At 37.8% G+C, this 144179-nt stretch overlaps 5 protein-coding genes across 5 annotated transcripts; 3 read left to right on the top strand and 2 right to left on the bottom strand.

The window, feature by feature from the left end:
* Positions 1-16701: 16701 nt before the first annotated feature.
* Positions 16702-20090, top strand: LOC140157772 (uncharacterized). The gene is made up of 2 exons (XM_072181020.1): positions 16702-17566; positions 20005-20090. The coding sequence occupies exons 1-2, from the start codon at positions 16702-16704 to the stop codon at positions 20088-20090; spliced, it is 951 nt and encodes a 316-aa protein (XP_072037121.1).
* A 134-nt stretch (positions 20091-20224) lies between these two features.
* On the bottom strand, positions 20225-30642 carry LOC140156981 (kelch-like protein 28). The gene is made up of 2 exons (XM_072180028.1): positions 30607-30642; positions 20225-23729 (listed from the first exon to the last, which is right to left on the bottom strand). The coding sequence occupies exon 2, from the start codon at positions 23687-23689 to the stop codon at positions 22331-22333; it is 1359 nt and encodes a 452-aa protein (XP_072036129.1). The 5' UTR covers positions 23690-23729; positions 30607-30642; the 3' UTR covers positions 20225-22330.
* A 12569-nt stretch (positions 30643-43211) lies between these two features.
* On the bottom strand, positions 43212-47210 carry LOC140157771 (uncharacterized). The gene is made up of 3 exons (XM_072181019.1): positions 45743-47210; positions 43673-45703; positions 43212-43366 (listed from the first exon to the last, which is right to left on the bottom strand). The coding sequence occupies exons 1-3, from the start codon at positions 47208-47210 to the stop codon at positions 43212-43214; spliced, it is 3654 nt and encodes a 1217-aa protein (XP_072037120.1).
* Positions 47211-51330: 4120 nt separating this feature from the next.
* On the top strand, positions 51331-52158 carry LOC140156332 (uncharacterized). The gene is made up of 2 exons (XM_072179305.1): positions 51331-51430; positions 51657-52158. Exons 1-2 carry the CDS (start codon positions 51369-51371, stop codon positions 52075-52077), a joined length of 483 nt encoding a protein of 160 aa, XP_072035406.1. The 5' UTR covers positions 51331-51368; the 3' UTR covers positions 52078-52158.
* An 11568-nt stretch (positions 52159-63726) lies between these two features.
* Positions 63727-132903, top strand: LOC140156980 (uncharacterized). Its single transcript, XM_072180027.1, has 8 exons — positions 63727-64091; positions 75110-75191; positions 76310-76362; positions 85133-85261; positions 96437-96630; positions 122075-122152; positions 122855-123065; positions 131822-132903. The coding sequence occupies exons 1-8, from the start codon at positions 63905-63907 to the stop codon at positions 131866-131868; spliced, it is 981 nt and encodes a 326-aa protein (XP_072036128.1). The 5' UTR covers positions 63727-63904; the 3' UTR covers positions 131869-132903.
* The last annotated feature ends 11276 nt before the right edge of the window (positions 132904-144179 follow it).

The raw sequence follows: 144179 nt of genomic DNA, 5'->3' as shown, positions 1-144179 counted from the left end.
AGTCGCTCCAAAGTTATAAAACAGCGCTTCAAACAAGTTCGCACTTAGTGAAAAATGTGCTACTTTTTGCCCTTTTGAGAATTCTAGGGCCAGAGCAACATAGTAGGCCATGTTAAACTGTATTTATATTCCCATTGATATCAGAAAAGTGATTGATTTCTTTCAAAAACATTCACAATCATAAATATGACAAGGTGGACAAACAGTATGTGAGCATTCCGCCCCCCCCCCCGCTCTTTATCATGCAGTATATACGGATATGCCAAAGGCCTATGTTCTAAAGTTTGGGGGTATGGGTAGATGGAACGTCATTTTGGCACTTTAAAATGTTCATTTTCCAAGTTGTGTGTATTATTGTGGCAAGATCTAAAATTAAGAAAACCCATCATTCAAATTGTTTGATATATTTCTCTCTTGGGAATTGAATATTTGATAATATCTTAAAAATACCGGCATTTTGGGCCGTGTATTACGAAAAAAAGCATGCATTGACTTTCAAAGTCTATTGCGACCCAATTAAATGGTCAGTGATTATTTTAAAAACGTTAATATACGAGTTTTGTTCTTATAATTACATTTTGCATCAAAATAATTTCAAAGATGTTTCACTTTTTCTGCGCCGGGATAATCAAAAGTGACCACTCCTATGATGTTAAGGCCAAAAAGCTCATTTCTATAGCACGGTCTTAAATTGTCAATTCGATGGGAACTTGTGTTTTGAAGACAATTTCGTGTGCGTTTAAGAATGAAATCGCGTATTTGTAGACGGTAACAGAAAACAGACATTTTTTCTTTGCAAATAGAAAAGTTTCAGGCAAAAATGTCAACTTTTGGCACTTAAAATCAGGTATCAATCATGCCCATAGCCTAAAAAATGAGTCTTCGAAGGGCGCACACCACTAAATAAACTCCCATTGAAATACGTGTAAATATACATGAAAGTAAGTTTGTTTTTCTACCCCATGTAAAACCATTTTTCATATTTTGGTAGCACCAATGTCTTAAATAAAGATTAAAATTTAATTTAAAATGGGTTTTTTGACACAAGTTGAGACTAACTTTTAAGCTACGGGGACCTGAACAGCGCCACCCTTATTTTCAGCTTGCACGAATGCCTCCTTACCATGTCCGTACGCGGATTAGTTTTGGGAGCCAAACTTTTTGACCAGATCAAGATGCACCATTTTGTGATATTCTGAGCATTTACCAATTGCATATCTTTTAATTTAATTATAATAAACAATCATGGCTACTCATCTTGCTCCCAAGGGACACCCACTTGTTTGCACTACCGACCTATGTTTACCGGGACTATCAAGGGTTACACCAAATGCGGAAGGATTTAGTGGTGTGCTGCCTTCTAAGAACAAAATATTTTTGTTTTTCTTTATTTTTGGAATCAGTGTTAAACATCTTAAAAAAGTGTCATTTCTTTTTATTGCTAGTCGCTCCAAAGTTATAAAACAGCGCTTCAAACAAGTTCGCACTTAGTGAAAAATGTGCTACTTTTTGCCCTTTTGAGAATTCTAGGGCCAGAGCAACATAGTAGGCCATGTTAAACTGTATTTATATTCCCATTGATATCAGAAAAGTGATTGATTTCTTTCAAAAACATTCACAATCATAAATATGACAAGGTGGACAAACAGTATGTGAGCATTCCGCCCCCCCCCCCGCTCTTTATCATGCAGTATATACGGATATGCCAAAGGCCTATGTTCTAAAGTTTGGGGGTATGGGTAGATGGAACGTCATTTTGGCACTTTAAAATGTTCATTTTCCAAGTTGTGTGTATTATTGTGGCAAGATCTAAAATTAAGAAAACCCATCATTCAAATTGTTTGATATATTTCTCTCTTGGGAATTGAATATTTGATAATATCTTAAAAATATCGGCATTTTGGGCCGTGTATTACGAAAAAAGCATGCATTGACTTTCAAAGTCTATTGCGACCCAAGTAAATGGTCAGTGATTATTTTAAAACGTTAATATACGAGTTTTGTTCTTATAATTACATTTTGCATCAAAATAATTTCAAAGATGTTTCACTTTTTCTGCGCCGGGATAATCAAAAGTGACCACTCCTATGATGTTAAGGCCAAAAAGCTCATTTCTATAGCACGGTCTTAAATTGTCAATTCGATGGGAACTTGTGTTTTGAAGACAATTTCGTGTGCGTTTAAGAATGAAATCGCGTATTTGTAGACGGTAACAGAAAACAGACATTTTTTTCTTTGCAAATAGAAAAGTTTCAGGCAAAAATGTCAACTTTTGGCACTTAAAATCAGGTATCAATCATGCCCATAGCCTAAAAAAATGAGTCTTCGAAGGGCGCACACCACTAAATAAACTCCCATTGAAATACGTGTAAATATACATGAAAGTAAGTTTGTTTTTCTACCCCATGTAAAACCATTTTTCATATTTTGGTAGCACCAATGTCTTAAATAAAGATTAAAATTTAATTTAAAATGGGTTTTTTTTTACAAGTTGAGACTAACTTTTAAGCTACGGGGACCTGAACAGCGCCACCCTTATTTTCAGCTTGCACGAATGCCTCCTTACCATGTCCGTACGCGGATTAGTTTTGGGAGCCAAACTTTTGACCAGATCAAGATGCACCATTTTGTGATATTCTGAGCATTTACCAATTGCATATCTTTTAATTTAATTATAATAAACAATCATGGCTACTCATCTTGCTCCCAAGGGACACCCACTTGTTTGCACTACCGACCTATGTTTACCGGGACTATCAAGGGTTACACCAAATGCGGAAGGATTTAGTGGTGTGCTGCCTTCTAAGAACAAAATATTTTTGTTTTTTTTTATTTTTGGAATCAGTGTTAAACATCTTAAAAAAGTGTCATTTCTTTTTATTGCTAGTCGCTCCAAAGTTATAAAACAGCGCTTCAAACAAGTTCGCACTTAGTGAAAAATGTGCTACTTTTTGCCCTTTTGAGAATTCTAGGGCCAGAGCAACATAGTAGGCCATGTTAAACTGTATTTATATTCCCATTGATATCAGAAAAGTGATTGATTTCTTTCAAAAACATTCACAATCATAAATATGACAAGGTGGACAAACAGTATGTGAGCATTCCGCCCCCCCGCTCTTTATCATGCAGTATATACGGATATGCCAAAGGCCTATGTTCTAAAGTTTGGGGGTATGGGTAGATGGAACGTCATTTTGGCACTTTAAAATGTTCATTTTCCAAGTTGTGTGTATTATTGTGGCAAGATCTAAAATTAAGAAAACCCATCATTCAAATTGTTTGATATATTTCTCTCTTGGGAATTGAATATTTGATAATATCTTAAAAATACCGGCATTTTGGGCCGTGTATTACGAAAAAAGCATGCATTGACTTTCAAAGTCTATTGCGACCCAATTAAATGGTCAGTGATTATTTTAAAAACGTTAATATACGAGTTTTGTTCTTATAATTACATTTTGCATCAAAATAATTTCAAAGATGTTTCACTTTTTCTGCGCCGGGATAATCAAAAGTGACCACTCCTATGATGTTAAGGCCAAAATATCTCATTTCTATAGCACGGTCTTAAATTGTCAATTCGATGGGAACTTGTGTTTTGAAGACAATTTCGTGTGCGTTTAAGAATGAAATCGCGTATTTGTAGACGGTAACAGAAAACAGACATTTTTTTCTTTGCAAATAGAAAAGTTTCAGGCAAAAATGTCAACTTTTTGGCACTTAAAATCAGGTATCAATCATGCCCATAGCCTAAAAAAATGAGTCTTCGAAGGGCGCACACCACTAAATAAACTCCCATTGAAATACGTGTAAATATACATGAAAGTAAGTTTGTTTTTCTACCCCATGTAAAACCATTTTTCATATTTTGGTAGCACCAATGTCTTAAATAAAGATTAAAATTTAATTTAAAATGGGTTTTTTGACACAAGTTGAGACTAACTTTTAAGCTACGGGGACCTGAACAGCGCCACCCTTATTTTCAGCTTGCACGAATGCCTCCTTACCATGTCCGTACGCGGATTAGTTTTGGGAGCCGAAAATTTGGATCAGATCAAGATGCACCATTTTGTGATATTCTGAGCATTTACCAATTGCATATCTTTTAATTTAATTATAATAAACAATCATGGCTACTCATCTTGCTCCCAAGGGACACCCACTTGTTTGCACTACCGACCTATGTTTACCGGGACTATCAAGGGTTACACCAAATGCGGAAGGATTTAGTGGTGTGCTGCCTTCTAAGAACAAAATATTTTTGTTTTTCTTTATTTTTGGAATCAGTGTTAAACATCTTAAAAAAGTGTCATTTCTTTTTATTGCTAGTCGCTCCAAAGTTATAAAACAGCGCTTCAAACAAGTTCGCACTTAGTGAAAAATGTGCTACTTTTTGCCCTTTTGAGAATTCTAGGGCCAGAGCAACATAGTAGGCCATGTTAAACTGTATTTATATTCCCATTGATATCAGAAAAGTGATTGATTTCTTTCAAAACATTCACAATCATAAATATGACAAGGTGGACAAACAGTATGTGAGCATTCCGCCCCCCCGCTCTTTATCATGCAGTATATACGGATATGCCAAAGGCCTATGTTCTAAAGTTTGGGGGTATGGGTAGATGGAACGTCATTTTGGCACTTTAAAATGTTCATTTTCCAAGTTGTGTGTATTATTGTGGCAAGATCTAAAATTAAGAAAACCCATCATTCAAATTGTTTGATATATTTCTCTCTTGGGAATTGAATATTTGATAATATCTTAAAAATACCGGCATTTTGGGCCGTGTATTACGAAAAAAGCATGCATTGACTTTCAAAGTCTATTGCGACCCAATTAAATGGTCAGTGATTATTTTAAAAACGTTAATATACGAGTTTTGTTCTTATAATTACATTTTGCATCAAAATAATTTCAAAGATGTTTCACTTTTTCTGCGCCGGGATAATCAAAAGTGACCACTCCTATGATGTTAAGGCCAAAAAGCTCATTTCTATAGCACGGTCTTAAATTGTCAATTCGATGGGAACTTGTGTTTTGAAGACAATTTCGTGTGCGTTTAAGAATGAAATCGCGTATTTGTAGACGGTAACAGAAAACAGACATTTTTTTCTTTGCAAATAGAAAAGTTTCAGGCAAAAATGTCAACTTTTTGGCACTTAAAATCAGGTATCAATCATGCCCATAGCCTAAAAAATGAGTCTTCGAAGGGCGCACACCACTAAATAAACTCCCATTGAAATACGTGTAAATATACATGAAAGTAAGTTTGTTTTTCTACCCCATGTAAAACCATTTTTCATATTTTGGTAGCACCAATGTCTTAAATAAAGATTAAAATTTAATTTAAAATGGGTTTTTGACACAAGTTGAGACTAACTTTTAAGCTACGGGGACCTGAACAGCGCCACCCTTATTTTCAGCTTGCACGAATGCCTCCTTACCATGTCCGTACGCGGATTAGTTTTGGGAGCCAAACTTTTGACCAGATCAAGATGCACCATTTTGTGATATTCTGAGCATTTACCAATTGCATATCTTTTAATTTAATTATAATAAACAATCATGGCTACTCATCTTGCTCCCAAGGGACACCCACTTGTTTGCACTACCGACCTATGTTTACCGGGACTATCAAGGGTTACACCAAATGCGGAAGGATTTAGTGGTGTGCTGCCTTACTTCACGTTGGTAAAAAATCGTCGTGCGAGATCGTGATGGCGCAATTTGCTGGTATGGAGAGACCGTCACCCAATGCTCACGGGCGCACACCACTATTAGATAGAGATAGATCGATTTTTATTTGGCAATTCAAAAAACATTATTACAATACACCAGAACAGAATAAAAAATTGCAATAAAATAAATCACACAACATATTTATAAAACAACATACAATGCCAAGGATAGTCCAAGAAAGCCCTAAAAAGGGCTTATTTCCATTGGAGTCCGATAGAATAAAACATGATTTACACAAATTAGGCCTATTACACTTTTGGTGAAACCACTGCATGCAAATGATAAAACTGCATTATGATAAAACAGATTCAAATCAAGATAAAAAGTGGATTTTAACTGCCTTTTAAAACTGCGAATGAGTTGTGGATTTTTTTTTACCTCAATTGGAAGCAAATTCCATTCCTGTACACCAGTAAAAAAGAAGGTTTTACACTTCTGGCCCTAATTAGCTGTTGGTACCAAAATAATTGTTGTACTGCCGGCCCCTGGTAATTTTGAGTCTGAGAAAATTTCACAAAATGAGAATTTAGGTACTCAGGTGCAATATCATCGTAGATTTTAAAAACACGATTGAGTTTAAGTTGTTAAACCCTGTCTTCAACATTTAACATAATTATCCAGCTTCTTAAATTGTTCAACACCGACAATGACCGATGCTCTAGCTACAATATGAATCGAATCAGTTTGTTTTGCATTACTTGCAGCTTTTTTTTTCAGCTTTACAGAGAGTGAAGAAAACATTGAAGAGCAACAATAATCAAAGTGACATTGTATAAAGGCAGTGCAAACTAGGGTCTTCCGGGTTCATTCATTTAAGAAATGACCTTGCCTATCATGCCTATATGGAGAGTGTTCTGAAAATACTTTGGTGGGGGGTGGAAAAGTTGGAATCTCGGACGTCAACATTTTTTTGATCCCCCTAAAAAAGGGTGGTTTGTTTTATCACCCTTTTTTATGGTCAAAATTTTTTTTGATCCCCCCTTCATGTCCTAAAAAAGAAACCAAAAATATACATCATAAACAGTGACATAGATTTCTTTTTAACACTGGGGTTGGAGACAATTTCTTGAAGTCCAGTACGTGAATCCAGCACCTTTTGGCGACAAAATAAGTTGATGGTAAAATGCGCGTGAAGCGCGTAAAAAAAATTGTCATATTGAAGCTTAACTGGTGAAATATAGTACAAAACTGGAATTAATTTGCGCGAAGCCCCAAAAAATTGGCACTTTTTATTTTAAAATGACCAAATATGGGGTTAATTTTGGTTAGAAACCCATTGGGGGATGATTGTATGGACCTAACTTCCCCCCTATCAAAATATTGGGAAGGGATTTATCCCCCATCCCCCGGGATCTACCCCTATATGGTCATTAACTCATTAGCTAAAAATTACCGTTTGGAGTTATTACTCATTGGAGTCATAGTGTTACACCCAGTTGTAAAGTGCGCATATTTTGTTGATTTGTAGCTTGAGATTACAAAAATGAATACTTAACGTCCGCGCGCAAAAATTTTGGAATGTACATGCCTTCTCGTACATTTTACCCTCAAATATTTTGATCCCCCTATTAAGGACTGAATTTTTTTGATCCCCCCTTTTAGGACCCAATTTTTTTTTATCCCCCCAATGTTTTCCAACCCCCACCAAAGTATTTATGAACACTCCCTAAGAAACCTAATCTACCATACTTTTTGATTGCTGACTTTGCTATAGATCTTCATCAAGAGTGTAGCGTCAATTGTTGTCAATCAGCCACTGTCTGCAAGACTCAAGTTTTCTACTTAAAGTATCGGAAATTACTTTAGGGTCTTTATGGGGTGTGTGAATAGCGTGCTGTAGACATCATCATCATCATCAGTCGGCTGCGGAGCAGGCGACTACAAGCTTTCTCCAACTATTGCGATCTTGGCCCGGGATCTTGGGCAAGCGAAACAATTTTGTTTGGCTGCAACATCCCTTCAGTATCTCCCAGGAGGTGCTGGACATACTGTAAGTACAGTGTGCGCGGCCGTCCCGGTTTCCTCTTCCCATGTGGTGGTATATAAAGGACATATTCTTTCACAGGCTCGTCGTCTTCAAGACGCAGTATATGGCCGAGAAATTTGAGTTGATGAATCTTGACTCTGGCAACCAGTGGAGTGGTGTTGGTCAGATTGTAGACAGCATACAACAACAGATTACAGTTAACGCTTGATGACATATCGTTAACATAACACAAGAAGAGCAGTGGGCCTAATATACTACCCTGTGGTACGCCACATGATATATTCATGGGTTTGGGTTCAACTTGATTTATACTCAATCTGTTGTCTATCAGATAAGTAACCATTTAACAGAGTCAAATGGTCAGCAAGGGTAGGGTACCAGGACATTCCAAATCATAGATTAGGGGGCTATCATTTTCTTCGGAAGCGGGGGTCCCAAATTGACAAAAGTCGGCCTCAATAAAATATTTTTCAAAGTAGTCATAGAGTCATTTGGATCACATGATGAGTACATTTAGTGAATTGCCCATTTTTTGTTGTGTGCATTATGTTAACCGATATATTTCTATAAGTTACTGGTAAAATGAAATTGTTCCATTATATTATTCTAAGATTGAACATGTATTTGAATGGAATTTTAGAATTTTGTCCACCATCTTGGATTTAAGGAAACAACTGAGGTGGCCCCAGCCCTGGGGTTATTTTACTTATTTCACGTATACATGCCGAGTATCTAAGTATGGTTTTGGTACTAGTAGGAAAAGTAGCAGTTTTTTCATGGGATGGAGCTGCTATTGCATAGTATTAATCTAAAAGCCCAAAGAAGAGACATGTTTTGGGAATTGTGTTGTAAATGACAGTCCAGAATCAGGGGCGTAGCCGGGGGGGGCAAACTCTCCCGACAGAGACTTTTCCGTGATAAAATGGGACGGCAAAGAGCATTAAGTGGCCTTAAAATGACTTAAAATGGGAAAAATTGACAAACGGGGACGTCGGAAGATTTGGCTTTGCCCCCTCACACTAAAATCTGATTGGTTTATCCCGGGGGTTTATCCCACAGAATTCTGTGGTTTATCCTCATCCTGACTCCACATCGCTGTGCGATGCGATGCTATAAAAACTGTAATCTGAGCCAGGTGTTTACGAGATCAGCGGTGAAAATTCGCATCGCGTGGTAGAAATTTCGTTCCGAGATGGAGTTGGAAAGTTTTCAGCTTTTTCGCATCGCGCTGCGATACGCAGCCATGTACGCTTGTGATTGGCTGCTGGAAAATCAAGGTTGATAGAATGACCTTAAAAGGAGATACAGACCCCACAAATCAGGCGATAGATACACGGCTGAGTCTAAAAACAATACTTGTATGCTTTAATTATAGGCCTACTATAAACTGATATTTTATTTTTTATTTTTGTAACTTTTATTAATTGAATGTAGGTGCACAATCAAGAACCGCAAGCAATGCAGCCATATCTCTCGGAATGTTGTTGTTCATCGTGCTGGCAATAGTAGTTGGAATAGCAATATTTATTTTCAAGTACCGGTAAGAATATTACAATTGCTTAGTACAACTTAAATTTTACTTTCAGTGTAAAGTAGGGATACACACGGGTTTGTAGTATTGCAAGGGTGTGTGTGGGTTACTAGTGGGTAGGTGGGTGGTTCTGCTCATGATCACAGAAAGCTGAAATCAACATTGCTTACGGCTTTAGGTAGGTAGGTAGGTTTAGGGTTACGATTAGGACTTGTCTCATTATGATATGACATCATGATCTTCATCTGGTGATTTAATTTATTAGTTATTATTGTTCTTTTTTCTGTAAATGCAGACGAAACAAGGATACACAACAACAGTCCAATAATTACGATGATAATACAATCAACTACTACACGAGCCCTGGGGCTGTCGGAGGCAGCAGCGTCAGTGTAAATGTACATAAGCCCAACGGCAATCTTCCCAAGACTGAAAATGAAGCTGCACGAGGTAAGGGGTTCGAGCCCCCGGATAGAAACTCCAATGGAGCCGCAAGAAATGTTCCAGACGAAGATGTGTATGAAGAGTTGAGGGACAGGCCACCACCAGGGCCATACACGAGACTTAATTTGAATGACCGTCAGCCACCACCACAATATACTGACCTCAATGTGAATGGACACTCAATAGCAGATCCGAATCAAGAAGATTTATATGAACTTCCCAAAGATGGTCAAGAAGCGTATATCAATTTTTCTGTGCAAGATGCTGAGTAGTATGGTGAAAAGACAAGCAAGTCAATGTGAACATTACATATAGGTTTGCCTTCAGTACTATAAAATTATAATTCCAAAGGTTGGGGGTATAAGTAGTATAATGTATTTCAAGCACTCATATTCTGAATCATCTAGGCTTATATAGGGCCTAATTATAGTCAAGAAAATATATTTTGTCCGAATCACTTCTAAAAGATCCTGGGCGCTCACATCCTGGGGAACTAACCCTCGTTTATAAGTGAGGCATTGTTTTCAACACGTGTTGTGTGCATGGGGTGGGGGTGCGTGGGTGCTCTTGCAATCCCATGTGGATTTTTGTAACGCGTCCAATATGATTTTGGTGGCAATGGATAGGTATGGAGTTTCTCGACCTCTTTCAAAGAGAATGGAGTCATAATAGACAAAAATCTGGAAATTCGCCAAATTCAGTCATGTCAGTCAAAAATTGCCAAACAATTTCAGTCAAAAATCCGAACTTTTGGGATTGCAGTGTTTATTTCTGGAAATGATAGAAAACCACTACGGTATTATAGCATGATTATATACTAGTAGAAGATTTCATTCCCGTAAGTTGAAAATACTTTACAATACCTTTTACTATAGAGCTGGTCTCAATACACCTATTATAGAGCTGGTCTCTCTTACGTGCATACAGCAAAGTTTGGTCTTTTTGAAACGTTTAGTTTTTATATAACTTTGTGTGTTTGTTTTTATCCCCATAGGATGCTGTGTCAAATTTTTGCTGTACCTTTTGTTACTGTGACACACTTGTATCTGTTTGGATCCATCATTTGGTCACCTGCTGGTCAGCGGGCTGGTCAGTTGGAAGAATAGAATTCGAGGGTTGAGAGCCAGAAAGCACATTATTTTGGCTAAATTTATCGCCATCTTGTGGAATTTAATCTTTATAAGATTTTTTGTTCGCGATGTTCGACGATTTTAGCCGATTGATCAAAATTTAGCCCAATTTAGCATCATTTTCAGCAATTTACGGTGATTTCCAGCAATTTTGCATTTTATGGTGATTTTTTGGCGATTTTAGCCCTTAACCGCGTTTTCCCATGTGACATAGGCCTACAGTTTACTTAGAAACAAAAATAGTGATCTTGTGGAGATAATAACTTAGTTTGGAAAATTAAATATCTTTGTGTGGCATGTTATACATTTCCGATGTATTTTTAAAAACGTTGAAATATAGACATCAGAAACACTGCCATTGATATCACATCCTGGAACTCATTTTTTATTATCACGTGATACCGTTATAATACGTAAACGTCGTACCACATCAACGACAGGAAATTGCCAATTATAGAAATGGTCTATTGAAGACTATATACTGACGGGTTGAAAAATTACAGCTGTTGAGACTTTCCCGAAATGCTGCATTGCTTTTGATTAAAGCCATATTATAACATTTGCTGAGGAGAATGCCCTCAAATTTTTTTTTAAATTCTGGTTTTTACACGATTGTAATGTACTTTAGTCAATAAGATAAATAAAGACTTTAGGTGCTGTAGTTTTGTCAAAATCCGAGATTTTGAATAAAACGATGGAACCGGCGTTTTATTATTACGATGGAAATATTAGTCGAACCCGGCGTGCGGGATACACATACACACCCCGAGGATCGCACCGTATTACAACCGCGGAGTAACATGCATGGGCGCTAGTAGTAAATTCCAATTTTCTATGCTTTACCTCACTTGTTCGGCTCAAAATTAAAAGGGGACATATCTGACAGTAAAGGGGGGTGAACGGGAGCGTTAACGCATAAAAGGATCTTTGTAACAGATTATACCACATCTATGCCATAGTCGATTTTTGATAAATAAAACATGTTATTAATCATGATGAAAGCATTCAGTTGAACTCGAAATTATACTGATATTTATTACAACAAAATACTAGTATAAAATTGTTATGAAAAAGTTTATATAATTATATTAGTGACAGTAAAAGTAATAAAAGTATACGTAGGCTTATATTATTGTCATAATTATATTGGCACTTCAATACTGAACAATTCTGATTTTAGAATCTACCAGTTTATTAATCGCGAAAGTCCGAGTTAAAAATCGACTATGGACATTGCATTTTAAACGGGACTTTGATCGAGCAAAGTCCCTAACACACACACTGTCAATCATACTTGATTATCAATACAATTTAACCGCACGCACGAAGCTTGGAAGTACAAGCATGGTACAAGACGCGCTCATGCCCCTACTGGGAGTTTAATGTTACCGCCAACACAAAGGCCGCATAGTTGTGTACCACGTAGTTATTAATGGTAATGGCAGGTGCCCGGAGGATTTAAACCATAACGAGATCTCGGCGAGCAATCACAAACCAGATCCATTTGAAGATGCATTACATCATGGCCAATTTTAGTAGGCCAGAAATCCGACAATCTCATCCATAGATAACCGTGTTAAGCATGCAAACCGCAATCCAAAGTCAGTAGTCCACTTGGGAAGCTAACAAACAGAGGGAGTACGGTGACTGAAAATATCAGTTGTGAAAATCTATCAATTGTGCACAAATTAATTAAATCAGAGTTTTAAGCTTAAATGCAATATCCAGAGTATGCACTACGTGCAAGTGGACTACAGAGTAGTCTAACCACATCTGGGTGATTTATCGATGTAGAATGTGTGCGTGTTGGACTTGAATGAGAGTGGAAGTTGTGAGGTGTGGGTGTGGAGTGCGGGCGTTTGTATTTACCGTATGTTCCTGACATTATTTTAAACAAGTGTACATCTCATTTTGTGTTTATCTATGCCCGTGTAAACGGGGCATAGATATTGTATTTGTTGTGTTTAGTCTTCGACTTCTCCTTCTCCTTCTTCTCACGCTTCCTTTGCACTCCTCTAGCTCAAGAACTAAAGTAGCCTCGGGGCCCATACTTGGTATAATGATGGCCCATGACCCTAGAAATTTCCTAGAGTAGCCCCGACCCCAGAGGTCAAAGGTCATGGGCTACAGGGGGCAATATGCCTAATTGGTCTCCCATCCACTCAGGAGGCCAGGACCGACGAAATGTTCAATGTGTATGAGGGCAGCAGTGGTCTCCCATCCACTCAGCAGGCCATGACCGACGAAATGTACAATGTGTATGAGGGCAGCAGCAGCAGTTGTCTCCCATCCACTCAGGAGGCCACGATCGACCAACGAAATGTTCAATGTTCATGCAATGCAAAATAGCGGCAAATGGTTGAATTCATACTGTTTTTAATAACGTTTCGGATATAAAGAAGCTGTTTTGAACGATGGCAGTGGATTGAAGTATGTTTTGTACTTGTTTATTTGTATACTTGATGCTTCACTGTTTGCCGGGCCGTTTTGCACCCGTTGGCCTATACTTTTTGAACTTCTGATATGGCATGCATGCATGTATTGATAAAAATATCGTCGAGAGAGTGTGGGCCAGTCTGGTGGTGTTTTAGAGAGAGTGCGTGTATAGTGGAGTATAAGAGAGAGTTAAGGCTTGGTGGGGTATTAGAGAGAGTATGGGTCAACCTGGTGGTGTTTTAGAGCGAGTGAGTGTCTGGTGGAGTATAAGAGAGAGTGAGGGTCTGGTGGGGTATTAGAGAGTGTGGTCCAGTCTGGTGGTGTTTTAGAGAGTGATGGTCTGGTGGAGTATAAGAGAGTGAGGGTCTGGTGGGGTATTAGAGTGAGTGTGGTCCAGTCTGGTGGTGTTTTAGAGAGTGATGGTCTGGTGGAGTATAAGAGACAGTGAGGGTCTGGTGGGGTAGTAGAGAGTGTGGTCCAGTCTGGTGGTGTTTTAGAGAGATTGATGGTCTGATGGGATATAAGAGAGAGTGAAGGCTTGGTAGGGTATAAGAGAGTATGGGCCAGTCTGGTGGTGTTTGAGAGAGAGAGAGAGAGAGAGTATAGTGGAGTATAAGAGAGAGTGAAGGCTTGGTGGGGTATTAGAGAGAGTATGGGTCAGCCTGGTGGTGTTTTAGAGCGAGTGAGTTTCTGGTGGAGTATAAGAGAGAGTGAGGGTCTGGTGGGGTATCAGAGAGAGTGTGGTCCAGTCTGGCGGTGTTTTAGAGAGAGTGAGGGTCTGGTGGGGTATAAATGAGAGTGAAGGCTTGGTAGGGTATTAGAGAGAGTGGGGCCAGTCTAGTGTTGAGCATTACATGTATATCAAATAAAAGTTTAAAACAAGGGGTTTCACATGGTGCTCACCAAGTTTTCGTTTGTAAATAGGGGAAGGGGGTTAGGTGTGGTCATCACGGGCATAGATATTCGTGTTTGGTCAAACACAACTGTGGTTTCTAGTTTAATATTATTTTAATTGCGATTTTTATATACATAAAGGTACTATGGGCAATAAAGCATTATTTTGGAAATAAATTCGATATAAGATCTTACTTTTTGCAACTTCGCGACGTTATCTCTGGATCAACAAACTGCATTAGGCAACTGAATCCTTGGATTGGTCTGTTATACCATGGACCTAGGCCATGGAACAAACTCTGAACGCGGCAATAAGGAATTAGCATGTGTCCAATTGTTATTAATAAATAGCGCATTGTTATTAAAATAATCGCGTGACAATGCTAAAGGGCGTCAATACGAGCAGACGAGGAAGAGATTGACTCCAAATTATGACATCTTCAAATACTATTCTATGTTAGCTTAAATGCGCAGCTAAATAGCTGCTGATGCACGGTTGTTTAATGTGATCATTTATCAGTAATAAATCTATAATTTAATTATATTAAACATGTACCATAAGTTTAATTCCAGACCATTATAATACCAACAGCTATCACACTAATATATACACATATATATTTAGCTGTTTTTAAATTAGATTTGCTTTTCTTTATCAATTCTTTCATCATTTTCTGCCTTTTATGGTAATTTTTATTCTATATAATATATATTTGTATGCAAATTGAGGGCACTATTTACATATATATTTTAAATTTAATTTAGCTCAATAATATGAATTTTTCCTTTTATTTTATGATAAAATAAGTAGTTTGAAAGTTTGAAAATATATGTCACTCATTTTTATGTTTTAATGCCATTATATAAGGCTAATGGAACTCGATTGTTAGTTTCCTATTGACCTCCCCCGCATCACCTTTTCAATTTGACCAAAACTTTCATTATTTTTATAAAAAAGTAAATTATTTGAAAATTGAGATGGAACTAATCAAAATTGAAACTCTCAAAATGTCTGACATACCCTGCTGATCATAATCAGCAGTTTTTCTTAGTTGTAGGGGTAGAGGATGTGGTAAATAATGGAAATTTACGGATTACCTCATCATGTTTCTAATTTAAAAAAATAAAATCTTTTCTCAATCTGTTGCAAAATGTCTGTAATGATGATCTAAGCATTAATACCTGTTTTGAAATGGTCTTTCATCAACAATATATACTTTGGTACTGGTGGGGTACCTAAATTTGGAGAAAGCTGTTCATAAAATCATTGATTTTATTGACATTGAAATTGAAAAGAGACCGAATAATGAATAATGAAATAGCAACCTCGTCCTTTTTTTCAAACATCCAATCGGAAACTAATAATCAAGTTCCATTGGCCTAAGTATCGATCCCTTTAAAATGAATACAGTTCTAAATGCCATCAAACTACTGAGGATGTTAGTCTTCCCATTATGGTATATAAATAAAATAAATCAGGCCTCAATGCGTTGAACAGAGATATTAAACCAACAAATACATTATGCAAAAACTACAAAAGTACATATTCAATAGGCAGATACAACCAATACAAATTACAAATTATAGTAAAGACATTTAAAAACAATATAAAGCAATTATACTTGATAAGAAAAACAGAATAGCAGAGTAAATATCTGCTAGTATGAACAAAGGCATGATATAAACAACACACTAAAATCCAAATCGGTACTCGAATCCCCAGGAAAAATGATGCCCGACTCGAAAAACAACCCGACAGATCAAGGTATACCGTCTAGTTACAAAAAAAATCTAGGCTGTAGTTTTAAATTAATCGGACTACGATCACTGACGATAAGAAATGCCAACTCCTTCTGAAAGACAAAAAGGCCTATAAGCCTAGCGGCTACAACCCTATTAGCGGTTACAGGAAACGGGTTACAGAATATATCAACAAAGTTCATTCACAGGGAGCTATTGACGTCAGCATAAATTACAGACTAACCCCTCCCACAGAACCTAGTGTCACAGCATTCTACGGTTTACCGGAAGTACATAAGCCGGAACCAATTCCTGTCAGACCGATCATTAGTAGCGTCGGATCAGTGACATATAATTTAGCCAAGCACGCTGCCAAGATCATTGGCCCCCTAGTTGGTCAGTACCCCACCACTTAAAGAACACTCAGGATTTTGTTCATAAAATCCAGGACATCAAGCTTACAGGGAATGAGATCATCACATCATACGACGTGACTGCTCTATTCACATACATTCCTCCCGACGATGCTATAAAAGTGGTGAAAGAATATCTCACCAAGGAAAAGACTCTAAGTGACCGAACGGATTTATCAGTGGACCAAATCATTGAACTCTTAATCATCTGCCTAAAGACCACACGTATTTTTCGTATAACAATAAATTCTTCATTCAACAATATGGCTGTGCCATGGGTTCAGCTGTCTCACCTATTGTTGGTAACATCTACATGGAGAATTTTGAGCAGATCGTGCTAGATAAATATCCTGGAAACCCTCCTAAATTGTGGCTGCGTTACGTTGATGATACGTTTGTTGCTATTGGACAGGAATGAGGCTGATTCATTTTACAAATTCATCAACGAGGTAGACCCAAACATCAAGTTTACCCAGGAGGAGTGTGTTGATAACAAGCTAGCTTTCTTGGACTGTCAAGTTCACATTCACGAGGACGGATCACTCAAGTCCACGGTTTACAGGAAACCAACTCATACGGACTTTTACTTACAATTTGACTCTCATCATCCCCGAATACATAAACTCGGGGTGATTAGATCCCTGCAACTTCGGGCTAGTACCATCATCAGCGACCAAGAGGACCTTCCTGGAGAGCAAAATCATATTCAGAAATCCTTGGGTTGCTGTGGCTACCCCAACTGGGCCTTCACCAAAGCAAAAAAGAAAAGAGCACACACAGAATCAAAACGCAGAAACGGGCAAAGGATCAAGAATACTCTGAAGTCCTTTGGGATCGCAACGTCTTATAAACCCACCAACATCATCAGGGGGAAATTAGTCCACGTTAAGGATAAACCCCCCAAAGACAAGCAGAGTAATTTGGTTTATGGCATAACCTGTGCGGCTACTGACTGTGGTGAGGCCTACGTAGGAGAGACTAAACAGTCCCTCAGGGCTAGGATAAACCAACATCGTAGACCCAGCTCCAGCGAAGCTCAGAAGTCTGCAGGTTTCAATCACTGCAAAACATCGGATCACTTCTTTAAGCCAGAGGAGGTTGTGATCCTCGACAAAGAAGATAAGTGGTTCGAGCGTGGTGTCAGGGAAGCCATTTGGGAGAGAGTGGAGCAGCCAGCCATCAACAAAAAAGGGGGACTCCGCTTTCAACTGCCGCACGCCTGGGACCAAGCTTTGCAAAATCTTCCCCGTCGTTTGTCACGTGACCATCAGATGCCTGATGAAGTTCGGAGTTACCGGAAGCAACTGTCGCATGTAAGTTGCAAATTTTATTTCCAGAATTCGATTTAACTTATATTTACCGTGCTTACGGTAATTAGTATGAGGTTATAATACTTACATAACGTGATATAAAAAAAATTCGCTCTGTGTTCAAAATAGAAAAAAATTACAAACGATTTTAGAATTTTTTTAAATCTTACTAATTTCCTTTCAATAATGAAAAATTAAAAAAGAAGTCAAGATCTGTAATTGAAAAGTTTGCACACTTCCTTACAAAAAATAAACAAAGCCAATTGTCACGCGCCTACACTCACAACAAACAAAATTGTATCAACACTTCTGGAACATCATCCTTGATTTGGTGGCAAATTTGGTGTATAATAGTAAAGTGAGGCGGATATGTGATATTGATGTTCAGTTTTGGCAAAAATCATTAGAATTTCTACATTAAGGTTTTTAACCTCATGACTCGATGAAATACATTGCTACAGTTTTAAAACAAACTGAGCACTTTTTTATTTTGAGCCAATCTAACCCCAGATAAGGGATGTAAACCCCAGATAAAGCTGAAATGACATACCCAGCAAACATAAAACGTTTTCGACATCATCCGCAAAAGGTTGTCAGAAAACGTTTAAATGTCGGGTTATATAAAGGGTATATTAAGAGTATCAAACGTTTTCATAACTTTAAAAAACATTTTTAATAATCTATTGCTCAGCAAACAAAAATGTTTTACAGAAAACGTTTAAATGTCGGGTTATATAAAGGGTATAAAAATGTTTTAATAACATTCCAAAAACATTCTTGAAAACTTGATACAAAACATTCTAAACAGAATGTTATTTTGGGTTTGAAAACATATTTTGTGAAAAATGTTTGCCAAAAATATTTTCAATAACGTTTTAAAAACGTTTTCATGACATTTATATAACCCGACATTTAAATGTTGTGAAAAAGTTTTGAACAAAACATTTTAAGAACATTTCTGTGTTTGATGGGTTCAAATATTTTAACATAATGTTATTTAAGTATTGACACAATATTTGGCAAAAATGTTTGCAACAATAGTTTACAATAACATTTTTTGAAAATATTTAAAAATATTGCTGTGTGTTTTCATACAAAACGTTTTAAAACGTTATCATGATTTTAATATATCCCGACATTTTAATGTTATTAAAACGTTTTTACCTAAACCAAAAGCTAAATTATAACTTATTTAAAACGTTTTTGTGTTTGCTGGGTACCTATGCCTCCATATCCATTACTATTTTATAATTAGCCAAAAAAGGAGTTAATTCATAATCCTAGGTGCTCCCATTCAAAAATTTACGCTCTACCAAATGGGGGCCATCTTGGATTTCTGGGCAAAAATTATGTTATAACGTCGAATTAATGTCAGATTGCTCTACGGTTTACGTCCCTAATCTATGAATAATGCACCGTATCTGGGGGTTCGATACCTTATCTGGGGTTTACGCTCCTTATCTGATGGAAGGCGCCTTATCTGTGGGTTAGACTGCCTTATCTGGGCTTACATCTCTTAGCTGGGCTTAAGGCGCCTTTGGGATTAAGATGCCTTATCTGGGGTTTAGACTGTGTTATCCTAAGTTTATGTCCCTTATCTGAAGCCTTATATGGGCTTACGTCTCTTAGCTGGGGTTAAGGCGCCTTATCTGGGGTTTAGATAGACTATGCCATAGTCGATTTTTGATAAATAAAAGCAAGTTATTAATCATGATGAAAGCATTCAGTTGAACTCGAAATTATACTGATATTTATTACATCAAAATACTAGTATAAATTGTTATGAAAAAGTTTATATAATTATATAAGTGACAGTAAAAGTAAAGTGTACGTAGGCTTTTATTATTGAATGCAACATATCATAATGTCATATATATAATGGCACTTCAATACTGAACAGTTCTGATTTTAGAATCTACCAGTATTAATCGCGAAAGTCCCGAGTTAAAAATCGACTATGGACTTTCACTTTGAAGCAGAACTTTACCCCGGGACTAAAACACACTGTCAATCATACTTGTTTATCATCAAATCTAACCACAGGACTAAGCATGGTGGTACAATACGCGCTAGATGCGTACGTTCATCCACCAACTTTCGCGCCAGCACAAAAGCGCCGCATTCCATAGATAATTGTGTACCATGTATAGTTAATGGTAATGGTACGTGTCGGGAGGATTTAAACAATAACGAGATCTGGGCGACCAATCACAAGCCAGATTCATTTAAAGATGCATTACATCATGACCAATTTTAGTTAGGCCAAAACTCTCCATAGAATCCCGTGTTAAAAATGCTAACCAACAAACAGAGGGAGTACGCTGACTGAAAAGATCAGTTGTGAAAATCTATCAATTGTGCACACATTAATTAATCCAGAGTATGCACAATGGGCAAGTGGTCTACAGAGTAGTCTAGGGTTTAGATGCCATATCTGGGGTTTACGTTCCTTATCTGGGCTTTAGACTGCCTTGTCTGGGGTTTAGACTGCCTTAAGGGGGTACTACACCCCTCGATAAATTTGTGTCCAATTTTTGCATTTTTCTCAAAAACTAATAACAGAGTGGTAACAAAAGTTATGTATATTATAGGGGCAAGGAATCCAAATACTACACTGGAATTTCAGTGACCCAAGACAAGTGGTTTGTTATTTATGATAAAAAATTAGGTACCGCTAGGATGTACCTCATTTCCGATCATATATACTGAACCGCTTGTCTTGAGTCACTGAAATTTCAGTGTAGTAATTGGGATCGTTGCCCCAATAATCTACATAACTTTTGTTACCAGTGTGTTATTATTTTTTGAGAAAAATGCAAAAATAGTCACAAATTTACCACAGGAGTGTAGTACCCCCTTAAGGCGCCTTATATAGGGTTAAGATGCCTTATCTGGGGTTTAGACTGTGTTATCCTAAGTTTATGTCCCTTATCTGGGCTTACGTCTCTTAGCTGGGGTTTAGATGCCATATCTGGGGTTTACTTCTCTTATCTTAGGTTTGTGTTCCTTATTTAGGGCTAAGGTGCCTTATTTGGGGTTGGGACTGCTTTATCTGAGGTCTATGTCCCTTATCTGGGGTAACGGCGCCTTATCTGTGTTTAGACTGCCATATCTGAGTTTACGTCTCTGGGGTTAAGGCTTATCTTGGGTTTAGATGCCTTATCTGAGGTTTACGACCGTTATTTGGGGTTTACGACCCTTATCTAGAGTTAAGGCACAATGTGGGGTTTAGATGCCTTATCGGGGGCTTATGTTCCTTATTTAGGTTTAAGGCGCCTTATTTGGGGTTTGGACTGCTTTATCTGGGGGGTCTACGTCCCTTATCTGGGGTTACGGCGCATTATCTGGGGTTTAGATGCCTTATCTAGGTTTAGACTGCGATATGCTAAGGTTAAGGTCATCTTGGATTTCTGGGCAAAAATATGTCATAACGTCAGACTCAGAATCCTTGGGGTGGACTTTTTTAAGATGGCGCCGGTGGCCGCCATCTTGGTTTCTGGTTAAAATTGGTGTGGTAATGTCAAAGCATTGTCAGATTTGAAATCCTTGTTGTTGACTTATCCAAAAATGTGTCTTTGTACACGATTTTAGGTGCTCTGGTTCAAAACTAAATTTTGCAAGATGTCGCTGGCGGCCATCTTAAATTTCTGGGTGAAAATGATGCCGTAATGTCAAACTAATTTCAAAATCGGAATCCTTGTGCTCGATATACTCGAAAAAGTGTCTTTGTACATGATTATAGGTGCTCTGATTCAAAACTTAACTTTTCAAACTGGCGGCGCAGTGGGCCAGAATCGCCTCAAAGTGTGCCAAAATTATAAACGAACATTCAAACGCATACGAACACGGTAAAATGACTTTATTAGGGTTTTTTTGAGGCAGCAGAATTCAATGGAGGCATTTAAAAAAATGTATGACGTCATCAAAATGCTGAACGGTGATTGGTCGATTATTTTTACAACATTATTTCAAATGAAATATATTAAAAGTGTAGTTGAAGAAGCAAAATAGGGGTTCCAAGGGGTGCGAAATTCAATGATGACATTTTGGAAAGCGTATGACGTCATTAATATGCTGATCTGTGATTGGTCAATTGTTCCTCCCATAGTTATTCAAATGCCTGTGTTTTTGCCCATTTCGGACTCCTTAAATCTCAAGTTGAAAGTGACCAAAGGGTCCGATAAAAACTGTATGGACTCCTTAATTTCACGATGCATGGAGGCATAAATCATCAATTAAAAATAAAAAAATAAAAAGATCAGTAAATCTTTGGAATCACCATAGGCCAACAACACTAATAATTTCACTGAAATTTAGAATTTCGGACAGATGGACACCTTAAATTCTCATCGGACCCCTTAAATGTTGGTTTTGCACATACCCTTGATTTTTTGTGCTCGTGCTACGTGCGACAAAGCCTTGTCGACAACAGCCCTAGTCCTGGGTGCTCAGGTTTTAAGTCATCTTAAAGGGGTACTTAAAATATGGAGATAAATTATAGTATAATGTTGCAGCCAATGAGGCTTGACACCCAGATTAATTTTGTGAATTTACCCAATTTCATGGCAAAATATAAAAGCAGTATATTCAAGTTAGAAAAGTTCTCATGGGTGTGCTAATTAGGTCGAAATTATATGTACCCTGTGAATTTCATGATGCAGTTCAATGGGGATCATGAGGTTGTTCTACTCTCATACCGGAACATTCACTTGTGCAGTAGAATTGTCATTCCGATGCCATGGTGTTGACTCATCTCCCAACTTCCTTTGAAACGAAGTGGTGAAGTGAGCGCAATTGTATTGGTCGCTCCACTTCTTGCTCTCATAGTCACTACTCCAGTATACTTAATGACATACTCACATCTCTCAACTGAGGTTGAATTATCTTCACACTTGAACCCAACAATAGCTAAAGTGAAGCGTTTCCCGACATGACTCTTGGCTGGTGTTACAGTGTATCGTTCACAGATGGGGTCCCATGAATAGTCTGTTTGTAAAGCACATTTCCATATTTTGTCAGGATTTATGTCTCCTGGTAAGTGTAGCCTTTGTGAGAAACCTACTAGGTCTGAAAGATCTATTGGCTCCACTGCAACATTTGCATTTACTACTCCCCTCTGAAGGATTGTGCATTTTCTAAGTGTTCCGAATGGTATATCAAGGTAAAGTCTAGGGTTGATGTGGGGGCATACCTCTGAGCTGCTTTTCCCACACGAGCATGTTACGTCAACCGAGCCTTGTGACAATCTTCGCCTCTTGTGCTCTTTAGTTGCAATATTACCCCTTTCAGCATGAACCTTGTAAGCTTCGTTATAATATTTCTCCAATTTATTTGAAGATTTAAAGTTTTGGAGTCTATCGATATCTATGTTATAAAATCTAACAAATGGTAGCAACCTCTTTGCCCACTTTCCTGGGTCAAGAGTATATAACAAGGTTGCTTCTCTGGTCAAAACCAACTCCTCTTGAACTTCAGAAACAGACAGAACATTACAGACTTGATCATAAGTAAACTTCCAGAAGAGGTCTAAGTACTTATCTGGGTCAAAGTTTATTGCTATAAAGTTGGTCCTAAGTGCACTGTAGCATAATGTAACCATATCAGAGAAAAACTCTTCAACATACTGCAGCCATATCAACCCAGCTCTCAAAGCATCGCCATGGATACCTGTGAGGACATCTTTCATAAAGCCCACACAATCATCCTTCAAAGCTGGTACATCATACTTGTCTGCCAATGTGTGAATACCACACACATTATCAATAGTCAGTGTTAGTGTTCCTGTGTACAAAAACTTCAAAAAATCGGAGAAAGCTGCCTCTCCTTCAGGTGATTCTTGAAGTGTGATCTTATTTTCTTCGTATTCTTTCCAGTTTTCACCCATCAGCATAGTCTTGAAAACTTTGCTCTGTGTTGCTAGGACAAACCTGTGTGCAGGAAATACCTGTTCTCCAACCCTCAAAGTCACATCACTGATATCTGCATTGTTGAACTGCTCACCAATGTTGGTGATGATGTTGGTCTTGTGCTCAATGAACTCCTGTCCTGATGCTTTATGTGCCATCTTGATACCAAGTTTCAATGGATGCTGTTTCGAAGTATACCTAAAAAAAAAGATCAAAGAAGATACATTGAAATTAATTGTTGCTTCAAGTTTCTTAGATCAAAACTCATTAATGGGTGAAGGGAGGAGACTGTGGGAATACAGTAACGCTATAATGCATAGGAAATACACATATCAGTATGCTCTCTTTCTGTACTTTTGCTTGTTTTACAATAATGTTTCCATGTATCCTGACAAAGGGAAAACAAGATTGTAACCATGTGTGTTGATTTCCAAGGGGGTCAGAATGGCCCATAGGAACATGGAATATCAAAATAAATAGAAGTTATTTTAACCCTCTTGAAAATTGATGATTCGAAATTAGTTTTTCTCATTAATTGAAATGTCAGTATAATTCAGACATTTTTTTTTGCAATAAAATTGTAAAACATTGAAAAAATGTGTATCTTTCGAACATTTGAGGACTTATTCTCAAGTTGTAGAACCTTCTGTACAAGTGACTCCGGGATTTATTATTGCATTTATAGTAGGGATGACCATGAAAATTTGAAGTTTCTCCTGTATTGTAGAATCATACCTTATATTAAAGAGCTCATTAAATGGAGCATTTCAGCCTTTAAATGACAGGGTCAGAAATCCGGCGAGAATCCAAGAATCCATTCTCGCAAAGATTCTCGCCAACAAAATGGCAAGAATCTAAATTTCAATTTATCATACAAAGTTATATGGCGAGAATCCATGGATTCTTGCAAAATTCCACTGGGAGAATCCAAAAGGATTCTCGCACTTGGTTGCGAATTTCTGACCCTGAATGACCTCAATAGGATAAATGGTTCTGAAGTTATGGCAAATTTTATATGCGTGTTTTGAATAGGCAGTTTGGACAGATTATGGACACCAAGTAAAAAGGGCACAAAATTTAATAATTTCCAGTTTCAAATTCATTATTTTCAAAAAACGCCTTTTAACTCTGGATTACATGATTTATACAAATACTTACAAGAAGAAATCATTTACAAATACGAGTTTTCATAAATGCATTCGGAGATTTGGTCTTGTGAAATTGCCTTTTTGTTCTTTCTTTGTACAAATCCAAGATGGCAGTCATGGAAGAAAAATTATGAACATATTTGACCAATAAAATGTATCACCAAATTTTGACAACTTGTTATTTAAGTCACAAAACATGTAATAAAGTTGATTTGTAGTGACAAATTTTTGTGCGAGGTTTCCGAATTTTGCATCCAAGTCCAAAAAAGTACAACATTCGCAAACCTTGCATAAAAATTCGTCACTACAGATCAACTTAATTACATGTTTTTTTACTTAAATAACAAGTTGTCAAAATTTGGTGATACATTTTTTACACATGAGGCTCATCTATGTGCTCAGTTTCCCATGGAGTGTTAGACATGAACTACGGTATGTGACTGTTAATGACCGCTAGCTGAAGTGAAAGCAGTATTTCTGCATCAAAATTTGATTTTACTGCAAATTTTCTCTAAATTCCAAGTTATATTGGATGAGTCAAGTTTTGTATATATTACTAGAGAACCTGCAGCTGCGAGGGCACTGTAGCTGTACGTGAGAGCACCACCAGCATGATAGCGATACAGTTTGACTCCCAATGACCCCATATAACATCTGACCCTAGATGTCCTTCGCTTGATGACCTTTGATGACCTCAGCCCGATTGAACAAAGTTTGAAATTTGACCCCCTCCGTAATGACCTTTGAACTCGGTTGACCTCAAATTTATTTTGTGCTTATATTGCCCTCGTATCAAGTATTCCACCACCAAGTTTGAGCCCGATCGGACAAAGTTTGAAATTTGACCCCTCCGTAATGACCTTTGACCTCCGTTGACCTTAATGATATTTCGTGCATATATTCCCCTTGTGGCAACGATTGCACCCACCAAGTTTGAGCCCGATCGGACAAAATTTGAAATTTGACCCCTCGGTAATGACCTTTGACCTCGGTTGACCTTAATTTTATTTTCAGACATATATTCCCTTTGTATCAAGGATTCCACCCACCAAATTTGAGCCTGATCGGACAAAGTTTGAAATTTGACCCCTCCGTAATGACCTTTGACCTCGGTTGACCTCGATTTTATTTTGGACATATATTCCCCTCGTATCAAGGATCCCACCCACCAAGTTTGGGCCCGATCGGACAAAGTTTAAAATCCATGACCTTTGACCTCTGATGACCTTTAAAACTACCCGATAAACAGCGCACGCCCGGTACCCATCTATGTCTGAAATAACGGAACGATGCGTCGAAGCGCGGCGAAACACATAGCCGGACAGACAGACAGACAGACACACAGAGCTCATTATTTTATTAGTACTATAGAGTACCTGCAGCTGTGAGGGCACTGTAGCTGTACATGAGAGCACCATCAGTATGATAGCGATGCTGTCTGATCCCCCAATGACCCCATATGACCTCTGACCCTAGATTACTTTGGCTTGATGACCTCAGTTTTATTTAATACATCCGTTTGAAATTTAGAAATCATTTTCAGCTATGAATGCTGAGAAGACATTGCGATGCTCGCAGGGAGTTGTGAAACCTTCCTGTTCCCGTCATATTGAGAATTCGTTATACCATGTTTAAGCCCTCGTATCAAGGATTCCACCCACCAAGTCTGAGCCCGATCGGACAAAGTTTGAAATTTGACCCCTCCATAATGACCTTTGACCTTGGTTGACCTCAATGTTATTTTGCGCATACATTCCCCTCGTAGCAAGGATTCCACCCACCAAGTTTGAGCCCGATCAGACAAAGTTTGAAATTTGACCCCTCCGTAATGACCTTTGACCTTGGTTGACCTCAATTTTATATCGGGCATTTATTCTTCTCGTATCAAGGATTCTACCCACCAAGTTTGAGCCCGATCGGACAAAGTTTGAAATTTGACCCCTCCGTAATGACCTTTGACCTCGGTGGACCTCGATTTTATTTCGGGCATATTTTCCCTCGTATCAAGGATTCCACCCACCAAGTTTGAGCCCGATCGGACAAAGTTTGAAATTTGACCCCTCCGTAATGACCTTTGACCTCGGTTGACCTCAATTTTATTTCGGGCATATATTCGCCTTATATCAAGGATTCCGCCTACCAAGTTTGGGCCCGATCGGACAAAGTTGAAATTTTGACCTTTGACCTTGACCTCCGATGACCTTTCAAACTACCCCATAAATGTGGAATGCCCGATATCTATCTATATCCGAAATATCGGAGCGATGCGTGAAAGCACGGCGAAACGCAAAAAAAAGGATTTTAGGCGCTAGCACCCTAAAAGCAACCATTTTTTCAAAATTGTTATGCTTTTTCAATTTTTTGCGCCATTTTTTCTTTGCTAATTCGTTTTGCCGCCCCTTCGTTTTTGCCGCCCCTGTTTTTGCCGCCCTTCTTCTTCCGCCGCCCTTCGTTTTTGCCGCCCCTCACTTTGACCCCAGGGCTGGCGCCCCCAAAGCCCCCAAAATACGCGCATGATTAATATTGACAACCTATTTGACTAATCCATATAAATATATTCATACATCATGTGACATTGCTTACCTGTGTGTTGTACAGTGATGTAGCGTCATAGGGGCATGGAATGGGATGTGCCCCCCGAATCAATTGCAAAATTTAGAAAATGCCATGTAAAAATTGCCAAAAAATGGGTTGTGCCCAGTGTTCTTAGTCGGTTAATTAACCTCAATCTAACCGGTTAATTAACCGCATCATATTTAACCGGTGGTAAAATAGGTTAATTATGAATTTTGAATAATTGTGATGCTTTTTTAAGTTTTAACATTTTAATATCAATTCATTCACTGGAAATATTAAAATAGTATTCTTCTTCTTGTTCTCTAGTCCTAGAGTGTTATGCATCACATCATAGACCATGCAGACTATATCATGGTCTATGAGGCATGAGCACATGTACAAATCCATGGGGGTGGTTCTTTGACAAATTTAGTACGGGGATGTGCCATGCAGACTTTTGGATGCTGACTTTCTCTATACCTACATTTTGCTGCTATCAGTGTACCAATTTTTCACAAAAAGCACCCAAATTTGCTCTAATTGGGCGCTTTTAGCAGCATTGGTCTCCACTGAAAACCCACCATAGATAAAGCATAGGGAAAGTGTGAATTTTTTTTAGAGCAAAATACGCGCGCCAGTTTTCTAAAATGCGTAATTTGCGCTTTTTTTCCCAAAATACATGAATTCTCCCCAAAAAGTTTGGATTTGCAATATTAAAAAAAAAAAATTTTAATTTTATTTTTTTTCTTCTTTTCCCCATTAGGTCAACAGATAATGCAATTCAATGTTATAGCAAGGCGAATGTTGTAAATCTGTTGAAAACTACCTATCCAAGCACATTTTTTGACCAAAATGTAGGGTTTAAAAGTCAAAACCTCAAGTGTTCCTTGCAATATTTTTCAAATTTTATGTCATACAATGGCCAATTCTCTAAATCTTGTGCAAAAAGTTACTATTTTTGCCTGTTTTGTCATATGAAATATGACATTGCTAAAGAGCACTTACAAATTGATATGACCCAAAATGCGCAAATTTTCGGCACTTTTTGCACCTAACCCATAGATATACCAAAATTGCTGAAAAGGTATCCCCGTACACATTCAACCAGGCAGAACGCCACCCTCACCACCTGTTGTACAGCTACCCAAAAATCCACAGCAGAGTGAGCAGATTATACCATTTTTGCCCAGGATTGTTTCAACCAATAAATAAAAAGTTGATAAAATTAAAAATGTATGTGGAATTACAGACTTACAGTGTCATTGTGCGCCTGTGTCAATGAATGAATTTGTTTAAACAGGGTGAACTGACATTAAGTTTATATGAAAATTATTTTTTAATCTTAAAATTTTAAAATACAATGTTTTACAGCTAAAGATGGACAAGCACACTTCATCTGCTCATGTTAAATGCTTGCACAATGTTCTTCAGTATGATGGCATATTGAATTCCGAGCTCGGATTTATATATTTTCCAACCATAATTAACCAATCTTACCGGTTAATTAACGTTAATTAACCGGTTAATTAACCACCGTTTATAATTAACCGGTTTAATTAAGAACACTGGTTGTGCCCTCAATCAGACCCAGTACCCCCCTCCCATCTTGGTCGGTGCCCCCCATATGATGACCCACGCTATGCCACTGTGCTCATATGTTCATATTTTGTGGTGAAAAATAATTATTTTGTACAGCCAAGATTTCTTTGTGTTGTGGGCCCACCAGGCAGCTATTGCAATATAAATGAATAGAGTCACTTACACTGTAGTTGTTAAAACTCTGGAGTTTTGGAAGTATGCAATGTAAACTGCTGTATCGACAAGATTACTTCTAGTCAAGAAGCAAGCCAAATCCTGTGCAATTTTTGTGATTAAGGGCTGGGGTATGAACGTTTGGACCGTATTTATTTTGGGACATTAGAGCACATCAGACATATCGAATTGCATTCTGAAAACGAAGAATGTCATTCTGATATCAAATAATTTTGATTTTTTGAAATTTGCAATTTGATACACATTTTATGGCAAATCATTAAAAATTGATATTTTTGATATTTAACAGTACTTGGAAGTAAACTTTATAAATCTGATGATTTATACTTAAAGTGTATGTAGGTGGGATGAAAAGCCAACGATCAATTGAAAATTTTGACCTTTCGTATTGGGGAAAAAAATCCATATCTTCAATATAAGAGGTCAAAATTTTCAATTGACCGTCGGCTTTTCCTCCCTGCTACATACACTTTAAGAATATATCATTAGATTTATATAATTTACTTCGAGGACTGTTATATATCAAAAATTTGAAAAATATCATATTTTTATAATTTGTCATAAAATTTGTATTATAGGCCTATTGTGATTTTAAAAAATTGAAAATTATTTGATATCAGAAAGACATGCTTCGTATTCAGAATAGGTCTGAGGTGCTCTCATGTCCCACAAAAAATACTGTCGAAACGCAATAAATGCTCATTTTGGATCCCTTAAGGCCCAGAATCAGTTTTAATGTTACAAATCTGACCTCAAAGAGTAGGAAAAACTTGGATGGCAAGGTCTTGGTCAGATAAGAGTTAAGGTCATACAGGGGTCAAATTTCAAAATTGATAAGATCTTGTTATATCACAATTCAGAATAGGTATGGTTTGACTTATCTGAGATGCATGGGTCTCGAGTTATTGAATCAAAAGGGCCAAAGGTCGCAGTTTGGGCTCCACAGTGCCGAGGTCAAAACCTTTAAAACACTACGATTTTCATAACAATGGCCTCTTATTGTATGATTTTTGATACCAATTCAAATAAAGAATAGTTTCACCATCTCTCTGAGTAGGGTGGCAACATGAAAATTTTAAACCCATCCCCGGGGTTACTCCCTGGGGGGTAGGAGTAACAAATTATTCATGACGATGCGTGAGATTTTACTCATTTTCCAGCTTTTTGCGTGAGATTTGCTACCTGGGCGTGAGATTATACTACCTTGGCGTGAGACCGTGAGAAAGTGACCCAATGCGTGAGACTCACGGCCAATGCGTGAGAGTTGACAGCCCTGATATTCAGCACACATACACACTACGCTTCGGAAACCCCATTGCCCCCCCCCCCTTGATCACAGTTCAATGCTCTCATCAAATGGTTATGTTTACAGCAGAATACTATAAACATGTCATGCCTGTACTGATGTAATTACACATGCGATAGGTGTATCATCCCCGGGGTATCATCATGCTTGTTGTATAAATTTTCCTACTCAGCAAGTTTAATCTTAACAAACTTGACACACATGTGCAAGTCATGCATGACTTTGTTTGATTTATTCTAACTGAAAACTAGCAACCATGGTAACAAAATAATTGTCCAATTATTGTACTCACCGTGCCTTGTGATGGCTAACTTACATTACATGCATGCCCGGTACCCCAGGTCAACATAAAAAGTGGTAACCATGTGTGTTCTTCCTTTTTTCAAAACCCCCCTTTTCACTGATTTTTCATTGATTTTACCCCCTTTTTTGCCAAATCACTGACAAAATCAGGGTAAAAAATACCCCTTTTCAAGGTTTTCAATGAGAAGATTTCCAGACACCCCTTTTCAATGACTCCAAATATTTTAATATATTAAGTACAAAATGTGCAAGTATGAACATTACTTTGATGGAGGCTGAAGACTCGGGCTGAAGACATCGATCGAACGAACCTGTGAAATACCCTTTTAAAAAATTTCGCGGAGACAATGCTCAGAATACCCCCTTTTTTCGCGATTTCGCGGTCCGCGATTTCAGTCAACAAAATACCCCTTTTCTGCGAAATTTAGAACACACATGGTTACCACTTTTTATGTTGACCTGGGGTACCGGGCATGCATGTACAAATTTTAAATTAAATGTTGAAAATTAAATGTGCGAGATCGTGGCGCAATTTGCTGGTATGGAGAGACCGTCACCCAGTACTCACGGGTGTACACCACTATTAGATAGAGATGGATAGATTTTATTTGGCAATTCAATAAACATTATACAATAAGCATTCTCATTATACAATACAAGCTATCTTCAAAAAAACTATCTTTGGATAAAAGAGGAATTAATGTTCCATTTAGGTGGATATGTGTAATCATTACAAATATGCAAAAAAATCCACAATAGCTTTAAGCCATTGTGTATGTCCAAGGCCATACTAGTTTTGTATACGCGCTAGAGTGAAATGGCAGTTCCTTTTACCATTTGCCCTCCTACGTTAATCCAGATAACAAAATGTTAATTTTAAGTCTCATTGTAAATGAATTTTTATTTTTACTTTTCGGATTTGGCTTTGAGTAATGGTGACACATACCATGTTGACAGTAAAAAAGAAAATTATATTCCAGACACCATCAAAATGTCAAACTTTGTATTTTTTGTATTATTTTTAAGTAATTAACTGCAGTTTCTTTATTCAACATCATAACAGGTTCATACTTGACAAATTTATGGTGAATGAATAGACTTTCATTAAATATTAAAAAACACCAACATTACTCATGCCTAATTTACATAATAATATCATGAATTCATAATTAGCTGTAATTAGCTAATTTGCATAATTAATTACTTTTTGTGTATTTTTTGTTATCAATTGAAAGAACTTCGTATACATATGTGTGCAAAAAAACCCGCACCCTGATATCATGTACGGTTTTCCACTTACATCAATTTTGCATATTAATTAGCTGAACATAGTCATTTTTTCAGCTTTAATTTTTCTGCAGATTGGCCGAAATTGCTAAAATGGTACATTTGGTTAATTTATTATAATTATTCAATGATAAATTTTTTAATTTTGTTTTCTTTAACGAAGTCAGGAAAGATAGGCATTTAACCTGTGATACTTAAATTAACACTGCTTTTTCAAGCAAGCGTCCAAATAAACCGTCAAAATCTCGGAATGTGCCAATTTTGTCATTGCAGCCATTTTGTGGCAGGTTTTTATTCCATTTACGAGCATCTTTAAATTGACGCTACATCACAATGCTTTGACCGATTTCAATTCCGTTTTTTGATTTTTGATGCTTTAATAAGCTCATTCATGTAGAAACATTAAATAACGTGTTTCTGCTGCGCTTATTTTTGATGTGATAATGCCTACTTATAGTGTTGTTTCTAGTGGTGTGGTATCTGGGTCACATGTCATAGAGGGAGGCTGGGGCAAATGTTTGAAACATTCCCGGTGGAACAATTGCGCATGAAATACAAGCACAAGGACATTTTCATTTTATACTTAATTTAGATTTGTCCCAAATCAGAGTGTTTATCTGATTTTACAGGGATAAATGAAATGGAAGATTTAATTATTTGGAGGTTCATAGGCACATCAGCATAATTTGGATCCGTGGCTATTATGATAGTACAAATGCGCGCGAACCGCGCAAAAAAATTGGCCATATTGAAGCTTGAATGGTCAAATATTGTTAATTGGAACTAATTTATGCAAAAAGCTAAAGTGGTCAAATACCGTATGAGATTAATTTGGTCACGCAAATGTACACAGGTATCAGTTTTGGCCCCAAAGACCGTGGCACCTGGGCCTGTGCCCACTCTGCCCTATGGTAAATCTACCCATGGGCCTATTACAACATAACTTTGCAATGAGAAAAAGTAAACTGAAGTGTGCAGTTTACGTGCAAAGAAATCCAATTTATTTGCAATATTTTCTTGATTTAGTTGTATTTTGATCAGATTGGTACATAATCATATTTGTAGCCTACTTTGAAGAGATATAAAATTCTATGATAAAAAGTGCCAGTATTTCTTAGACCAACCCAGATGTTGCATGTTGCTGATCATCTTTAATGTTATATTAATTAATAGATATGTGTACACTAAGTGCCACCATAGGGTCATCCAGGACCTACATTTTAAACTTCGTCTGATTTGGCTTAAACTTGGTGAAAGTATAATTCTCCATATCACGGGAGCACTATTCACAGCTACAGGTGTTCTTACAGCTACACTAGACAGCTACAAAAGCACTGAAAACCCAAAGTTGCACATGTTAAAAGTAATATAGATGGTCTCAATGCGCGCGAAAATTTTGTGTTTTGAAGAGGTAAACGTTTTTGGCCCCCCTTTCCTACCACCTAAAACTTTTTGGTCCGCCTCTTTTAAGGTCCAACCCTTTTTTGGCTCCCTCCTCCCTTTTTACCAGCCCCCCACCAAAGTATTTCTGAACACTCCCTTAGGGTCTATGGCATTTGACTTCAATAAAGAAAGCAAGAAGGTGGGATTGAACATGCACAAAGGAAAAACAAAATATATGACAAATATGGCAACAGATAAAAAGATCATTATTGAAGATCAGGAAATTGAAAGAGTTGAGGAGTATAAATATCTGGGCCAAACACTGAGGTTAAAGGACTGTTCGCAGGAAGAAATATTGAGAAGGATAAAAGCAGGATGGAGTTACTTTGGAAGACATAAAGAAATCTTATGCAACAAAAATATACCCATGTCACTCAGAAGGAAAATATATAATCAATGTGTCCTTCCAACAATGATGTATGGCTCTGAAACATGGTCATTAACTAAATCCGCACAAAGAGCAATGGAACGGCAAATGTTAAACATTTCACTGCGAGACAAAGTAAGGTGCTCATTGAGCACTGCTTACCCATCAGACAGCTGACCGGTGTTGCAGACATTTTGAGAAAAATCAAACAATCAAAATGGAGATGGGCTGGACATGTTGCCAGAAGAAATGATAACAGATAGACAAAGAGATTGTTAGAATGGCAACCAAGAATAGGAAAAAGAAGAAGAGGTATATAGACAGAAGAGGAGGTGGAGAGATGACATAACATCATATATTGGTACAATATGGGGAGAGTAGCAGTAGATAGAAAGGTATGGAGTGATCATGAGGAGGGCTACATCCAACAGTGGATTGACATAGCCTAAATAGAATACACCAGGACAGAATCTGCATAAAAATGCAATAAAATACATCTCACAACCTATTTATAAAACAACGTACAATGCCAAGGATAGCCCAAGAAAGCCCTAAAAAGGGCTTATTTCCATTGGGGGTCCGCTTTATAGACTAAAACATTAATTACATAAACAATTATTGCACTTTTGGTGAAACAACTGCATAATGTTAAACCGCATAATTATGACAAAGCAGATTCAAATCATGGAAAAAGTGACTTTTTACTGCCTTTTAAAACTGTGAATAAGTTGTGGATTTTTTTTACATCAATTAAGCAAATTCCATTCCTATACACCAGTAAAAAAGATGGTGTTACACTTCTGGCCCTTAGCTGTTGAGTAACAAAATAATTGTTGTACTGCCCCTGGTAAAGTAATTTTGAGTCTGAGAAAATTTCACAAAATGATAATTCGATCAGGTACTCAGGTGCAATATCATCGTAGATTTTTAAAACACGATTGAGTCTTCAACTTTTAACATATCCAGCTTCTTAAACTGTTCATCACCGACAATGACCGATGTGGGACCTGAGCTCTAGCTTCAATATGAATCGAATCAGTTTGTTTTGCATTACTTGCAGCTTCTTTTTCAGCTTTACATAGAGTGAAGAAAACATTGAAGAGCAACAATAATCAAAATGACATTGTATAAAGGCAGTGCAAAGGGTCTTCCGGGTTCGTTCATTTAAAAAGCGACCTTGCCTACATACATGACATAAGAAACTTAATCTTCCACACTTTTTTGATTACTGACCACTTAGATCTTTATCAGAAGTAATCCCACGGGTACTTGACAGAGTTGGTGGGATTAATAATGTCACCATCACAAGAAAATTCAAATTTGTCCACCCTGCTCAGTCTGATTTTATAAGATTCTTTTTTGCCAAGCTGTAGCATCAATTTGTTGTCAGTCGGCTGTCTGCAAGACTCAAGTTCTCTACCATGTCTACTTATAAGTATCGGAAATTACTTTAGGTCTTTATGGGATGTGAATAACGTGCTGTAGTCAGCATATAACAAATATTACAGTTAACGCTTGATGATATATCGTTAACATAACACAAGAAGATAAGTGGACCTAATATACTATCCTGTGGCATGCCACATGATATATTCATGTGTTTGGATTCAACTTGATTGTAGATGCCCATGGGCTCCACAAACTGATGTGTAATTGATGCTGTTGATAGTTACCAAAATCCACCGATTTATACTCCTTTTCTAATTGCTGGCTTAAAATAACTCACTCAGAAGCTTCTCTAATTCATTGTATACTATATTCTTGGTTCATATTAGCAGACGTGGCCATAATGCGGTAGAAAACGGTTAAAAACTTGGTTCCTCTAGTAACTCAGCATGCCATATTTAACACCGAAGGGACAACACATCGATCAATGTCAAAACAAATCTGAATATCGATAGATTGACAATCAAAACAAATCGAAAAACTTTCTGAACGCCGGAGGGCAGTATAACCACAAAATGAATAATGAAAGCCCAAATTTGGCATTAACATTCCGGCCCCTAATTGACGATTGTGTCCACAAGTCAATTCAACTAAAAATGACACTATTTTGCATGCCGAATTTCTTAATGGGAAACTGACAAAACTGAAAAAACTGGTTTTTGCAACTACGAAACACAATGCAATATCAAAATAATGATTGCCTAAAAATTTCAAAACTCACAACCATGTTTTTGGTTGTGTTGCAAACAACAAAGTGCAATCATGCCAAATAATGATTGCCAAAAGGTTTAGAATGCACAACTAAGTTTTTGGGTTGTGCTTAATCTGATATTGAAAAATCCCTTGAATCAATGAAGTAATAACTATAAAACAAGCATTCAAAATTCTCAAAAGGTCTCCAAATAAAATCTTTGGTTTGACAGAAAAATGAATGTCAAATAGTTAACATGTTTCAAAAAATGTCTTGATTTAGACAATTACCGATTGCTTCACTGGGAATATTTTACATGTGGAAATCACATGGTGTTAATGTTCTATTTGTTCACAAAATCACTGAATTGGATGGTATAATATCCAATTACATATATTATGCAGTCATTTAAAGTCAACAGACATCTCAATGTTCAGCACATGAGAACATGTACAATAAGCAAAAGTTTTCTCATCTGAAAAGGTGTCCTGACCATTTTTAGCACTTGATAAATTGGGTTCAAAAAAGCGAGCGAGCAACACATCTAGAGAATGCTAATTTTTTAGCTTCAAATAATGACAGAAATGTCCATCAGCTGCTGCACACTTGGTTCCCACACACACACACACACCGCTGAAAAACTCCACTTGGCACATGAAATCCCAGCCCTGGCTGATTGTGAAGATCCTGGCTCCCAAAATGTGAACGATTTAAATGCAATATATAATATGAACAGTTGAACAGATCAAATCTAAATATCAAGGAGGTGTGAAAATCCCCCTCATATGTTCTCGTTAACAGTAAAAAGGTGCTTCTCTGATATAAAAAAAAAAATATCAGTATAAATGAAACAACAATTTGCTTTGAGAAATTATTGTATAAAAATGTTTTGTATCACTTATTTGCTTGCTTGCACATTTATGAATAGTAAAACATACGGTGGAAATTAATCTGTGACAAAAAGTTTCTGACATGCTTGATGATTTATAAATCTTTGAAGGTGTAAATCTGCATAAATTGACTGACTTTAGCACTAAAATACATGAAAGGTTATAAACTCCAAAATGTGAACGATTTAAATGCAATTATGAACAATTGAACAGATAAAATTTAAATATCAAGGAGGTGTGAAAATCCCCCTTATTAAAGTTCTCGTTAACAGTAAAAAAATGCATCTCTGATATTAAAAAAATATCAGTATAAATGAAACAACAAGTTGCTTTGAAAATTCATTGTATAAAAATGTTTTGTATCATTTATTTGCTTGCTTGCACATTTATGAATAGTAAAACATACATTGGAAATTAATATGTGTCAAAAAGTTTTTGACATGCTTGATGATTTATAAATCTTTGAAGGTAAAAAAGCATAATTTTTCCCAAAAATTTATCTTCTTGGTGGGCTCGGTGGTTGGATTTTTTTTTTCTCTTTCTTGCTTTTTTTTGTTTTTGCAACTTTCTTTTTTCTTCTTTTATATAGTTTTGTGTGTGGTATGTATTATATTTATCATAAAAAGACAGCTGTGAATCAAGTTATGTATGTTGTAATCAAAAACCAAATGAAGGTTTCTGTTAAACATGTTTACATGGTTAAAGAATATGGATAGTACTATAAATATATGTTCTGTAAACTGTAGAGGATTGAGTGATAAATCTAAGAGAAGAGATGTTTTAAATTATTTAAGGAAAAAGAAATGTTCAATTTATTGCCTTCAGGATGTACACTGGGACCAGAAATGGGAAAATATGATCAGATCAGAATGGGGATATGAATGTTATACAGCAGGTTATAAGACAAATGCCAGGGGCGTGGCAGTGTTAATGAATAACAATTTTGACTTCAAAGTGCGTAATATTCAGCGGGATCAAACAGGTAATTGGATTGTACTTGATATTACGATGATGTCAATGGATATCACGATAGTTTGTCTGTATGGTCCAAATGAGGATAATCCAGATTTTTATAATCGTGTTAAAAATGTTATCGAAAACGTTGGTAACCCACATTGTATTGTATGTGGTGATTTTAACTTAGTCCAGGATCAAAATTTAGATACATTTAATTATTTGAATATTAATAATCCAAAGGCAAAAGAAGCTGTTTTAAAAATAAAAGAAGATTTGAGTCTGTGTGACCCTTGGAGAATTATGAACCCAGATATAAAACGTTTTACCTGGAGAAGAAACAATCCCATAAAACAAGCTAGGCTGGATTTTTTCTTGATTTCTTCTGAAATTTTGAATATAATTGGTCAAACAGACATTCTACCAGGATATAGGACTGACCATTCTATGGTAGTCATTGGCCTAAGTAAGAGTAATAATATACAAAGGGGACGAGGTTCGTGGAAGTTGAATAACGATTTAATTGAAGATGATGAATATGTAAAAGTAGTTAAGGATTCGATAACTAAAGTAAAACAAATCTATGCTGCTTCGCCGTATGACAGAGAAAATATAAACAATATTGATCCAAATGAGTTAGAACTAACTATTAATGACCAACTGTTTTTTGAAGCACTGCTTTTGGAAATCAGAGGCGCTACTATAGCATACTCCTCAAAAAGAAAGAGAGAGATGGGCAAGTCTGAAGAAGTACTTGACAAATTAATAGAAAACTTAAATACGTCATACGAGGAGGCATCATTGAAAAACAGCCCTAATGTTGAAATTTTAAAGAATGAGTTAGATAATGCTAAACATGAACTTGAGGATATTCGTAGTAGAAAGATTAAAGGATGTTTTATTCGAACAAAGGTCCGATGGATAGAGGAGGAGAGAAACCCACCAAATATTTTCTTAATCTTGAAAAAAGAAACTTTGTAAACAAACAAATGGTTAGAATTGTGAGAGGTAACAACACAGAAGCAACATCTCAAGATGAGATTGAGAAGGAGGTAGTATCTTTTTATGAAAATCTGTATAAAGAAAAAGGTGGAAATAATAATGTTAAAATTGATGATTATGCTTCCATAAACAAATTAACGCAAATGCAATCAAATACGTTAGAGGGTGAAATTACTCTTTCTGAGCTCACATATGCTTTGAAAAACATGAAAAACAACAAGACACCCGGACCTGATGGTTTTACAGCGGAATTTTACAAATGCTTCTGGTTGGAAATATCTTGTTTTCTCCTCCGATCTTTAAATGAAGGTTTTAGAATTGGGTCTCTTACTCAAGTTCAAAAAGGGGTCACGTTACTCTTCTGCCAAAAGGAGATAAACCCCGTCAGTTCTTAAAAACTGGAGGCCTATTTCGCTTCTAAATGTTTCTTATAAATTGGCCTCTGCATGTATTGCAAACCGTATAAAATCGGTTTTGCCATATTTAATTTCAGAAGATCAAACAGGTTTTGTCCCAAATAGATTCATTGGTGAAAGTATTCGCCTTATTTATGATTTGTTAAGTTATACAGAGGTTAATGAAATTCCGGGGATGCTTTTACTAATAGATTTTGAAAAAGCTTTTGACACGGTTTCGCATGATTTTATTCTTGAAACTTTAAGGGTATTTAATTTCGGATCAGACATTTGCAGATGGTTTATGGCTTTGTATAAGAACGCATCTTCTTCCGTAATCATAAATGGAAATATATCTAAACCGTTCCAAATTCAGCGCAGTTGTAGACAAGGCGATCCTCTGTCGCCATATATCTTCGTTTTATGTGCGGAGGTATTATCTACAATGATTAGACAAAATAAGGATATAACAGGAATTTGCATCAATGATATGAATTTTAAAATTGCACAGTATGCAGATGACACTACATTAATTCTTGATGGTACAGAAAAATCACTGGAAAGTGCCTTTAAAACATTGCAATCATTTTATGAGATGTCTGGTTTGAAAATTAATATTGATAAAACGGTTGCAGTATGGATTGGGTCTCAGAAATTCAGAAATACTATAATTAGTAAAAAATTAAAAATACAATGGAATTTCAATGGTAGCTTTGAGTTTCTAGGCATTTCTTTTAGTACAAACCTTGCTCAAATGGTAAATGATAATTATGATAAAGCACTTCATTTGATACGAAAACTGTTATCAAGTTGGAAAAAAGAAATTTAACGGTGTTGGGACGGGTTGTAGTTGTGAAATCATTGGCTTTGCCAAAAATAAGTTATATTGCTCAAATGCTACCAAACCCAAGCAAGGAATTTATTAAAACGGTAAATGATGAGATATATAAATATATTTGGAACGGCAAGCCAGATCGAGTTAAAAGAATACAATTTGTGCAAAATTATGAGAATGGTGGAGTAAAGATGCCAAATGTAGAAATGCATATAAATGCTTTAAAGGTAAATTGGATTCGGAGGGTTGCCTGTGGTGATCAAAAATGGGTTAAGCTATTTCGTCTTTGTTTTAATGTAATAAGTGATGATATTTGTTGCCTTGGTATGTATCGTTTTAATGACATGAAAAACATGATAGATAATAAGTTCTGGTATGATACTCTGTTTTCTTGGTCCTCACTTATAAACATTGTAAATAATAATAATCTGGATTTCAACCGTATTGCAAAACAATATTTGTGGTGGAACGATAAAATAAAGATTGGTGGTAAATCAATTTGTTATGCCCATTGGAAAAAAAGAGGTGTGCTGTTTATAAATGATCTCTTAAATGTAAACGGATCCTTTTTGTCGATTGTCGAATTTACAAAACTTTATAAAGTGAAGACCAATTTCTTAGAATACAATGGTATTATTAGAGCAATTCAGTCAAATTTTAATTACAATGGTACTATAGGCTCCAAACTAGCCTCCCCTTTTCAGCCGTATAATATGGAACTACTTTTTAAGCAAAACGAAAAGGGTGCAAAATGTTCTATGATATTTCTATTGAATCAAAGATGAAGAATACAATGAGTAAGTCAAAGTGGCAAATGGAATTTGGAATGGAGAATGATGATTGGAAAAAAATATGTACCTTAAATTTCAAATTTTCCACTGATATTAAACTGAGATGGTTTCAATACAGAATTAATCAGAGTATCATAGGCACAAATACATTGTTGTTAAAAATGAACATAAGTGATGATGACTTATGTACTTTTTGTAAGATAAATCCAGAAACAATCAAGCATCTCTTTGTGGATTGCCCTTTTCTAGAAATTTTGGGAAGATCTCAGAGACTGGATAAAAGACAAGATCAGTATAGATCTAGCTATGACCCCTCAGTTAATTCTTTTTGGATCTAAATATGATTTAATTCTAACATTGATTTTGACTATTGCAAAATTACATTTGTATAGAGTAAAGATGACCGAGAAACGACCAAACTTAGATGTTTTAAAAAGGGAACTTAAATGTTATTATAATGTTTTGAAATACCAAGCAGTATGTAGCCTAAAGTTACAAAAGTTTAATAATGAGTGGCAATCCTGGCAACTATTAATGTTATGATATAATTTTTCATTCCTGTGTATTTTTAATCCATAGTAAAGAAAGTAAAATATGCTCAACATGCTCAATGTGTGGTGGAGGGGGTCGGCAGGGGTGGGTCGGTGGAGCTCATTGTTGATTGTTTGTTTTTGTTTTCTACTCAATTTGAGTACAAAATAATCAGCAGTTAGTTCTATTCGCTCATTCTGTTGCTCTTTTCCTTATTTTTGTTGCTTGTTTTTCAATCCTCTTATAACTCTCTTGAAATGACTATGTCACTAATATTAATAAATAAAATGCACGTTAATGTATTTAAGGTCACTGATTAAGTGACAGTACTATGTATTAAGAAACTTTTAATAAAGACAGCTGTCTACAAAAAAGATAATAAAAAAAAAAAAAAAATGTAAAAAAAAAAAAAAAAAAAAAAAGTAGACATTAGGCTGCGTTCACATAGAAGTATACTATTCGGGTATACGGTGCACGTTTTGCAGGTACACGCGTATATAGTTAAATCGAGCAAGGCAATTTCATAGTACCGGGTCACATAAGGCTACGATCGCATAGAAGTATACTATTCGGGTATACGATGCACGTTTTGCAGGTGCACGCGTATAGATTAAATCGAGCAAGGTAATTTCATAGTACCGGGTCACATAAGAGCTATTCGAAAAGGCCGTATACCTGCGTATAGTATAGTATAGTGGGAATCGCGCATGTTCGATTTTAGTGCAGCGTATACCGTCCAAATTTTAAAAACCTAAACCATATGTGGGCAAATTCATTTTTTAATAGATGCACTATCTAATTCTGCACATTATGACACCTCATTGAATGCAATGTGACCTCAAGAAGTAAAGTTACAAGCATTTGATAAGACGAAGAAAATGGGTAAACTGACATATTCGCTATTGTTATACGAAATACGCTCATTCGATCAGGCTGAGTTCACATAGTATACTCCTATATGAACTCAGCCTGAACGAATGAGCGTATTTCGTATAGCGAATACCGTATACCGTATACTTCTATGTGAACTCAGCCTCATGGTGAATCCAACACATTGTTGCTAATTTGCTGCTTTCATTAGTCAAACTTTTATAACTTTGCAGGATGAAAGAGTTCAGACATCATTTGCTACATCACAATGTTTTAAGTTTCAGGGATGAGGACAGTTCCACACATCATCCAAAGGGATGTAACATGGGGACAACTCATTGCGTCACTTGCGAGACCAAATGGATGTAACATTATGGGGCAACTTATTGCGTCACTTGCAAGACCAAGGGGATGTAACATTGTGGGAATTACTTATAGCGTCACTTGCTAGACCATAATGGATGTAACATTGTGGGAATTACTTGTAGCGTAACTTGCAAGACCAAAAGGATGTGACATTGTGGGAATTACTTGTAGCGTCACTTGCTAGACCAAATGGATGTAACATTGTGGGAATTACTTGTAGCGTCACTTGCAAGACCAAATGGATGTAACATTGTGGGAATTACTTGTAGCGTCACTTGCAAGACCAAATGGATGTAACATTGTGGGAATTACTTGTAGCGTCACTTGCAAGACCAAATGGATGTAACATTGTGGGAATTACTTGTAGCGTCACTTGCAAGACCAAATGGATGTAACATTGTGGGAATTACTTGTAGCGTCACTTGCAAGACCAAATGGATGTAACATTGTGGGAATTACTTGTAGCGTCACTTGCAAGACCAAATGGATGTAACATTGTGGGAATTACTTGTAGCGTCACTTGCAAGACCAAAAGGCTGTATGTCACTTGCTAGACCACCGGCTGCATACGCTAGCTTGTCGCCAATGGTTATTGAAACTGGTAGTTGTATTTGTACTTGTACTTGTAGTACATACATGCATTTGCTATTTACATGTATACTGCTCACTAATTCCATTATCATGTGTCTAATTGTTCATTCAAACTGTTCAACATAGCAAAGTTCTTTACAAATCAAGTATCTTTCTTGGTTTGACTGGCCTTGATCTTAATCTTGTTTCACCAGCTTTGTGATTGATTTCTTCATCTTCCTGATCTTGATTTCTTGCTATTTCTTTGTTGATGTTTGATTTCATTGTTTCATTGACCTGCTGCGTACCATCTGCTTCCAACAATAGGCAAAGCTTGTGTACTGGTCTGGTAAGCACGCTGGTCTTTGTCTTTTATTTCACTTGCCGTACATAACCTTGGTTGTCCGGTAAAGTTTCCACGACTCTTCCAGTAAGCCATGTGTTTCTTGGTGCTGTTTCATTGACTATTAAGACAATGTCTCCTGTCTTCAGATTTCTCTGCGGAAGAATCCACTTTTGTCTTGAATGAAGTTGAGGCAGATATTCCTTTAACCATCTGCGCCAAAAGACATCTGCTAGGTATTGTACTTACTTCCATCGCTTGCGTACACACATACCTGTGTTCTCTGGAAAGACAGGGGAAAGGTTCTGATGTGTCTTGAGTAGTAACAGGTGATTGGGAGTCAAAGGTTCTAAATCTTGTGCATCTCCGGAGACCAGTGTCAATGGACGGCTGTTTATGATAGATTCTACCTCACAAAATAATGTTTGCAGACTCTCATCTGATAGGGTTTGTTCCTTGGACAGCATGACCATCAACTTGCGGATAGTTCTTATCTGGCGTTCCCAGATACCCCCGAAATGCGACGCTCCAGGTGGGTTGAACTTCCATTCGATATTGTTCTGTAACAGGTCGTTAGGGATTTTCTTCTGATTCCATTGACTGATTTCTTTACTTAACTCTCTTTGAGCTCCAACAATGTTGGTTCCGTTATCACTTCTTATGATCTTCACCTGACCCCTCCTGGCTACAAATCTTCTTATTGCAGCGATACATGAATCCGTGTCTAATGAATCAGCTTTCTCCATGTGTACTGCACGTATCGCCAAACATGTGAAGACTACACCATAACGTTTCAGGATGCTTCTTCCATGCTTAACTTCAACTGGACCAAAGAAATATATCCCTACCCTTGTAAAGGGAGGTTCCTCAGGCTGTAGACGGTCTTCGGGCAAGTCAGCCATTTTCTGTACCTGTCTCTTTGCACGCTGCTTCCTGCATATGATGCATCTATTGATTAGCTTCCGTGCTGCTGAGTTTGCACCTAGAATCCAGTAATGTTGTTGCAAATTTGCTAGCATGTGGTTTCTACCACAGTGCCCTGTGCTTTCATGGATTTGACGCAGAATCAACTCTGACACATATGAGTTTCTTGGCAAGATAACTGGATACTTCGCTTCTTCTGTCAGTGATGCTGCTCTTCGCAGTCTACCACCTACTCTAAGCAATCCGTCTTCCAACTTGGGGTCCAATCTGTAAATTGGACTAGATTTCTGGACTGTCACATGTACTTTGATACCCTGTGATTCTTGGTCAAGTTTGTCTTTGTTAGCTGTTGGTACTTCATTTCTGTTGGAAAGCAATTTGATTTCTTTGGCAAAATACTTGTGCTGCTCATTACGCAGGATGGCTTGTTCTGCGTCATGGATTTCTTGCACTGTTAGATCTTGCTTTGTTGTGAATTCATCACCCTTACTCTCCTCTGTACCTGTCACTGTCTGCTGATGTGTCTTTCTTTGACTAAGAAGCTTCTTCAATCTGAGCAACCATGCCACAGCTCTCTTCAGCTTGTGGTAATCTGAGTAATGCCCAAAGAATTGAGCAAAGGTTTCATAAGGCTCATCTGGCTTGTCAACTTGTACTGCATGCACTATCATGTTCTTCTTTACTTCAGGATCATCTGGTTCTATTTGTAAGTGTACATCTCGAACTGGCCATTCAGTCTCTGAGTCTTTGAGAAATTCTAGGCCACTAATCCAATTAGTATTGTCAACAAACTTCTTCACACTTTGACCCCGTGAGCAGATGTCAGCTGGGTTAACTTTGGTAGGCACATAGTACCATTGTGACACCTTTGTGTTCTCACGTATTTCTCCTACACGATTTGCTACGAATGTGTGGTATCTTGTCCTTTCATTGGCGATGTAACTAAGCACCGTAGTGCTGTCTGTCCAGAAGTAGATATTGTCTATTGGCATTTCTATCTCCCTGAGGATCATGTTACTCATGCGTACTGCTACCGTGGCGGCTGTTAATTCAAGCCTTGGTATAGACACTTGTTTTGTTGGAGCAACTCTTGACTTTGACATCACAAGTGATGTATGTGTCTCTCCACTGCTATTCTGCAATCGCATATAGGCGACTACACCATAACCAAACTCGCTGGCGTCAGAAAAGTTGTGAAGTTGTATATTGGTCGGTTTTCCAAATTCTGCTGGCTTGAGACACCTGCTTACTGAGCATGTTGACAGAATAGGTAACTCTGCCAACCATTGATTCCACCGTTTCTGATGCTCCAATGGGATTTCTTCATCCCAGCCGAGTTTTAGTTTGCACAGATCTTGGATGATCTTCTTGGCAGGCAACACTGCAGGTGAAACGAGCCCCAGTGGATCATATTACGAACTAACAATGGATAAGATGCCTCTTCTCGTAACTGGACGGTCTTTAACAGCAATCTTGAATCCCAATGTATCTGCCTCCACCTGCCACTGTAAGCCAAGAGCTCTTTCTGAAGGCAAAGTATCACACTCCAGGTTCAACTCTTTCACTTCTTTAGCTCGCTCCTCCTTTGGAATTGACTCCAAAACTTCACGATTATTTGAGATCCACTTAGTAAGTCTAAATCCACCTTGCGCACAGATTGAGATGAGATCTTTGGCCAAACATACTCCATCACTCACTGTCGACACAGATTGTAAACAATCGTCAACGTAGAAGTTACGCCTCACTGTATCACAGGCTTGCTTACTATAATGCTGCTGATTGTCTGCTACAGTTCTGTGGAGTGCGTAGTTGGAACAAGCTGGTGAAGATGTGGCACCAAATATGTGAACTTTCATCCGATACTCTTCTAGAGGTTGGTTCGTAATACATCCTGGCCACCACAGGAATAGTAGATAATCCATATCTGCTCTGGGCACTCTAACTTGCGAAAACATTCCCTGAATATCAGCCATTAGAGCAATTGGTTCTTGCCTAAATCTCAGCAGAACTCCTAACAATGTGTTTGTAAGATCCGGCCCCTGTATTAACTCGTCATTGAGACAGCAACCTTTGTATGTGACAGCACAGTCGTATACCACTCTAAGTTTTTGTTTTGCTGGGTGGTACACACCATGGTGTGGTACATACCACTTCTTTCCATCTTCTACTTCTAACTGCTCACTAGGGACCCTTTCTGCATAATCACTGTTTATTACATCTTCCATGAAGTTCTTGTAATCTTCCTTGAACTGTGGATTCTTATCAAGCTTCCTCTTCAAGTGCTCGGCTCTCTTGAGTGCTTGCACTCTGTTATCAACCATAGCTTTATTTCTATCTCTCAGTGGCAGAGCAATTTCATAATGCCCATCAACCAGCCTTGTGGACTCAGTTACCATGCCCATGAAGCGCTGATCTTCAATGGAAGGTTCTAGCATGTCTTCTTTACTTCTTTCACTGAAATCTTGATTGAACATGCTGGTCATCTTCTGATTTAAGTCTGCTCTGTCTTCTGAACTAAGCACACAAATCCTGTGTACTGATTCCCTTGGTACAGTCACTCTCTTTATAAGTCCATGTATTTCCCAACCAAGTGAGGTTTGACTGGCGAACGGGCCACCATCTTGGCTATGAATGACTTTAATTGGCTCCAATGCTTGTGGTACATTGTTTCCTATTAGCAGCTCTACTTTGTGTTTGACTTCAGGAACTTTGATTGCACAAAGATATGACCATGGTTCAAGATCTCTCTGAGTCACCAAGTCTTCTGTATTCACTGGTATATTGTCTTGTATATATGCTTCCGGTAACTCAATGCTATTATCACCATTCTCATCTGCAACTTCCAAGCCGTGCAACTTGATGGTGTTCACATTTTTCACACCATTCATTGTCTGTATACGAATCCTAGATTTTGTTCCATGTGCACCAAGTCTGTTTTTCAAACTTTCAGCACAGAACACAGCGGTGCTCTTATTGTCAAGAAGAGCATTATGTCGAGGTCTCTTTACCCGTCACCTTAGACTTTACCATTACGGGTACAACTGACATGGCTGACGTGAAACCTCCGGCACCAGTTAAACCACATGATGTGGAAGCATCAACAGGTTTTTCTTCAGGTTTTTCTCAGGTGGTTTCCTTTCCTGTGTAACACAGTAGGATGACTCCGTTTGCACGTCTTGCATTTCAGCCTTTTCGTGCAGTCCTTGGCTTGATGAGAAGCTTTCTTTAGACATCCGAAACAAAGACGCATTTTTCTAATGCTTGTCATTCTCTCTTCGTATGGCTTCTTCTGGAGAACTCTACAGTCTTGAATATTGTGTGATTTGTTGTCACAACTCAATACTGTAGCACCAAGTAGACGGAGATTTCTTGGCTTCATCGACATGTGTTGCCAAATTTATGCCTCTCGCCTTGCTGGTCTTAGATGGCTGTTTGGGAGTGCTTCCAATGTTTCCATATAGTGGATTACTCACTATCCTATTTTGCTTATCTATAAACTTCACAAACTCTCCAAACCCTGCTACTCTGGCTTGTTCTTGCATCACTTTGTCCGCCAAAATTCTCCATTGATTCCTCACACTATACGGCAGTTTGTTCAGTAGACATTTCACAGTACCAGAGTGGTCCACCTCATGGGCAAAATTCAGGTCTTGCATTGTATTCAAATATTCTCCCAAAACGATGGAAAACTTTAACCAAGACGGAGCATCATCCTTCTTCACATCTGGCCAATTTTCAGCCTTGCGTTTGAAAGCTTCTTTAATAACATACTTGTTACCAAACTTCGCAGTTAATGATTGCTTGGCTTCTTGATATGCATTTGGACCTCTATTTAAGAACTCCTTATCAATCCTGTTGGGCTCTCCACTTGTATACTGCTCCAAGTAGTATAGTCGGTCCATATCATTGCTTGTCTTACCCTCTACACTGTATCTAAAGGCCTGCATAAAGGTGCAAAATTGTAGAGGATCTCCGTTGTAGGGTGTCAATTCCCTTTTTGGCAAGGAAGTCATCATATGCTGCTGTAAGAGCATACTTGAAATAGTGTTTATTATAGCATCATCAGTACTATTTGGTACTTGTTGCCACACTTGTTGGCCTGGTACTTGTTGTTGCCACAGTTGTTGTTGGTCTGGTACTTGTTGTTGCCACGCTTGTTGTTGGCCTGGTACTTGTTGTTGCCACACTTGTTGTTGACCTGGTACCTGTTGTTGCCATGCTTGTTGTTGGCCTGATACTTGTTGTTGCCACACTTGTTGTTGGCCTGGTACCTGTTGTTGCCACGCTTGTTGTTGGCCTGGTACTTGTTGTTGCTGCACTTGCTGTTGTTGCTGCACTTGCTGTTGTCTTGGTACGTGTTGTTGCCACGCTTGTTGTTGGTCCGGTACTTGTTGTTGCTGCACTTGCTGTTGTTGCTGCACTTGTTGTTGGCTTGGTACCTGTTGTTGCTGCACTTGTTGTTGGTCCGGTACTTGTTGTTGCTGCACTTGCTGTTGTTGCTGCACTTGCTGTTGTTGCTGCACTTGTTGTTGGCTTGGTACCTGTTGTTGCTGCACTTGCTGTTGTTGCTGCACTTGCTGTTGTTGCTGCACTTGTTGTTGGTCCGGTACTTGTTGTTGCTGCACTTGCTGTTGTTGCTGCACTTGCCGTTGTTGCTGCACTTGCTGTTGTTGCTGCACTTGTTGTTGGCTTGGTACCTGTTGTTGCTGCACTTGCTGTTGTTGCTGCACTTGCTGTTGTTGCTGCACTTGTTGTTGGCTTGGTACGTGTTGTTGCCACGCTTGTTGTTGGTCCGGTACTTGTTGTTGCTGCACTTGCTGTTGTTGCTGCACTTGTTGTTGGCTTGGTACGTGTTGTTGCCACGCTTGTTGTTGGTCCGGTACTTGTTGTTGCTGCACTTGCTGTTGTTGCTGCACTTGCTGTTGTTGCTGCACTTGCTGACCTGGTACCTGTTGTTGGCATTGTTGCCATGCTTGTTGTTGGCCTGGTATGCTTGTAATGGCATATTTTTCTTCTCCACTCATGAACAACTCAGATATAGCTTTTGCTACTTCCAGTTCTGCAGTAATTTGCATTTCCTGTCTTTTATATTCTTCTTCTTTTAACTGCCTTTCTAGCTCTTGTTTTTTCATCTCATACTCATGGTTCTTCTTCAAGACAGCGGCTTTAGCGGTTAGTTCTATTTCTTTGTTCATTGCTTTAGCCCTTTCTGACCTACTAGTACTCGATGACACACTAATTGCATTTCTATATCTTGTTCGGTTTACCTGGGAAACGCTATCTTCAGGTTGTATATCACCGCCGCTGACGTTAATGTCTGTTTTCTTCATTAAATATTCACATCTTTCTCTCATGACAGCTGCCTTAGCGAGTACCATTAATTCTTTATTTTCGTCCATTACTTTTGTCATTTCTGTTTTTTGATACATTACTTTGTGGTCTTTTCTTTGTTGTTGGCCGAGTGAAGACACTGTCCTCCGATTGCCATTCGCCATCAATTATATCTGCACTTACTCCCTTTCTAATTGGCGGAACTTCAGGCCGAAATTCCTGCGTAGGACTAGGATGTCCCCATACGCTGTGAGCTCCACCAACATTATCAAATTGATCATCGTAACCTTCTGCCATAACTGGATTTAGGAATTATACGTGCTAGCTTTTGATGCTATAACTTGTACCAACTGACTCTTCAGTTCGTCTTTTTAGCTTTCATGTCCTAATGCATGAAGCTTACTGGCTCACAATAATTTTTGTACTGCTACTGGTACGGTACTAATTTCAATATCATAAAGTTCACGTATACCGGTACATTCTTAATTGCTGAAGTCAATTAAGTAGGATGTTTACTATAAATCCTGTCTGGCACCGTCTGGGTTGGCTGTGTGAGCAGCGCCACCAATTGTTCATGCTCAAACCACGTTTCTGGCTACACAAAACGGCAATTTATTTGACATTTGCCCGGGAATGGTCCATGATTTACGGCCTCGTTTTTCGTGACTATGGTACGGCTGTTTTACATCATACGAATACATTTCATGGTCCACACTGTAACGTACATGTTCTGGTATTCAGTTATTAATAACATGTACCAACTGGCAAGTCCCTTCACGGCGAATTTCATTAAATTCATACAAGTTTCTAACTTAGAATGTAGATGCCCATGGGCTCCACAAACTGATGTGTAATTGATGCTGTTGATAGTTACCAAAATCCACCGATTTATACTCCTTTTCTAATTGCTGGCTTAAAATAACTCACTCAGAAGCTTCTCTAATTCATTGTATACTATATTCTTGGTTCATATTAGCAGACGTGGCCATAATGCGGTAGAAAACGGTTAAAAACTTGGTTCCTCTAGTAACTCAGCATGCCATATTTAACACCGAAGGGACAATACATCGATCAATGTCAAAACAAATCTGAATATCGATAGATTGACAATCAAAACAAATCGAAAAACTTTCTGAACGCCGGAGGGCAGTATAACCACAAAATGAATAGTGAAAGCCCAAATTTGGCATTAACATTGATTGATTGATTGATTGATTTTGTTTGTTTGCATGTTCAGGGGGGCAAAATTTTTTGGCGGGCCGAGAGGGGGGGGCAAGCTACCTTTGGCGGGCCGAGGGGTTTATCCTCATTCTGACTCCACATCGCTGCGCGATGCGATGCTATAAAAACTGTAATCTGAGCCAGGTTTTTACGAGCTCAGCAGTGAAAATTCGCTTCGCGCGGTGGAAATTTTGGTCCGCGATGGAGTTGGAAAGTGTTCAACTTTTTCGCATCGCGCTGCGATAACGCAGCCGTGCACGCTTGTGATTGGCTGCTGGAAAATCAAGGTTGGCATGGTAGGCATGACCTTAAAAGGAGATGCAGACCCCACATATCTGGCGATAGATACACGGCTGAGTCTCAAAACAAAACTTGTATGTTCCAATTATACTAGGTCTGTATACTATAAACTGATATTTTATTTTTGTAACTTTTATGAATTGAATGTAGGTGCACAATCAAGAACCGCAAGCAATGCAGCCATATCTCTCGGAATGTTGTTGTTCATCGTGCTGGCAATAGTAGTTGGAATAGCGATATTTATTTTAAAGTGCCGGTAAGAATATAAATTTTACTTTCAGTGTAAAGTAGGGTTCCCGTAAGATTACGGGAAATGACGAAATACGGGCGTCCGTTAATTTACGGAACGTTTTTATTGTGTAATTATAGAGGTAGGTTTAGGGTTACGATTAGGACTTGTCTCATTATGATATGACATCATGATCTTCATCTGGTGATTTAATTTATTAGTTATTATTGTTCTTTTTTTTCTGTAAATGCAGACGAAACAAGGATACGCAACAACAGTCCAATAATTACGATGATAATACAATCAACTACTACACGAGCCCTGGGGCTGTCGGAGGCAGCAGCGTCAGTGTAAATGTACATAAGCCCAACGGCAATCTTCCCAAGACTGAAAATGAAGCTGCACGAGGTAAGGGGTTCGAGCCCCCGGATAGAAACTCCAATGGAGCCGCAAGAAATGTTCCAGACGAAGATGTGTATGAAGAGTTGAGGGACAGGCCACCACCAGGGCCGTACACGAGACTTAATTTGAATGACCGTCAGCCACCACCACAATATACTGACCTCAATGTGAATGGACACTCAATAGCAGATCCGAATCAAGAAGATTTATATGAACTTCCCAAAGATGGTCAAGAAGCGTATATCAATTTTTCTGTGCAAGATGCTGAGTAGTATGGTGAAAAGATTTAGTTTTGTGACAAGCATGTCAGTGTGAACATTGCATATAGGTTTGCCTTCAGCACTATAAAATTATAGGGGTATAAGAAGTATAATGTATTTCAAGCACTCATATTCTGAATCATCTATAGGCTTATATATCTTTGAATTATAGCATATATTTTGTCCGAATCACTTCTAAAAGATCCTGGGCGCTCACATCCTGGGGAACTAACCCTCGTTTATAAGTGAGGCATTGTTTTCAACACGTGTTGTGTGGGGTGCGTGCCGCGTGGGTGCTCTTGCAATCCCCTGTGGATTTTTGTAACGCCGTCCAATATGATTTTGGTGGCAATGGATAGGTATGGAGTTTCTCGACCTCTTTCAAAGAGAATGAAGTCATAATCGACCAAAATCTGGAAATTCGCCAAATTCAGTCATGTCAGTCAAAAATTCGAACTTTTGGGATTGCAGTGTTTATTTCTGGAAATGATAGAAAACCACTACGGTATTATAGCATGATTATATACTAGTAGAAGATTTCATTCCCGTAAGTTGAAAATACCTTACAATACCTTTTACTATAGAGCTGGTCTCTATACACCTATTATAGAGCTGGTCTCTCTAACGTGCATACAGCAAAGTTTGGTCTTTTTGAAACGTTTAGTTTTTATATAACTTTGTGTGTTTGTTTTTATCCCCATAGGATGCTGTGTCAAATTTTGGCTGTTTTTAAATTTCAGTACATTTTGTTATTGTGACACACTTGTATCTTTTTGGATCCATCATTTGGTCACCTGCTGGTCAGCGGGCTGGTCAGTTGGAAGAACAGAATTCGAGGATTGAGAGCCAGAAAGCACATTATTTTGGCTAAATTTATCGCCATCTTGTGGAATTTAAGCTTTATAGCAATTTTTTTTCGCGATGTTCGACGATTTTAGCCGATTGATCAAAATTTAGCCCAATTTAGCATCATTTTCAGCAATTTACTGTGATTTCCAGCCATTTTGCATTTTATGGTGATTTTTGGCGATTTTAGCCCTTAACCGCGTTTTCCCATGTGACATAGGCCTACAGTTTACTTAGAAACAAAAATAGTGATCTTTTGGAGATAATAACTTAGTTTGGAAAATTAAATGTCTTTGTGTGGCATGTTATACATTTCCGATGTATTTTTAAAAACGTTGAAATATAGACATCAGAAACACTGCCATTGATATCACATCCTGGACCTCAGTTTTTATTATCACGTGATACCGTTATAATACGTAAACGTCGTACCACATCAACGACAGGAAATTGCCAATTATAGAAATGGTCTATTGAAGACTATATACTGACGGGTTGAAAAATTACAGCTGTTGAGACTTTCCCAAAATGCTGCAAAAAGCCATATTATAACATTTGCTGAGGAGAACGCCCTCAAAAAAAATTTTAAATTCTTGTTTTTACACGATTGTAACGTACTTTAGTCAATAAAGATACTCTGCAAAAATCAAGACTTTAGGTGCTGTAGTTTTATCAAAATCCGAGATTTTGAATAAAACGATGGAACCGGCGTTTTATTATTACGATGGAAATATTAGTCGAACCCGTATGCACAGTACGTACACGGCGTGCGGGATACACCGGGGGGGGGGGGTCACTCCCATTGTGGCCTGTACACCCTTCGCGATAATCAACTTTTGAAAAGCACACTAAACAACACTCTAAATTACAGGGATTTAAATCCAAATCCAAAAGACGTACTTTCAAAACTTTCAGAGAATGTATAGTTACGGACCAATCAATATAGGATTAAAATAAGTCTTTACAAAGTTTTATAAATTTCAGTCGCACATGGATTTGAAAATGCAAGTCCATTGGATTTAATATCTGGCATTTATTTCAAAATAATATAAATCTTTATGGGATTTAAATATCGATATTAAATACAAGTCTGTGTGACTTCTTATCAAGCACTACGTCTATTCACGGCAATAATACCAAGTCAGGACTACGTCTTTCATAAAGTTCAAGCAATAGTCTGCAGTGTCAGTGTCACTGCAGTGGCCGAGTGTGATCCTTCATGGAAATAAGCTTACCCATTTGTATATTATATTATGTGTATAGGTATTAAGCTTATACAACAGAAGCACAGACTACTACCTCGGCGAATGAAGATAATGTACACATTGGCCCTTCGTGCACAACAATGTAAGCTTTCTCATGGAAGTTATAGTCACTGACATTGGTAATTACAGCTTCTGGGATGCCATTCTGCAAAACAAATTCGTCCATATCACTTCATTCATTCGCTCGCCACCACACGAAATCGCAAAAGAAAGATGGCGGCTGAGCAGTCCAGGAAAACGTTTCGATTTGATCACGTGCACGCACCATCGCGTTGTGATTGGTAAGTCTTTTCAAAGCTTTAAATATAGATTTTCTTTTTCCCGATCCCAAAATGTTTTAAATCAAACCCGAGTAAAATAAATCTTAAAGACTTAAAATTTTTTCAAGTCTCAACTAAGATTTAAATTTTAAGTCTTTCTAATTTAGAGTGAAGGATTTAACCCTTGGCTAAAACAATACCCTAAACAGAGATTTTATTCTTTGCATCAAATTTCATACCCTAAATTTCATTTCCGCGTATTAGCAATTGCAATTTTGCTACCTTTTTTTTTCTTCCAATATTCCATGTTTTTGACACCCTAAACTGTATGCTATACTGTTTATAGTCAAGGTAGTTGCGAGGTCCATCCAATTTTAGAAACTTCAAAAGACAATTTTTAACTTCAAAAGCAGATCCAGTTCAAATAACTATCCACAGTAGATGGAACAGTCTATGAATGAACACTTAATTGTACATAGCAGAATGCCAACAATACTCCACAAAAACCATATACAACAGCGCAAAATTACAGAAGTTGAGGAGGCGACCAGCTGGTGCACAACCTCTTTCATCGTTGATTGTATGTAGTCGCTGGTAGTGGCGCTATTACAGTATTCATGCACACAGGTGATTCCGATTGGTTTGTGTTGAGGTAATGAGCTATTTTAGTGATGCTGTTATATGCTACAAATATTAAAGATTGTTCTAGAAAGGCCTGAAAATAAACGATGTTAATATCTTTTGTTAATCTTACTAATTTTCTTACAATGGTAAAGTACAAAACAATTCAAGATCTGTAAGTGTAAGGTTTGCAGCCTTACAAAGTTCAAACCGAGTTAAAGTTAACGTTGTTTTCTCTCGAAAAGACTAAGCTTGTTTTCACGCGCCTACACTCACATGAAACAAACTTGTATCAACATTTCTGGACCGTCATCCTAAATTTGGTGGCAAATTTGGTGTATAACAGTAAAGTGAGGCGGATAGGTGATATAGATGTTCAGTTCTGGCAGAAATCATTAGAATTTGTACATTGAGGTTTTTTACCTTATGACCCGATGAAATACAATGCTACAGTTTTTAAACAAACTAACAAACTGAGCACTTTTTCAATTTTAGCCTTGTGTATGAGGCCATGACCGTTGCCCGCAAAATGATTTTTTCTGTTTTGTTTTTGTAGGTTTTTGTAATCGGCATACCTTAAAAACTCTCATGTACAAATTCTTACGATTTCTGGCAGTAGGAACCATAAATAACTTGATCTGTCTTAAATATCCGCTTCATTTAAAGTTAATCAATGCGAAACACACGTCGAAATGCCACGCGAAAACGGGTGCACATAAATCCATAAACAACTGGATTTATAAAATGGTTGAATCGTGGTGCTTCTCCAAGGACGATGACAAAGTACGTCAACGAGGTGTTGCTCTTGAAAAGTAGAGCGAACACAGATTGTGGGATATTGTAGACGCATAAATTGAGTATCCTGTGAGGGTTTGTCGCTGAAAATCACGACGCTGTTTTGGCTGAGGCTGCTGCTTGTCCATTCGCCGCGCCGCATACTGTGGCTGTTGAGAAGTCATGGATATGGATATGTCCAAAAGCGATGGGTCTTCACCACCCGGGAGTGAAATCGTCTGGCTTCCAGCTTCCATGTTGTCGGTTTGATCTTGGGCTTCTGTAATCTGATCAGCAGGCACATTGTCCATGTTGACTTCTCTGCGTTGTTGGTTACGAACGTTAAGGACCATCTTACTGTTGAGGATGATGATCAAAACGATGGTCGCAATCAGGGTGCCGTAGCCTATGGTGAGTATCACGTTCCGCCAATCTTCGTTGACATCGCATGGCTGCCGAGTCCACGTGGGGTGATGGATGCTTGCACCAAACCCTGCGAGAACCCCGAATATCAGACTTAGCGACACAGCTACAACGACAAGAATGATGGCAGATCGGACGCTCATTCCGGAACGGCAAACTACGCAGAACCTGTTGACGGCAACTAACCCGTGTATTAACGTCGCGTAAAACTCAATTGCCAAATCCACGCTGAATCTACATTTGCACAGCACTTCTTGTACAGGAATAGCGACAGATTCGTTTTTTTGCCGAGCAAAATCCTCGTACAAAAGGTTACCTATTACTATTGGCGCAGTGGTTACGGAGAAGAGCATGTCACCGAAACCTAGTGCGATGATCAATATGTCCGCCGGAGTCTTTCCAGCTACACCGACTATAAACGTCACTAGCACCACAGCATTAGCGAATAAACCTAGTATGCCGGAAATACCATCGATAGCGGCATAGACGACTGGATGGTGTTGTTGCAAAGCCATTTCCACACAATTGAGTGTCCGATTGTGAAGTGAACAAATCAGTTTGTTTGTTTGGTTCTTTATTGGTTTGTTTGTTTGTTTACCTAAGAGGCACACGTCAAGTCAATTACTGGAGAAATGACTTCGAGTATATTGCCAGACATGCCTGTTTCTGTCCAAAGATCACAAGAAATTTCAACTAAATTGAACAACGGTAAACGAGCAGGTCATTTTTTTTACGGTCATTTTACCCATAATTTGGGTCATGAAGGAACCAATCCGAGCAAGAAGAGAGATAACTACAATGGTCGCGGCCTTGTAACCATGTTTAAAATACTTTTGATTGTTTATATTCGTAGAATTTCTCCCTGTATGCAATTAGTAACACTTTTAACATTGCAGGAGGGCATATTGACGTCAATTTCGGAGAATTATTTAAGGTAGTCAACTATGTTACTATCAATAGCGAAAGTTGTTTGTTTTATGTCCAGGGCAAGGTTTCGTCAGTTTGGATCTAAATGTCTCCAAATTTATACGGAATATCGAGGAATATATACGGGAACGTCTTTAAAATATATTCAAAAATTGGCCTCAAAATCAGTGAAAATATGGTTACAACAATTTTTTATGGTTTTGTTATACAGGGTGTCCCAGAAAAAATTACCGAGTGAATAAAATTGAACGTAAGTCGAGAAATAGACATCAGAATCAAAAAATTTAAAATGTATTACATAGCCTATTTTATTGTGCATCACATATGAACATTTTATTTGATTCGGTAGATTGGTTGCGAAGAAATTAACGATTACATAATGCGCGCATCAATGCAGTTCATTCCAAGTTTGATCAACTGGCATTTTTTTCATACTCACTCACCGCTGTCTAAAGTTTGTGTATCTCATTAATTTGAGTCCAGATTATCTATTTTTTAATCCGACAGTGTTATGTTATTTATGCTTTTACTGAAAATGAATAAAAGTTTTTCCGAGAAAACTTTGATTTCTGCAATTCTCGCTATTCGCAATAAGGGCGCCGCCAGCGGTTTGCGATGTAATCGTGATGTATCATGGGAAAAGGTCGACATCCAAGTCCGCGCAATACGAAAAAAGGTGTTACACGCGAATCGATACTCAATAATACTTAATAATGTGATTTGAAATGTGCACAATTAATTTTTTCTCTATCGATTTGCGTGTAATATCGTTATATTGACAAACTAAAAAATATTGTCACGTGTTCCTATGTAATAGCATGGTAATATTCGTATTGCGCGGACTTGGATGTCGACCTTTTCCCATGATCCATCACGATTTTCCCATGATACATCGATTACAAAACCGCTGGCGGCGCCCTTATTGCGAATAGCGAAAATTGAAAGCTTTCCAACATTAGTTCTTTAGGTTGTGTAAGCATGTTATATTTTAACTTTCAAAGAACATTTGAGCCAAGAATGACAATTATTAAGTGCTTACAGCTTTACGTGTGATTTTTGATATCATGCAAAATCATTGCTGAAGTTTTAAAAGATTTAAACTTTGCATTACAATTTCCTGAAAATATTCCAGAAACATTAATGTGTGTGAGAAGTTTTTAAGCCAGCTGGAATTCTTTATGCAATTATTCTTTATGCAACATTTATATCAACATTAACGAAAAAGATATTTACAAGTACCGAGCAAAAGGAGTGGATACGTGCAGTTGGCCTATACCCAAAAGAACGAAAAGGATTTCACTGAACAAAAGAGAAGACATCGATGGTTGACTGTATCGTAAGCTAACTCAACCCCAGACACCATTCTATTCTCATAACCTTCTGCGATGTACTGGGTGAGGTTGAGAACTTGGCTGGTTGTTGACTTGCCAGGCCAGAGCGAAAGCTCAGGAATGAGGCGTTCATCGGATGACAGGTGCGATTCTGTTGAGTATTAGTAGGCATTCAAAGAGCTTGTATGTATGGCTCAGAAGTGATATAGGGCGACAGTTCTTTGGACTTGGTCGATCTTTTCCAGGTTTCAGAAGCTTTACAGATACTTGGGAGCTTGCGTGTTCCCAGACATTGGTTGAAGAGCTCTAGGTCCTTGCTTCAGGACCAAAGTTTTTGATCTGCTCAGTTGAGATGTTGTCTAAACTTTTCCTGGCTTTTGAGTTGAGATTCCTGCTTCTAGCTCCTCCATAGTGAAATGCCTTGCAAAACCACGATACTTGTTGTACTTTTTCCGGTTAAGCTTGATCTTTTTCTGCTTTTTTCTACTTCTACCATTCAGGAATAGTTGTGTGCGACTTGGTTTGCTGTAACTTTGGAGTGTGAAGGGGCTTCTTTGGGATCACCTCTGAGTTTGCGGATAGTCAACCAAGCTTTCTTGCTATTATTTGACATGTCTGTTGACTCAATCAAGGCATTCCAGGCCTTGCGGCGCTCTTGAGAAATACTTTCCATAACTTTCTTTCCTTTAAAAGTTGTTTCGTCAGACATGGTGACATATTCCTCATAGAGCTCAGAACTTTTCTTTGGGAGTCCAGGGATGTAATTTACTCCGCAACCTCGTGGGATGTATCTTCTAGCAGTTTTCCTAACTAGTCGAGTGAATTGTTCTTTGTCACCTGCTGTTGGCTTAATATGTTTCACCTTCAGATCCAGCTCGTCAGTAAAGTTCTGCCACTTGGCATTCTTGTAGTTGAAGCGTGGAGTGAAAGGCACTGTTGTTGGTTTGACGACTACATCTACTTTGATACCAATTGGACGTGTTGACTTTGTGGGGTGGAATCCATTACGAACTTCTGGCACATGCCTGCAATGTTGCTAGTCATTATGGCGAGGTCTGGGTTGTATCCACGTTTCCAGCGAGCACTGTAAAACAAAGGTGGGAGCTTGGGGTCATGAATGAGACTGAGTTCGTCATCCACATTTCTACAGCTCCGCCATCCTTGTTGGTTTCTCTGTACCCTCACAGGGTGTTGTGGCTATTAAGGTCACCAATGATGATTTCAGGTTTGTTGTGCACATTGGGAACAAGTTGCTGGAATTTGAAGGCAACCGATGGTGGTTTATACACAGAGGTCACTACAAAATTACTTATTTCCACAGTTAAGATCTCAATGTCTTCATCTGTAGAGAAGGACGTAGCTTCTATGATTGAACCAGCCTTGACAAATACAGCACTGCCATGCTGTCGATGAGGACGTTCGATGGCTAAATCCATGCCATGTATGGTAGGGCGGATGTTGTTACTTCCTCGACGTTTCTCTTGCAAATAGAGGACATCACATTGAAAATTGTTGCACATCTCGGCTAATAAGCTTTGCTCAGCAGTTGAGAAACCTTCGACTATGAATGATATGACTGTCAGCGCAGGTCCTAGAAAGGGCCCTCGTTGTGGTAGTTGTCAAGGCAACGTGCATGTTTCTTCTATGTTACTTGTGCGTGTTGGTGATAGGATTATTTCAGCTGGTTCAACTTTATCCAGGCACTAGTGGAAGTTTTGGATGAGAAAACGGACATTTTGATGAGAAACGGCCAAAATGGCTTGAATTTAATTTTCTCATTCTTTTGGATGAGAAAATAATAATGTTTATTTTGAGCTCAGCGGGGATTAGCAATTCTCACCAGACAATAATGATTGACGCACACACGAGGAAGTTTCTCATCCAAAAGAATGAGAAAATTTAAATTCTAGCCATTTTGGCCGTTTCTCATCAAAATGTCCGTTTTCTCATCCAAAAAATGGATGGGGGGGTAAAAGACAGTCGATAACCGACAATCAATGATTAATTAGTTGTCAATATCCAATTAGATTCTAAAACCTAACATGCAAATGATGATCACAGACTCTCATGTTCAATCGCAATGGGTAAGGGGGGGGGGGGGGGGGGGGTAATATGTGTGTAGTTGAGGGTGGTGGAGGAAAATCGATAATCGATAATCGATTATCGAAATCGATAATCAATCAATCATTTATCAATATTCAATGTTTAAAATGTATAGACCTAAGCAATCGACAAAACTAGATATCTGCAGTAATTTGAAAATATGCTATCTCTAAAATGCTAATAAAACCAACATTTTTGATCATTTCTATGCATATCATATCTCATGCAACCTGAATGAACCAAATTTGGCTCCACTTGGGATTTCAACCGCTTGAAATTCAAATTTTTCGTAAAATACGGTTCAAATATTTTGTTCTGAATTGGAAAATCTCTCTTGGTATATAATGGCAATAAGAGGATTTTTTATCGTCAATTCAAACTTTGTTATCTTAATCATCATGGCCGTGGACACATGATGCTCTATTTTGAAAGCCACCCGAGTTTCCATTTTGACAAACGAATCAAAACAAAAATATCTTTAACATTGTCGTCAATACAAGAAAAATCACAAAAGTGCCTTTTTCTCAAGAAAAAATTTAGCACCCGAAAATAAATTTTCTTAAAAATTGTTTTTTAAATTCTTTATATATGCTTAAAAACCTTTACTAGAATATCGTACAGTAACACGTGCTAGTATGATAACCTCATTGTTGGGGATTTGTGACCATGGTCGTCAGACAAATCAAATTAAGACAAAACACGAGAAAAAAGATAGCCAGCAGTACATAGAGTATCATGATGCCTACACTAGTGGAAGTTTTGGATGAGAAAACGGACATTTTGATGAGAAACGGCCAAAATGGCTAGAATTTAATTTTCTCATTCTTTTGGATGAGAAAATAATAATGTTTAAGCGGGGATTAGCAATTCTCACCAGACAATAATGATTGACGCACACACGAGGAAGTTTCTCATCCAAAAGAATGAGAAAATTTAAATTCTAGCCATTTTGGCCGTTTCTCATCAAAATGTCCGTTTTCTCATCCAAAACTTCCACTAGTGAGGGTCGCGTGTACAAATGTACGGGCGCTCCTGAACCCGGGAAATACAGCAACATGGGTAATACGGGAAAACTGAACTGTAATTTGATATAACTGGCACTATAATTTTGTTATTTCAAAATAGTGCCCTTAGTTATATTAATCCTGCATCGGGGCGCGGGTGGTGTCATCCTTGTTGCGTCATAATATCTCAACGAACATACATTACAAAAAGTTGGAGGACATCTCGTGTGTGGTGAATTGACTGCGTAATACTAGTAATCACACACTCAAGGGTATAGGCCAACTGCACGTATCCACTCCTTTTGAAAGCCGTATCTTGCTAAAGCAATGTATTTAGGCCAAACTATCACAATTAATATTGATATAAATATGTTATCTTCATATTTCATGCACAAACAATTAAAAAAACTTTAAAAAGCCGACTCAAGTAACGATGTCATTTCAATAAAGCATTTCAGTGAATCAAGGCCCTATAATGCCATCGATACCATTGATATATGTACCACGCAAGCAGCGCTGACATGTACAGAAGGCTGTGGGTAGCTGTGTGCTACCATTCATACTGCAGTTCATTCATAAAAATATCAAAGTCACTCGATAGTATCGACCATAAGGTATATTCGAGCCAAATTTGGACACCATCCGGGTATTTTCCTTTGATGTACCATGCAATATTCATAAATATTGATCGGACACCTCTAGAATGCCCATATTTGGCAAACAGGCCAATGGTGCTCCAATCGTATTGGCTGTGGACGAGGAGATGTAAATTGGGTGATGCTGTCACAGCTTATTAGAGTTTGTCACTCGGTCTATGGCAACTTGGTGTAATGAGAAAAAATTTAATAATACCTGTTTTATTCATCAGTTCAGATAAGAAACATCTAGTTGCTCTTTGAATTTTATGCAAATTAGGCAAATTAGTACATTTCATTTGATCTCCATTCTCAATTCAAACAAAAATTAAGTAGTTATTCCCAACATCCATCTTCTACTTCATATTATTCACAATTGCTTTGCCTCACTTCCTACACAAGAGCTTGTCCTTTTTAAGGACTCTTCTTGTTTAGAGACGATTCTTGTTTAAAGTTAAAAATGTACTTAATTACTTTTCATCTTAATGTTTGGTTACACATTTGATGTTGTTTCAGTTATAATCTGTTAGCATAGATCATAACACTTGCATATCGATGGAGCTAATTTTCGTAGGAGGGATGCACACATTTATGTTCATGTAAATGTTTCACGATTTTACCGTTTGTGTCAAATTTTACTTTTTTTTTCAATGTTCTCTTGCATTTTGTAAATATGTGTAGTTTTTATTTTTGTATGTCTTTTCTCCCATTGAGCACAGGGAAATAAAAGCCGTTTGGCTATGTGATTTAAAAAAAAAAAATTTTGGTTCAGAGGTAATCTACAAGGAAAAGGTATCAAATTTGACTTAATCGCTAGCAAAATAAGAACTTGCTCGATTTCCAGTCACGACTTTCATGACTTTGCCATTTTGACCCTCTTTGAAGGAAATATTTTCCTGTTCGTCAGTACAGTAAGTAATTCTGGGCATGTCAACGTTTGAGATGCTTGTTCATGCATACGACTCGCAGTAGATAATAAAATAGGCCTTAAAGGGTAGACTAGGTATTGTTCGTCGAAGAAGCCAAAAAAACAAAAAACAAACAAACTATTTTCATTATCTAAATCAATATATTATTGAAAAACAACACTTTGATGTTTTACAAAAGTTCATTCTACAAATCATATACTTTGAAAACTTGCTTGATTTATTGTTGCTAATAAGCTATGTACGTTTTACAAAAGTGTTGTTGTTTCAGCCCTCTTTACAACATTATTCAAGAACCACAGGACCTACAAAAGTATATCTGTGATATTTGAATTCTTCTACACACTCGCTATGAAATGATCAATGCAATTTTTGTCAAAGCTCACTGCCATTTGCAAGATGCTGTGAACTACCAAATCGCAACAGTTTAAAATAGTTGCTAACCTTAAATGGGGCCTTAATATCTCGAATCATGTGAAATTAAAATTAGTCCAATTTACACAACATACAACTCAGGTAACCTTTATACGCTTCAATTAATTTGACTGCAATTCAAGTGTGAATTTATAACGGTCACATACGAAATAAACGTACGTTCACAAGCTTTCACGCCCAAACAGACAGGCAGACAGACAGACACCCAAACACCCCGACAGACAGACAAAGCATTTAGCTGTACCTGAACAGAAGAAGTATTACAAGAGGACAACATCTATCTGCAATCATGGAACTTGCTAGTTCAGAAAAGGAGCTGTACAAAAAAGACAACTCGGAGCGTAGTGGAAATGGTAAACTGTATCTTGTGTTGTTAGTTGCTGCGGTATGTTTTGCCTTTGCTGCCTTCGTTATTGCCATTGTCAGTCTGTCCAAACAGACCGGATCATCAGCATCACCTAGCGTGGTTAATGTAGGTAAGCTATTATTCAATATGATTTCTGTCAACAAGTCAGCAGTCTCTTTGCCATATTGACTTAAAAAAAATATGAATAACAGCTAATAATGATAATCGCAACACGAAATAAGAAGATATTGACATTGCGATTCTTCGTAGTACGAGCAGTCGACATTTGAGCCTCACAGTTCTTAGGACATGGGCCGGGGACAGGTGTGATTTGTATATAATAATATAAATTAAAACTGATTTACATGACATCTCCATGTACAATGATATTAACATTATTTTTACAATAAGATTATTACAAGGCATTTTAAACAAAAGTGACGTTGTAATATACTCATGTTATCAAAATTATAACAAATACTAGCAGGAAGATTATTCCACAGTTTACTGCACTCATTTGAAAAGTTCTTATTCCAAGATGGTTCAGATAACAAATTAAATTTTTTGACTATTGATACCTTTTGAATTAACAGAGTGCATGACGGTAAACTGAGAGGAAATTTATGTTGGAGCAGTACCTTTGAGGCATTTGAGAGCTCATTTGAACAACTTAACCAAACAGGGATACAATTAGTCAAAATTAGGCATAACAATTTTGATCAAGAATGACGTGTACTATAAACACCATATTCAAGAATAGTCGGATTTTCATAAGTACAAGAAGAGTGTTATCATATATGCGCAAATAGTACATTTACATGTTACATTGTTAGGAGGACTGTTTACAGAAGTGGCCCAAGTATTGAGCCTTGAGGAATACCAACTATGCCATTAAAATCAGAAATACAAGAATTAATATTTACAACCTGTGATCTTGCACTAAGATATGATCTAATCCATTCTGATCCAATAATTCTATAATCGCAAAGTTAATCAAGCAGAAGGGCATGATCCATACAGTCAAAGGCTTTGCTTAAATCAAGAAAAATTGCCTCTGTTGCACGTTCTTTATATGAAAAACATTGTTATATGATTTGTAGAATGGACTTTTGCAAAACATCAAAGTGTTATTTTTCAATAATATATTGATTTTGATAATGAAAATCGATTTTTTTGGCTGCTTCGACCAACAATACATTCGTGTACCCTTAATAACTGGAGACTACAGCGTGTAGAAATGTCTTCACCAAAAACGTGTTCTTCTCTAATGACCCTCTTCCTTTATTTATTACCACCAAGAATCAAGAAGCTTTCAAAGTGATTTGTTTTCATTGTACACTATCTAATTTTTCAATATGTATCTTTTGTGCAATAAGTATAACCATGAAAATACAATATTTGGATGGTTAGCCGGTCTTTGCACCCTGTCATCTTGCGCTCATACGGTAAAGGCCGCTATAAATATCTGGAAAACACATTAAGTTGGGAGCTGTACAAAGTTTTGTGGTATAGAGGTGAACATTGACTTGATTATATTGTAAGCCTACTTAATTGGGTTGTCCTTGAAAGTATGCCTGTCAACTGGATCCCCCTTTAAGTTGCTGAGTTAAAACAGAAAATTTACATCGTATTGTTGTAGCAATACTAAATGCGGTTCATTTTGTACATGTAACCTATCATGGGACACCTTGTATATGCAATACAGGCAAACACATTTGACCTGTCATGGTGCTTTGATATGAATATAACTTCACAAATAAGATTTGTGACGACGATAATAAGCAATCAAACCATGAATTTATTTCATTCATGCTAGGGTCATTCAAAAAGTTCTACCTCCATCATCACATCTCTGTTATCTTACGTGTCAGGATATTGAAATTATCCGTGATTAATATAGACGAATCCAAATTCACGCATTCCTACACCTGACTAGCAGCCTTTAGTTGGGTCCCCTTCGGCTACAATGCACCCAAAAAGTGAAATGATTCGGCCTTGGCGGAAATTTTAAACTGCATTCCATCACCCGTTTTACACCTTCCACGAAAACACAGGTAGACAAAAGAATGATTAATGTTTACAACACAATACAGTTCCCTTCGGCAAAACACACACCTTCTACATGGTCTATTCGCTGTTGAAGTGACATAATAATCGGATTAACTACTCTCTAAATTCCAAAGAGTGAAACAGTCAATCCTCCTCGGAGTGACTCTTCGGGTCAATCGAAAAGATTGACATTTCAATCTACCAAGAGTGAAAGTCACATATTTTCCTCCATAGGAGTAAAATTTTCACTCTGCAAAGAGTGAAATTTCAATCTTTTTAGAGCGAAATTTTCAATCTTTTCACAGAGTGTTCCCTCAGCACAATCTCTCTCGATTGAAATGTGTTTAAATTTAATAAACATAAATAAACTTCAATCGAGAGAGATTGTGCTGAGGGAACACTCTGTCAAAAGATTGAAAATTTCACTCTTTGCAGAGTGAAAAATATACTCGCATGGAGAAAAATATGTGATTTTCACTCTTTGTAGATTGAAATGTCAATCTTTTCGATTGACCCGAAGAGTCACTCCGAGGAGGATTGACTTTTTCACTCATCATATGGGGTACTAGAGCATGCACAAATCGTAATAATGTGTAGAATATAGAAACGCTGTGGTATCTCATATGATAGTCATGGTATGCTTAGCCTGAGTCGCTCGGCCTATCTCGAACAAAATCGCGATGCGTAGCTGTTAAAAACGAGAGGATTCGCTGTACTATCACGGCCATTTTTAACACGAAGATACAGGGATGATGACGATGTGCGCTACGTATACATGTAAGTATAAGTATAGGCCTAGAAAGGTTTTTTTCACAAATGTCCATTTATCTTTTAAGAAGGATATTGGCATAGAAATAGCGGCGGTGGAAGGGGGTGGGGCAGATTCTCCCCTGTGAGAAGTCTTGAGAGGGGATATGGCCTACAGGAAGGGAGAAAGAGGACAAATGAAGAGAAAGAAATAATGAGAAGTAAATAAAATAATAGAAAGATAAGGACATATTTATATTGGAATGACAGGGAGAGTGAGAGAGGACAAAAAGAAAAGAAAGAGGGGGAAGAAGGCAAGAGAGAGAGAATGATAGCGAGGGAGTGATAAAGTTAGTGTAGGCCTAGGAAAGAATAAATACAGAGAAAGAAAAGAAAGGAAAATAAATGTAATAATAATTATTATAAAACTTAACACATAACAGCACTAAGTAGCCATTCGATGACATCAATGCCGTTGTGCGTTACGTAATTAATGAGCCCAGTCAGATGTATTTCGCACCTGCCAAGCACAAGTCACCCAATTTTGAAAACTGGACGTTGAATGTACACTCTCATGAATATTGATTGGCAACATTTTCCAATATGTCAGCGCTCTAATCGGAAAAAATAGAACAATAGACCCTGCAGAGCGTTGCTATTAACCCTCCTCGTCCTTGCATCTTCTCTAGGTGTTAGGCGGCTTTTATTTGCACAATGGGGCGCTCAAAACACCAGGTTGGGGTCAAATCCTGACCATGACTTAGCTCGTTGGATTCGTCTATAGTCTTAAATTTCGGCTACAAATTCTCGCATCAGGCGGCATAGGACACGCAACACGGACGTACGAGGCTGGCGAAGATACAGGGCTGACAGCCCCATTCACAATACACGGTTAGCGATTATAAATGGACAATTAACATACTTGCAGTGGGGTACTTTGCAGAACCCCAACGGTTTTAGAGTAAGATAATTTTGCTTTGACACCACATAACAAATTTAAAATTGTTTGTGAAGATTTCATGATTATGTGTTAATCCAATGGCGACGTCAAAATCGCGATATCGCATCCACCATCATCTGTCTCGCATTTCACAATACGATGCGCCCCCAGCGGCCGCTGGGTCGAGGCCAAAATACGCAGTGCATCATGGGAAAATATCAACATCCAAAGCCCGCGTAATACGAATACAATACAGGAACACACATCATCGTGGGTTTAAATGTCATCTATATAATAATACGCATCGTCTATCTGTCTGTCTGTCTATCTATCTGTCTGTGTGTCTGTCCGCCTATTTTCTCGGAGACTAGGGGTCGCATGTTCCTCAAACTTGGTGGGTGGGTGCAGCTTGACCCCACACAGAACAAGTTTGTATTGGTTAGTGGGTCAAGGTCACCCAAGGTCATCCAGGGGTCAAATTAGTAAAAACTGTTTTTCTCAGGGACTGGGGGTCGCACGTTCCTCAAACTTGACGGGTGGGTGCGTCTTGACCCGGGACGGAACAAGTTTGTATTGGTTAGTTGGTCAAGGTCACCAGAGGTCATCTAAGGGTCAAATTAGTAAAAACTGTCATATGGGCATGCAACTTGGTGGGTAGGTGCATCTTGACCTAAGACGGAACAAGTTTGTATTGGTTAGTGGGTCAAGGTCACCCAGGGGTCATCTGAGGTCAAATTAGTAAAACTGTTTTCCGCCTATTTTCTCGGAAACTAGGGGTAGCACGTTCCTCAAACTTGGTGGGTGGGTGCATCTGGACCTCAGACAGAACAAATTTGTTTCGGTTAGTGGGCCAAGACCACCCGAGGTCATTTAGGGGTCATCTGAGGTCAAATTAGTAAAAACTGTTGTATGGGCATGAAACTTGGTGGGTACAGTCAACTTTTAGAGTCAAATTTTTGGACGGTCATTTTGGGGTCATCCAAGGTCATATTACTACAAGGTCGCACGTTCCTCAAACTTGACGGGTGGGTGCGTCTTGACCCGGGACGGAACAAGTTTGTATTGGTTAGTTGGTCAAGGTCACCAGAGGTCATCTAAGGGTCAAATTAGTAAAACTGTCATATGGGCATGCAACTTGGTGGGTAGGTGCATCTTGACCTAAGACGGAACAAGTTTGTATTGGTTAGTGGGTCAAGGTCACCCAGGGGTCATCTGAGGTCAAATTAGTAAAAACTGTTTTCCGCCTATTTTCTCGGAAACTAGGGGTAGCACGTTCCTCAAACTTGGTGGGTGGGTGCATCTGGACCTCAGACAGAACAAATTTGTTTCGGTTAGTGGGCCAAGACCACCCGAGGTCATTTAGGGGTCATCTGAGGTCAAATTAGTAAAAACTGTTGTATGGGCATGAAACTTGGTGGGTACAGTCAACTTTTAGAGTCAAATTTTTGGACGGTCATTTTGGGGTCATCCAAGGTCATATTACTACAAACTGTCGTATGGGCATGAAACGTGGTGGGTACAGTCAACATTTAGAGCCAAATTTTGGAAGGTCATTTCAAGGTCACAAGGGGTCATCTGAGGTCAAATTAGTAAAAACTGTCCTATGGGCATCAGTCACCATCAGCCAGGTAACCGCGACAGCCGAGAACCGCCAAATACGGGTAACCGCCTAGTTATTATGATATTACATGCGAATGCACACTAAAACAACAATTTACAATTATAGTAGATCCATTTTATATCTACAGTGAATTCTTCGTGGAGCTGTTTTCAACATATTTATTATCACACTCGCGTGAAAATTCAATAGCATCTAGAACGGCAATGTCGACTCTGGACTAGTCTGGAGTCAAAAATTTGACTGCCAAGAGCAACCGCTAGCGGCGCATCGTATTGTGAAACGCGAGAATTGATGACGGTTAAAAACTGAAGCCAACCGTTTAGTAAGCATCATATTGCAGCTTTGGATTAATCTTCATAAAAATGTGTTTAAGATGCGGTTGTCCAACTGCTTACTTGGGATAAATATTTTGTTCCTATTTGAGGTCCCTGACATGCCTTGTAACTTCAAAACAAAATAAAACACGTTTTATATGAGAAGAAAACATTGAAGGTTCAACAAACACACAGAATAATGTTTGTGAAATTTGCCAGATTGCAACTAATCCGCGTTTAAGGGTAATTCGTGATCACGTCCTTATTTTTTAAGTATCTTGACGTGAAAATAAGATTAAATATTTGTTAGTAACATTGTATATACTTACAAAATACAAAATACGGCGTATATTTGATTTTAACTTATGACCCAATTAATACGACTTGAACAAACAAGTGCTCACCCGATCGAAGTCAACAACCTACGGGAAAAGGTTCAATAATGAAGGCTATTCTGAACATGGAGGTGGAACTTTTTGAATGATCCTCGTACTTGACACAGATTTTTTCTGCTATTTGCCATTTTTGAATCACATCTTATTGGCAATGTGTCACGAGATTTCTGGTCTATTCAACATGCCCGGTCAACATGCATATAGGCCTACAATATAACTATATTATTACACTACTACAAATTTCAATTTCAATTTAGGTGTAAGTTATTTATTAACTGTAGATATAATCATCACATTGATGCTACATTATGATTATAATTATGTTTAACTTTTAAACAGGTAGTAAACATGGTTAAGTTGTATGCGGTTGAGATTTTAAAAATTAGTCCAAGATATTTCAGTTCATACAGTTTGTCCACTCTTTGTTTTATATATCAACGACCTGCCTAGCATTGTCCATCATGCAAAAGTTGCACTCTTTGCGGATGACGCAAAATGCTACATTAATGTAAAAAATGTCAATGATTGCAAATTGCTTCAGGAAGATCTTCATCATCTTGTTCAATGGAGTAATACTTGGGAATTAAATTTTCATCCCTCAAAATGCCAAGTCATTACTGTTTCAAGGAAACGTTTGTTAGTGAATTTTGATTATTTTATGAATAACACAAAACTTAGTGCAATTAAATCTGTCAGAGACCTTGGTGTTGATGTCACATCCAAACTTGATTGGAACGACCATATTAACAGATTGGTAAAAAGTGCAATAAAAAATGGGTCTCATCATGCGCACAGTTGGTTTTAAGGCACCTGAAAAAATCACCAAAGCCCTGTATAATTCATTGATCAGGAGTGATCTTGAATTTGGTAGCTGCCTTTGAGTGGTACATCCAGACACAATATTCAGTGTCTCGAAAGTGTTCAAAGGCGAGCTACCAAGTTCATCATGCACTATCCTGATCTGGATTATCGGGAGCGGTTGTGCCATCTGGGTATGTTACCCTCACGCTTCGTAGAGAACAACTTGATATTTGTTTATTTTACAAGTCATTGTCTGACAATTACGATCTGGATGTCTACAAGTATGTCAAGTTTTACAAGTCAGAGATTGGGCAAGACCATCCCAACACAAGATCAACATGTGACACCTTGCGCCTTAGGATCCCCTTCTGCAAAACGGAAGCTTTTAAGTCCAGTTTTTTCAACCGCATTGGGCCAATTTGGAATCAGCTTCCCCTTAGTGTTAGGTCCTCTTCATCTTTTTCTGTTTTTAAAAGCAATGTGGTTAATTTTTTGCATTCTCATTTTGAGTTAAATTTTCGGCCGGCTGACATTTGCACGTGGGTTTCCGTATGCAGCTGTGCTATTTGTAGGGTGTCTTAATTAAATTTTTGATCTTGAGGTGGGATGGTCTTAGAGGTGATATGCACCTGTTCATCCCAATCCTCTACACTGGTATCTCTCCTACATGTGCTGGATCCGTGGTGCGTTTTATTCACATGTATATATATATATATGTCTTTTATACTTTTACTTTGTGCAATATATTTATCCATCTTTTATCTAATTTTGTTATTTGATATTGTAACCAGTGTATGAAGCCAAATAAATAAAATAAAATAAATAAATAAAAGTACAAAGTGACAACGCTCGCTTATACAGCGCGTTAACAGTGCGTAGTGCTGCGTCTCTGCTGCAGGTATGTGTGCCTTCAAAGTCGGCACAATGTGTGCGTCCGCGTCTGTACTAATTATACTTCAGAGTAGACTGACTGTAGGCACTACAATCGTGCAAATTATGTTGAAGATGCCATAGAGTAATAATACTTACGGTATGTGATTAATTTAGGCTATTGAGCCATTTCAACAACACCCCTCATTTTTTAGTAAAAGGTCGGAACAGGAGGTCAAGTCCAAAGTTATTCATTATTATGTTTTCAGAATCTTGCTTCCTATACTTCTCCACACAATTTTAAACGTCAAAAAATAGCATATTGGATCCATTTTGCATCCAATTTTAGCGCCACAAGGAACCCAATCCCCCGTGATCGCCGATTTTGCCGCCAATTTAAACATCGACCGATCGTATGTGATCAAGAGAGAACACACACGCACTAATTGAGACTATGCATTGCATGAATGAGATTTTGCTGTCACAGACTCGACTCACAGTACTTGAACCGGGGATTTTGAAGTTGCTTCCCCGAGAGAGATGTTCACACAGAATTTCATGATTCTAGGCTCGAAAATCAACGTTGTGGTGTACAGAAATTAATTTTGTTTGCCGAAATATCTGTACGAAAGTACAAAAAACGATTCAAAACCGATGCTTAACAACCACGTAAAAGCTGCAGAATTCGGCACTCTCGTGCACTCGGACAAAATGATCATATTTTCTGACCAAACCAAAGGATTTATACCTGCCAAATGTCACTTTTGGAACTAATTGAAGACTCTGCAAGGTGTGAATGATGTTCGCACAGACACGGTAGGGTTTTAGATAAGCTTATGAAATTGGCATATCCACCAAACTCACAACTGCACTGTCATGACTGTTGCCTTGGACCACTTGCATTGCACTGCAGGCTTGCAGCTTAAAGCTGCTTTTATCAGTTTATTGCCTATCAAATATCATTATAAACACTTTATTAACCCTCATAATTCAATTATATCATTTCGCAACTTACGAACGACTCGGAACGAGTACGTAACTTCATGAGACATAGTGATTTTCCCCATTTTTTTCATCTCTGGGAAGTGCAGATTAGTAAATTATTTTAGTGAAATGTATTTTACAATGCGTTCTAAAGTTACGATGGATTTTGAGACTTACGAAGCGCTACGAATCGTCATAAATTTTGGTGAAATGGATCCCCATTGATGTAAACGTTACGGAAACTTATAAATGGAATTCCGGAAGTAGGGCCAAAAAAGTCCGGAAACAGGCCGATTTTTTTTTTGCTCTAGGCATGTCAGATCAGTCGATTTTGACCCCCCAAAAAAATCACGAAAAAAGGAAAAAACAAATTCAATTTCGTCTTTTTAAAAAAGATTCTGAAAACATAATAATGATAAAATTGGATGGTTTTTTTTAACCCAATGCAAAATTTATTGGTCTCGCTATGAGTTTTAAAATATTTACGTCTCGTCCAATATTTTAAAACTCATAGCTCGACCAATAAATTTGTGCATTGGGTTCAAACCATCCAATTTTGTATCAAACTTGCTCAATCCTCACACCATCGTCATCCTCTGGTCATAAGGATTCAGAAAAACTATACTTTGACCTATATATGACGTACGAGGGCATAATATACAAATCTGGATTTTGTACAAAACACCATTAAAATTGAACAACTAGTTCCAAAGATATGAACAATTAAAGAGTTTCCAAAACAATATGAAACGAAGGAAATATTTCTAACTTTGGCTCCGCAGGGGGTAAAAATGAAAATAGTCTGATTTTGTTGAAAATGGTCTCAAATTATTAATCTTGTTGCAAGAAATGAGAAAAAGAATAGTTATAACTCTCCAGTGCTTCTTATCCAGGTAATACAAAAATTGTCAAGGTCAAATTTAATCAATATAGAATTCAATGCGATTTAGTAGATATTGTCCTATTTTGCTTTTTTACCATGGTAACGAAACATCATACTATTCTTTTTCCGATTTTTCATAGGAAAACAAATAATTTGAAACCATTTTCAATAAAATCGGGGCAATTTTCATTTGCCCATAACTCCATAACCGTACGTCGTAGATAATCAAACGATACTTTTTCTGAATCCTTATGACTAGATGCATACATTATTGTTGTTTTTAACCAAGTCCAAGCAATTTTGAACTTGACCACCGTGTGAAAGTTCAATGACCTTTTCCCACAAATTGAGGGTGCTGTTGAATTGGCTCCATAGCCTATAATGATTAGCTATCAAACACGCCTATTCTCGGTCACTTAAGAAACAACCCGCTCCATTTCTTGCGTAAATGATTATAAAAGTTAGCTATATGGGAACGTGCATTCCACACAACACCCCGTTTAACATGCCCTGCATGACATCTTCCATTGAACTTGTATTGGAAGTACAAGGTCAAAAGGTCAAAGTCGACGACAACGCCTATTCTCGGTCACTAACCACCTATTCTCGGTCACCGTATAGTTTTTCTATACCTATTCTCGGTCATTCTCTTTTGGAAGCCTGGTTGATCGGTATGATGTGGTTTTGATAACTTAAACCCATAATAAAATATGTGTGCAGTATTCTCAGATATATTGACAAGGAGCGATCCTTTCAAAACGGTTTATTGGCAAAAATTTTCGTACCATCCGATCAGGGTCCGAGGTGGTCCTATTTTGTGGGAGCGCACAGCGGAATGCGGTGGCACGCCCGACTAATGGCTATAGGCCTAATTTAAGCCTGCAGAGCAAAGTGCAACACATCTCATGTGCTCATGCATTATTTTGTAGGACACATGGCAACAACGATGTCAACATATTGAACATAGCTCATACTAGGGAACACTGACCGAGAATAGGAATGCCAACGGAATTCGTATGCCTATTCTCGGACATCCCTGTTTCTATGGGAATTTACAAAAACACAACACCAATCATTTGCTATGGTGTTATTTACGATGCAGATGGATCAACTTGTTAAACTTACAGCTTTAAAATGCATGTACAATTTCGCATCATTGATTATATTACAATATCACCTCGTAAATGACGTCATTATTGTTTTTAAATGCCGATATTTCAGGTCACCATACAATCTCAAAATCTATCATTTGAGGTGAACTGTGCTGCCATGATATTAAAAAGTCACCAAAACCTGCAGCACCGGTACGGCTAAATGATTCGTTCGGAAGACACGGCTGAAATTAAAGCAACGATCGTCAGCGGTTGTTCAATACGCTAACTGACCGAGAATACGCGTGTAACCGAGAAAGTGTTGTATCTCTGCCAAATATGGCAAATTTAACATGATTTTCACGATCGTTACGGCAATCTATTAGACTAAACCAGCGTTCATGTCATGTACAAATGTTGCGACATCACGTCAATTCATGCTATTATTCGTAGGTTTAACATCTGCAGATTATGACAAAGATGACAAAGTCTGGATGATACACGGTGGACACGCCGGGTTCAATCAGTATTATATGCAAGTATCCAATTATTATTGTAAACAACAATACACATACCCCCATCCTCCACCCCACCATCCAGGGTCAAGACGTTGTAGTACTTATCACTTTGAATGAAGCTTTTGTCCAAGTGACCTTCATCAGGAATCACTAATGATACAAGAGAAACAAAACCAAAATATGAAATGAATGTAGTTTGAAATTATGCGAATATTGTAACACATTTGCCGTCGAAGTGACGTCATAATCGAAAATTTGACTATATCTCCCTTCACTACAACGTTCACGTGGTACCGATGCATTGAAACATAGATGTCAAAGAAATGCTGATCACTCGCACCTGTAAGATTAGTATATTTGAAAAGAACGGTATTGTATTCAATCTATGTTTGCTGACATAGTGCAATCTGCTTGTAAGGTAGGGTGATCTATTCAAAAATTGTATTCATCTATTGCTATGGTAGTTAATCCGATTATAACTTCACTTCGACGGCGAATTAAGTTATCATTGAATATTAATACTATGATACAAAGGAATACAAATACGGTACCTGAGACAGCACAAACACAACCTATTGCAAGAAATGAGAGAAATGCAACTACTACAATAACTTTGGTATACATCAATACAAAAAATTATAATTGTATGTAATCCTACTAATACTGAGGATGCTTTTTTTAAAATTTGTTTTAAAGATTTTTTTAAAACTCGATTTTGAGAAATCCCGTGATTACGAGCAATCCCGTAGCAGGTGAGACCGGAGCCACAGGTACGAATATGTACTCATATTGGATTTTGGAAAACTGATCTTCTCTATATCAACCTTTTTTTGCCAAAATGAGACCCGACCTATCTATATGGACCTAAGGCTAAAAAAATAATGCTATGTCTCAAAGCTCATGGCAGTTTCAAAAAACGAATGCGGAATGATTTTTTTCTTAAAATTTGATTTTGATTTTTTAAAGATTTTTAAAACTTAATTTTGAGTTCAAATGTAGTTTTCGAGTGTTCCAAAGTACACAGCATAAAATTGAGGTTGATTCACACAATTGAGGTACAAATATCAATACCTATAAACAATCCGAGTATCGAATCCTGTACATTTGCTGCTTCGTTCTTCTTCCTAATATACAGAAGCGAAAAAACTGGCAAGTTGGAAGGATTTACCCCGGATATTATAAATGCAGGTAAGTTATACACTCGAAATACGTGTCTCTCAAACTGTGTTGCTTGTTAAATGCAGGTATTAAACTATGCACTTGAGATCATTTTGGACTCTTTTATTCATAGTGACAATTTTATCATACTTCCCAACTTGTGTTTGCATTTTGAGCATTTACTGTTGGATGATGTTATTGAATTATGCCATTGGACATGAGACCAGTTTGGCTCCAAAGACTTGAAACAAGTCTAACAATTGTCACAAAAAACATACCGTAGAAACTCGTCTATAAGGAATAGAAGCGACTGTGATGATAGCATATTTCACGCTAGCGCCCTCCACAATATTATATCATTATGGAATTTGAGCAAATCATTTACCGACACAAGCAGGTATACAATGTATTATTTTATCTTTATTTCGCATCTCACAAGCATAGCTCACTTGGCAAGGCATAAGACTTTGGTTCTTTAGATCGGAAGATGGTGAGTTCGAGCCTCATCACGGTCACACAAACTTTTATAAACAAAATATTGTTCAAACTTTTCATTTATATTTTCTTGCATTTTCTAAAGACTCCTTTCGTGATCATTTTTTTTTCATATTTAGTTTAATTTATTCTATTGTTTTTCTTTTATTGTTTCTTTTCTTTGTCTTTTTTTCTTGTTTAATTTTATTTTTTCTTTATTTTTCTTTGATTCACATAATATTGGCAGGATAAGGAGAGGAGGAACTAAAGACCCATTCAGTGATTTGCTCATCCGGACGATCGTAAAATCATCAAAATTCACCTTTGTCATTGTCATAGATGTGGTAACATAGCCTGCTAGTGGTTCAGCAGAAAACCGTGTGACACATAATATACATTTGGCTACATTTTATTATACGATAAATACGAATTTATTAAACATGGTAACAAATATTCTCTAGCAGATCGGTTATACGATGGAACTGGTAGGCATAGGCCTATTATAAATTCGGGATATTAAATATCTTCCTGACGAGACAGATCTGCGCATGTGGTCAAAGACGATTCCTTACTAGCCACAGACCGTCCGCTGGAATTAGTTGAATCGCTATGGCTGTTGGTCGGACCTCTCATCTCTCCACATCGATTGTGACCTATCCCCGACATTGCCCTTATGAACTCACATCCTCCTGTTTTATTTCAATACGCTGGCGAAGTTACGTAATAATCGGATTAACTACCATAGCAATAGGTGAAAACAATTTTTGAATATACCGCGTTATACACTGATACGTTCTTTTCATAAATACTAATCTTACATGGCGAGTGATTAGCATTTCTTTGACAACTATGGTTTAATGCATAGGTGCCACGTGAACGATGAAGTGCAGGGCTATATATTCGAAATTGTATTCATCAATTGCTATGGTAGTTAATCCGATTAATTACGTCACATCGACAGCGAATAGCCTATAGTATGGGTTCAAGTGGAACAAAAATAGTGTATGTCCATTGCTAGCTATGGTAATTAATCATGTTAGTGTTTACATCACTACTTCGGTGAAGACAAGAGAAGTGTGCCTTCTCTACCAACGCCTGTGATATAACAGGTGCAAGCGAAACAAAATTGAATGACCAGAATAGTTTCCTTTGTCAGATTAATTGATTGAAGTTTTTGAAGACACTCTATTCTTGATGGGACAATAGATTCAAATATGGAATAATTATTATTCCTCATCTATTTTTTTTTATTTAAAAAAACTGCAATTGTGGCAACAGAACAATATTTATTTTGATTTCATTTCAAGTAGAAACAAAATCGTGCTTAAGCCAAAAACGCACCCTACCTCAAGAATTGGGATGGCACAAAGGTGCAACATAGGTTTTATTGCAAAGACGAGGACAGACAAGTAGTTACAACACATCTGTCTAACCGTGGGTTTCGCTATTATTTAGAATAAAAGCTTTTACTAGATTCTATAAAACCACAAAATTACTAAAAAAAACCATAAAAAAACTAAAAAAAAAAAAAAAAAAACGCACCTAAAATTAAAAGTAGAAAGGTAGATTTGAAGAAAGATAAAAGAACATGTCAAAAGTTAAAATTAAACGAGAATGAAAAAAACGGAACCGGTGCCCGGACCATGCTCTCTTCAGCATGTCTTCAGTTCCAAAGTCTGACGCTCTATCAATTGAGCTATACGATCCTGATATACGAAACAGTCGTTATTATGTCAATACAATTGATTGGTGTTACAACATACTTAGATGGAATGCATAGCCACCCAGTGCCAGTATATATTTGCTCAAACTCCAAATACAACAAGCAACCAATTTTATTGAGGGCGTTTCTTAGGTATATCCTTGTAGACGGGGTTTTACGGTATGTTAACACCATGATTCTTAAACTAGGCATAGAAATGCAATGAACTCCTCAACCTTGGGAACTCTACATAATTCGACTCATTTTAGCATGAGAATCTTTAGCATTTCTTTATGCAGTTGTATGTAGTTTTATGCACTTTCTGTTATGCAGAGTAGACTTTCCGGTTCGCAGATCGGCCATTGGTTCTAATTTATTGTATTTAAGTAATACTAGCGGGAGTCCCGCGCTTCACGCGGGCCCCGCTACTTGAGCTTGGGTAAACGGGAACGGTTAGTAAACCGAAGTGGTTAGTAGACACGGTAAACGGTGATGATAATTATCAAAACCTGACCTTTGACCTCGGATGACCTTTGTGGTTTCAAACTGCCAAAGTTTCACGTATTATATTCCCCATGAGTTACAGCCTAATGGTAGTAACTGTGAATTGGACCTGACCTTTGACCTCATATCACCTTTGCAGTTTTGCACTCCGCAAGTGCCAGGGATTTTTCCCCGAGACACAGCCCGATCGGAGTTAATTTAAATTTGACCTGACCTTAATTGACCTCGGATGTCCTAACAAATGCAAATTTGCTCTGACGGACCAAGTTGTACATACCCACCAAGTTTGAGGGCCATGCGACCTGTCAGTTCTGAGAATAAGGGCGAACAGACAGACTCACATATCAAAAATACATGTGAAAGACTCACATATCAAACATTTTAAGATAAATAAATACCTGTGAATACTACTTCAGAAATGATTTATGTAATGATTGTAATCCATTTGGCAACTAACACAAAACGTTTTAAAACGTTTCTAGAATGTACGAAACGTTTAAAAACGTTTTTAAAACGTTGTGTGTTATTAGAAAAGGTTTCTCAATCATGGACCACCTACTTGCAATAAACCAACTCATAGAAAAGTCAAACGAATACCAACTTGACTTATGTATTGGATTCATTGATTACGAGAAAGCATTTGATTCCGTAGAACATCAGGATCTCTTCCAAGCACTGAGAGAAATAGGTATAAATGAAGGGTATGTTTGTATTCTGGAGGATACACAGATGCAACATCTCGAATCCATCTGGATAGTGATGTTTCTGAAATTGTTAAGATATCCAGAAGAGTTAGATAAGGAGATACGTTGTCACCAAAGATATTCACAGCAGCTATGGAGGTTATCTTAAAAAAACTACCTTTGAATGAAAGAGGAATCAATGTTGATGGAGAAAAATTAACATACCTCCGATTTGCAGATGACGCTGCCCTTACTACCTCAACAGTGAATGACATGGAAATACAACTTTTAAGTTGATCATGCCGGAGTAAGCCAGGCAGTGGCAGGAATATCAAGGTTGTCCGAATTTGCCCATATTTGGTGTAGTAGGGGTGTTTGATGAAACATTCTCACTGAAACTTTTGAGGATTCTGACCCCCCTTGTTAAGGGTTTATAGCCCTTATTTGTTTTGGTACAATCTACCCCCTTAAAAATGGATGAATTTTTCCTGAATTTAAGACACTTTTGTATTCTCATTTTTTCACAAGTGGTTGAAGTTATTTAAGTAAATTAAGTATTTAGGAGACATCTACCCCGTGCATTACAGGGAACAATTTAAATTCAACCAACCCCTATCATTTGGCTTTGGGGGGTGTATAAACATACCCCCCTCAAAATGTCTTAAAAATTGAATTTTTAGTTGATGAATTCAAATGCAAATATAAAAAATATACATCCAAATTTTGAATTTTTGTTGGTGTCATTAGAGTGACCCAACATGTGGCTGTGGGAAACAAATTAGAATATCTTGGGGCGGTGTTGCTTTTTTTTATAGAAAATACGGTGTTTCTATATGGTATTTAAGCAATATTACAAAGTTGAAAATATTGTAAGTCGAGTAAGGTTTTAAACTTTAATAACATGGATAACAAAAGCAAAATGTTACTAAAATTTAAGTGTTTCTAGATTTTATTCGATCTAAAATGAGAAAATCTAAAATACTTGGTCAAACTCTCAGGAATTTTAAAGAACAGTTTGATTGAACAAACCATTTATATAATGAAGGGAGCTCAAGTCCTTGATCACGGTTGAGTGCTGGAGTGTGTTTTCTGATTTGAAGGGCCTTCCGCACCAGGCGGGGGGTATTCTCTGTCTTCACGATTCAAAACCTTGATATTATCCCAGTCAATTTGGTGATGGGTATCTGTACTGTATTCAGACACGGCAGATGGTGTCCTGCTGGGGGCAGTGGACTTATGTTCTTTAAGTCTCTGTCCCAGTTGTCTTCCAGACTGTCCGATGTAAGATTTTGTGCATTCGGTGCAGTTAATCTGGTATATGCAGCCACAGCGTTTTTTAATTGGAACTGGGTCCTTTGTGACACAAGGATTTTGCGAAGAGTCGTGTGGGGTTTAAAGCTGGTGGCTACCCCGTAGGTTTTGAATATACGCTGATGTTTTTCAGAAAACACACTCCAGCACTCAACCGTGATCAAGGACTTGAGCTCCCTTCATTATATAATGCCCTAATCCGATCAATAGAAAGGACATAAACGGTCGAGAGCAGGACATTCAACTCCATCAGTTCATCATTGGAGTCCTCCTGATGAGGATGTGTGTTGTACACATCGAAATATTGAGGTAACTATCTCAATATATGTTGTGTTGAATGACAGTTTAAATCTACTTCGCTACATTTATATTGCTATTTTGTTCATCATGGTTTATCACAAGGTAGTCTTGTATTCAGTATTTCTGTTTTGCATTTTACTCAGATAGCTAAATATGAATTGTTTTGTGTTTAGAAACACTTCTGCAGACTTGACATGATTCTGAAAACATTTAAAGCATTTTAAGACTAAAAAATAGAATTGTCACATTCAGTTTCCTCCAATTTTTAGACTTACAATATCATTTTAAAGAAATTTATTAGGCGAAAATGTCTAGAAACACAAATTTATGCAAATTCGTTACACCGCCCGAATCTACCATTTATTGTTTGGAGTAGACCAATATAGACTCAAAATGTTGACATTAAAAAAATCAATATTTAATATGTATATTTTCATAAAAGGGCTTTAAAAATTACCCTTTTTTTACATTTTTTAAAAATGCTAAAGAGGGGTAACATTGATGATCCCCTCCTGAAAACCCAAGACCCCAATCATTGCAATTGCAAGTTCTATATTACAAATAAAATATGCTCGTGACAAGTCTGGCATGTGAAAATACGTCATCCAGTACATCAAAGTATGAACCGATTTGCCCAACCTTCATGATTTCGTCATATTGCCTGGATCTCTCTGGCATGACTTGAATAAAGAAAGCAAGGTGGGATTGAAAATGCACAAAGGAAAAACAAAATATACGACAAAAACAGATGAAAAGATCATTATTGAAGATCAGGAAAGAGTTGAGGAGTATAAATATCTGGGCCAAGCACTGAGGTTAAAGAATTGTTCGAAAGAAGAAGTATTGAGAAGGATAAAAGCAGGATGGAGTTGCTTTGGAAGATATAAAGAAGTCTTATGCAACAAAAATATACCCATGTCACTCAGAAGGAAAGTATATAATCAATGTGTCCTTCCAACAATGATGTATGGCTCTGAAACATGGTCATTAACTAAATACTTAGAAACTAAACTACAATCCGCTCAAAGAGCAATGGAATGGCAAATGTTAAACATCTCACTGCGAGATAAAGTAAGGTGCTCAACCATCAGACAGCTGACCGGTGTTGCAGACATTTTGAGAAAAATCAATGAAACAATCAAAATGGAGATGGGCTGGACATGTTGCCAGAAGAAATGATAACAGATGGACAAAGATATTGTTAGAATGGCAACCAAGAATGGGAAAAAGAAGAAGAGGTAGACAGAAGAGGAGGTGGAGAGATGTTATAGCATCATACATGGACGAGAGTAGCATTAGATAGAAAGGTATGGAGTGATCATGAGGAGGGCTACATCCAACAGTGGATTGACATAGCCTAGATATATAGATAGATATATAGATAGATGTTATGACCCAAATGTAAGCTTGGTTTTGTGTAATATCAGTGTAGCTTTAAAGTTCGACTATGGAACTTACAAATTTTATTTGATTAAATTTCAAATTAAACATAATTAATAACCTTTTCATGATATATAAAGTAGCATATTGTTTAAGTTATATTAAGATGACACAGTTTCCCAGTTTTGGAGCTGTATGATAGCATGGTTTTAGTTAAAGGTCAGGTCTATTGCAAAAACAAGTTTATCTCTATTCGAAGAGAATAATTATTACATAACAAGTTGACACTTGTTGCAATTTTTAAGTGCGTATTTCTCCTGAAAAAGGAGAAATTGTGTGGGTAAAGTTCAGCCTCGTACGTGTTCTTCCCCAGTTTGAAGCGAACGTGTTCTCCCCCCGTTTGGCTGATGACGTAGGTAAATGAAGCGGGCACTTTATCGTGCTCTCACCATACAATCACATCACTTTGACAAGTTTGACATTAGCAACAATGAGTTGTACTATCATTTACCATAACAATGCTGCATAACAATATGCACACTATTGTTCTCATTTCGGGAAAAAAGTCACACAGTATTGTTACTATGCGTTTGCTTTGTAATATTCCATCCAACTGAAACTATAGCGTTACAATATACAGGGAAATCTGATACATGAGTTTGTGGACTATGCTAGTCTCAGATGAAATTCTAAGCTAAAACTATGTATTTATTTTTTAGGCCTAATATTTCTCATGAAATTGATATACATATGAATTGTAATATCACAATTGTCTAATATTTAAAAAAAAAAGCGGCTGATTTTATCCATATGTTTAAAACCCATGAAATTTGTAATACTTAATTTGACATTTTTTTCTGTGTGAACAACAACAGTATACTTTCTGTCCATTGAGATCGTTTATAGTCCCTTTTTTCACAGCAAGCACATCTCATTTCAGGACGTCACCGTTTTTCTAGGCCAAATCTGTCTCGTTCGAAGGAACTCACCGCTTAAGTTAGTTTTTGCGGAATATCAATTTTAAACGTCTTATTTTCTCAAAAAAGGAGTCATTTTCATTGTCCTCATAATATTAGCTTGCCAATGATATGATGTTGTTTTTGCAATAGACCTGCCCTTTAATGTTATGAAAAACTATCGTCCTGTCGCAAATATTCCGTTCATTTCAAAACTGATCGAGAAATATGTTTTCAGATGCATCACTGCTCATATTGATAAGTACAATCTTGGTGAAGAATACCAGTCGGCCTATCGCTCTCTGCATAGTACAGAGACAGCGCTTCTCCACGTCAAGACTAACATCATGCAGTACCTTTACAACCAGCAAGCTGTGTTTTTGGTTTTACTAGATCTGTCAGATTTGACATGGTAGAGCATAGTGGTTTGGTTCATCGTATGGCTAATGAAATCGGCCTAAGCGGAACTGCACTAGACTGGTACAAGTCATATTTTACCAACAGAATTTGTATCAATGGTACTTTTTCTGATCTTCATCAGATGTACTATGGCCTTCCACAGGGTTCCATCGTTGGTCCAGCATCATTCAGAATTTACATCATCCCGGTTGGTCGTATTATCAGGAAGCATCAAATCCATTACCATATGTATGCCGACGACATTCAGCTCTTTTTAAATTTCAATCCTTCTGATCCGATTTCCATTCAATGTGCTCTGTCAAGACTCTCAAACTGCATTAGCGAAATAAAACTGTGCATGACTAACAACATGTTGATGCTGAACGATAACAAAACGGAGTTTTTTTATCGCTGCTTCACCATACAATAGGCGCAAGTTACCATCAAATATTCATCATCAAATTGATAACAATCTACTTGGAGCAAATGCAACTGACATCGCGAGACTTCAGAGACTGCAAAATTGGGCGGCAAAACTAATTTTCTGTGCAAAGAAGCGTGTTCATGCAACACCGTTCATCAAAGAGCTCCACTGGCTTACTATCAAGAACAGAATAACATTCAAAATCCTTGTCATTGTTTTTCAAGTGCCTAAATGGCTTTGCTCCATCACACCTTGCCTGCAACTTGTCTCTGTACTCACCTGCACGAACTGGCTTACGATCTTCAACTGACACTACCAGACTCACTGAACAAACTTACACACCTCGCACTCTTCAATCTGCTGCCGACAAATCATTCGCATATGTTGCTCCTCGGTTGTGGAACACTTTACCACCTGCTCTGCGCTCTGTGGCATCACTTCAAATGTTTAAGAAAGGACTTAAAACACACCTTTTCACACAATGATTTTCTTTTGTTCCATATTATTTGCTTGCTTTTATTTTTGTTTTGTTATTTATTATATAGTGTATCATCACACACGCTGTGATATCTATGAAACAGCAGCGTGTCATATATAATTTGTATGTATGTATGTATGTTTAAAACGCGTGTTTTCAAGACTCTCAATTATCTCGTTTTTGTAACAGTTTGCAGAATAGCCAATAAGAATTGTAAGATTGTGGCCGACCCCTGGTCAAATTGTTGGAGCGAGGTGGTGGGAGAGACATCACGAGGAGGGCATGGGCTGATGGCAGGGTGGTATGACGCGTGCAGTGGTAAGATATACTAGCATAAAGAATCAGGATCATGGACAATGGGATGGGCATCTGAAATGACGTAACCAAACCGGAAGATGTAGCCTAGGTCTAGACAATAGGCGGCCATTGAGTCCATTTTGATGTTATTCACGTGTCACTATAGATGAGGTGACCTCAATGTTTATCAACAAAGGCAAGGGACTGGTATCATCTTTATGCTTGAATGAACCCCATGCAACCACTACACTGTTTAATAGTCTTATTGTGATGTGGCGGGAGTTTTAAAAACACGAGCCCTGAACAAAATATGATGCGCGCGCATACTGACAGGCAAAAAACAATGGAAATTGTGATGATGCGTGCGCATACTGTCAGGCATTGACGTCAGAAGTCACATCATCTATACTTTACAGGTTTACAATTTTTTAAATTATATTTTGAGCATACAATATATTCTGTAGTAAATCGATCAAATGACGGTGATTGTTCAGGTATTATACAGGGTGTCCCAAAACAAAGAGGCCACTCATTGCGCCCTCTTTTTCTCCTATTTCTGAAAAGTTGATTAAATATATTTTGGCATATAAAGAAACCTTTATTCGTTAGCTTTAATAAACCAAAACAATTATTTCAATCGGCTCACAACTTTTGAAGATATGCCCTTTTGAATAAAAGTACCCGTTAAGTTTCTCTCTGTCCACGGATAGCAAACAGAATGGTTTGGATGGCTCATGCTGTGGAATGGCCTGCATGATCACCAGACCTCACACCACTTGATTTGTTTCCTTTGTGGCAAAATCCAAGATCTTCGCAAACGTATTACTGAATCCGGCGCACAAGGATGGTACGCAACGCAATTGATGCAATGAAGACAAGGGCTGAAACCTGTATTCGCCAAGGAGGCAACCAGGTAGAGGGCAGAGCAGCACAGTAAACTCACTTCAGAAGAACCAAAGACAAACCAAACAGCCTTTTAGGGCTACCTTTTAGGCTAAAAAGAGAAATGACTTATGTTGTAAATAAAAAAGAAAGCAAGCAAGAAACAACGAAGTAAGAAAGTAAGAAACATAATAAAACAAAAAGGCATAAATAACCAAGAAAAAATAAGTAATTGCAAGTAAAGCAAAAGAAGTCCAATTCGGCATCCATTTTACCCACACATTAATGACACTAACAACAAAATCCATTGCCCATAAACCCACCGGTAAAGCCCATTCCATTCCAAGTTATTTCATAAAGTTATGATTGAGGAATGTTTGATATTCATTCATGGTATGTGTATTCCTTTTCAATCTTTGAAGTAGCCAAACCTTCTCCGTGGACAGAGTGAAAAACGGGAACATTTCTTTAAAAGAGCATATCTTCAAAAGTTGTGAGCCGATTGATATAATTGTGTTGGTTTATTAAAGCTAACGACTCAAGGTTTTTTTAAATACCAAAATATTTTTGATCAACGTTTCAAAAATAGGAGAAAAAGAGGGCGCATTGAGGGGCCTCTTTTTTGGGGGGACACCCTGTATATATGCTTGATAGAATTAAACCGTCTTACCAGCTAGCATTCTCCTCCGCCGTCAGTGTGCTCTAGTAACTCCACGTACCATGTTCCGAAGGTGGAGGGGACTAAAACTGTATTGACGAACACGTTTGCGTTAAAAATGATGTTGCCTAGGATTGTATTAGAATTGTGAGAAAGAAAAAATTGCGAGAGAGAAAAAATTGCACTGAACATTGACTAGATCTTAACTTTTTACTCGAATACCTAGAGGTTGTCTGATACAAAAAGAAAACAAAGACAATTCACAAGAGAAAATGAAAATCATTGAGGTCACCCCCCCCCCTCTCTGGCCTGTCCTACCCCCGGGTAATGCGGTGGGTGAACATTTTATCACCAAAATGAGCGCAAAGAATGTATCTACGATTAGATAACAAGACAAAACAAAATACTTTATGCATGAATTTGTATTTATTGTCACAGTTGACCAAGATCTAATGATTTCAAATATATCGTAAATGCTGTTTCAGCATAAAAGATGGCCGCCATCTTTCATAAGGCCACTAATAAATGATGAATATTAATATTAATGGCGGCCATCTTATATTTTCAAGTGTGTAATGTAAGTATCCAAACATGGGATTCAAAAGGAGGTTAACATCACATGTTGGTGTGTGATCTTTTAATCCTTTGTAACATTGATATTTGTAGGCCTAAGTTAGGGCGGCCATCTTAAAAATGACGGCCTTCTTGGATTTTGAGTCGGATATTATGTTTTTCCTAATGAATGATTCAAAGGGAGGGTAACTGTAAATGTTGCTACTTTCCTGGTCATTTGATCGCTTGTAACATTAAGGGGGCACAACACTAAATAAGCGTCCCATAGGATAACGTGTGATTCCGGCCTACTTCGAACGCCATTCCTGGCGTCCCTGCAATACTTGGCAAAATAACTTTTTTCGCTATTTCGCGGTGCAACAAATAATGCCTAAAAATACACTAAACTCACCACTCACATGTCAAAATCGGAGGTTGTCTTAATCCGCCACAGAGAATTGCTTTTGAGATAAACTGTCCGGGTTTTTCCGCATGTTATCATTGAAGACACTTGTCGAATTCATATGATATGATATTGAGTGATTTAAAGTGAGCATGTCGGTAGATATAGTCGCTACAATCTTTTTTTTATCTTTTCAATAGTCGTTACAATCTCATATTCACTATGGACTATGTTAGCCGAATTTCGTTCTTACATAAAATGCGTAGTGATTTAGTGTAGCGCCCTCTTAATAAAATGGCAGCCATCTTGGCTTTTATTTTGGCTAACGGGTTTTTCATTATAAAAAATTAAGGAGTTCATGTCCCAATTCTGTAGCTTGTATAACCTTGGTCTCAATATTGCCCCAAAATGAATTCATTAGATTAGACATGTTAGAAGAGAGGGCCATGTAACCAGCGCGTGTTTCAGATTGCATGTTTCTACTTTAAGATTGGTTAAGGAGTTTTATATCGAGAAAATAAGAATGAAACGGCCCGTCAGCACATTTCCAGTGGCGTAGCTACGGGGGTAAAGGGGCACACGTGCTCTGTGCGCCGTCTTAGGGGGGTACCGAATCACCGCTGGGCGCTGGTTAATTTTTTGGGGTCAACCAATTCAAAAGTCTGTGTGTACTGATACTGATATAATATGTTGCCAAAATTTGCGACTTACTTCTTCTCTTTTGGCTGTTTGCATGAAAATTAACCAACATTTGGTCATATTGAATTAGGGATTCAATCATGTTTCACCGTTGTTCATCACCGTTTAACAACGATGCGGCCGCGTCGTCTGCGTGGTTTACTTCGCGAGGGCAGCTTTAGCTGCCCGAGCGAAGTAAACCACGCAGACGCGCCGGGCGCGAGTTGTTAAACGGTGATGAACAACGGTGAAATATGATTGAATTTCTTTCAACAACGAAAAAAGAAGCTAAAGATCGTATAATTCACGGATTATTTCACGAGGAATGTCAGTTAATCATTGCCACTCAGCCTTACAAAAACTTCGACGATTACTCTGTTAAAATCAGCAACAAAACTGGGATAAAACTACAGAATAAAACTGCAATGTTTAGCCGCTGAAAAATACTGAATTCAACTGGCAAAGTTTGCATACGCACATAGGTTCCAGGCCTGACGAATTTTACGCGCTCTCGCGTAACACGTAGTCTCGCTCGCGTTCGCGTATATGGTAGAGTAAAAGTGTGTATTCATCACGGATTAACAACGGTTGGCTCCTGCACATGCAGGTATAGGTATAGGAGGAGTTGTTGAAGGTAAATACATACGTTTGAAAAAAAAAGAAGATCCCTACACCCCCTGTCGAAATCGTTAGGTCGTCGGTACATTTCCAGTTATTTACACGAACTCCCCCTCTCCCTCAAATACTGGTTACGCCACTGCTTTGTGGGAAGCTTTGTGGGAAGCACGGTGGTCCAATGGTTAGGGCGCGAGCTTCATAATCGAAAGGTTGTGGGTTCGAACCCCCACCGCGGCCAGTGTGTTGTGTCCTTGGGCAAGACGGCTTAATTCCCAATTGCTTCACTCCACCCAGGTGTAAAATGGGGAGCTGCTGGGGGTAATCACAATCTAAGTCAGCTGAGAGTACCTGCGCATAAGTTGCGGACTTGTGGAAGCGGAAATGATTCTGATATATCCTAATGGCAGCGGAATAATTGTTGAAGTGTGCTGGTACTTAGGCGTAGCGCACGTTAAATCACCGACATTTATTTATTTACTGCTCCGCCTCCTTATTGTTAAAAGGCCTATACACATACCGTCGTTTTATCTTTTCAGTTTCTGTTTCCGTAACCGTAATAGTTTTTGTAACTCATTGTTATTCTGAAGTGGTAGTCTCCCAGGTGTGGCCAATCTTTTATTCTAGCCTTTTGTTAGTTACTGAAAATTTGAAGCTCGTGAATTTCAGTTTTCGTTTTGGTAAGTTGAAGGGAGCACACCACTAAATCAATGCGCCATTTGTGCAACCCTACTAAGTTCCGGTAAAATACAGAAAGTTTTTGAGGTATTATGGGCTGCTCTTTGGACTAATAATCAGAAAAAGTGGCGAATTATAGCTTCAATAAAAGTGTAAAGCCTGTGCATGAATTTGAATCACTAAAAAGTCGCATTTTTATAATTATCGATAAAATAGGTCCGCGCATTAAAAAATGGGCAGAAACGGGTTTACAGTCATGAGAGCATGTCAAAAACAGTGAGGGCGCTGTTTAGCGGCTCCTACCGGGAAAACGAGGTGGAAGACTACCCATACATTGAAACATATGTTAAACTTTCATCGATTTGCAATCGACTGGTTATCATTAAAATTCTCAGAAAGCGCCGAAAAGGCCTCAAAACGAAGAAATAAAACTGGTGTTTTTACACGTATTTCAATGGGACGATTATTTAGTGGTGTGCGCCCTTCGAAGGGCCTAGGAGTAAAACAGTGCTTTTCAGAGATTCAGCCCAAATTGAAATGGCTGTTGATTAAATTGCAGTTTTTTCGATTTAAATAGATGGTTTACATGTTAGTGAATATATTTAATGCGTTTTAGATGCAAGTCGCGCTAAGAGTATTCCCTCAGAGGCCTTCAAAGTTCAAGAAATTGCCACAAATTGTGTGAAAACAAGATTTGTTGGATTTGAAGCAATTTGGGCTTCAGGTGACAAATCTGTGCATGCCTTTTAAAGCTGCCAAATCTTGGTTTTGTAGGGGGCGGGGGGGGGGTGATTGTTATAAAATCATTAACAGTACACCCTTGCAATTATGAAACGTAATTTACTCTCATTTAAAACCGAATTTTATCAGAAAGACGGTCAAAAATTATCTAGAGAATTGGAATTCAATGCAAATTTAGAAGAATAAGCATGAATGGTCAAAATGTTGAAGATTTTCGGAATCAACCATAGAACTTTGAAAGCCTAGTTCTCTTGATGTGAATGTCACAGGGCACTTTAATTTTTAGTGTTTTACTCAAAACATTTTATATTTCAAGAAAAAGATAAAATAACTCAATTTTATGAACATCAGAAAACCCTTGAAGGGAGCACACAACTAAATCAATGCGCCATTTGTGCAACCCTACTAAGTTCCGGTAAAATACAGAAAGTTTTTGAGGTATTATGGGCTGCTCTTTGGACTAATAATCAGAAAGAGTGGCGAATTATAGCTTCAATAAAAGTGTAAAGCCTGTGCATGAATTTGAATCACTAAAAAAGTCGCATTTTTATAATTATCGATAAAATAGGTCCGCGCATTAAAAAATGGGCAGAAACGGGTTTACAGTCATGAGAGCATGTCAAAAACAGTGAGGGCGCTGTTTAGCGGCTCTACCGGGAAAACGAGGTGGAAGACTACCCATACATTGAAACATATGTTAAACTTTCATCGATTTGCAATCGACTGGTTATCATTAAAATTCTCAGAAAGCGCCGAAAAGGCCTCAAAACGAATAAATAAAACTGGTGTTTTTACACGTATTTCAATGGGACGATTATTTAGTGGTGTGCGCCCTTATATAGATTTTTTACATAAAACCTTGAGATGTGCGGTTGGGTGCTAATCTAGACAAAAGAAGAGTCTAAATTTTACGGTCCTAAATTCGCGGTAAATTGTACGGCTTCAATTGACTTGTGTTTGGTGTATATGCACTTACGTCTAGACGTAAGTGGCTCGTAAAAATTGTCTTGCATTGAAATATATACTAACCATTTGCCAAGTTATAAGCAAAAGTTTTTCATATTGGCGATGAAACGAGCGTCTAAAATAGTCAAATATCTCCCAATGAGGCGCGTACAAGTGGTGATTTGGTAATCATGTTTTATATTGAAATATAACAAAGGAATTGCATTGGAGCAAAGATAATGTATTCTATTCATTCGTATCACTGGCAAGCTAATCTGATAATTGGTTGGGTCTATATGCAAGGCTCGGGTTTATTTTAAACGTTTATTTTTGCAGAGCTAATTTTCAGTCATTGATCATACTGATAAATTTCGCAAGGGACGGAGAGGGAGGGAGAGAGGGAAATACTTGAGACTGAACAAGTGAGAGTGGGAGGGGTGACGAAGAAAGAGAGGAGAGGGAGAGACTGAAAGACTAGAAAGAGAAGAACTCGAGAGGAGAGAGTAGGGACTGGGGAGGAGGTGGGAGACTGATCATGGGGGGGCAAGAGGAAGCAAAATAGGGAGATAGACATTGATGGAAGGGCGACACTGTGGCCATGCACACGTGCTTTGGGGTTCGACAGGCTCATAAGCGGACCTTTTGTGATTTTAGGGCTTATTTGCAACGTTTTTACAGAAAAAAGTGGACTTTGTCATTCGTATTGGTATGCATCATTAATATAGATTTGCCAATCCCTCATTTCAAATATATAGTTTTGGTTTCTCTATTGTTCAGAAACCAAAAATCAAGGGATTAAAATGTGGAGATGAACTGGTGTGCAATCATAACACTATTGTGCTGGGAGGACACAAGAGGGTATATAAAAGTATAATGGCCTATAACCATACGTATATAATAGCCTATTGTGCTAACATTTTCATTATCGATATCTATCAACGCGGACGACTTTTGATGCTCTCTGCCGTATGTGGCACACTTCCATGATACCATAAAATTACACCCGAGTTCCGAGATTCGTTTTGATAAGTTATGCATAGACATCATGTGCATATATTGAGGGGTGGGGGTGGGGTGTTTTGTTTATTTGTCTGAAATATAAACGATGCATGATGATGTAGATGATTTGATTATGAATTAGATTATTCCCCGGAAAGCACAACCCATACCTCTTACCTATGTTCCCTCCGCCACCTATATATAACCTCCTCCTCCCCCCCCACACTCGATATCGACTCTTCCCTATTATTCCACTCCACTCTTGAGCCCCCCTCCCCCCCTCCTTCCCTTCCCACTTCCAATGCACTCTCCCCTCTGTTTCTCTTTCTCCCTTACCCTTACCCCCTCCCCTCACACACACACCCTCTTTCCCTGGCGATCTCTTCTATCTCTCTCTCTCTATTCTCCAATAAATAAATTGAATAAAAGTTAGTTTAAACCAGCTTTCTATGATATTGATCTTCCGTCATGCGACATGCACATAAATAGAGTTGTGTATAATAGTGTTTATAACACTGAAGTCATAATCTGTCAAGTGCCTATTGTAATGTCTGTGGAAATATTTCGATGGTCTATATATTTTCACAGTGAAATCAGCTTAGGCTAATTCGTAGTCTCAAGTCAATGCTTTCAAACTAAATCAATGCTTTCAAATGTAGACTGCTTTGTTCAACTTCTCTGCTCGTGAATATTGCACTGCGAAATTTAAACATTTCTTTTGTATACTTAGAGTAGGTAACTTCAAATCAAATAATTTTACGATCCACACCACTTATAAGAAACTGAAACCAAAACCGAAACTGACTGACACAAATGTTCGGTTTTAAACAAAAGGTAGAAACAATGAGTTCGATATCTTATGATTCAAGTGGTTAGGCAGGACAATAGGAAACCACGTGACCAAAACCAAAACCAAAACTAAAACTATATATTTGAAATGAGGCAATGTTAAAGACGAGAGGGCGCTAGGCCATTAAAAACACTGGTGTTAACATAATCTGTTCTCTCCCGATTTTATTGACATAAGCAATCACCTCTATTGAAATAAGTAAATGGGTACTTCAGAGTTAACAATGAAGTCAGATTACAGTAACTTACTGAATCCCTTGCGCTTTCGTATCTGAACAAAAGACTTCCGGAAACTGAAAAGATAAAAAGACCCATAGGGTCGTTTTATCTTTTCAGTTTCCGTAAGTCTATTGTTCAGATACGAAAACGCAAGGGATACGAAAAAGCAAGTTTACTGTAATCTGACTTCATTGTTAACTTTGAAGTACCAATCAGCTTATTTCAATAGAAGTGGATGCCTGTGTCAATAAAGGCTGGAGAGACAAGATTATGGAACACCGGTGTTAACACCGGTGTTTTTAATGATCTAGCGCCCTCTCGTCTTTGACACTGTTAAATTGATTCACATTATTATGACAAAATGCTGTAAAAACGTTGAAAATAAGCCCTTAAATCACATGTCGCACCCAAATGCACCTGTGCAGGGCCGCAGTGTCGCCCTTCCCTCGTATCAATGTCTATCTCCCTATTTTGCTTCCTTCCCCCTCCGAATGATCAGTCTCCCCACTCTCTCCCCGGTCCCTTCTCTCTCCTCTCTCCTCTCGAATTCTTCTCTTTCTAGTCTTTCCGTCTCTCCCTCTCCTCTCTTTCTTCCTCACTCCCTCTCACTCTCACTTGTTCAGTTTCAAGTATCCCCTCCCTCCCCCTCCCTTGCGAAATTTATCAGTATGATCCATGTCTGAAAATAAGCTCTGCAAAAATAAACATTTAAAATAAACCCGAGTCTTGCATATAGACGAATCCAATTTCACGCATTCCTGCTCCTCAATGGCAGCCACAGCCGCGACGGGGACCCAGCTATCTCACCTAAAATGTGAAATGATGCGGCCTTGAAGGGTATTTTAAACTGCATTCTATCACCCGTGTTACACGTAGACAAAAGAATGATGACAGTTTACAACACAAAATAATCTAACATCGAATTTTAAGCGGGTTTAATCCACCCAATTGGGCACTCACAACACCTGTTTGGTGCATGCGGGGAACCAAATATGGCCGACCAAATCCTGACCATGACTTGGCTCGTTGGATTGTCTATAGGCCCAACCAATTATCAGATTAGCTTGCCATTGTTACGAATAAATAGAATAAATTATCTTTGCTCCAATGCAATTCTTTTATATTGCATTTCAATATAAAACATGATTACCAAATCGCCACTTATACGCGCTTCATTGGGAGATATTTGGCTATTTCAGACGCTCGTTTCATCGCCAATATGAAAGACTTTTGCTTATAACTTGGCAACTTTGTTAGTATATATTTCAATGCAAGACTATTTTTACGAGCTACTTACGCCTAGGCGTAAGTGCATATACACCAAACACAAGTCAATTGAAGCCATACAATTTACCGCGAATTTAGGACTGTAAAATTTAGACTCTTCTTTTGTATAGATTAGCACCCAACCTCTCATCTTAAGGTTTTATGTCAAAAATTAACATAACTTACCAAAACGAAAACTGAAATTCACGAGCTTCAAATTTTTAGTAACTAATATAGAATAAAAGATTGGTCACACCTGGGAGGCTACCACTTCAGAATAACAATGACTTACAAAAACGGATACGGATACGGAAACAGAAACTGAAAAGATAAAAAGACGGATAGTTATATCATGGAGGTATATAAATAAATGGAGGATGATCCAGCCAAGCCTCTTTTGTACTACGTTGGTTATGACCAATCATTGTTGAATAGGCAATTTCAGGTTTATATTGATTATGCTAAGCTGATTACATTGTGAAGTCTGTTTCACTGGCCATTGATTTCAATGGGGTAAAATAAAGTTTATACTTATTGGAAATTAAGTGCTCATGTTTCATAAAAGTTTGATATCAAAATCTCATTTTCGCCAAAAATTGAGTGCTTAAATTGCATCAAGAAATCAGTCTTTTGAAAAAGAAACACCTTATCTGTTGTCATCTTGTGACTCCTACATTTTGGTCATGAAAAATTGAATTAGGCCTATGACTTTTTTTTTTTCCAAAAAGTTATGACCCCCCCCCGGCCCCCCCCCGTATATTTGGAACCCTCCCTCCAAAGAAAATGATAGCCTCCTAATAATATTAATAATCATTTAGGCCTAAATACTGCTAATTATTTATTATACAATGAGAAGTTTAATGATGATGATTTAGGCGGCCTATACGATTTCATGACAATACAGAATTAAAAGTTTAAAAACAATAACATGACATATCCGTCATGGCACTCAATCAATTTGACCCGAAGCTTCAACCAAAATCACGCTTATCATACACTAAACTATGAGAAACTGTTTAAACAAAGTATATAGGGCCTATACATTCCATATATCAATTTCTCTCTAGAAAAGATTGTCTGATCATCACTTTTGCTTGAATTCCGAAGTACTTCCGGTAAATTTTTCTCGCTCGTAACTCAAATGGCCCAAATTGGCCCAACATAATTGTTTCACAATCGGAAGGTAAAAACGTTTTGCTTTCATTTGCACTATATTTGAACTCCCTCAGACCCCCTTAAAAGCTTGATATATGAACATGAAAACTAAGTATATTTGTCAAGTTACGGCACAACTAGTGTAGAAAACAGTTTCATAACTTGAGAACAGAACATCCGAATTTCTTCGGGTTTTCGCACGATCATACATTGAAACTATAAGCTATCAAAACTGGTGACTTTGAACTAGCTGATTGACTAGCTGACGTCATTATACAGTCTCTTTTACAAGGCTTCCGGTACGGGTCATTGTAGGGTCAATTCCTATGAGGAAATTTTGGGAGTGATAATCAATGAACCATGGTAGAGGCTCATAACCATCGTGGATATCAATAGCTTGGCTGAAGTGGCTGGTCAATTCAAGTTTGGTGACTCATTGAATAGAGGTAACGGGATAATCTCCACTTAGGAGATTAGAATTCTGGCGATCATTCTCCATTTATTTATATACCTCCATGGTTATATATTATTATTTTTATTATTATTATTACTTTAGGATATCGATCTAATATTGAGCGACGACGTACCTTTGCCTTTTCCGATCAATATACCACGTCCCCGCACCAGGCTTTTGCCACGCTACCAGGAAATCCCAGGAACTTCGACTGGCAAAATATAACCGGAAAGACCATTGCTTTCTACCCCGGCATTGGTGATGAAGATTGCCTTGCAGAGGCTAAAGGAATTGTTGTAAGTAGGGTTAAAAAGCCTGGCAAACCTACTCGCACAGTAGCTGCGGCGGAATGAATTTGGAAGTGGGGGAGCCAGTCAATGGGTTCGCAGCCCCCTAAAAATGAAGGCCGACCCTAATGAAGCTATTTAGGGGGCCATTTTGACACTATTATTTTGTACAATTTTAGTTTTAAAAATCCAGAAGCAAAAAGAAGGATATGTTTATCCATAGGTCTACACAGTTGGGTGGAAACATTTGCAAAATGAAGGTCCAATTGAAGCCATTTGGTTCATAATTATTATGCGACCACCGCGAGGCATACTGTTTTAGCAATGTCCGTCCCTCCGTGGGTAGTATCTAGTAAAAATTGGTCTCATAATATTAACGGTTCAAATTATATTGCCATCATTATTATGTTTTCAGAATTTTAGTCCCTTTTCCTGCGCCGCTTGTACTTTTCTGCAAGCAGAGCGACACCCCGCTGAACGGCAGCAGCATGAATATCAGTTTTTTGAACAAACATAATATTGAAGGAAAACATCGGTGGGGAGACCAAAGAGAGCAAGGCTCGAAATGTATGGTCACCCTAAAAGTTGCAAATGATGATTATTATAGATTACTAAGTACCAAAAACATGACAGCTACCAACACGGGACAGGACTGGGTAAGTGCAGAACAGGACCGGGCAGGACATGCGCAACTAGACACCATAAAAAGTGAAGGCAGTGATGATGGCATATAACTAGAAGTTACAGGTATAAAGTAAACTAGAAGGCTATATATTTGTACACAAATATGGCTATACCCGCATGTTATCGGTGTACCCAAACTTACAGTCCTTTGCTGAGGACTTAAAATAAAGAAATTGTAAAAAGTCGCCCAATTGGGCAGAAAATGTGTAAAAGTGAAAGTCCAAGTCACAAGCTTTAATTGAATGTAGGTTGCACTGTCGTAGCACTTAAAATAAAAAAATTGTGAAAAGTCCCCTCCCAGGGAAGTCGTCTCTCTTGCTCTCCATAGGTTGCTGTTGTCAGTCTCTCTTACTCACAGTGAGTATGCAATATGATTAGGGGGAAACTATTCCAGAGGGAGTATGTAAATTAAATGGAACAGCCATTTCAGAGGGAGTATGTAAATTAAACGGAACAGCCTATTTTGGGGCCATTTCAGAGGGAGTTGTTAATTAAATGGAACAGCCAATGGGTATGTATTTAACTGGAACAGCCTTAACGCTTACTGGTATTTCCAATTACCGTCACCTATATTATAATACGGATCTGTCTGTTTAGTCCTACGTGTGTGGGGTGGGTGGGTGTTAGTAACAATATAATTCTCCAGTGGTATCTGTGTACAAATTCTGAGCCCGGAAGCTGCTTTATTTGATGAGAAACGGCGGGCCCTTTGTTTTAACCTTTTGGGGCCCTGGGGTCGATAATGTTTGACTTATGAGGCCCATGTACATATGTATTATATAAGTATAATTTTCTAGTGCTATCAGTAGGATCAAGCTGGGCACTGTAGCTGCTTTATTTACTGAGTAACGGCCGGCCCTATGTTTTAGCTTTTGGGGCCATGGGGCCCATATAATGCGATAGATGGGGCTCACATGTACATGTAACAATGTAATTCTCAGGTGCAATCTGTGTACAAACTCTGAGCCCTAAAGCTGCTTTATTTGATGAGAAACGGCCGGCCCTTTGTTTTAATATTTGGGGCCCTGGGGCCCATAATATTTGACTTAGGCGGCTCATGTACATATGTTGAAGTATAATTCTCTAGTTCTATTAGTAGACTCAAGCAGGGCATTGTAGCTGCTTTATTTACTGAGAAACGGCCGGCCCTATGTTTTAGCGTTCGGGGCCCTGGGGCCCATATTATGTGACACATGGGGCTCATATATACATATAAAAGTATAATGCTAAAGACCTATTAGTGTACCAAACGGAACCCTGTAGCTATTTTATTGGCTTAAAAATGGCCGGCCCTTTTTTTAACATTTGGGCCCCTGGGGCCCCTAGCCTTGAACATCTGGGGCCAAAATGGGCAAAAGGCACATTTACAACTTAGGGCTCATACATATACCACATATGAGCCCTAGTGCCCTTATAGTTTTAGAGCTAGCCTTGTCAATCCGTTGCCCCTTATTTTAACATTTGGGGCCCTGGAGCACATAATATATGACAAATGGGGCTCATGCAAACTTGTATATATAGAGTACCCCTGGGGTTATCAGTGTACCAACTCAGGGCCCTGTGGCTGCTTCATTTGATGAGAAACGGCATGCTTTGTATTTTTACATTTGGGCCCCTGGGGCACGTGACCGTTGACCTCTGGGGCCAAGATGGGCAAAAGGCACTTCTACGGGATAGGGCCCATAGGTGTACCACATATGGGCCCCAGGGCCTTTGTAGTTTTAACGCTAGCCTTGACAGAATGATGTGTTTGATGGAGAAGGAGGAGGAGGAGAAGGGTATAAAGAGCATAAGGACAACTAGAAGGCTATATATTTGTACACAAATACGGCTATACCCGCATGTTATCGGTGTACCCAAACTTACAGTCCTTATTTGCTGAGGACTTAAGATAAAGAAATTGTAAAAAGTCGCCCAATCGGGCAGAAAACGTGTAAAAAGTGAAAGTCCAAGTCACAAGCTTTAATTGAATGTAGGTTGCACTGTCGTAGCACTTAAAATAAAGAAATTGTAAAGTCCTCCCAGGGGAGTCGTCTCTCTTACTCTCCATAGGTTGCTGTTGTCATTATCTCTTACTCACAGTGAGGCTATGCAATATGATTAGGGGGAAACTATTCCAGAGGGAGTATGTCAATTAAATGGAACAGCCATTTCAGAGGGAGTATGTAAATTAAACGGAACAGCCTTTTGGGGGGACATTTCAGAGGGAGTTGTTAAATTAAATGGAACAGCCAATGGGTATATAATTTAACTGGAACAGCCTTAACGCTTCATCCTGGTATTTCCAATTATGATATAATACGATCTGTCTGTTTAGTCCTACGTGTGTGGGGTGGATGGGTGTGTGGGTGTTAGTAACAATATAATTCGCAGGTGCTATCTGTTTACAAATTCTGAGTCCGGAAGCTGCTTTCTTTGATGAGAAACGGACCGCCCTTTGTTTTAACATTTGGGGCCCTGGGGCCCATAATATTTGACTTATGAGGCCCATGTACATAATTACGTTGAAGTATAATTCTCAAGTGCTATCAGTAGACTTAAGCTGGGCAGTGTAGCTGCTTTATTTACTGAGTAACGGCCGGCCCTATGTTTTAGCGTTTGGGGCCCTGGGCCCATATTATGTGACATATGGGGCTCATATGTACATATAACTATATAATTCTCAGGTGCAATCTGTGTACAAACTCTGAGCCCTGAAGCTGCTTTATTTGATGAGAAACGGCCGGCCCTTTGTTTTAACATTTGGGGCCATGGGGCCCATAACATTTGACTTATGGGGCTCATGTACATATGTTGAAGTATAATTCTTAAGTACTATCAGAAAACTCAAGCTGGGCACTGTAGCTGCTTTATTTACTGAGTAACGGCCGGCCATATGTTTTAGGTTTTGGGGCCCTGGGGCCCATATTATGTGACATATGGGGGTTATATATACATATGACAATATAATACTAAAGACCTATCTGTGTACCAAATCTGAACCCTGTAGCTACTTTATTTGCTGAGAAACGGCCGGCCCTTTGTTTTAACATTTAGGCCCCTGGGCCCCTAGCCTTGTACATATGGGGCCAAAATGGGCAAAAGGCACATCTACAACTTAGGGCCCATACATATGCCACATATGAGCCCTAGTCATCTTATACTTTTAGAGCTAGACTTGTCAATCTGTTGCACCATATTTTAACATTTGGGCCCCTGGGGCCAATAATATATAACATATGGGGCTCTTGTATATTTGTAAATATAGAGTACCCCTAGGGCTATCAGTGTACCAACTCAGGGCCCTGAGGCTGCTTCATTTGATGAGAAACGGCGTGCTTTGAATTTTCACATTTGGGCCCCTGGGGCCCGTGACCTTTGACCTCTGGGGCCAAGATGGGCAAAAGGCACTTCTACAGGGTAGGGCCCATAAGTGTACCACATATGGGACCTGGGGCCCTTGTAGTTTTAGCGCTAGCCTTGACAGAATGATGTGTTTGATGGGAGGAAAAGGAGGAGGAGGAGGAGAAGAAACCACAGGATGTGAAGATACCCTGCATGCTATTGCATGCGGGTATAACTAGAAGGCTATATATTTGTACACAAATACGGCTATACCCGCATGTTATCGGTGTACCCAAACTTACAGTCCTTATTTGCTGAGGACTTAAGATAAAGAAATTGTAAAAAGTCGCCCAATCGGGCAGAAAACGTGTAAAAAGTGAAAGTCCAAGTCACAAGCTTTAATTGAATGTAGGTTGCACTGTCGTAGCACTTAAAATAAAGAAATTGTAAAAGTCCCCTCCCAGGGGAGTCGTCTCTCTTACTCTCCATAGGTTGCTGTTGTCATTATCTCTTACTCAGGTAGTATGTAAATTAAATGGAACAGCCATTTCAGAGGGAGTATGTAAATGAAACGGAACAGCCTTTTTGGGGGCCATTTCAGAGGGAGTATGTAAATTAAATGAAACAGCCATTGGGTATGTAATTTAACTGGAACAGCCTTAACGCTTCACGCTGGTATTTCCAATTATGATATAATACGGTCTGTCTGTTTAGTCCTACGTGTGTGGGATGGATGGGTGCAAAAAGTCGCCCAATTGGGCAGAAAATGTGTAAAAAGTGAAAGTCCAAGTCACAAGCTTTAATTGAATGTAGGTTGCACTGTCGTAGCACTTAAAATAAAGAAAGTGTAAAAAGTCCCCTCCCAGGGGAGTCGTCTCTCTTACTCTCCATAGGTTGCTGTTGTCAGTCTCTCTTACTCAGGTAGTATGTAAATTAAATGGAACAGCCATTTCAGAGGGAGTATGTAAATGAAACGGAACAGCCTTTTTGGGGGCCATTTCAGAGGGAGTATGTAAATTAAATGAAACAGCCATTGGGTATGTAATTTAACTGGAACAGCCTTAACGCTTCACGCTGGTATTTCCAATTATGATATAATACGGTCTGTCTGTTTAGTCCTACGTGTGTGGGATGGATGGGTGCGTGCGTGGGTGTTAGTAACAATATAATTCTCAGGTGCTATCTGTGTACAAATTGCTGAGGACTTAAAATATAGACATTGTAAAAAGTCGCCCAATTGGTAGGAAAATGTGTAAAAATTGAAAGTCCAAGTCACAAGCTTTAATTTAATGCAGGTTGCACTCTCGTAGCACTTAAAATAAGAACTTGTAAAAAGTCCCCTCCATAGATTGCTGTTGTCAGTCTCTTATTCACAGTGAGGCTATGCAATGTGATTAGGGAAAACTATTCCAGAGGGAGTATGTAAATTAAATGGAACAGCCATTTTAGAGGGAGTATGTAAACTAAATGGAACAGCCTATTTTGGGACCATTTCAGAGGGAGTATGTAAATTAAATAGAACAGCCAATGGGTATGTAATTTAACTGGAACAGCCTTAACGCTTCACGCTGGTATTTCCAATTATTATATTAATAATTATAATACGGACATGTCTGTTTAGTCCTACGTGTGTAGGGTGGGGGGTATGTGGGTGTTAATAACAATATAATTCTCAGGTGCTACTGTGTACAAATTCTGAGCCCGGAAGCTGCTTTATTTGATGAGAAACGGCCGGCCCTTTGTTTTAACATTTAGGGCCATGGGGCCCATAATATTTGACTTATGAGGCCCATGGACATATGTTGAAGTTTAATTCTCTAGTGCTATCAGTAGACTCAAGCTGGGCACTGTAGCTGCTTTATTTACTGAGTAACGGCCGGCCCTATGTTTTAGCGTTTGGGGCCCTGGGGCCCATATAATGTAATATATGGGGCTCACATGTATATATAACATTGTGATTTTCAGGTGCAATATGTGTACTAACTCTGAGCCCTAAAGCTGCTTTATTTACAGAGTAACGGCCGGCCCTATGTTTTAGCGTTTTGGGCCCTCTGGCCCATATAATGTAATATATGGGGCTCACATAATCACTCGCTTGATCCAAATTATATTTTTTTGTTCTAATTCAGATATTTTTGCAAATTAATTTGCTTCTTTTTGTTAAGTAATATATTAAGTCTATTTGTTTTGTATACTTGTTATGTCCGACTCCTTATCTAACTCTATTTTCCAACCCTTTGCCTTTGACAGCTCTCTGCACCCGTTTGATAAGTTTCTTGATAGCACCGATGTTACCAGCCCCAAAGATATTCCTTGCCAGTACTACACCAATGAAAATATAAATACTCACGATCCCCTATCAATACATGTACCCTGTCCTTGTTTCACCATAACGCATGCAGTCTCAACAAACATTCCAACGACATTGTTAACTATTTGGCCTCCTTGGACCATCACTTTAACATATATGGTTTTTCTGAAACCTGGTTTAACTCTGAAGATGAGGCTGCATTGATTGACATTGATAATTACTCAAGGGAGAACTGTGTTCGTCCAAACCGTCGTGGAGGTGGTGTCTCTCTTTTATATCAACAATGATATAAATTATTGCCTTAGACCCGACCTTTCCCTTGACTGTGCAGATTGCGATTCTCTCTTCATTGAGGTGTCCCAAAATTCTACAAAAACCATCATCGGTATCCTTTACAAACCCGAGTACGTTATTCACAGTGATTTTTTAGATCAACTGAGCAATACCCTGAACACCATTTCCAATGAAAAAAAAACCCTGTTACCTGATGGGTGACTTCAACTTAGATTTGCTCGTACATGATACCGATCCCAAAGTTAGTGACTTTCTTAACATACTTTATTCCCATGATTTTATCCCATCAATTGATCGACCAACCCGCATTAAAACCAACATCCATGGACATACCAGCGCGACCTTGATTGACAACATTTTCACCAATGACATTTTATCCCAAATCAACTCCGGTATTATTGTCACCGACCTTTCAGACCATTTCCCTATTTTCCTCACCCAACAAAAAACATGTAGGCCTAACGCAGTACCACGCACACCTGTAATAAAGAAAACACGGCATATGAAACCTAACAATATCAAAGGTCTAAACAACGCATTGTCCCTTGTTGATTGGTATCAGTTAACCAACATACTAGATCCAGACGAGGCCTACAACAGATTTAATTCTAAATTATCTACACTTCTGAACATACATTGTCCAATTAAAACTAATATAATATCTAAACGTAACTCACCCAAAAAATCTTGGGTAACTAAAGGACTAATTAAATCGCTCCAAACAAAAGATAAGTTATATAAAGCTTACATTCTAAACCCATCAAATGATAATAAACTAAAATATAAAACTATCGTAACCATCTAAACCTTCTACTTCGTCTTAGTAAAAAATTACACATCACCTCAAAAATTGAAAACAATAAACATAATACTAAAGAAATGTGGAAAACTTTAAATAATTTACTTGGTCGTAATAAAAAAACTAAATTCCCTGATTTCTTTAACAATAATGAAGGTCAACGAATAACTGATAATCAAACTATTGCTGAACACTTTAATAATTTTTTTGCCAATATGTGACCGTACACCACGAATGAGTTGTCCTCAATTGTATTCTGAGTTACAGTGTAAAATGGGCATGAAGGTCATATTCATAGGTATTTCAATTTGGTGCTACGTGTATCTCATTAAATGAGGTACACGTAGCACCAAATTGAGGTACCTATGAATACGACCTTCATGCCCATTTTACACTGTAACTCAGAATACAATTGAGGACATTTACGGCTCATTCGTGGTGTACGGTCACATATTGGCATCAACCTTGCTAGTAAGATATCTGATCCACCTACTGACTTTAAACCTCCCCTGTCGTCTTATTCAAACCCCAATTCACTTTTTATGCATCCTACATCTCCAGAAGAACTTGTTAAATTAACATCTGATTTAAAAAATAGCAACAGTAGTGGAACTGATGACATAAGTAATAATCTTCTAAAACAAATAATTCCATCCATTTGTGGTGTCCTCTCCCATATCTTCAATTTATCTATTGCCTCAGGAACTGTCCCTACTGCACTAAAACATGCTAATGTAACACCCATTTTTAAAGCAGATAATAAACATGATGTCACCAACTATAGGCCTATATCAATCCTTCCATCTATCTCCAAACTCCTTGAAAAATTGTCTATGCACGGATCTTTAACTTCATTGAGCATCATAACATTCTAACTCCCCATCAGTTTGGCTTTAGGCCTAAGAGATCCACATACATGGCTATTAACGAACTTTATTGTAAAATAACGGACAACCTGGACAACAAACTTCACACAATTGGCATATTCCTAGATCTTAGCAAGGCCTTTGACACCATAAACCATGACATTCTTCTTGACAAACTCAATAAATATGGTATCAGAGGTCTTGCTAATGATTGGGTTAAGAGCTACCTATCTGGAAGACAACAACAGGTTTCCTTTAATAATGCCCTCTCTACTCCTGCAGATATCAATTGCGGAGTTCCTCAAGGATCGATTCTAGGACCGTTATTATTTCTTTTATATATTAATGATCTCCCACTTTGTTCTAAAGAACCCCATTTTATTTTGTTTGCCGATGACACGAATATCCTTTTCTCACATCAAAACCCTAAGACACTAGAAATAATAGTTAATAATGAACTTAATCATATTTCAAATTGGTTTAAACTAAATAAATTATCAAAAAACAAAAAAAAAACTAATTATATTATTTTCAAAAATAAACATAATAACAAACCTGATATTGAAATTGATATTAAAATTAATAATACACCCATCCAAAAAGTTCAGACCACCAAATTCCTTGGAATACTCATTGATCATAATTTGTCATGGACCTCTCACACTAAACATGTTTCTAAAATATAATGGAGTTATTAGAAAGGTCAGACCCTTCTTGCCTCAAGAGTCTCTTCTAACTCTGTACAATTCCCTTGTATTGCCATATTTGTCATATGGTGCAATGATTTGGGCTGATCCCAATAATTCCAATATTGAACCACTCTTTCGATTGCAGAAAAGGGTAATTCGCACATGTACTAATTCTATTTGGCTAGCCCACACAGACCCACTCTTCGCATCCTTAAAAACCCTTAAAATTCATGATATTTATAAAATCCAACTTTCTTCATTTATGTTTCAATTTCACCATGACCTTTTACCTACTGACCTCATTGAAAACAATTTTTTAAAGTTCAAACACTGTCCCACCATTATGACACTAGACACGCTCACGACCCATTTATTGAACCGTCCAATACTGTTCTGGCAAGCAATACATCCTGTTCACAAGGTCCGTTGGTTTGGAACAGTCTTACTTCAAACATAAAAATTCCCGTTCTTTAGCCTCATTTAAATATTGTTTTAAAAACCCTCATCGGTTGTTATAGCCATGCTAATACCCCGTAATGTGTGCTCATAATCATTCAGCTGTCCCTATTCTGTTACGCTCAATTATCCTTATTCTTTCTTCTTTCTTCTTCTTCCATTCTTTGCTTTCTATAATCTAGTCGGATAACTTGTATTGTATTGTTTTGTTTTGTCCCTATACCGTCACCAGTTTTTACACATGATGAATTATATTTGATTAATTATTGAGGTCCCTGCAGCTCCACGCTATGCGTTTAGCAGGGTCCTCGTCAGTCAATATTATTTTAGCCACATTAATTATTATATTAACTAAGATAAATTATCTGATTTGTAAATTGCCTATATCCACATATAAACATATTATTATATATTGTATATTAACGTCATGAACAGTAATATTATATATTACATAGATTATGTATTCAAGTTATATTAACCATTACAAATTATTATCAATATATCTTTTTGTTAATATTATTGCAATTTACTCTTATTATTAATTGCTATTATATTTATTAAACTATATCTATTGTACTCAATGTTATTATTATATATGCTATGCTATGTATGATATTGATTGATAAAATAAATTTGAACTTTGAACTTTGATATAACAATGTGATTTTCATGTGCAATCTGTGTACCAAATCTGAGCCCTGTAGCTACTTTATTTGCTGAGAAACGGCCGGCCCTTTGTTTTATTATTTGGGCCCCTGGGGCCTCTAGCCTTGTACATCTGGGGCCAAAATGGGCAAAAGGCATATCTACAATTTAGGGCTTATACATGTGCAACATATGAGCCCTAGTGCCCTTGTAGCTTTAGAGCTAGGCTTGTCAATCTGTTGCCCCATATTTTTAACATTTGGGGCCCTGGGGCCCATAATATATAACATATGGGGCTCATGTATACTTGTATTTATAGAGTACCCTTGGGACTATCAGTGTACCAACTTATGGCCCTGAGGCTGCTTCATCTGATGAGAATCAGGATGGTTTGTGTTTTTACATTTGGGCCCCTGGGGCCCGTGACCTTTGACCTCTGGGACCGAGATGGGCAAAAGGCACATCTACTGGGTAGGGCTAATAAGTGTACCACATATGGGCCCTGGGGCCCTTGTAGTTTTAGCGCTAGCCTTGACAGAATGATGTGTTTGATAGGAGAAGAAGGAGGAGGAGGAGGAGGAGAAGAAACCACAGGATGGGAAGATACCCTGCATGCGCTGCATGCGGGTATAACTAGAAGGCTATATATTTATACACAAATACGGCTATACCCGCATGTTATCGGTGTACCCACACTTACAGTCCTTATTTGCTGAGGACTTAAAATAAAGACATTGTAAAAAGTCGTCCAATTGGGCAGAAAATGTGTAAAAAGTGAAAGTCCAAGTCACAAGCTTTAATTGAATGTAGGTTGCACTGTCGTAGCACTTAAAATAAAGAAATTGTAAAAAGTCCCTCCCAGGGGAGTCGTCTCTCTTACTCTCCATAGGTTGCTGTTGTCAGTCTCTCTTACTCACAGTGATGCTATGCAATATGATTAGGGGGAACTATTCCAGAGGGAGTATGTAAATTAAATGGAACAGCCATTTCAGAGGGAGTATGTAAATTAAATGGAACAGCCATTTCAGAGGGAGTATGTAAATTAAATGGAACAGCCATTTCAGAGGGAGTATATAAATTAAATGGAACAGCCAATGGGTATGTAATTTAACTGGAACAGCCTTAACGCTTTACGCTGGTATTTCCAATTATGATATAATACGATCTGTCTGTTTAGTCCTACGTGTGTGGGGTGGATGGGTGTGTGGGTGTTAGTAACAATATAATTCTCAGGTGCTATCTGTGTACAAATTCTGAGCCCGGAAGCTGCTTTATTTACTGAGTAACGGCCGGCCCTATGTTTTAGCGTTTGGGACCCTGGGCCCATATTATGTGACATATGCATGGGGCTCATATGTACATATAACTATATAATTCTCAGGTGCAATCTCTGTACAAACTCTGAGCCCTGAAGCTGCTTTATTTGATGAGAAACGGCCGGCCCTTTGTTTTAACATTTGGGGTCCTGGTGCCCATAATATTTGACTTATGGGGCTCATGTACATATGTTGAAGTATAATTCTCAAGTACTATCAGAAAACTGAAGCTGGGCATTGTAGCTGCTTTATTTACTGAGTAACGGCCGGCCCTATGTTTTAGCTTTTGAGGCCCTGGGGCCCATATTATGTGACATATGGGGGTTATATATACATATGACAATATAATACTAAAGACCTATCTGTGTATCAAATCTGAACCCTGTAGCTACTTTATTTGCTGAGAAACGGCCGGCCCTCTGTTTTAACATTTAGGCCCCTGGGGCCCCAGCCTTGTACATCTGGGGCCAAAATGGGCAAAAGGCACATCTACAACTTAGGGCCCATACATATGCCACATATGAGCCCTAGTCATCTTATTTTTATAGAGCTAGGCTTGTCAATCTGTTGCACCATATTTTAACATTTGGGCCCCTGGGGCCCATAATATATAACATATGGGGCTCTTATATATTTGTAAATATAGAGTACCCCTAGGGCTATCAGTGCCCTCATCATGGCCCTGGGGCTGCTTCATTTGATGAGAAATGAGGTGCTTTGTATTTTCACATTTGGGCCCCTGGGGCCCGTGACCTTTGACCTCTGGGGCCAAGATGGGCAAAAGGCACTTCTACGGGGTAGGGCCCATACGTGTACCACATATGGGCCCCAGGGTCTTTGTAGTTTTAGCGCTAGCCTTGACAGAATGATGTGTTTGATGGAGAAGAAGGAGGAGGAGGAGGAGGAGGAGGAGAAGAAGAAACCACTGAATAAGAATATACCCGTCCATGCTTCGCATGCGGGTATAACTAGAAGGCTATATATTTGTACACAAATACGGCTATACCCGCATGTTATCGGTGTACCCAAACTTACAGTCCTTCTTTGCTGAGGATTTAAAATAAAGAAATTGTAAAAAGTCGCCCAATTGGGCGGAAAATGTGTAAAAAGTGAAAGTCCAAGTCACAAGCTTTAATTTAATGTAGGTTGCACTTTCGTAGCACTTAAAATAAAGAATTGTAAAAAGTCCCCTCACAGGAGAGTCGTCTCTTCCAGAGGGAGTATGTAAATTAAATGGAACAGCCATTTCAGAGGGAGTATGTAAATTAAACGGAACAGCCCATTTTGGGGCCATTTCAGAGGGAGTATGTAAATTAAATGGAACAGCCAATTAATATGTAATTTAACTGGAACAGCCTTAACGCTTCACGCTGGTATTTCCAATTATTATATTATAATACGGATCTGTTTAATCCTATGTGTGTGGGGTGGGGATGTTAGTAACAATATAATTCTCAGGTGCTATCTGTGTACAAATTCTGAGCCCAGAAGCCGCTTTATTTGATGAGAAACGGCCGGCCCTTTGTTTTAACATTTGAGGCCCTAGGGCCCATTATATTTGACTTATCAGGTCCATGTACATTATGTTGAAGTATAATTCTCTAGTGCTATCAGGTGACTCAAGCTGTGCACTGTAGCTGCTTTATTTACTGAGTAAGGGCCGGCCCTATGTTTTAGCGTTTGGGGCCCTGGGGCCCATATTATGTGATATATGGGGCTCATATGTATAACAATGTAATTCTCAGGTGCAATCTGTGTACAAACTCTGAGCCCTAAAGCTGCTTTACATGGTGAGAAACGGCTGGCCCTTTGTTTTAACATTTGGGGCCATGGGGCCCATTGTATTTGACTTATGAGGCTCATGTACATATATTGAAGTATAGTTCTCTAGTTCTATCAGTAGACTCAAGCTGGGTATTGTAGCTCCTTTATTTACTGAGTAACGACCGGCCTTATGTTTTAGGGTTTGGGGCCCTGAGGCCCATATTGGTGTGACACATGGGGCTCATATACACATATAACAATATAATGCTAAAGACCATTTAGTGTACCAAATCTGAACCACGTAGCTGCTTTATTTCCTGAATAACAGCCGGCCCTATGATTTAGCGTTTGGGGCCCTGGGGCCCAAATAATGTGATATATGGGGCTCACATGTACATATAACAATATAACTTTCAGGCGCAATCTGTGTACAAACTCTGAGCCCTATAGCTGCTTTATTTGATGAGAAACGGCCGGCCCTTTGTTTTAACATTTGGGGCCCTGGGGCCCATCATATTTGACTTATGAGACTCATGTACATTATGTTGAAGTATGATTCTCTAGTTCTATCAGTAGACTCAAGCTGGGTATTGTAGCTGCTTTATTTACAGAGTAACGGCCGGCCCTATGTTTTAGCGTTTGGGGCCCTGGGGCCCATATTGTGTGACACATGGGGCTCATATTTACATATAACAGTATAATGCTGAAGACCTATTAGTGTACAAAATTTGAACCCTGTAGCTATTTTATTTGCTGAGAAATGGCCGGCCCTTTGTTTTAACATTTGGGCCTCTGGGGCCCCTAGCCTTGAACATCTGGGGCCAAAATGGGCAAAAGGCACATTGACAACTTAGGGCTCACACATGTACCACATATGAGCCCTAGTGCCCTTATAGTTTTAGAGCTAGCCTTGTCAATCTGTTGCCCCTGTTTTAACATTTGGGGCCCTTGGGCCCATAATATATGACATATGGGGCTCATGTAAACTTGTATATATAGAGTACCCCTGGGGCTATCAGTGTACCAACTCAGGGCCCTGAGGCTGCTTCATTTGATGAGAAACGGCATGCTTTGTATTATTACATTTTGGCCCCTAGGGCCCGTGACCTTTGACCTCTGGGGCCGAGATGGGCAAAAAGCACTTATATAGAGTACCCCTGGGGCTATCAGTGTACCAACTCAGGGCCCTGAGGCTGCTTCCTTTGATGAGAAACGGCATGCTTTGTATTTTTACATTTGGGGCCCCTAGGGGCCGAGATGGGCAAAAAGCACTTCTACGGGGTAGGGCCAATAAGTGTACCACATATGGGCCCTGGGGCCTTTGTAGTTTTAGCGCTAGCCTTGACAGAATGATGTGTTTGATGGAGAAGGAGAAGGAGAACTAGAAGGCTATATATTTGTACACAAATACGGCTATACCCGCATGTTATCGGTGTACCCAAACTTACAGTCCTTCTTTGCTGAGGACTTTTAGAAATTGTAAAAAGTCGTCCAATTGGGCAGAAAATGTGTTAAAAGTGAAAGTCCAAGTCACAAGCTTTAATTGAATGTAGGTTGCACTGTCGTAGCACTTGAAATAAAGAAATTGTAAACAGTCCCCTCCCAGGGGAGTCGTCTCTCTTACTCATAGGTTGCTGTTGTCAGTCTCTCTTACTCACAGTGAGGCTATGCAATATGATTAGGGGGAAACTATTCCAGAGGGAGTATGTACATTAAATGGAACAGTCATTTCAGAGGGAGTATGTAAATTAAACGGAACAGGCTTTTTTGGTGCCATTTCAGAGGGAGTATGTAAATTAAATGGAACAGCCAATGGGTATGTAATTTAACTGGAACAGCCTTAACGCTTCACGCTGGTATTTCCAATTATGATATAATATGATCTGTCTGTTTAGTCCTACGTGTGTGAGGTGGATGGGTGTGTGGGTGTTACTGTAATTCTCAGGTGCTATCTGTGTACAAATTCTGAGCCCGGAAGCTGCCTTCTTTGATGAGAAATGGCCCGCCCTTTGTTTTAACATTTGGGGCCCTGGGGCCCATAATATTTGACTTATGAGGCCCATGTACATAATTATGTTGAAGTATAATTCTCTAGTGCTATCAGTAGACTCAAGCTGGCCACTGTAGCTACTTTATTTATTGAGTAACGGCCGGCCCTATGTTTTAGCGTTTGGGGTCCTGGGGCCAATATTATGTGATATATGGGGCTCATATGTACATATAACATTGTAATTCTCAGGTGCAATCTGTGTACAAACTCTGAGCCATGAAGCTGGTTTATAAGATGAGAAACGGCCGGCCCTTTGTTTTAACATTTGGGGCCCTGGGGCCCAATATATATGACTTATGGGGCTCATGTACATATGTTGAAGTATGATTCTCAAGTGCTATCAGTAGACTCAAGCTGGGCATTGTAGCTGCTTTATTTACTGAGTAACGGCTGGCCCTATGTTTTAGCGTTCGGGGCCCTGGGGCCCATATTATGTGACATATGGTGGTTATATATACATATGACAATACAATACTAAAGACATATCTGTGTACCAAATCTGAACCCTGTAGCTACTTTATTTGCTGAGAAACGGCCGGCCCTTTGTTTTAACATTTGGGCCCCTGGGGCCCCCAGCCTTGTACATCTTGGGCCAAAATGGGCAAAAGGCACATCTACAACATAGGGCCCATACATATGCAACATTATGAGCCCTAGTGATCTTGTACTTTTAGAGCTAGGCTTGTCAATCTGTTGCACCATATTTTACCATTTGGGCCCCTGGGGCCCATAATATATAACATATGGGGCTCTTGTATATTTGTAAATATAGAGTACCCCTAGGGCTATCAGTGTACCAACTCAGGGCCCTGAGGCTGCTTCATTTAATGAGAAATTGTGTGCTTTGTATTTTCACATTTGGGCCCCTGGGGCCCGTGACCTTTGACCCCTGGGGCCAAGATGGGCAAAAGGCACTTCTACGAGGTAGGGACCATAACTGTACCACATATGGGCCCCAGGGCCTTTGTAGTTTTAGCGCTAGCCTTGACAGAATGATGTGTTTGATGGAGAAGGAGAAGGAGGAGGAGGAGAAGAAACCACAGGATAACACTAGAAGGCTATATATTTGTACACAAATACGGCTATACCCGCATGTTATCGGTGTACCCAAACTTACAGTCCTTTTTTGCTGAGGACTTAAAATAAAGAAATTGTATAGGTAAAAAGTGAAAGTCCAAGTCACAAGCTTTAATTGAATGTAGGTTGCACTGTCGTAGCACTTTAAATAAAGAAATTGTAAAAAGTCCCCTCCCAGGGGAGTCGTCTCTCTTACTCTCCATAGGTTGCTGTTGTCAGTCTCTCTTACTCAGGTAGTATGTAAATTAAATAGAACAGCCATTTCAGAGGGAGTATGTAAATTAAACGGAACAGCCTTTTTGGGGCCATTTCAGAGGGAGTATGTAAATTAAATGGAACAGCCAATGGGTATGTAATTTAACTGAACAGCCTTAACGCTTCACGCTGGTATTTCCAATTATGATATAATACGATCTCTCTGTTTAGTCCTACGTGTGTGGGGTGGAGGGGTGCGTGCGTGGGTGTTAGTAACAATATAATTCTCAGGTGCTATCTGTGTACAAATTGCTGAGGACTTAAAATATAGAAATTGTAAAAAGTCGCCCAATTGGGTGGAAAAAATAAAAAATTGAAAGTCCAAGTCACAAGCTTTAATTTAATGCAGGTTGCACTCTCGTAGCACTTTTAAAGAACTTGTAAAAAGTCCCCTGCCAGGGGAGTTGTCTCTCCATAGATTGCTGTCGTCAGTCTCTCTTATTCACAGTGAGGCTATGCAATATGATTAGGGGAAAACTATTCCAGAGGGAGTATGTAAATTAAATGGAACAGCCATTTTAGAGGGAGTATGTAAATTAAACGGAACAGCTTATTTTGGGACCATTTCAGAGGGAGTATGTAAATTAAATAGAACAGCCAATGGGTATGTAATTTAACTGGAACAACCTTAACGCTTCACGCTGGTATTTCCAATTATTATATTAATAATTATAATACGGATATGTCTGTTTACTTTAGTCCAACGTGTGTACGGTGGGGAGCGGGTATGTGGGTGTTAATAACAATATAATTCTCAGGTGCTACTGTGTACAAATTCTGAGCCCGGAAGCTGCTTTATTTGATGAGAAACGGCCGGCCCTTTGTTTTAACATTTGGGGCCATGGGGCCCATAATATTTGACTTATGAGGCCCATGGACATATGTTGAAGTTTAATTCTCTAGTGCTATCAGTAGACTCAAGCTGGGCACTGTAGCTGCTTTATTTACTGAGTAACGGCCGGCCCTATGTTTTAGCGTTTGGGGCCCTGGGGCCCATATAATGTAATATATGGGGCTCACATGTACATATATCAATGTGATTTTCAGGTGCAATCTGTGTACTAACTCTGAGCCCTAAAGCTGCTTTATTTACAGAGTAACGGCCGGCCTTATGTTTTAGCGTTTAGGGCCCTAGGGCCCATATAATGTAATATATGGGGCTCACATGTACATATAACAATGTGATTTTCAGGTGCAATCTGTGTACTGACTCTAAGCCCTAAAGCTGCTTTATTTACAGAGTAACGACCGGCCCTATGTTTTAGCGTTTGGGGCCCAGGGGCCCATATTATGTGACATATGGGGTACATATATACATATGACAATATAATACTGAAAACCTATCTGTGTACCAAATCTGAGCCCTGCAGTTACTTTATTTGCTGAGAAACGGCCGGCCCTTTGTTTTAACATTTGGGCCCCTGGGGCCTCTAGCCTTGTACATCTGGTTCCAAAATGGGCAAAAGGCACATCTACAATTTAGGGCTTATAAATGTGTAACATATGAGCCCTAGTGCCCTTGTAGCTTTAGAGCTAGGCTTGTCAATCTGTTGCCCCATATTTTTAACATTTGGGCCCTGGGGCCCATAATATATAACATATGGGGCTCATGTATACTTGTATTTATAGAGTACCCCTGGGGCTATCAGTGTACCAACTCAGGGCCCTAAGGCTGCTTCATCTGATGAGAAACGGCATGGTTTGTGTTTTTACATTTGGGGCCCGTGACCTTTGACCTCTGGGGCCAAGATGGGCAAAAGGAACTTCTACGGGGTAAGGCCCATAAGTGTACCACATATGGGCCCCAGGGCCTTTGTAGTTTTAGCGCTAGCCTTGACAGAATGATGTGTTTGATGGAGAAGGAGAAGGAGATGGAGAAGGAGAAGGAGATGAAACCTAAGGATGGCAATATACCCGTCCATGCTTCGCATGTGGTATAAATATACCTGTCCATGCTTCGCATGCGGGTATAAGGAGAAGGAGATGAAACCACAGGATGGCAATATACCCGTCCATGCTTCGCATGCGGGTATAATATCTATGCCCTGTTCCACAGGCATAGATAAACGGGAATATACCCTGCATGCTCTGCATGCGGGTATAACAAACAAATTAAGTTAATGATAATATGACAACAGGTACGTATGACTTATATTTTCTTTTAAATACATACAATGATTTGGCATTCTTTAATTCATGTTTAATTGTATTCCAAATCAGAGGACCTTGTCTTCTAATTGTATTTCTTACTAAATCAGTGTTGAAATTATATGGACGATCAAATGAAGAAATGTGGGTGGGGTAGCTGTGAATGAACCTGTTTTGAGATTGGTGTAATTTGAAACATCTGCCCAAATTAAATTACAATAAGATAGGTGGGGAAGCACAAGAGTATTGTATAATGAAAATAATCTTTTGGAAGGGAGAACTTCTTTAAGGCGATACAAGATACCACAATACCTAGATAAAATATATTAACAACATTTGAAGTATGTTTTGACCAAGTTAAAGACTCGTCTTAGAGAACACCAAGGAACTTTGTATGGGAAACCCTGGAGATTTGAACTCCATCGATAAAAATAGCCATGTCATTATACACACGATTGCTATACCTGTATTTAAACATAATGTAATTTGTTTTATCTATATTTAATGACAACTTATTATAATGATTTAAATCATACAGAAAGCTTATCTAATTCTTGGTTAACAATAGTTATTAAATCAGGGAGGTTGGCATGCGAAACAATAACATTAAGTGTCATCTGCATAAGTTACAAAAGCAAGTTTATCATACGAAAAAAAGCAATGTCATTTAAGAATATGATGAAAAGTAAAGGGCCTAAGACTGAACCCTGGGGCACACCACATTTTATATTACAATATGATGAGTTACATTTATTTAAACGAACATACTGAGTTCTATTAGTAAGGTAACTCTTAAACCACTCGAAGGCACTTCCTCTGATACCATAGTGATGTAGTTTATCGAGAAGGATGTGATGATCGATCGTGTCGAAGGCCTTCGAGAGGTCTAAGAAGATTCCCATTGTATGTAATCCTTTATCAAGGTCTGTAGCAATCTTATCATAAGCGTTTATGAGTGCCATGTAAGAGGAGAGCTTTTTTCGGAAACCAAATAAACAATTATGAAGCAAATTATGACGTTCAAGAAATTTATACAATCTTTTATGAATAATACTTTCAAAAATTTTGGAAAAGACAGGTAAAACAGAAATAGGATGATAATTGTTACATAAAGTAGCATCACATTCACCAGATTTGTAAATGCGAATGACACGCGCAATTTTAAGTTCATCTGGTACGTACAAGTACCTGAACTGATAGACAAATTAAAAACATGACGTAAGGGTATTTTAATTAAGCCAATAACAATCTTGACGATGTCTGGTTTAACATCATCAAAACCACTGCTAGTACCATTTTTAAATGAAGAACAAATATCAACGACTTCCTCAACATCAGTTGGAGATAAGAAAAGAGAGTGCATAGGTGATGAAACTGAATTGAGAAAATCTTTGAATTTTATGGGAGTTGAAGGAATATTACTAGCTAAATTAGGACCAATATTAACAAAGTAATCATTTAATTCATCAGCAATTTGCTGTGAATCGGAAACAATAGAACCATTAATGACAAAAGAATCGGACAAAATTAATGCTTCTTCCTTCTGTTACCTAAAAGATCATTCAGGACACCCAAGTCTTTTTAAGATCACGTTTTTGTTCTTGTAATCTGACAAGCCACGCTTGTTAGAAGCACTTGGCAATGATCTACACTTTCGATAGAGTTTGTCCTTTCTGCTGATAGACATGGGAATTGCCTTGGTGATCCATGGTTTATGAGGAATACCTTTAGCCCGAGAGATACGTTTGCGCTTAACAGGAAAAGAGCGATTGTACAAAATCATTGAATTTTGTAGCAAAATTGGAATAGGCTTTCGTAGGTGATGAATCATTCATAATATTATCCCAATCTGTGAGCTGAAGATAATTCTTAAAGCAATTAAGGGATCTGGAATGAGCGTTTTGAGCGTTTCGACAGTATTTTTTTGTGGGACATGAGAGCACATCAGACATATCGAATTGCATTCTGAATACGCAGAATGTCTTTCTGATATCAAATAATTTTCATTTTTTGAAATTCACGATATAATACAAATTTTATGACAAATTATTAAAATTTGTTATTTTTCACATTTTTGATATATAACAGTCCTCGAAGAATTTATTATAAATCTAATTATATATTCTTAAAGTGTATGTAGCTGGGAGGAAAAGCCGACGATCAATTGAAAATTTTGACTTTTCATATTGAAGATACGTATTTTTTTCCCAAAAAGACCTATTTTTTGTGTTTAAATATCAAAAATATCAATTTTTAATCATTTGCCATAACATGTGTATCACATTGTGAATTAAAAAAAAATCTAAATTATTTGATATCGAAGGACATTCTTCGTATTCAGAATGCAATTCGATATGTCTGATGTGCTCAAATGTCCCACAATAAATACTGTCCAAACGTTCATACACCATCCCTTAATATTAGGGCTGTGTTCATGTAAATCAATAGCACCAGTAACTTGAAAAACGGAATAGTGATCGGTAATGTCATTAACAAAAAATACCCGACTCAGTCTGCTTACTAAGAACATTTGTGAATATGTTGTCAAGAATACTCGCTGAGTTATTAACAATACGTGTAGGACGGTCTATAAGTGGACACATATCATGAGAATAAAAATTATTGACAAAATCATTAACCTTGTTGTCGGTGTCATACTGAAGAATATCAAGATTGAAGTCACCAGAGATGTAACACAATTTATTTTCAAGTGAAATACGATCTAAACAGTTAGATCAATCAGAATTAAAAGAATCAACATAAGTACGATGGGCGCGGTATACATTACCAACAATGTTTTTGGATTGTGATGAGATGATTTCAACAAAAATGGATTCAGAATGATTAATATCATAACGATCGGCTTGAATCAAGTTTAAATCGGGTCTGGCTTTAAATGATAATGTATTACGAACAGAGCAGTACCGCCACTTCTCCTACCTTGACGAGGGATACTTATCAAATTATAATTGGAAATGTCAATCAAGTTTGAATGATCCTACTTGAACCAGGTCTCGGACAGGGCAATAATCGAAAAGGTGAAATTCAAATTTGAAATGAATGCATTAATAAGATCCTGGTTCTTGCTAAAACTACGTATACATTTAAATGCAAAATAGAAAACCCATCTATAGAACCGAATGTAATCTACAGGGCATAAGCTTTAACATATCATTTAAATAGAAAGAAAATCTAAATTTGTGCATTAGCCAATAGGGCCACGGTCACCTAAAGCCATCTTGCAATTTGCAGATAATTCTGATGTATGAAATAAGACCTTCAAACTTTCAGATATGAAGAGTTCCAGATGCAGGCAGCCGTTTCTCTTTTTTAAATATAGGCCTAAATTGTATCAAGAGTCATTTCATGTGGAATTTTTGACTGAAAATTACGATTGTAAATGTAACGTTTCAGAGTAACACATTTTCGTATCAGATTCTGTTATGCTTGTTTATTATATTTTGTATTCAGGACTAAAATATCACTATTATTATATTTAGGGGGTCTTTTCATAGGCCATTACTTTTTTTGTATGTGTAATTGAATAAAAAATCAAAACATTATTGTTTTGTTTTCTTTCTTTCATTTGTGCTTTGTCTTGCATCGAAAGGGCCAATATCAACACCTTGTTTGTAAGAAGTATTGTGTGGGGAAAGATGATTCTTGCATTTTATTTTTATTTTTATCTTAACAAACAAAAAGCAAATTTCTCAGTCATATTCTTGAAATGGTCATGGGTATGCATGCAAAAATATTGCAACAGTATAAAAACTGACATACATACCACCAACATGACCAACCACGCATGGGAATTGGGGAAGCAAAATTAATACTTTAAAACGAATTATTCCGAATTATATCAACGCAATAAAATTGCAATACTTTAGTACATGTATTTGAACAGCAATGAAGCCGGCCATAGGCGCGGCTAGGCGTATCATACCATACATTGCAGTTCAAATGCAACATCATCATGATCATGACATGCCGTGTGTACATTGTATACTCACGTACACGTTGAACACGGCACAGCACATACATCTCGTATGCAGAGAAATCAAATAGCTAGCCGGTCTTTTCAATCCCACCATACGGGAAAGACATACATGCAACCATTCATTATTATATGCCACATGAATTTCAAGTTATATCCTTACATAAAAATGGCTTTCTATATGATTAACAGATCATTCAAAAGTCATAATCTTCGTATTTTCCATCGTATCGAGGCTGTCAATTTGTTTATACCGGCTACAACCTATTATTATGATGTAGACACGATGATTGCGGCCTAGTCGAGCTAGGCCTGCATGCCAGTCGGTCTGCTGACTCGCCGCGTATTACGGCACAAAAATACCTCACATTTTGCACAAAACAATCCATGATGTCAAATTATCATATCCAAAGTGTCGCCATGAACGTCAGCTTCAACTTCTCCAGCCAAAGTTTTTGCATTGATAATCAGGTTTCATGTAATCATGAAATTAAACCTTGTTTGATGTGTATTCCCATTGCCACATCATAACGGTTGTCCGGCTTGTATTCTACGATAGCTGCTATTATTCTACGATAGGCTACAACAAAGACTAGTTTGCGTCTGATGTCATGACAAAGGCGCGCCGTGATTGGTTGCTGACCTGCGCAGTATGGCATTTTTGGTATGGTTGACAGGACGACATACGCAAGCTATTCTTTTTAATTCGGTCTTCAATTATACAACATATGAGCTTGAGAATATTCTAATGCATAATTCATAAACTTGAAACACCCACGCCAGCAGCGCCACGTGCTAGGTTTTTCAAGAATCCCTACAGAATAAGATTAATTTTAATGCTAATTTATTGCACATGCTGAGGAAGCGTGATTACCTTTTTGAACATTCGGAAATGGCGATAGGCGAATTTATGTATGGCGCAAAGAGGTGGGGGATATATATTGGGCTCTCAATATTGGGCGGAAATTAGAGTACTTGTCAGAATATAAATTTGTACAATCGGCCTACATGCCGCGCAATGTGCGGCATTTTAGGTGTCAATTTCAAAGCATACTACCTGTACCTCCCGTGGTGGCAGAAATATAAAATTGCTAATTGATATAGCTTTTGTACTATAAATAGAATGGGGCATATGTTAACCTATTGTCATTTAAACGAAGATCGACGTAATCATGGTTTTACTTACACAACACAAGATGATAGGTTCACTGCTCTTCAATATCTCACCTCAGTCTACATAACAAAATTGCTTTACACATGCTTTCAGCAAGATAGATCCTGAAGTTCCTGCCTTACGACTCTGGCAGTATGAGGTGAAGCCCTATCTTGAACGAACTTAACACCTGGGGTGAATCCGTTCTGTAACTGTCCATATCAAATTGTGAAACATTACAAGTTATAGCATGTTTGCATGAGATACTCCTTGCGCTTGAAAACTGTCTTCAAAATCTTCTCTGCACTTCTCCACAGCTTCGTGTCAACCAGCGAATCTTTACTATGAATGCACGCTGAAGTGTGGAATACTGTGGAATACTTTTACTACCAGGTCTAACCTAACCTACACTGTCAACAGTCTATAGCCATTCTGCCACACCATCTCAATACTACAATTTAAATTACCGCCCTGGAAGGTGTTGATTCACAAACTTATTTCACCCCAATAATATTACTCTCAACCAATAAATATTGATTAGAACATTTATATATATTATGAATGAAGAAATAGGCAAGGGAAAATTAAACATTTCCATGATTTTCAACATATCATTCTCACAAGGTATTTGTAGTATAGAGCTTTGAAAATGGTGCGCTACTGATCCAGCGTTACGATGAAAAGTTTAAAAACACCTACTTTCCTTTAGAATCATGTAACTTCTGCTATCTTTCTGTGCTATCTTTATGATCTAAAATTCTTAGAGAAGATAAAACTATTATAATTACAAATATGTAAACAATTTACCCCAAACTGGTACAAAAAATAGTTTAAAAAATCGGTAAAAAATGAAAAGTCGTCGGTACCAATCATTTTGATACACCCTGTATGTTACTATATTTTGCTGGCCATCACTTGAACTTGGAAGCTGCATGCCTGCGAACCTAGTAGAGTTCTACGATAAACACAAACTAATTTAAACATAGACTAATTTTAAACTTATTTAAAAGTAAAGATTTTGAAAGCATAATAATACAATTGGATGGTTTGTTTCACCAAATACTACAAATTTATTGGTCTCGCTATGAGTTTTAAAATATTGGACTCGACTACGCTCGTCCAATATTTTAAATCTCATAGCTCGACCAATAAATTTGTAGTATTGGGTTCAAACCATTCAATTTTACATCAAACTTGGGTCATAGCTACATTGTGGGAACCCTCATCTGTTGCTGATGTTCAAAGTTCAAATCCTATTGCAAACAAATTTGGGTCATAGCTGCACTATGTGAACCCTCAACTGCATTATGGGTATCATCTTGTGTTGGTGGTAACCAAGGTGAAATACTGAGGACAAAGGGGGGGGGGGTCAAAGGTCATTTGATGTCAACTTGTAAATTAAAAGTTGGCCTCATTTGATCAGTTCAAATCCTATTGCAACCAAATTATGGGTCAAAGCTGCACTATGCGAATCCTCGTCTATTAGTGGTGTTCAAGGTCATATACGGAGGTCAAATGTCATTTGAGGTCAAATTATAAAATACAATAAGACTTTTGGTCAAGCCTAAAACTAAAATTCATAAGCTTCAGGTTTGTGATAATATTATCGTACCCTTTTCTTACTTCAGGGAGCAGTAGTTCCAATAGAAAACATACGACGTGCCAGCGGACCTGCACAGGGTTTGGAATGGCTGAAAGACGAAACGGTGAGAATATAAATGAATTCGTCTTTCATTAAGAGATCCGCAGTGGGTTTCATAATATGGTATAAATAGGATATTCCAGTTAAAAGCACACCGTATGGAAGACATGACCTTAATCTCCCACACAGGGAGTGTGAATTGTAAATGAGGTTAACTGAATGGGTGACTCTGTTCAGTCGGCTACTCATGAAATCGTGACCAGGTGATCTAAGACGCTGTGCTCTGTCACTGGTCCTTGTGTTTCCCTTTTGAAAAAATTTCATGTTGAAGGTTGGTGTGAAGCGTGACAACGACTCCCATCACCCTTTAGACAGTCGAATAAACTTATGCCGTTGCGTACAGTGGCGACGCTACGGGGGGGCATCCCCAATTAATTTGTCTTTCCCCCACCCAGTTCCCCACTCTTGATACAAAACATCCAAAATTACGTAAATTTCCACTTTTTGCGGAAATTTTGCGCAAAATTTGTCGCAAAATTACGTAAATGTCCAATTTTGCCACCCCCGCCACTGGTTGCGTATTTGTATTTTCTTTAGTTTGAAATGTGATATTAGGCCTGCATGCAAAGGTCAATTGCATTTTTTTTTAAAGTAAGGGCCTATGTGTAAGCTGATTTATTACAGCGCACACGATTTCCTGTGCGGGTCATTTTAGAGTACACTTCTTTCAGACTCACCCTGTATGCTATTTTATTTCTCTGTGTAGATAGATGCTATATTTGCGGATGCCACCTGGTTAAAAGGTAAGCCAGGACTAGAGATGGTAACGGACCACCTTCAGGCTTGCCCCGTCGGCGGCAACTCTTTGATGACTCGGTACGACTCGAAACTCATCGATTGGTGGAATCCAGCCCAAGCTAAACTGATCGCAAGCAAGGAATACCATGAGATATGCAATGACATCAAAGTTACGCACGGTAAGCATATGGATCACAGATCGTGTAAGGAACTGTGCAATAATTATGAGCCCGAGAGGGTAATAAATACTCATTTAGAAATACTTTAAAAGAGGTAGCTACTTGAATGAGCAGTGGGCAACGTCAGTGAATAACCAAGCAAGATAATGCGCTATTACATCTCCAATATTTTTTACAGAGCCCATTCTGTTTAAGGGATCTAAAATGAGCGTTTATTGCATTTCGACAGTATTTTTGTGGGACATGAGAGCACCTCAGACCTATCGAATTGCATTCTGAATACGAAGCATGTCTTTCTGATATCAAATAATTTTCATTTTTGAAAATTACAATATAATACAAATTTTATGATAAATTATAAAAATTTGATATTTGTCAAATTTTTGATATATAACAGTCCTCGAAGTAAATTATATAAATCTAATGATATATTCTTAAAGTGTATGTAGCAGGAAGGAAAAGCCGACGGTCAATTGAAAATTTTGACCTTTCATATTGAAGATATGGATTTTTTCCCAAAAAGACCTAATCATAGGGCCTGCACTTTGGCTCGTTTTTTGCAGGTTTACATGGTCCAATAATCACAAGATGACTGACATGTGGTAACAAAGGAAGCAGTCACTGCAATTTGATTATGTCCCATATGATTGGCCATTCAAGACACCCCTGTGAATATACTATAGCGGCCTTTTCAAAATATAATACCTGTTTGCTTGACTGTATTGACAATACCCGGGAACAATACACACAGTATATGCATTGGACAAACTTTTTACAATAAGAATGATAAGTGATGATGTGACCTCCAGATTTATACATCGTTCGTCTCGCACACTGACAACATTTGATTGGATGGACTGTAGGCTACTGCGCCGTGATTACGGTGAAGGACACCGGTTCAAATCCTTTGTTTGGAGCCAATCGATAAAAGCATGCAGGGCTTCTATACCCATGTACAGTTTATCCCTACATAACCTATGTCTTGAATATGCTGGCAAAGTTATGTAATAATCGGATTAATGCTATATAGCAGTAGGTAAAAACAAGTTTTGAATAATCCGCGCTATAAAGTCCAATTCAGTGATCCCAGCGAAAGTGAAAAAAAAAATCAAATTGTTACGTTTATAAATTTTTTTAATGAAAAACAAATGGCAAAAAAACAAAACAGGAAAACGACAGTATTGACGAAGTTGAAGCCCCATTCAAATACATGTAGCTAATTTATATACTGTCAGTACCAGTATATAAATTACAGACTCACGTAAATGCATTATTTTTTGTCTTAGACACACGGTTTTCGGCTGAACCACTGCACTAGCAAGCTATGTTAGCACATCTATGACAATGACGAAAGGTACAAAATCAGCCATAGGCCTTTAGATAGCAGAAGACACAAAAGTGGTGTTTTATGACCTTTGACATTCTTTTGTGGCGAGTGACATGGTCTTTCAATTCACGCCGAGTGTCCTTGACAGGTTTGACTATGCTTCAGTGGTCATGAAAGAATTCAAAACTCTGCCCCAATAATCCCAAGCAATTGTCTGAAACTGCTCCTCGGATCATAAGAACTCAGTCCTCAAATGATAGTCATAATAATGTCCAAAATTTTGATGATTTTTACGATCGTCGGGATGAAAAAAAAACAAAAAATCACTGGGCCTTTAGTTCCCTCTCCTTACCCTGGCAATATAAATCAAAGAAAAATAAAGAAAGAAAACAAGAAAAGAAAATTAACCAAATTAAGGGATCTGGAATGAGCGTTTTGAGCGTTTCGATAGTATTTTTGTGGGACATGAGAGCACATCAGACATATCGAATTGCATTCTGAATACGAAGAATGTCTTTCTGATATCAAATAAATTTCATTGTTTGAAATTCACGATATAATACAAATTTTATGACAAATTATTAAAATTTGATATATTTCACATTTTTGATATATAACAGTCCTCGAAGTAAATATCATAAATCTAATGTTATATTCTTAAACAGTCCCTGGCATGATACCATACATGTATAGGCCTATGTATAGTAAATTTGTCTGCTTTATCTGTTTTGTGCTGTTTAAGTAAATAGTTAAACATAATTTCCATAAAATGTAAGCTTTTACTGTCAGCTAGATATGTCCCCTTTTAATTTTGAGCAGAACAAGTGAGGTAAAGCAAAGAAAATTGAAATTTACTATTACTAGCGCCAATGAATGTTATACGATTGTAAAACGGTACGATCCTCTGGGTGTGTGTGTGTGTACGTATGTGTGTCCTGCACGCGTATTTTTTTCTGCAACTATAACGGGACGCAATACGATACCAGTATGTTATAAGAATCAAACTTACAAGAAAGATGGCTCTTGTCAAATCCTACAATTCTGTCAGAGAAAATATGCATATTTACATTAAATTTTTAATTAATTGACATAATTGATTAATTAATAAATATTTTATTTAATGATTTACCATAATTCCAAATATGTCAAACAATATGTCAAATTAAAGCTAATGAAATGCTTTATAAATTGGTCAGAGCGCATTTTGCATAATGCATTTAATACTTTAGTTACATGATTCCAAACATTCTATTCCATTTTTTTGCTATACACGCATAGGAGCTGTACTTTTAAAATCCGCGCCTAATCAATAATAATAGTCTTTCACTCCATTGTCAAAGTACTGTGCTCCCTGTAGCTGTAGCATTATGGAGTGACCAGGTCCTAGAGTGTGATGGTTTTGTAGCAGATGACAGTGCTCATTCAAGCCTGTCAAGGTCAGTTAGTAGCCACTTGCTGAATGGATGGCCATGATCAGCTATCAAAGAGATGCCTTGTGCAGCTGCCAATCACAGTAGAGGTTTGATAACATTTTGTTAAAACCCAAATGTGATATAAGGACAAAGCTGTGCATGTTGGTACTTAATTGTTTGGATTCTTACGTTGAAATTCCCTTGTATTAGTATTTTTATGTGTAGTGTATAGTGGTCATAAATTATATAGCTTTTAAATTTTGGGCATTTTTGCTCTGTTGCACTGAATTTGAGCAAATCAATTACCGACACAAGCAGGTATACAGTGTATTATTTTATTTTTATTTCGTATCTCAGGAGCACAGCTCACTTGGTAAGGCATCAGAATTTGGTACACTAGCGCTTCGAACTTTAAATCGGAAGGTGGTGAGTTCGAGCCTCATCACGGTCACATTAATTTTATAAACCAAATATTGTTCGAACTTTTCATATTTGTTTTTCTTTTATTGTTTCTTTTCTTTGTCTTTTTTGTTCTTGTTTTCTTTATTTTTTTCTTTATTTTTCTTTGATCCATATTGCCAGTGTAAGGAGAGGAGGGAACTAACGGCCCATTCAGTGATTTTTTTTCATCCGGACGATCGTAAAAATCATCAAAATTCAGATTTTGTACAAGATCAGCGGAACTCAGTCTTCAATGATATAGTCAGTAATAATCTTTTGGTTATTATATGACTATCATCATTTGACGACTGAGTTCTTATGATACATCATCCGAAGAGCAGTTTCAGACAATTGCTTGGGATTGTTGGGGCAGAGGTTATCTTTTGAATTCTTTCATGACCACCGAAGCAGATTTAAACCTGTCAAGGACACTCGGCGTGAATTGAACTGATCATGTCACTCGCCACAAAAGAATGTCAAAGGTCATAAAACATCAACTTGGTGTCTTCTGCTAGTGGTTCAGCCCTAAGCCGTGTAGGCCTATTTAAGACAAAAATAATGCATTTACGTGAATCTGTAATTTATATACTGACAGTATATATAAATTAGCTACATGTATTTGAATGGGGCTTCAACTTCGTCAATACTGCCGTTTTCTTGTGTTTTGTGCCAATTTTGTTCTTTAAAATTTTTTATAAAAGTAACAATTTGATTTTTTTTTTCACTTTCGCTGGGATCACTGAATAGAGGCCTTGCATGTGACGTATCATCCCGTAAATATGGCGGACTACTCAAATGCATTCAACAAAAGCATGATTGCAATCTACCGTGACAGTTCGTCTCACACACATAACCCTGCACTACGATCAAATAGGTTGATGACAACATTTGATTGAATGGACTGCACTCCGCCATAACTACGGTGAAGGACACCGGCTCAAATCCTTTGTTTGGAGCCAATCGATAAATTGATGCAGGGCCTCTATGGGGCTTTGCAACGCGATATATTCAAAACTTGTATTCACCTACTGTTCTGCTGTTATAGCATTAATCCGATTATTACACAACCTCGCCAGCGTATTCAAGACATCCAATGCAAATAATCACCTAGATTATGACGTATCATACCGTAAATATGGTGGAGTACTCAAATTCATTCAACAAAAGCATGATTACAAGCTATTGCAATCTACCGCGACAGCTCGTCTCACACACATAACAAATGCACAAATACGATCAAATAGGTTGACGACAACGTTTGATTGAATGCACTGCATTGTGCCATGATTACGGTGAAGGACACCGGTTCAATTCCTTTGTATGGAGCCAATCAATAATTTCACGCACATCCTCTATTATTGCCCAATTATTGCCCGGGATGATTGCACACTGTAAAAGAGCTAATATAATGTTTGATGAAATCGTGTTTAACTACCGTATTTGCTTAAGAACGGCACAATACAGATAAAGCAGACAGATTGACTACATGTGGTACATGTATATACATATTAATATAGGGAATGTGTGTGAGTCGAGTATTACCTAATTATAATAGGGCGTATCCAAAAATGAATTCACGCCCTTTCAAATGTCGAGCCAAAGTGCAGGCCCTATGTTTTTTTGGGTGTTTTGGGAAAAAAAATCCATATCTTCAATACGAAAGGTCAAAATTTTCAATTGATCGTCGGCTTTTCATCCCATCTACATACACTTTAAGTATAAATCATCAGATTTATAAAGTGTACGTCAAGTACTGTTAAATATTAAAAATATCAATTTTTAATGATTTGCCATAAAATGTGTATTAAATTGCGAATTTCAAAAATCAAAATTATTTGATATCAGAATGACATTCTTCGTATTCAGAATGCAATTCGATATGTCTGATGTGCTCTAATGTCCCAAAATAAATACTGTCCAAACGTTCATACCCCAGCCCTTAAGGACAATTCCATGCAAAAGTGGACATGGCCCAAAACATGAAAAATGCTTAGAACTTAAAACTATAGGTGCTACAATGGCAAATTTGGTATCAAATTAAAGAGGTTAACATGCTCCTTCAATTATGTTGTCTCGCAGTTACGTTGGTGCATGATTACTGTGATCTTTTTGGAAAAACCTGTTTTTGGCCAAATTTGTTACTTTTTTGAGTGAAAAAAAGACCTACATTTTGGATCTCTTTTGCACATCTTCATTAAGGTTTTATTTCATGTTTTTGTTTGAAATTGCTCAAGAAATATCTAAATTTACGTATTTTGTGATGTTTTTTATTTTTGTTTTATCTTGATAATGTATTTATTACGTAATTCGTTTCCATCTTTTTGGCCAAACAAACTGTAGCACGAGTTACCGTAGCTCGAGTTACCGTGTTTTTTGCAAGCAAATGTAAAACTATGAAGGGCAAATCCTTCTAAGGTATACCAAGAATTAGATAAAGTTCCACTCAAATTTTAAAAAGCTGGAGCATCAAGTTTGTAAAAGGATGCCCATAGAACATAAAGATAAAAAAGTCGACACCATTCGACGCGAAGCTCTTGTTGATAGCTGATTGATCTCATCGAAGTCATACATGTACCATCATATCAAGTGTGCTATCCCAGCAAACACAAAAACGTTTTAAAAACATTTTAAATAAGTTATATTTTGGCTTTTGGTTTAGGTAAAAACGTTTTAATAACATTAAAATGTCGGGTTATATAAAGGTCATGATAACGTTTTAAAACGTTTTTTATGAAAACACACAACAACAATGTTTTTAAATGTTTTCAAAAAATGTTATTGTAAACTTTTTTTGTAAACATTTTTGCCAAATATTGTGTCAATACTTAAATAACATTATGTTAAAATATTTGAACCCAGCAAACACAAAAATGTTTTTAAAATGTTTTTTCAAAACCTTTTAATAACATTTAAATGTCGGGTTATATAAAGGTCATGAAAACGTTTTTAAAACGTTATTGAAAATATTTTGGGCAAACATTTTTCGCAAAATATTTTTTCAACCCCAAAATAACATTTTGTTTAGAATGTTTTGTATCAAGTTTTCAAGAATGTTTTTGGAATGTTATTAAAATGTTTTATACCCTTTATATAGCCCGACATTTAAACGTTTTCTGTAAAACATTTTTGTTTGCTGAGCAGTAGATTATAAAAAAATGTTTATTAAAGTTATGAAAACGTTTTATACTCTTAATATACCCTTTATATAACCCGACATTTAAACGTTTTCTGACAACCTTTTATAACCTTTTCCGAACGATGTCGAAAACGTTTTGTGTTTGCTGGGATATTGTCAAAGATATGAGGTAAGGACGCCTGCTCCCGTGGGGGGGGGGGGCACTCCAACTTTGGAGGTGACGCGTATGTAGGGTTGTTAAGACCCCCCTTTTCAGCATCGCTGTCACCCAAAGACCCCATATTTTTTTACGAACACATGCTCTGTCACCCGAAGACCCCTTATTTTTCCATTTGATCTGTCACCCAAAGACCCTTTACAAGTTCAATTTGAACAGCAACTTTCATTTATCACTGATTTTGTTACTTATTTTTGAAAAAAAAGCAATGAAATTTGAAGCCATTTAGAACTAGAAATTCGATTTTCGAGATTTTTGCGGCGCTGTTTCGGCTCTCACCCAAAGATTCCATTTAAAAAACCCCATATTTTTTACATTTTGCTCTCACCGAATGCCAAAAATCATGCTCTCACCCATTGACCCCATATTTTTTACATTTTGCTCTCACCGAATGCCCCTTAGTGCGAAAGTGCCACCCTACACCTATATCCATTTCATATTGAAGCGCCCACCGGGCGCCTGCTATGCTGTCACCAGCCTAATTCAACCTTTACCCGGAGTTTGTTATGAAAGATTTACAACAACTTGATACAGGTGCCAAGATATATGATGTAAGGATCAACAACTTCCACAACGCGGATGACACCACCCTGCTGGATATGCTTTTTGATAAGCTTCAAATTGGTAAGATGAATAGGATGAGCATGTATGCAATGGAGATTGGAGATCAACAGTCCAGGTCTGGATCTCTAAAAGTGCTCTAGTTTTCGAGTTACCTTCTCTCACATACTGGAAAGATGACTTTTTTGGTATAGATGCAAAATTATGATAAACGACCCTCGGGATATATCATTGTCAATGACGCACCAGTTGACAAAGTCCAACAGTTTGGAATCCTGAGGAGCAATGATCCTTCCATGAAGATGACCTGAAAAGATCCTTTAAGACTAAGATGTACCAATTGCAACATGTGGATCAGATTCCTGGACCCTCACAACATCTATTAAGCACACTCCGGCCCATGCGTGGTGTATCATTGACAGATGGGATGATAAAAGAGGATGTTCGTGCCTGCAATGCAGGAAAAAAATAGTTGGCACACTTGCACTAAGCAATTGAAATGCGTGCCCTATCAAAATTGGAGAGGCGACTGAAACATGCATGCATTATGTGAAGTACAGACCCCCTATATCTCACCCTTCCTATATCTCACCCTTCCTCACTCCCCATCTTCCAATGTTGGAGGGTCTCACGGACAACATGGCTTGGTCCAACATTGAATTGAGGGAGCGGGGCAGAGATATAACAAAAGACAGGCAAATGTGCCAACCTTTTATTCCTGGATTGCAACTTAATATGACAACGTCTCACATGGTTTGGCCATGATGTTATCAGGATGCCTGCCAATAGATTACAAAACCAAGTCTATCATCAGGATTCCACACACCCAAGAGGAAGAGCCCGTCAACCACCTCGGTGGAAGGACCAAATACAACAGGATTCTCAGCTCCTCGTCGGCAAGGCAGAACAGCTTGCAAACAACGGACATGAATGCCCGGGGGCACTCCCACTTTGGAGGTGACGCATATGTAGGGCTGTTACGACGCCATTTTCAGCGTCGCTGTCACCAAAAGACCCCATATTTGTTTACGAACGTATGCTCTGTCACCCATAGACCCTTGCCATCTGATTTATCACCCAAAGACCCTTTGAACAGCAACTTTCAATTATCACTGAGTTTGTCTCTAATTTTGAAAAAAAAAGAAGAAATTTTGAAGCCATTTAGAACTTGATATTCAACGTTCGAGGTTTCTGTGGCGCTGTTTCGGCTCTCACCCAAAGGTTCCATTTAAAAACAAAATCATGTTCTCACCCAATGACCCCATATTTTTTACATTTTGCTCTCACCGAATGACAAAAATCATGCTCTCACCCAATGACCCCATATTTTTTTACATTTTGCTCTCACCGAATGCCCCTTGCAGCGAAAATGTCAGCCCTACACCTATATCCATTTCATATTGAAGTGCTCCTTCCCCTCCCGGGCATGAATGGAGGCGGTGCGGCGCTTTAACAGGAAAGCCACGGAGCAACAAGCCCTGCGCCTGTAAGTCAAAGACGACCACCACACACCCCCACCACCACACACCCCACATTTGTTGCATACTTATGCCAATTTTGGGGGGATCAGTATGTTTTTATTATAATATACAATAACATTTCTTCTTCATTATAGTATACAATAATATTTCATATTTAGTATTTTTCTTTTTATTTGTACAGGTCACCAGCCAGGATTTGACCCTGAAGACTTCTGCATTGGTTACTAAATTATTGCTACAATAAAAATTATAATAAAATAATCGAAGTATGCATATAGAAGTAGAAGCAGGGAGATAAATAAGAATAAAACACTGGTGTCTGCAATTTTAATTATTGCTTGTTACTCGGGAAGGATAAGTTGCAGATAGGTCAAATTATACATTTCTGAATACATGTGACCTGAGAAATGTTTTACCCCTTTTTGTCAACTTTCACATTGAAATTCTCGATTATGAATTAAAATTCCAAACTCGAAATAGATTTTTCATCGTGTGTAAATAATCTTAAAAGGGGTGAAAGTATATGGGTGGTAAAAATCTTAAACGGAGTGAACTTATTCCCGTCGAAAAGCCACCATTTTTATGGTCAAAGAAGTGCCCAAAATTCAACGTTAAATATAACGTCACCGGCCATGCCGTCTCTTTTTATAGGTAAAAAATATATTCTTAATAATTGACACCCGCCTGTAAAGCCCAAAAAAGTTTTATCTTGCTTGTTACTCGGGAAGGATAAGTTGCAGATAGGTCAAACTATACATTTTCGGAATATAAATGTGACCTGAGAAATGTTTTACCCCTTTGTCAACTTTGACATTGAAATTCTCGAATTACCAACGGGTGACAATTTTATACTAACCAAATCTTATTTTTACTCCCCCATAGACTAATAATAACTAAAACAAGACACTCCCTAACTGGCAACCACCCCCCCCCCAAAAAAAAAAGATTATTCTTAATTATAAATTTAATATTGTTATGATTGTACCTCATCTCAACCCAATTTAACATTGTTATGATTGTACCTCATATCTCAACCCTATGTCCCGATGTCAAGAAAATATGTTACTATCTTGTTTTAAATGTGTTAGAGACCGTTAATTGTCTTGTTTGTCGCCCTCCTGAGGCTAGCATAAGTGTTGATCTCGATCCCAGTCGGCTTGTGCTCCTTCGTGACGAATTTGTCTTATTATAGTCTATTATATCTCTTTGTAAGCTTTATAAACAATTCTTTAAAAAAATACTATAATTGAAGACCGAATTTAGACTATTCGCCACTTGCACGGTTCCGCCATTATGCACTATATGCGGGGAGAGCCTCGAACTGGCAGCATACATGAAAGGAAGAATTACGTAACCTTACACAGAATGTTATATGACTGGTTCAATTCCCATTCATGTATGCTGACAGTTCGAGGCTCTCCCCGCACATAGTGCATAATGGCGGAACCGTGCAAGTGGCGAATTAGTTTGTGTTTGACGTCCTGTTAACCAGATCAAAAATGATGTACTGTGTAGGTCAGCAACCAATCGCGTCACGTCTTTGCCCTGACGTCAGACGCAAACTATAGTCTTTTTAATTCGGTCTTCAATTATATTAGCATACCGTATATATAGTAGGCCTACTAAAAATTTCTGTGTGTACCTCATCCAACTTGCCATCTCAAAATCATGGCTCGTTGTTAAGAGATCTGGAATGAGCGTTTTGAGCGTTTCGACAGTTTTTTTTTGTGGGACACGGGAGCACATCAGACACATAACGAATTGCATTCTGAATACGAAGAATGTCTTTCTGATATCAAATAATTTTCATTTTTTGAAATTCACGATATAATACAAATTGTATGACAAATTATAAAAATTTGATATCTTTCACATATATAACAGTCCTCGAAGTAAATTTTATAAATCTAATGATATATTCTTAAAAGTGTATGTAGCTGGGAGGAAAAGCCCACGATCAATTGAAAAATTTGATCTTTCATATTGAAGATATGGATTTTTTTCCCAAAAAGACCTAATTTTTTTTGATGTTTTGGGAAAAAAAATCCATATCTTCAATACGAAAGGTCAAATTTTCAATTGATCGTCGGCTTTTCATCCCACCTACATACACTTTAAGTATAAATCATCATATTTATAAAGTTTACTTCGAGTACTGTTAAATATCAAAAATATCAATTTTTAATGATTTGCCATAAAATGTGTATTACATTGCGAATTTAAAAAAATCAAAATTATTTGATATCAGAAGGACATTCTTCAATATTCAGAATGCAATTCGATATGTCTGATGTGCTCTAATGTCCCACAATAAATACTGTCCAAACGTTCATACCCCATCCCTTAAAGTTGTAACACTTCACTGTAAAAACGGTTAATATGATTAAAAAATTTTCTAAACGTATGTTTGTATTCGACGACACTTTATGAATGAACAAAGTTCGAAATTGGACGGAAAAGCTGTATTAGTATATCATAATAAATTTACATGCACATTCTGTCACGCAAAGACGAATTTTGTGAAATAAAGTAATTGTTGATAACAAATTCATTTCCGTTTTTAATTTATTTGTGTTTAATGAGTCTCCCATTCAGCTAACTGGGAATCTCCGCAGTACTTTGCGCGTCACATTGCATGGTAATTTGATGTTCAGATTACTTCGATGTGAGGCTTAGTTTTTCAGCTGCCATTTGCGCTATCTTCATGCGATGAAACTGTGAAAATCAAAATAATTGAAAACAATCTATACATTTTGTTTTGTTTTAGTATCTTGTATTAATATACATATGGAAAGGTTTGGCTACAAAACGATTCTCTTATGAATGCATCACGCACAGTTTCCACCTCGATACACCCAAGTACACACACTGATTTTTCCAAGCACAGCAACCTCTGCATAGTCTATGTTTATACTACACGGTTGAGTGCATCTGTACGGCATCTGTGATTGGTTTTCGTCAAAGCCCCGATTACCGAATGTTCCCTTCACCCAATCAGAAAAGTTTTTATATCAAACGAAAGCTAACACTTTCCGCTAAAAACGCTTTTTTACCTTAGCCAAACAGCTCCAAATGGCATTTGGCTAAGGGTCTCTTTTTCTTAGATTCTGATTCTTTCCTCTACCAACCGTATAATGAGCCATCGTAGCCATATGCGTTTGTCAATTTTGACGAAATTTGGTTATTATGACCATTAAGGGGTGCCACAAATGTCATGTGAAAATGTCTGGCGCAAATGTCATTTCCTGGTCATTATAGCCCAAAACGTGTTTTTCATTTAAAATGCTACTCATCCCCCATATTACATAGCATCGTGATATCACTTGCACACATGCAGCGTCTATAGCCAATGTCTAAAAGTTGTACACAGAATTGGGGTCAAAGGTCATTTAGGGGTTATTTCCGGCATGTAACCAAATACCTTAAATCGGCCATCGTAGCCATATGCTTTTTGCCATGTTGACCATAGTTGAGCACTAGGACACACCGACATAGCCTGGCTAATAATTACTTGGTACAGCAGAGATACTAAAATAAATACCCGGGATCGATACACGTGAATGTGCTATGCACGATTTGATATTCAGACGATAAATCTTTGGATACCGGGGTAGAAAATGATGAATATCTCCCGTAATTGATTTAGTCTAAAGAATCAAGATTTGGTTCCTTGCACTTGAATATATGTTCAGCGGATATGGTAGTCGTTAGCTAGCGTCTTGAGAAAGAAGCGTGCGTCTTGAACTCAAAAACTTACACAAATATTCTGATTTTATATGTGCCGATCTATAGCGCAGCGCGTAGGCTAGCTGCACTCACTCCCGTGGAGGCAGTATAAAGTCGATGACCATTGACCTCAATGGCGTATACATGATCACTCACACGCAGAGAGGTCAATTACCAGGCTATTGTCAGTAGCCTTAGTCATGTTCCTCGGCTCTTTATGCGTCTTAAAGGTCGGAACAAAATGGCCATGCGTGGCTGTGGATTCAACCTACCATGGCGATTTCTGTCATGAAGATATCGGGGCGATGACACTGTGTAGGACCATTGGGTGGTGCCACAAATGTCACGTGATCATTTGCGGTCAAAGTTCTTCCACTTACGGACAATGACCAAAAACGTAATTTTCACTAAAATTGACTAGGTGGGGGGGCCTCATTGCTGAAGCTGGCCCGAGGTCTGATAGCAGGTATGTAATACCCGTCCTAATATTTGACCTAAGGCTTAAAAAAAAGTTATCGACCGACCCAACAAATCTGAAAAAACACGGTCGCGTTTGTTTTTGTTTTTTAGGCCTATAGTATTCAAAATATGTGTTTTATTTATGTTAAACTGCAGTATAAACGCATAAAATCATCAATTTTTGACTCGATTTCTGCATTTGTTTCGTTAATTTTGGCAGCGTAAATAAATGTGGGATGGAAATTATGATTTGAATTGCATTTTCCGAAGTACTTTCGATAAAATATGCGCCTGAAGATGCGTATATTTGTAAAGCGCATACTGTCTCTATTTCTCTGAAATTCTCTATGCAAAGTATTAGGCATCACGTCGCATTTTGCAGAAATTGCACCAAAAAAACCAAAAACAAAAACAAAAAACCGACCGATAGCTGTCTCTATTTTTCTGAAATTCTCTTTGCAAAGTATTAGGCGTCACGTCGTATTTTGCAGAAATTGCAAAAAATAAATAAAAACAAACAAACAAAAAACCGACCGACCCAGGTGCTGGCATGGCACCCAAAGGGCAAGTCAACTATTTTTTAGGCCTTATTGTCGTGTTATTTTGTTGTTGTATAGTCATGGTCCCAGGTTACGCCGGGATGTTTCAAACCCGATCTATGAAATAGATACCAGCCCCGAATGGGCTGGCGAAAACTACTGGTTCCTTTTTTACATAAATTTGAATGTGAAATGGCGTTGAAATGGCTCCTTTATTACATTGCACATGCCATACTGCATGCTGGGACTGATGCAGCAGCCTACAAAATTGTTCGAAGCTATGTCGTTTATCTTATATATACTAATGAGCCTGATTTGACATGGAATGACCCTTAATTGATTTAGGGATAATGGCTCACCAGTCAATGATAGTAATTTTAGACAATAGCTGATAATTAAGAGGCACACAATAATAGGCACCCCAAGGGCTAGACATGTCAACTTTTTATTATGATTGAGCAATTCAAGTCCCAAGTATAAATTGTGAGTGGACGCGGCGAATCAGCCGTAAACTCGGCAAATTGTATTCTGAGTTAAAGTGTAAAATGTATGTGAAGGTCGTATTCATAGGTGTATCAATTCGTTGCGACAAGTATCTTATCAAACGCTGTTTAAATCAATCAATAATACAACTGCTGAAGAGGATAATAAGCTTCTACCTATTTCTAAAGAATAGTTCTTGTCTTTGTTTGCTTTGGCTAAATCCTGTTCAAGTGGTAGATAACAAAGCATTGTATTTTGTCTAGGGGTCTTTTTATCTTTTCAGTTTCCGTAAGTCTATTGTTCAAATACGAAAACCCAAGTGATTCAGTAAGTTTACTGTAATCTGACTTCATTGTTAACTTTGAAGTACCAATCAGCTTATTTCAATAGAGGCAGATGAGTCAGATGCCAATAAAAGCGGGAGAGACAAGGCCGATGTTTTTAATGGTCTAGCGCCCTCTCGTCTTTGAATTGCTAAATTGATCTATATTAATTTGACAAAATGCATGCCAATCCGAATGATATTGTGCACTTTTTTCTGTAAAAACGTTGAAAATAAGCCCTTCAATCAAAAAGGTCCGCTTATGAGCCTGTCGCGCCCCATTGCACTTGTGCAGGGCCACAGTGTCGCCCTTCCCTCGTATCAATGTCTATCTCCCTATTTTGCTTCCTCCTGCCCCCCCTCCCCATGATCAGGTTCCCCTCTCCCTCCCCGGTCCCTACTCTCTCCTCTCAAGCTTTCTCTTTCTAGCCTTTCCGTCTCTCCCTCTCCTCTCTTTCTTCCTCACCCCCTCCCACTCTCACTTGTTCAGTCTCAAGTATCTCCCTCCCTCCCTCCCCCTCCCTTGCGAAATTTATCAGTATGATCCATGACTAAAAATAAGCTCTGCAAAAATAAACATTTAAAATAAACCCGAGTCATGCATATAGGTCCAACCAATTATCAGATTAGCTTGCCATTGGTACGAATGAATAGAATACATTATCTTTGCTCCAATGCAATTCTTTTGTATTGCATTTCAATATAAAACATGATTACCAAATCACCACTTGCACGCGCCTCATTGGGAGATATTTGACTATTTCAGACGCTCGTTTCATCGCCAATAAGAAAGACTTTTGCTTATAACTTGGCAACATGGTTAGTATATATTTCAATGCAAGACATTTTTTACGAGCCACTTACGTCTCGGCGTAAGTGCATATACACCAAACACAAGTCAATTGAAGCCGTACAATTTACCGCGAATTTAGGAACCCGCCTTTGGATATCGTTTGAAGTCAAATGATATACCATTTTAAAGCTTATGGTATATACTTTCTAGACACGAAATAAAACAAAATTGACCGGGCCGACTTTACGGCCGATTCGCCGCGTCCAGGGTTTGCTTGGCTGGCCTGCCCTGTCACCTTTGATAATATGTTCGTTTACTCATGGGATTAACAATTAGACAATGGCATATATATTGGTTAGAGACCAAAAATGTCCTTTACAATTTTTTCAGTTAGTAACTTCTGTTTCAATACGCCCACTAGCAATATTCGTCTTGGCGACATTCTTACATGAAGACATGAGCACAAGAAGACCGTAAAGTTACGTATACACTAGTGGAAAATTCAAAATGAGAATTCTTTCAAAACGATGAGAATTGGAAAAAAAAGTATGAGAATTTAAAATTTTCTCATTCATGTAAAAGTTTCTCATTCAAAAGAATGAGAAATACCAATTAACGTGTCAACCACCTGTTACATTGTTTTAAATGTGAAAATGAACCACTTGTGACATGTTGTTGACACGGTAATTAATATTTCTCATTCATTTTGATGAGAAAATTTTATATGAATGAGAAAATGTTAAATTCTCATACTTTTGTCCAATTCTCATCGTTTTGAAAGAATTCTCATTTTGAATTTTCCACTAGTGATAGTTTCTTATAGTTTGATAATGTTTAATACATGTTCAGGGGCCAAAACAGATCTTTCACAACCTTTCATGAGGTTTGGCCCCTGAGCATGCATTACAGATTATAAAACCATAAGAAACTATACGTAACTTATACATGTTGAGGGGCCAAGTGGACTTATGGTCTTCTTGCGCTCAGGGCTTCACATGGAGGCAGAGGTAGACCCCATCTACACCACATTTCGCCATAATTCATTCTAGAAACGCTTGCTGTTAGAATAAGAAAAATTTTAATGCTAAATTATTGCACATTCTAGGGAAGCGTGGTTACTGTTTTGAAATAACCGAGTGAGAGGGTTTTCAAGAAAATATTTTTCCTGTCAAAACTGAAGCATCCTCTGTATAAAAGAAAATATGAATATAAACTGCACATCATATATAACTATTCGTGATACCATATTGTGGCATATTTGAGGTCGTTTATGAGGCAGGGAATTTTATTTCAATTTTATATACGCCAAAATATTTTTTTAATTGAGCAAGAATAAGGATAGAAAAAACGTTAAAAATTCTATGTATAAATAACATTAGACCCGGCAAAAGATTACTGTTTCGTTTTTATGGTATTCTAATCTTTTATTTCCCGAAGAAACATTTGGGGTCTAAAATGGATTTTTATGTAATTGATAAAAACATCGAACGTGTATACAAGAAAAATGGTAGGTTCCTCTATAGTATTTTACTGACCATGCTAATGTACTGACACCGTGCGAGCACATGTCAAAATCGATATAATGTATTGTCCATATAGACGCGCATTTATCATTTATTATTGTCGGATTAACAACAATTGAGCGCTATTAATACACATTAATGTTTTTAGGCAAATAAAATTCCAAAATATGGTACGTTTTCTGCTTTTGCTTGTCACGTGGTAGGCCTATATTGAAGTTGCGATTATATCTTCAAATAAGTTTCAAATGGATTCCATCAAGACAAGTGGACGAGTGGTCTAAGGCGCTAGGCTCATAGAGCATATCCAAAGCGGCGTGGTGGCGCCGTGAGTTCGAACCCCGCCTCTGTCTAACTTTAATAGAAGTAATATTAAAATTAACTTTTTTTTAAATTTCATATTGGGGAAATGTGACTGGGAGAATTTATGTATGGCGTGGAGTGGTGTGGACCCCATCATTCCCATATGAAAATATCGAGTGTTTCTATATCAAATCATGGAATATTCAAATGCGTACGTTTTCAAGATTTTGTACGCGTTGGACATTGAACTTTTTATGCGCAAAATGCACGAACGCGTTATTTGTACGTTAAAGAAATCCAGCAAACACAAAAACGTTTTAAATAAGTTATATTTTGGCTTTTGGTTTAAGTAAAGATGTTTTAATAACATTAAAATGTCGGGTTGTATAAAGGTCATGATAACGTTTTAAAACGTTTTGTATGAATACACACTACAACAATATTATTTTCAAAAAATGTTATTGTAAACATTTTTAAAAACATTTTTACCAAATATTTTGTCAATACTTAAATAACATTATGTTCAAATATTTGAACCCAACAAACACAGAAATGTTCTTAAAATGTTTTAATAGCATTTAAATGTCGGGTTATATAAAGGTCATGAAAACGTTGTTAAAACGTTATTGCAAATAATTGTGGAATACATCTCTTTTGATGTATTCCACAAGTTAATGAAGAATGCGGCTGGAAATTTGATACTTTTGGGTTCATTACTCAGAAAATCAAAATTGCAATTGAGAAACATGTAAGAATGACTTAGGCATTTAGCGTAGCAGGCTGACGATATACTAATGAGCCTGATTTGACACGGAATGACTCTTAATTGATTTAGGAATAATGGCTCACCAGTCAATGACAATAGCTGATAATTAAGAGGCACACAATAATAAGCACCCCAAGGGCTAGACATGTCACCTTTTTATTATGATTGAGCAATTCAAGTCCCAAGTATAAATTAGGGTTTACTTGGGTTGGCCTGCCCTGTCACCTTTGATAATTATGTTCGTTTACTCATGGGATTGACAATTAGACAATACACCACATTTCGCCATAATACATTCTAGAAACGCTTGCTGTAAGAATAAGAACAATTTTAATGCTAATTTATTGCACATTCTAGGGAAGCGTGGTTACCTTTTTAATATAACCGAGTGAGAGGGTTTTCAAGAAAATATTTTTCCTGTCAAAACTGAAGCATCCTCTGTATAAAAGAAAATATGAATATTAACTGCACATCATATATAACGATTCGTGATACCCAATTGTGGCACATTTGATGTCGTTTATGAGGCAGAGAATTTTATTTCAATTTTATATACGCCAAAATATTTTTTAATTGAGCAAGAATAAGGATAGAAAAAACGTTGACAATTCTATGTATAAATAACATTAGACCCGGCAAAAGATTACTGTTTCGTTTTTATGGTAATCTAATCTTTTATTTCCTGAAAAAAATATAGTATTTTACTGACCATGGAAATGTACTGAGACACAAGCACGTGTCAAAATCGATATAATGTATTGTCCATATAGACGCCCAGTTATCATGCTTATCGTTGGATTTTTTTGTACAAAACACGCAGTTAACAACAATTGAGCGCTAATAATACACATAAATGTTTTTATTTGAAATAAAATTCCAAAATATGGTACGTTTTCTGCCTTTGCTTGTCACGTGGTAGGCCTATGTTGAAGTTGCGATTATATCTTCAAATAAGTTTCAAATGAATTCCATCAAGACAAGTAGCCGAGTGGTCTAAGGCGCTGGTTTCATAGTGTGTCCAAAGCAGTCCGCCGCCGTGAGTTCGAACCCCGCCTCCGCCAAACTTTAATGAAGTAAAATTAAAATTAAAATTTTACTTTTAAACAATTTCATATTGGGGAAATGTGACTGGCAGAATTTATGTATGGCGTGGAGTGGTGTGATTAGACAATGGCATATATAATAATGGTTACCCAGCAAACACAAAAACGTTTTAAATAAGTTATATTTTGGCTTTTGGTTTAGGTAAAAACGTTTTGATATCATTAAAATGTCGGGTTATATAAAGGTCATGATAACGTTTCAAAACGTTTTGTATGTAAACACACTACAACAATATTTTTAAATGTTTTCAAAAAATGTTATTGTAAACATTTTTGCCAAATATTGTGTCGATGCTTAAATAACATTATGTTAAAATATTTGAACCCAGCAAACACAGAAATGTTCTTAAAATGTTTTATCAAAACCTTTTACTAACATTTAAATGTCGGGTTATATAAATGTCATGAAAACGTTTTTAAAACGTTATTGAAAATATTTTGGGCAGACATTTTTCACAAAATATTTTTTCAACCCCAAAATAACATTCTGTTTAGAATGTTTTTTATCAAGTTTCAAGAATGTTTTTGGAATGTTATTAAAACGTTTTTATTCCCTTTTTATAACCCGACATTTAAACGTTTTCTGTAAAATATTTTTGTTTCCTGAGCAGTAGATTATCAAAAAATGTTTTTTAAGGGATCTAAAATGAGCGTTTATTGCGTTTCGACAGTATTTTTTGTGGGACATGAGAGCACCTCAGACCTATCGAATTGCATTCTGAATACGAAGCATGTCTTTCTAATTATCAAATAATTTTCATTTTTTGAAAATCACAATATGATACAAATTTTATGACAAATTATAAAAATTTGATATTTTTCAAATTTTTGATATATAACAGTCCTCGAAGTAAATTATATAAATCTAATGACATATTCTTAAAGTGTATGTAGCAGGGAGGAAAAGCCGACGGTCAATTGAAAATTTTGACCTTTCATATTGAAGATATGGATTTTTTTCCCAAAAGACCTAATTTTTTGGTGTTTTGGGGAAAAAAATCCATATCTTCAATACGTAAGGTCAAAATTTTCAATTGATCGTCGGCTTTTATCCCACCTACATACACTTTAAGTATAAATCATCAGATTTATAAAGTTTACTTCAAGTACTGTTAAATATCAAAAATATCAATTTTAATGATTTGCCATAAAATGTGTATTAAATTGCGAATTTCAAAAATCAAAATTATTTGATATCAGAATGACATTCTTCGTATTCAGAATGCAATTCGATATGTCTGATGTGCTCTAATGTCCCACAATAAATACTGTCCAAACGTTCATACCCCAGCCCTTAAGGTTATGAAAGCGTTTTATACTCTTGATATACCCTTTATATAACCCGACATTTAAACGTTTTTTGACAACCTTTTATAACCTTTTGCGAATGATGTCAAAAACGTTTTGAGTTTGCTGGGTAGATACCAAAAATGTCCTTTATAATTTTTTCAGTTAGTAACTTATGTTTCAATACGCCCACTAGCAATTCGTCTTGGCGACATTTTTACAATAAATGGAGGCAGATGTAGACCCCATCACTCCCAGATGCAAATATCGAGTGTTTCTATATCAAATCATGGAATAGTCAAATGCGTACGTTTTCAAGATTTTGTACGTTAAAGAAAACCCTGGGCTTATCACCTTTAAGTAGGTGGTGGCCGCCGTGCATTCTCTAAATTCAGTAAATTTTCATCCTCAACCGTGTAATTGAATGGGATTATTTTTGAAATTTTAAAACGCTTGAAATATCACAAACAAACAGGCCTATGTTAATAAATAATATAAATACAAGCTAAATACGGCCGGGTGGTTTCACAAGTTGCCGGCTCGATCATGCCATTCGCCGCCTGCCATTAAGCGTATACGAGGTATTGTTGATCGAAGCAACCAAAAAAAATCGATTTTCATTATCTGAATCAATATATTATTGAAAAATAACACTTTGGTGTTTTGCAAAAGTTCATTCTACAAATCATATACTTATGAAACTTGCTTAACTTATTGTTGTTAATGAGTTATGTACGTTTTACAAAAGTGTTGTTGTTTCAGCCCTCTTTACAACATAAATCAAGAACCACATGACCTACAAAAGTATATCTGTTATATTTGAATTCTTCTACACACTCGCAATGAAATGAACAATGCAATTTTTGCTAAAGCTCACTACCATTCGCAAGATGCTGTGAACTTTTTTTTTTCTGCTGCTTCGACCAACAATACATCGTATAACCTTAATTAAGAAATAAAGGGTCCGTTACACTCACATAATATGTCCGAGGCAGTGCAAACGTAAATAACAAAGAGTTTGCAAATGCGGTTCAAAAGCACAAACTTCAGTCAACTTCAACGTCTAGAGGATTATCTATTCAAAACCACTTTGTCATTAAAACCTCCAGAAGTCGAAGTGAACGCCTAAATAAAGTAAATTATGAACAAAAATATGTCACTTTATTGACTTTAAGGACAATAGTTTATATTTCTTTCTGCATTACAAAGGTTATGTTAAATCTAGTTAAAAGACCAAT

This window comes from Amphiura filiformis, chromosome 7 (genome assembly GCF_039555335.1).
Source record: "Amphiura filiformis chromosome 7, Afil_fr2py, whole genome shotgun sequence".
Classification (NCBI taxonomy): domain Eukaryota; kingdom Metazoa; phylum Echinodermata; class Ophiuroidea; order Amphilepidida; family Amphiuridae; genus Amphiura; species Amphiura filiformis.
Note: the sequence above shows the minus strand (reverse complement) of the source record. Positions and strands in the feature narration are given on the sequence as shown.

Coding starts and splice junctions, on each gene's coding strand:
- LOC140157772 (XM_072181020.1), top strand. CDS start 16,702: ATGATACGTTTGTTGCTATTGGACAGGAATGAGGCTGATTCATTTTAC. Junction 17,567..20,004: donor TTTGCAAAATCTTCCCCGTC/GTTTGTCACGTG, acceptor TAATTAATCCAG/AGTATGCACAATGGGCAAGT.
- LOC140156981 (XM_072180028.1), bottom strand. CDS start 23,689: ATGGCACATAAAGCATCAGGACAGGAGTTCATTGAGCACAAGACCAAC.
- LOC140157771 (XM_072181019.1), bottom strand. CDS start 47,210: ATGAATGGTGTGAAAAATGTGAACACCATCAAGTTGCACGGCTTGGAA. Junction 45,704..45,742: donor AGGCATCTTATCCATTGTTA/GTTCGTAATATG, acceptor TTTCACCTGCAG/TGTTGCCTGCCAAGAAGATC. Junction 43,367..43,672: donor TGTCTTTCCAGAGAACACAG/GTATGTGTGTAC, acceptor TGTTGGAAGCAG/ATGGTACGCAGCAGGTCAAT.
- LOC140156332 (XM_072179305.1), top strand. CDS start 51,369: ATGTTGTTGTTCATCGTGCTGGCAATAGTAGTTGGAATAGCGATATTT. Junction 51,431..51,656: donor ATATTTATTTTAAAGTGCCG/GTAAGAATATAA, acceptor CTGTAAATGCAG/ACGAAACAAGGATACGCAAC.
- LOC140156980 (XM_072180027.1), top strand. CDS start 63,905: ATGGAACTTGCTAGTTCAGAAAAGGAGCTGTACAAAAAAGACAACTCG. Junction 64,092..75,109: donor ACCTAGCGTGGTTAATGTAG/GTAAGCTATTAT, acceptor TATTATTCGTAG/GTTTAACATCTGCAGATTAT. Junction 85,262..96,436: donor GTGGTATGACGCGTGCAGTG/GTAAGATATACT, acceptor TTATTACTTTAG/GATATCGATCTAATATTGAG.